The sequence below is a fragment of the Scyliorhinus torazame genome, chromosome 4 (genome assembly GCF_047496885.1).
Source record: "Scyliorhinus torazame isolate Kashiwa2021f chromosome 4, sScyTor2.1, whole genome shotgun sequence".
Classification (NCBI taxonomy): Eukaryota; Metazoa; Chordata; class Chondrichthyes; order Carcharhiniformes; family Scyliorhinidae; genus Scyliorhinus; species Scyliorhinus torazame.
The window spans coordinates 25032694-25135193 of NC_092710.1; the positions used below are offsets into that span (position 1 = coordinate 25032694).

Here is a 102500-nt window from a genome sequence, read left to right on the forward strand (position 1 = left end):
GCTCCGTCTGCTGTGGTACTCCCGAGACACTCTTTGAAGTCCCCCACCCAGAGCGTATTCTGTGCCCTCGCCACCCTCCGTGCTTCCTCCAAGTGGTGTTCAACATGGAGGAGAACTGATTCACCTGCTGATGGTGTCCGGTACGTGGTAATCAGCAGGAGGTTTTCTTGCCCATGTTTAACTTCATGGGATCCGGAGTTGATGTTGAGGACTCCCAGAGTCACTCCCTCCCGACTGTATATCACTGTGTCGGCCCCTCTGCTGGGTCTGGCCTGCCAGTGAGACAGGACATAGCCAGGAATGGTGAGAGTGGTGTCTGGGACATTTTCTGTGAGTGTGACGATGTCAGGCTGTTGTTGAACTAGTCTGTGAGACAGCTCTCCCAACTTCGGCACAAGCCCCCCAGATGTTAGTCAGGAGGACTCTGCAGGGTTGTCGTTTCCGGTGCCTGGTTCGATGCTGGGCGGTCCGTCCGGTTTGTTTCTCTTTTATTGACTTTGTAGAGGTTTGATGCAATCGAGTTATTTGCTCGGCCATTTCAGAGCCAACCTCTGTCAACCACATTGCTGTAGGTCTGGAGTTACATGTAGGCCAGACCAGGTAAGGATGGCAGATTTCTTCCCAATAGGTATATGTTTACAGAGACAGTTCAAAGTATAAATGTTTGCTTAGCTATTTCCCATTATAAATGTTGGCACAGCCAATTTCCAGTCATGAATGTCTTTAATTCACACCCCGGGCTTTGAGGGTTGTGGGCTTGGCCAGTATTGAATTGCCCTCTCGTCGGTGGTGGTGAGCCGATTGAGTGACATGCTGGGCCATTCAGAGGCAGGTTTTGTGTGCTGGTGTCCCCTGTAATACGGATCAGGGCACAGCGGACATACTTCCGTCCCTGAAGGACGATCGTGAACTTGGTTTCCCCCACCTTTTTGTGGTCATGATTAACACAATTAGCATTTGTTACAGATTTTAATAAAGGTGTCGTGGTGGTTTTGAATTTCTCCATGGCATTAGTCCGGACGCCTATGGGACTGCTAAACCTTTCAAATGATCTTAGAACCATAGAATCCCTCCAGTGTGGACGAGGCCATTCAGGAGGCCACACCCACTCCCCATACCCCTGTAAGCCCACCTAACGTTTTGGACACTATGGGGTAATTTAGCATGCCCAATCCACCGACATACACATCTTTGGACTGTGGGGGAGCACCCGGAGGAAACCCACGCAGACACGGGGAGATGTGCAAACTCCACACAGACAGTCACCCAAGGCCGGAATTGAACCCGGGTCCCTGGCGCTTTGAGGAGGCAGTGTCGACTACTGTGCCACCACGCTGCCGTATATGCTACACCCCCCCCCCCCCCCCCCCCCCCCCCCCCCCCCCCCCCCCCAATACCATTACAGTGTGACATGTTTACATGGGCAGTTCCCATTATAAATGTTTAAACAGTTAATTGCCATAATAAATGTAATTGCAGCAGTACACATTTACATAAGCAGTGCTGGTTTATAAATGCCTTTACAGCATGACGTTTCTCATAGGCAATTCCCATTATAAACCTCTTTTACAGTGTGACACATTTACATAGATAATTCCCATGATGAATGTCTTCACAGTGTGACACGTTTACATAGATAGTTCCCATGATGAATGTCTTCACAGTGTGACACGTTTACATAGATAGTGCCCATGATGAATGTCTTCAGTGTGACACGTTTACATAGATAGTTCCCATGATGAATGTCTTCACAGTGTGACACGTTTACATAGATAATTCCCATGATGAATGTCTTCACAGTGTGACACGTTTACATAGATAATTCCCATACTGATGTTTAATGGGCAATGACACTGAGAAACATGATCGCAGGGTGACATGTTGACGGTTTTCAATATTGCCGCATGATTATGTTTGGTGTTACAGGAGCTAGCAGAGAAGTTTCTGGAAGGCCGGTTTGCCTTGGAGGTGTTTCTGGAGCAGTACAACGAGCAGCGTAAGCTGGCCCACCTCCGCCGCGTCCGGATTGAGAAGCTGCAGGAGATACTGAGCCGGCCCCGGCAGCCCGTCGCCGCGACGACGAACGTGCCCCCCGAGGCCCCGGATGCGCCCCGGCCCAAGCCGAGTCCGAGCATGCCTCTGCGGCCCCCCGCCTCCCGTCCCCCCGACCCCCCGACGTGCAGCAGCAACCCTCTGTCGCCTATCCCCTGCCCTACGACCCCAACCCAGGCATGGCGGGCGTCCCCCAGCAGGTCATGTCCCCGTACCCGCCTGCTGCCCCCGCCCCGCACTTCTACCCACCGCCCAGACAGGCACAGTACGTCCCGTACCCAATCCAGGGGCACTTACCATCCCACCGGCCTCCATACGTAGCCTATCCCATGCCCACCTACAGCTACGGCCCCTCTGGCCCTCCCCCTCTCCCACCCAGGCCTGGGTGCAGACAACCACAGCCTGGTTACCATCTGCCCCAGTCCTACTCCCAGTAGGAGTCACAGGAACTGTGAGCAGCCTGTGGTGTGAGAGTGTGTGTAAATATTATACATACCATAGTATTTATTTTGGCTGTTGTATCCCTGGGTTGCACGATAATGTTCAGTGGGTGCAACATGCGCCCGGCGCTGGACCCCATCCCTCTGTCTGAGTGGGGTGCCAGTGTTGTCTCCGCTTTGCTGCACAGAGGTCCCTCCCTGCCTGGTATGCTCGTGGCCTCGCAACTGCCCTCTGAGTCAGAGTGTCGCGGTACAAACCCCAACGTCGGGAGGTTTAAGCCCAGGAATTACAAGTGGGAACTTGCCCAGTTCCAATACAGTGAGAGGGTCAGTACTGAGGGAGTGCTGCACTGTCAGAGGTTCAGTACTGAGGGAGTGCTGCACTGTCAGAGGGTCAGTACTGAGGGAGCGCTGCACTGTCGGAGGGTCAGTACTGAGGGGAGTGCTGCACTGTCGGAGGGTCAGTACTGAGGGAGTGCTGCATTGTCAGAGGGTCAGTACTGAGGGAGTGCTGCACTGTCATAGGGTCAGTACTGAGAGAGTGCTGCACTGTCAGAGGGTCAGTACTGAGGGAGTGCTGCCCACTGCCAGAGGGTCAGTACTGAGGGAGTGCTCCACTGTCAGAGGGTCAGTACTGAGGGAGAGCTTCACGATCAGTGGGGCCATTTTTCAGACATTTATATTGAGTCCCGCCTGCCCCTTGTGAAGGTTGTGCACAGCAGTATTGCAGGAAGTGCAGGAGAGTTCTCCCGAGCGCAGTATCTGTACGTTTTGTTCCTCAGCCAGTGTGGTATTGAGGGATGTACGATGTGACCGTGATTGAATGAGCAGAGTAAGATCCCACGGACTGCCAGCTTCCCAATAGTAAAGCAGCAAGTGCAGTTCAGCCAATGTTATTCACACACTGTGAACCTTGTGGGCATCTCTTCCGCTTCCGACAAGGGCGACGTCAATGCAGGTGTTCTCCTTCTGTATGTACCAGGCTCACTTTGAATGAGGCAGCGAGGTCTCCCTTGAACAGCAGAGCATGTTACACAGGAACAGGAGGAGGCCCCATTCAGCCCCTTCTCCAGCCTGTTACACAGGAACAGGAGGAGGCCCCATTCAGCCTCTTCTCCAGCCTGTTACACAGGAACAGGAGGAGGCCCCATTCAGCCCCTTCTCCAGCCTGTTACACAGGAACAGGAGGAGGCCCCATTCAGCCCCTTCTCCAGCCTGTTACACAGGAACAGGAGGAGGCCCCATTCAGCCCCTCCTCCAGCCTGTGACAGGAACAGGAGGAGGCCCCATTCAGCCCCTTCTCCAGCCTGTGACACAGGAACAGGAGGAGGTCCCATTCAGCCCCTTATCCAGCCTGTTACAGAGGAACAGGAGGAGGCCCCATTCAGCCCCTTCTCCAGCCTGTGACACAGGAACAGGAGGAGGCCATTCAGTTCAGCGGCACTTCCTCCTGCAGTGGAATAGCGGCCTGTCTTCGCCAGAGGACTTCCTGCATGCGGAGATGGTGGGGGGGAGAAGGCTGGCGGGGCTACGCTGGCTCCCAGACATGGTTGTCAGGGCAGGGGTATGCCACTGGGTTGGAATGGTGCAGGGGAAGGCTCGGTGGAATGTGGAGCATAAAATGATGAAACGGCAGCGAGGGATACTGCAGCCATCGAAGATTACTCGCCTCGAGACGGGTCTGAAACTGTTTGCCTTTTTCAGCTTGATATATACGCAGCATTCACAAGGTGCTGCTGTTCTAAGTGAATGTATTGACCATTTACACAAATGATTATAGGGTTTGTTATAATTTCACAATTTCCTGCTTTTCTCTTGCAAAGCATTCGATTGCCGGATTGATTTGAACGATATTAAAACAAAATGTAAAAAAAAAATTGAAATCTTTGCCATTGTATTTCCAAATTAAAGTTTTTGCTTGTCTCGTTGCTTGTTTGTGCCGTGTTTGTATCGACACCTGACTATCCCGGTGCTCAGTTTGCTTATTGCAGTTATTCACAGGAGCAGTACAGCACAGGGTTAGAACTCCCTCTACTCTGTCCCCATCAAACACTCCTAGGACAGATACAGCACAGGGTTAGATAGAGTAAAGCTCCCTCTACACTGTCCCCATCAAACACTCCCAGGACAGGTACAGCACGGGGTTAGATACAGAGTAAAGCTCCCTCTACACTGTCCCCATCAAACACTCCCAGGACAGGTACAGCACGGGGTTAGATACAGAGTAAAGCTCCCTCTACACTGTCCCCATCAAACACTCCCAGGACGGTACAGCACGGGATTAGATACAGAATAAAGCTCCCTCTGCACTGTCCCCATCAAACACTCCCAGGACAGGTACAGCACGGGGTTAGATACAGAGTAAAGCTCCCTCTACACTGTCCCCATCAAACACTCCCAGGACAGGTATAGCACGGGGTTAGATACAGAGTAAAGATCCCTCTACACTGTCCCCATCAAACTCTCCCAGGACGGGTACAGCACGGGGCTAGATACAGAGTAAAGCTCGCTCTACACTCCCCATCAAACACTCCCAGGACAGGTACAGCACTGGGTTGGATACAGAGTAAAGCTCACTCTACACTGTCCCCATCAAACATTCCCAGGACAGGTACAGCACTGGGTTAGATACAGAGTAAAGCTCACTCTACACTGTCCCCATCAAACATTCCCAGGACAGGTACAGCACGAAGCTAGATACAGAGTAAAGCTCCCTCTGCACTGTCCCCATCAAACACTCCCAGGACAGGTACAGCACGGGGTTAGATACAGAGTAAAGCTCCCTCTACACTGTCCCCATCAAACACTCCCAGGACAGGTATAGCACGGGGTTAGATACAGAGTAAAGATCCCTCTACACTGTCCCCATCAAACTCTCCCAGGACGGGTACAGCACGGGGCTAGATACAGAGTAAAGCTCCCTCTACACTGTCCCCATCAAACACTCCCAGGACAGGTACAGCACTGGGTTGGATACAGAGTAAAGCTCACTCTACACTGTCCCCATCAAACATTCCCAGGACAGGTACAGCACTGGGTTAGATACAGAGTAAAGCTCCCTCTACACTGTCCCCATCAAACATTCCCAGGACAGGTACAGCACGAAGCTAGATACAGAGTAAAGCTCCCTCTACACTGTCCCCATCAAACACTCCCAGGACAGGTACAGCACGGGGTTAGGTACAGAGTAAAGCTCACTCTCCACTGCCCAGGTTAGGTGATGTTCCCAGCTGCGAGGCTGATTTGATAAACACATACTTCCCTGTGTGGGTCTAGAGGAACTCGACAGCAGCAGATGAAGGATGTGGATTGAGTTGTGCTCATAGTTTCCATTCAGTCAGTTATATTTGGCAGGAGTGGTTCTGAATGCTCTTCATTCACAAGCTCAGTGAAGTACATTTTTCCGAAATCTTTTTCCGTTACCCTCGCCCCTGCGTTGCATCTGAAGTAGACTGTGCAGTTTGAGTGCGTACGTTCCATAGAATTGCGAATGTGCTTCCAAAACCATCAAACAGCCTCGGATTCAGTCCCCACTGCAGGTCCGCTTCCTCACTGAAGTAAATTGCAAAACGCGCACCTCCTATCGCACGTCCAGCCTCACGGAAGCAGCAGAGGAGTTCATTCGGCCCATCCTTCCTGTGCTAACTCTTTGAAAGCTACCCAGTTAGCCCCACTCCTCAACATACTCTCCATGAACTTTCTCTCTTTCTCCCCCCCCCCCCCCCCCCCTTTATCAAGTAGCCCACTTGCCCCTTTCAGAGAACGCAATCACATTTCCTTCTACTGCTCTTTCATGCAATGCAATACATTACACTTAACAACTCACTTATGAAGTTAAAAAGTCCCCCTCTGGTTCTTTTGTTAATGATCTGAAATCTCTATCCTCTTGTTACCAACCTTCCTGACAGCAGAAACTGTATCTCATTGTACAAAAGGGCCCGGGCAGCACGGTAGCACAGTGGTTAGCACTGTGGCTTCACAGAGCCAGGGTGCCAGGTTCGATTCCCTGCTGGGTCTGTGCGGAGTCTGCACGTTCTCCTCGTTTCTGCGTGGGTTTCCTCCGGGTGCTCCGGTTTCCTCCCACAGTCCAAAGATGTGCAGGTTAGGTGGATTGGACGTGATAAATTGCCCTTCGTGTCCGAAAAAGGTTAGGAGGTTAGGGGGATAGTGTGGAAGTGAGGGCTTAAGTGGGCCGGTGCAGACTCGATGGGCCGAATGTCCTCCTCCTGCACTGTATGGTCTATGTTCATAAGTCACCGAAAGCTCGCACCTGGGTGCAGCGAGACATTTTATTTGTTGAAATACTCCTTTACGGGATGTGGGCATAGCTGGCTAGGCAGGCAGTAAATGCCCAACCCTAATTTTCTCTTGAGAAGGTGGTGGTAAGGGTGGCATGTGGTGCAGTGGTTAGCACTGGGACTGCGGCGCTGAGGACCTCGGTTTGATTCCGGCTCTGGGTCACTGTCCGCGTGGAGCTCGCACATTCTCCCCCGTGTCTGCGTGGGTTTCACCCCCACAACCAGATGTGCTGGTTAGGTGGATTGGCCACGCTAAATTGCCCCTTGGAAAAGAAAAATAATTTTCTACTCTAAATTTAAAAAAAAGGAAGGTGGTGGTGAGTTGACGCCTTGAGCCGCTGCAGTCCCTGAGGTGTAGGTACACCCACAGTGCTGTTAGCGAGCGAGTTCCAGGATGTTGCCCCAGCGACGGTGAAGGAACGGCCGATATATTTCCAAGTCTGGATGGTGAGTGACTTGGAGGGGAACTTGCAGGTGGTGGTGTTCCCCATGTGTCTCTTTATCCTTCTCGATGGGTTTGGAAGGTGCCATGGTGAGTTCGGAAGGCAAACGGTGCATTGGCCTTCATCCCAAGTGGACATGAGTACAGGGGGAAAGATGCCTTGGTGCAATTGTACAGAGCCTTGTGCGGCCTCACCTGGAGTACTGTGCACAGTATTTGTTCCCCTGATCTCAGGAAAGACATACCAGAGATCGAGAGCAATGGATGTTCAGTAGATTAATCACTGGGATGGCGGGATTGTCTTATGAGGAGAGAGAGCGAGGGGACTGGGGCTGTGTTACTGAGAGTTTCGAAGAATGAGGGGCGATCTCATTGAAGCTTACAAATTTCCTACAGGGTGGGAGCCGGTGTGGATGTAGATTGGATCTCCCCCCCCCCCCCCCCCCGGGCTGGTGATTCTAGAACCAGGACACACAGTCTCAAGATAAGAGGCGGGCCATTTGAGACCGAGATGAGGAGGAATATCTTCACCTCGAGGGCGATGAATGTTTGGGATTCCCTACCCCAGAGGGTTGCGGAAGCTCAGTCATGGAGCAAGTGCAAGACAAAACTCAATAGATTTCAGGATACAAATTACGCAGAGGGGCATAGAGATGGTGGCCGGGGAAAACACCATTGAGCAGGATGATCAGCCACTGAACGAGCCAAATATCCTCCTGCTGTTTCTGTGTCCAAGGAGGATCAACAATCCAAGCAATTATTGAAATTCTCCGTTAAAATTCCTTAATCTCTGCTGGAAGGGCAACGACCTCCGTCTTCTCTAGTCTTTGCATCAAAGTCTTCCATCCAACAGCTGGACGGGCCAGTTCCATCTGTGATCCGAGCCCAGGTTCAAGCCTTCTCTGAACCAGGAAGAGGCGTTTCCCAGACTTGGTCGCCAAAGCGATATTGTGTGGTAACTATCAACTGGATTTGACCTTTAGAGTTACTAAAATCAGATGTTGTTTGGGGAAAGGGAGTGTCTCAGTGAGTTCAGGGAACATGGTATATTTTGGGAACAAGGGGTAACTTCAAATAAAATGGTATGTTTAGTTATTCATCTAATTGAGTGTCGTAGCATATATTAATCTTTAGTTGTGTGTTTTTATTTTCTTTTGCTTCAATAAATATTCTTTATTAATTGTTTACACAGCGCCTGGGCTGGTTCCTCACGGGTTGTACATGGTCCTTTACATTACTCCAAACAAATCTGGGGTGGCAGTGAGTGGCTCAGTGGTTAGCACTGCTGCCTCACGGCGCTGAGGACCCGGGTTCGATCCCGCCCTTGGGTCACCCTCCGTGTGTAGTTTGCACATTCTTCCCGTGTTTGCGTGGGTCCTACCCCCACAACCCAAAGACGTGCAGGCTAGGTAGATTGGCCACGCTAAATTGCCCCCTAATTGGAAAAACATTATTGGGTACTCTTTAAAAAAGATAAAATTATTATTATTATTATTTCAAGTTGCCCATTGGGGGTTTGAGACACTCTTGTGGGGTAACATCAGCGGGGTTCTTAAAATCTCACAAATTCCTAACAATCCAAAGTCCCTCATGGCTGGGAGCATTCTGGTAAATCCTATCTGGCCACGTACCAAAGTTTTGGCCAGTGCGCTGGTCAGGGTTGGACACTGCTCCAAATAGGGCCTGTGAGTGGGTGAACGGCACGAACACAGACTCTGTGACGACCTACATCCCTTCAGGACACTCCAATGTTCTCCCTCCTGCAGATCAGGTAGTAGCACTCCCGCCTTACGCAGGACAAGATTGCACGTTAAGTCGCCCCCCCCCCCCCCCTGCAACTCCAAAGGCTTGAAGAGCAAGTCCAGAATGAGCTCCTCCAGTATCAGCACTGAGAGACTACTCTGCTCCCCAACGTCCTCAGTCTTTCCCTCTGTTAGCCTTGCTATGGACATCTCAATCTGCTTCCCCCCCCCCTCCCTTCATTATGTGCCCTATTTCAAGCTCCCTCATTCTTAATTTTTTCTCCCCCCCCCCCCACTGTATCCCGTGCTTCTAGGAGTCTCCCCCCCGTCCTCAATTCCCATGTCACTCACGCTCCCAGCAGCCAGGAATCTCCCCTTGCCTCCTCCCCTTCGCTTTCCCCTCGCCAGACCCCCTTCCCAAAAGTCCCTTCCCTCCACTCTGCCACGACCACACGTTTCCACTCGCCAATCCGCGCCTCGCCCCCCTCCATCTCCCATCTGGCCCTCTGTCCTGGGAACCGCAGCATTACTTTTGAAAAAATAAATTTAGAGTCAGCCCAATTATTTTTTTTTCCAACTGAGCGGGCAATTTAGCGTGGCCAATCCACCGAGCCTGCATATCTTTGGGTTGTGGGGAACCCTTGTAAGGAATCATCGTTGGCCACCAGGTGAATCAATGAGAGCTGCAGTCATTCACCTTGGCCAGTAGAGGGGGGGGGGGGGGGGGGTTGTACAGCATAAGCCAAATCATAGAATATAGAACAGTACAGCACAGAACAGGCCCTTCGGCCCTCGATGTTGTGCTGAGCATTGTCCTAAACCAAGATCAAGCTGTCCCACTCCCTGTTATTCTGGTGTGCTCCATGTGCCTATCCAATAACCGCTTGAAAGTTCCTGAAGTGTCCGACTCCACTATCGCAGCAGGCAGTCCATTCCACACCCTAACCACTCTCTGAGTAAAGAACCTACCTCGGACATCCCTCCTGTATCTCCCACCCCGAACCTTATAGTTATGCCCCCTTGTAACAGCTACATCCACCCGAGGACATAGTCTCTGAACGTCCACTCTATCCATCCCCCTCATTAGCTTATACACCTCAATTAAGTCGCCTCTCATCCTCCTTCGCTCCAAAGAGAAAAGCCCTCGCTCCCTCAACCTTTCCTCATAAGACCTACCCTCCAATCCAGGCAGCATCCTGGTCAATCTCCTTTGCCCCCTTTCCAATCCTCCTTCAACTCAAAGAAAATCTGGAATTAAAAGTCTAACAATAACCATCAAGTAGGAAACTAACATCGGGAAACAATAGGGGCTGGTTTAGCACAGTGGGCTCAACTGTGGCTTCTGATGCAGAACAAGGCCAGCAGCGCGGGTTCAATTCCCGTACCGGCCTCCCCGAACAGGCGCCGGAATGTGGCGACTAGGGGCTTTTCACAGCAACTTCATTGAAGCCTACTTGTGACAATAATCATAGAATTTACAGTGCAGAAGGAGGCCATTCGGCCCATCGAGTCTGCACCGGCTCTTGGAAAGAGCACCCTACCCAAGGTCAACACCTCCACCCTATCCCCATAACCCAGTCACCCCACCCAACACTAAGGGCAATTTTGGACACTAAGGGCAATTTATCATGGTCAATCCACCTAACCTGCACATCTTTGGACTGTGGGAGGAAACCGGAGCACCCGGAGGAAACCCACGCACACACGGGGAGGATGTGCAGACTCCGCACAGACAGTGACCCAAGCCGGGAATTGAACCCGGGACCCTGGAGCTTTGAAGCAATTGTGCTACCCACAATGCTACCGTGCTGCCCTCTTCAAAAACAAAAAACAAAATAAGCGATTATTATTACTGACCCTCTGACAGTGCAGCACTCCCTCAGTACTGACCCTCTGACAGTGCAGCCCTCCCTCAGTACTGACCCTCTGACAGTGCGGCACTCCCTCAGTACTGACCCTCTGACAGTGCAGCCCTCCCTCAGTACTGGCCCTCTGACAGTGCAGCCCTCCCTCAGTACTGACCCTCTGACAGTGCAGCACTCCCTCAGTACTGACCCTCTGACAGTGCAGCACTCCCTCAGTACTGACCCCCTGACAGTGCAGCACACCCTCAGTACTGACCCTCTGACAGTGCAGCACTCCCTCAGTACTGACCCTCTGACAGTGCAGCACTTCCTCAGTACTGACCCTCTGACAGTGCAGCACTGCCTCAGTACTGACCCTCTGACAGTGCAGCTCTCCCTCAGTACTGACCCTCTGACAGTGCAGCGCTCTCTCAGTACTGACCCTCTGACAGTGCAGCGCTCCCTCAGTACTGACCCTCTGACAGTGCAGCGCTCTCTCAGTACTGACCCTCTGACAGTGCAGCGCTCCCTCAGTACTGACCCTCTGACAGTGCAGCACTCCCACAGTAGTGACCCTCTGACAGTGCAGCACTCCCTCAGTACTGACACACTGACAGTGCAGCACTCCCACAGTACTGACCCTCTGACAGTGCGGCAATCCCTCAGTACTGACCCTCTGACAGTGCAGCACTCCCTCAGTACTGACCCTCTGACAGTGCGGCACTCCCTCAATACTGACCCTCTGACAGTGCAGCACTCCCTCAGTACTGACCCTCTGAGAGTGCAGCACTCCCTCAGTACTGACCCTCTGACAGAGCAGCACTCCCTCAGTACTGACCCTCTGACAGTGCGGCACTCCCTCAGTACTGACCCTCTGACAGTGTGGCACTCCCTCAATACTGACCCTCTGACAGTGCAGCACTCCCTCAGTACTGACCCTCTGACAGTGCAGCACTTCCTCAGTACTGACCCTCTGACAGTGCAGCTCTCTCTCAGTACTAACCCTCTGACAGTGCAGCGCTCCCTCAGTACTGACCCTCTGACAGTGCAGCACTCCCACAGTACTGACCCTCTGACAGTGCAGCACTCCCTCAGTACTGACCCTCTGACAGTGCAGCACTCCCTCAGTACTGACCCTCTGACAGTGCAGCACTTCCTCAGTACTGACCCTCTGACAGTGCAGCTCTCTCTCAGTACTGACCCTCTGGCAGTGCAGCGCTCCCTCAGTACTGACCCTCTGACAGTGCAGCACTCCCACAGTACTGACCCTCTGACAGTGCAGCACTCCCTCAGTACTGACCCTCTGAGAGTGCAGCACTCCCTCAGTACTGACACTCTGACAGAGCAGCACTCCCTCAGTACTGACCCTCTGACAGTGCAGTACTCCCTCAGTACTGACCCTCTGAGAGTGCAGCACTCCCTCAGTACTGACACTCTGACAGAGCAGCACTCCCTCAGTACTGACCCTCTGACAGTGCGGTACTCCCTCAGTACTGACCCTCTGACAGTGTGGCACTCCCTCAATACTGACCCTCTGACAGTGCAGCACTCCCTCAGTACTGACCCTCTGACAGTGCAGCACTTCCTCAGTACTGACCCTCTGACAGTGCAACTCTCTCTCAGTACTGACCCTCTGACAGTGCAGCGCTCCCACAGTACTGACCCTCTGACAGTGCAGCACCCCCTCAGTACTGACCCTCTGACAGTGCAGCACTCCCACAGTACTGACCCTCTGACAGTCCGGCAATCCCTCAGTACTGACCCTCTGACAGTGCAGCACTCCCTCAGTACTGACCCTCTGACAGTCCGGCACTTCCTCAGTACTGACCCTCTGACAGTGCGGCACTCCCTCAGTACTGACCCTCTGACAGTGTGGCACTCCCTCAATACTGACCCTCTGACAGTGCAGCACTCCCTCAGTACTGACCCTATGACAGTGCAGCACTCCCTCAGTACTGACCCTCTGACAGTGCAGCACTCCCTCAGTACTGCCCCTCTGACAGTGTGACACTCCCTCAATACTGACCCTCTGACAGTGCAGCACTCCCTCAGTACTGACCCTCTGACAGTGCAGCACTTCTTCAGTACTGACCCTCTGACAGTGTGACACTCCCTCAATACTGACCCTCTGACAGTGCAGCACTCCCTCAGTACTGACCCTCTGACAGTGTGACACTCCCTCAATACTGAACCTCTGACAGTGCAGCACTCCCTCAGTACTGACCCTCTGACAGTGTGACACTCCCTCAATACTGACCCTCTGACAGTGCAGCACTCCCTCAGTACTGACCCTCTGACAGTGCAGCACTTCTTCAGTACTGACCCTCTGACAGTGCAGCTCTCTCTCAGTACTGACCCTCTGACAGTGCGGCACTCCCTCAGTACTGACCCTCTGACAGTGCAGCTCTCTCTCAGTACTGACCCTCTGACAGTGCGGCAATCCCTTAGTACTGACCCTCTGACAATGCAGCACTCCCTCAGTAGTGACCCTCTGACAGTGCGGCACTCCCTCAGTACTGACCCTCTGACAATGCAGCACTCCCTCAGTACTGACCCTCTGACAGTGTGGCACTCCCTCAGTACTGACCCTCTGACAGTGCGGCACTCCCTCAGTACTGACCCTCTGACAGTGTGGCACTCCCTCAATACTGACCCTCTGACAGTGCAGCACTCCCTCAGTACTGACCCTCTGACAGTGCAGCACTCCCTCAGTACTGACCCTCTGACAGTGCAGCACTCCCTCAGTACTGACCCTCTGACAGTGCAGCACTCCCTCAGTACTGACCCTCTGACAGTGCAGCACTCCCTCAGTACTGACCCTCTGACAGTGCAGCTGTCCCTCAGTACTGACCCTCTGACAGTGCGGCACTCCCTCAGTACTGACCCTCTGAGAGTGCAGCACTCCCTCAGTACTGACCCTCTGACAGTGCAGCACTCCCTCAGTACTGACCCTCTGAGAGTGCAGCACTCCCTCAGTACTGACCCTCTGACAGTGCAGCTGTCCCTCAGTACTGACCCTCTGACAGTGCGGCACTCCCTCAGTACTGACCCTCTGAGAGTGCAGCACTCCCTCAGTACTGACCCTCTGACAGTGCAGCACTCCCTCAGTACTGACCCTCTGACAGTGCAGCACTCCCTCAGTACTGACCCTCTGAGAGTGCAGCACTCCCTCAGTACTGACCCTCTGACAGTGCAGCTGTCCCTCAGTACTGACCCTCTGACAGTGCGGCACTCCCTCAGTACTGACCCTCTGACAGTGCAGCACTCCCTCAGTACTGACACTCTGACAGTGCAGCACTCCCTCAGTACTGACCCTCTGAGAGTGCAGCACTCCCTCAGTACTGACCCTCTGACAGAGCAGCACTCCCTCAGTACTGACCCTCTGACAGTGCGGCACTCCCTCAGTACTGACCCTCTGACAGTGTGGCACTCCCTCAATACTGACCCTCTGACAGTGCAGCACTCCCTCAGTACTGACCCTCTGACAGTGCAGCTCTCTCTCAGTACTGACCCTCTGACAGTGCAGCGCTCCCTCAGTACTGACCCTCTGACAGTGCAGCACTCCCACAGTACTGACCATCTGACAGTGCAGCACTCCCTCAGTACTGACCCTCTGACAGAGCAGCACTCCGTCAGTACTGACCCTATGACAGTGCAGCACTCCCTCAGTACTGACCCTCTGACAGCGCAGCACTCCCTCAGTACTGACCCTCTGACAGTGCAGCACTCCCTCAGTACTGACCCTCTGAGAGTGCAGCACTCCCTCAGTACTGACCCTCTGACAGAGCAGCACTCCGTCAGTACTGACCCTATGACAGTGCAGCACTCCCTCAGTACTGACCCTCTGACAGTGCGGCACTCCCTCAGTACTGACCCTCTGACAGTGCAGCACTCCCTCAGTACTGGCCCTCCCCCAGAGCAGCACTCCCTCAGTACTGACCCTCTGACAGTGCAGCTCTCCCTCAGTACTGACCCTCTGACAGTGCAGCACTCACTCAGTACTGACCCTCTGACAGTGCAGCACTCCCTCAGTAATGTTCTATTTGTAGAAGTGGAGGGAATGCATTCCCCCTGATTCCTGCACCTCAGCAAGAATCACATAAATACACTGCTTGTTTGAGTTCCTCCATTGCTCTTTGTGGGAGCTGACAATGCAGCATTCGCTCAGTACTGACCCTCTGACAGTGCAGCACTCCCTCAGTACTGACCCTCTGACAGTGCAGCACTCCCTCTGTACTGACCCTCTGACAGAGCAGCACTCCGTCAGTACTGACCCTATGACAGTGCAGCACTCCCTCAGTACTGACCCTCTGACAGTGCAGCTGTCCCTCAGTACTGACCCTCTGACAGTGCGGCACTCCCTCAGTACTGACCCTCTGACAGTGCGGCACTCCCTCAGTACTGACCCTCTGACAGTGCGGCACTCCCTCAGTACTGACCCTCTGACAGTGCGGCACTCCCTCAGTACTGACCCTCTGACAGTGCGGCACTCCCTCAGTACTGACCCTCTGACAGTGCGGCACTCCCTCAGTACTGACCCTCTGACAGTGCAGCACTCACTCAGTACTGACCCTCTGACAGTGCAGCATGAGGCTGCAAATTTGCATTTCCCTATTTGTCCGCAATTCAGAATTTTCCCCACAGTGATTGTGAAGCATCTTAAACTGCTATAAGGTGATGAATGATGCTGCATGGAAAGCAAGCTGTTCCTTTTCTTCCAGCTACCCCGATTCAGAGATGTGTCTACACTCTACATTGACACAGTCAAGGATGACGGCTGGTTTCTTAAGGCTATAAACACCTTTGTCAGCAAGGAGCTGAAAATTCTGGGTGTGAGTACAAATGGTATTTTTCCCACACACCTCACACAATGTGGAGCCCATGGCAGCAGTTTCACCCATGTTTGACATGTCCCTCAGATTGTTATCAGTGTCTGCCTGTTCAGAGTAAACACAGCCTTGTATTTATATGATGTGGAGATGCCGGCGTTGGACTGGGGTGAGCACAGTACAAATTCTTACAACGCCAGGTTAAAGTCCAACAGGTTTGTTTCGATGTCACTAGCTTTCGGAGCGCTGCTCCGAATGTAATGCGACATGAATCCCAAGGAACACATCCGCCAACTTAACAGACTGATCAAGACCTTGGATCCAGATCTTCAGAGCACCCTACGTGCTCTCATCCCACGTACTCCCCGCATTGGAGATCTCTACTGCCTCCCGAAAATACATAAGGCCAACACACCAGGCCGCCCTATCGTTTCAGGCAATGGGACCCTGTGTGAGAACCTCTCTGGCTACATCGAGGGCATCTTGAAACCCATCGTACAAGGTACACCCAGCTTCTGTCGCGACACGACGGACTTCCTACAGAAACTCAGCACCCATGGACCAGTTGAACCAGGAACATTCCTCGTCACAATGGACGTCTCGGCACTCTACACCAGCATCCCCCATGACGACGGCATTGCTGCAACAGCCTCAGTACTCAACACCGACAACTGCCAATCTCCAGACGCAATTCTGCAACTCATCCGCTTCATTCTGGATCACAACGTCTGCACCTTCGACAACAAGTTCTTCATCCAGACGCACGGAACAGCCATGGGGACCAAATTCGCACCCCAATACGCCTTCTTCATGCACAAGTTTGAACAGGACCTACTCACCGCACAGGACCTTCAACCGATGTTATACACCAGATACATCGATGACATTTTTTTCCTTTGGACCCACGGCGAAGAATCACTGAAACAACTACACAATGACATTAATAAGTTCCATCCAACCATCAGACTCACCATGGACTACTCTCCAAAATCAGTTGCATTCTTGGACACACTCGTCTCCATCAAGGACGGTCACCTCAGCACTTCGCTTTACCGCAAACCCACGGATAACCTCATGATGCTCCACTTCTCCAGCTTCCACCCTAAACACATTAAAGAAGCCATCCCCTATGGACAAGCGCTCCGTATACACAGGATCTGCTCAGACGAGGAGGAGCGTAACAGACATCTACAGACGTTGAAAGATGCCCTCATACGAACGGGATATGGCACTCGACTCATCGATCGACAGTTCCAACGCGCCACAGCGAAAAACCGGACCGACCTCCTCAGAAGACAAACATGGGACACAACCGACAGAATACCCTTCGTCGTCCAGTACTTCCCCGGAGCGGAGAAACTACGTCATCTTCTTCACAGCCTTCAACACGTCATTGATGACGATGAACATCTTGCCAAGGTCATCCCCACACCCCCACTACTTGCCTTCAAACAACCGCGCAACCTCAAACGAACCATTGTTTGCAGCAAACTACCCAGTCTTCAGAACAGTGACCACGACACCACACAACCCTGTCATGGCAATCTCTGCAAGACGTGCCAGATCATCGACATGGATACCACTATTACACGTGAGAACACCACCCACCAGGTACGCGGTACATACTCGTGCGACTCGGCCAACGTTGTCTACCTCATACGCTGCAGGAAAGGGTGTCCCGAAGCGTGGTACATTGGCGAGACCATGCAGACGCTGCGACAACGAATGAATGGACATCGCGCAACAATCACCAGGCAGGAATGTTCCCTTCCAGTCGGGGAACACTTCAGCAGTCAAGGGCATTCAGCCTCTGATCTCCGGGTAAGCGTTCTCCAAGGCGGCCTTCAGGACCCGCGACAACGCAGAATCGCCGAGCAGAAACTTATAGCCAAGCTCCGCACACATGAGTGCGGCCTCAACCGGGACCTGGGATTCATGTCGCATTACATTCATCCCCCACCATCTGGCCTGCAAAATCCTACCAACTGTCCTGGCTTGACACAATTCACACCTCTTTAACCTGGGGTTACCCCATCTCTGGATCTGTAAAGATTTAATCACCTGCTAATGCTCGCATTCCTAGCATTGTCTGGCATCTTTGAATTTGTCTATATATGTGTTTCTGGAACAGACCTCTTCATTCACCTGAGGAAGGAGCAGCGCTCCGAAAGCTAGTGACATCGAAACAAACCTGTTGGACTTTAACCTGGTGTTGTAAGACTTCGTATTGTATTTATATAGCACATGTTAATAGAGTTAAACCCATTCCATGGTGCGGCTGAGTAAGAACCATTGTTTTGTTATTTACAGCACTGAAGGAGGCCATTCGGCCCATTGAGCCTGCACCGGCTCCCAAGCGCTACCTAGCTACTCCCATTTCCCGGCCCTATCTCCTTCGCCCTCTAAATTAACCCCTTTCAAATAGATATCCAGCTCTCTTTTGAAACCTCCTTTGAAATCCCCCCCCACCACTCTTCCAGACAGCGCATTCCAAATCCCAACAACTCTCTGAGGAAAGCGGTTTCTCCTCATCTCGCTCCGAGATCTCTTGCCGGCCATCTTGAAATTGTGACCCCTAGTCACTGACATACCAACGAGTGGAAACGGAATATCCCTCTTTGCCCTGTCAAAATTGTTCATAATTAGGAACACTTCAATAAAGTTTGATTTGATTTGATTTATTGTCACATGTGCCGAAGTACAGGGAAAAGTATTTTTCTGCGGCCGAGGGAACGTACACAGTACGTACATAGTAGACAAAAAAATAATCAACAGAGATCATTGACAGATGGTACATCGACAAGCAGTGATTGGTTACAGTGCGGAACAAGGGGCCAAACAAAGTAAATACATGAGCAAGAGCAGCATAGGGCGTGGCGAATAGTGTTCTTACAGGGACATCAGTCTGAGGGGGAGTCGTTGAGGAGTCTTGTAGCTGTGGGGAAGAAGCTGTTCCTGTGTCTGGATGTGCGAGTCTTCAGACTTCTGTACCTTCTGCCTGATGGAAGGGTCTGGAAGAAGGCAATGCCTGGGTGGGAGGGGTCTCTGACAATGCTGTCTGCCTTCCTGAGGCAGCGGGAGGTGTAGACAGAATCAACGTGGGGGTGGCAGGTTTGTGCGATGCGTTTGGCTGAGTTCACCACACTGCAGTTTCTTGCGACCTTGGACTGAGCAGTTGCCATACCAGGCTGTGATGCAGCCGGATAGGATGCTCTCTATCGCACATCTGTAGAAGTTTGTGAGAGTCGATGCAAACATGCTGAATTTCTTTAGCTTCTGTAGGAAGTAGAGACGTTTTTGGGCTTTCTTGACTGTCGCATCAACATGGCGTGTTCACCAGGACAGACGTTTGTGATGGTGACCTCTTCATCTCAATCTTCTCTGCTCCAAGGAGAACACGCCCAATTTCTCCAATCTTTCTTTGAATCTAAAATTCCTCATTCCTGGTATCACTCTAATAAATCTCCTCTGCACTCTCTCCAGAGCTTTAACATCCTTCCTTAAATAAGGTGCCAAGAACTGAACACAATAATCCAAATGCGGTCTGATTGGTAGAGGTGGAGCATCACCTCCTTGCTTTTGTACGCTGTGCCTCGATTTATAAACCTGAAGATGGGCCGACATTGTGCCATGAGGCATGATGGTAAAAGAGTCTCACAGAGTGGTGTGTGTGTGGAAGGTGTAGCTTAAGCAAGGTGACTTTTGTTGTGTTCTGCTTCTTCACGTAGCGCAAGCTGCTTCCTTGATGTATGCTCTGACAAAGAAAGGTTCAGACTTGGAGATAGATTTAACACATTTATTGAACAGTTAACAATTCTCCTACTTGAGTTCGACTCTCCTGCTGATCTAACTACAGTAACTCAATCTAACTAACCAGTCTGCTCTAAGCCATGCGGTGGGTGTGATGCTTCCCTAATCTGCCCCTGTCTCTCTGAGTGTCACCTATGGAAAGAGAAAGAGCATGTGTGCCCTGTCTTTTTATATGGGTTGCCCCCTTGTGGTAGTGTCACCTCTGGGTGTGTCTTGACTGCCCATTGGTCGTGTCCTATCTTACTGACCTATTGGTTGAGTGTGTGTCATGACGTCTCTGGTGCTCCCTCTAGTGTTTATTTAGTTCCAGTGTATTTACATTAACCCCTTGTGTATTGACAGTGATGCATGTCACCGCAACTTTCATGGGAGCAGATCAAAAGACAGCTTGCAAACTGACATTTTGCTGATAATACTTTATTTTGGAAACCGGGAGCAAGGCACGCTCCAGGACGAATGATGCCAGTAAACTGCAAGCTGGAACATTCAAAAGTAGCAGATTCAGTGGCGATCGCCCCAGAGATCTGCATTCGCAAGACCCGACGTTCGAAAGCTCACAGCCGTACTCCCTCCCGGAGGCCAGATTCTCTCTCGGCGTGTGGTATTTTTGTTCAAGTTGTGAGTCTTGACACCTATGTAACTGTTTAAACCAGCACCTAGCTAAAGAATTGAGTTCATATAAAAGTGATACAATAAAGTTATGGCTGTAAACATCAATCCAACTTTCAGTGACTGTTCAATTTGTCTGCGTCGTCAGTTGATGCCAGCAGGGGGCAGCAGCAGTACATTCCAGGAGGGTCAATCTGACACTAATTTAGCTTTGAGACTCTGGATTGGCCTTGACAGGGATAGAGAGAGGCAAACTGCTTCTCCGCATGAATAGCTCGCTCGGCCCTTCAGAACTGCTCAGTTTGATCGTGGCTGTTCCTCTGCCTTCACACCACACTCCCCGCGCTCTCCCCATATCCCTTCTCACCTTTCGGGTCTAGAAATCTATTTCCTTTTTCCGTATATTCAGTGGTTTGGCGTCCACAGCTTCTGTGGTCGAGAGTTCCACAGCTTCACCGCCCCCTGAGAGAGAGATTTATCCTTATCTCATCCCAACCGGTGTCCTGACACTGTGACCCCTTGTTCTAGACCCCCCCTCCCCCAGACAGAGGAAACAGCGTCTCTGCATCCACTGTCCAGTATTACAATCCCAACAGTGAGATTCTGGACAGAAACCCCAATATTTAATTTAGTTCTGTAGGACTGTGAGGAAACGACATCTCACTCCAGGAACGAGAAATAGGGGTATGGTACATCAAAACAAACTTTCTTACTAACACAGCATTCAAATATCTTTCACGTCACACTGGAATCTAATTTACAATTGCTCCTTAAAAGATACGACTCAAAACAGTGAATACAATACCCTTAATTGCTATCTTTCTTCCCACTTAAACAGCAAGAAAGGGAAAATATCTGAAAGTATCAAGGGAACACCAAAAATGGACGCCTTGTTCAAAAAAAAATGTATTGAGGTTTTTTAACAAGCGCAGTTTTGCTTTATACACAGAGCTGAGAAAACATGGCAGTCACCAATATCCAAATCCATCCCCGTATCCCAATGGCGCACAATAATACTTGCCTTCCAGGGCAGACTTGCCTCCTGTTAGAACCCATGCAGGCTCTAGCAGTAGGTCTTCAAAAAGTTGTTTGGATTGAACAAAGAACAAAGAACAAATAAAAGTACAGCACGGGAACAGGCCCTTCGGCCCTCCAAGCCCGTGCCGACCATGCTGCCCGACTAAACTACAATCTTCTACACTTCCTGGGTCCGTATCCCTCTATTCCCATCCTATTCATGTATTTGTCAAAATGCCCCTTAAATGTCGCTATCGTCTCTGCTTCCACCACCTCCTCCGGCAGCGAGTTCCAGGCACCCACTACCCTCTGTGTAAAAAAACATGCCTCGTACATCTCCTCTAAACCTTGCCCCTCGCACCTTAAACCTATGCCCCCTAGTAATTGACCCCTCTACCCTGGGGAAAAGCCTCTGACTATCCACTCTGTCTATGCCCCTCATAATTTTGTAGATCTCTATTAGGTCGCCCCTCAACCTCCATCGTTCCAGTGAGAACAAACCGAGTTTATTCAACCTCTCCTCATAGCTAATGCCCTCCATACCAGGAGTGGTTTGTTTCAATTTTCCCCTTTTGTCCTCAGACAAGTCTGCTCTGCTTCAAATGCTATTACTCTTTCTTTTTTAAACTATCCTGCTGACAGAGCAAAAAACTTTGCTCATGGTCTGATAAGGTAGCCAGGTTAGAACTCAACTCAAGAAGCTTTCTCAAATAGTCTGAATAGCTTAGCTCTGCGCAGCAATGACACGATCTCCCCGAGCTGAAAACAAATTCACTCCCCAGGATGAAAACACATTCACTCCCCAGTCACATCAGCCCTGTCAGAATTAGATCCCCAATCATTCTTCTGAATTGCAGTGAATAAAGGCCCAGTCGACATAATCTCTCCTCACATGACAATCCTGTCATCCCAGGAACCAGTCTGTTGAACCTTTGATGCACTCCCTCTGTGGCAAGTATTTGTCGTGCTTTGCTGAATGCTGAACTGCTCCCAATCCTCAGGCTTGCTACTTTTTCTAGGAACTTTAGATAACTCATCTTTGGGTCTGATGTTATCCTTAATATATCCTTATAAGCCCTGGTTGGTCTGCTCTTCGTGTTGTGTTTTTGTGCCAGAAGGAATGTCTACCTGTTGCATTGCATACATTTGTTCCTTAAATATTAGCCATTTCCTATCCACCGTCATGCCTTTTAATGAAGATCTCTAATCTATCTTAGTCACCTCATGCCAAATACTTTCCTTTGTTTAGATTTAGGACCCTGGTTTCAGATCCGACTTCTTGACTTTCCACCCGAATAAAGAATTCTATCATGTTATGGTCACTGTTTCCGAAAAAACCCTGCACAACAAGATTATTTATTCACCCCTTCTCATTGTATAATACCAAATCAAAGGTAACAGGTTCCCTAGTTGGTTCCTCTACTTACTGGTCTGAAATAAATCTCTTACACACTCTTCGAACTCATCTGCCATAGTATTGTTACTAATTTGGTGTACCCAAACTCTATATTGAAGGGATCCTCCTGTTTAATATTTGTTTCCCCCATGCATTCCCTTTATTTTCTGTTATTTTGGCTTTTATAATTTTTGTACCTGGACAAAGATTCATCTCTGGTCTGCCTTTAAGATGGACTTTGCCTTTAATGAAAGAAACTTGATGGACTTGGCTGTCAGCCAATAAGCTCTTTTCTTTGCCGGGCTTTTAGCTAATATGCTATGCTGATTGATCTTGACTACTCCGGAATGTTCTGGCAAGGAAAGGAAGGCTGCACCTGGAGTTTTTAATTTCAGTTTGAACTCAGAGCTGAAGGAAGCTGTTGGTCGTTCTGTGGAGTTGGAAATAAATATGGATTAAACAAGCCTGAGGCGGTTAATTCGAGTGAAGGCCCAGGTTAATAAAAGTTAAAGTGACTCCCCAGAGGGAATCCCACAGTTTGGGGATTCGGACTGAATGTGCCAGCCTGAAGGTCTCGTTAGCGTCCAATCAGTGGTTCTCAATCACTCCACCCAGACTCATTCGACTAGATTTCTTTCACCAATATCTGTTGCACTGATTTCATCCTTAACGAACAACATCACCGCACCTCCTTTCCCTTTTTGTCCATCCCTCCTAAATATCGAATGCTCTTGGATATTCAGTTCCCAGCCTTGGTCACCCTGTAGCCATGTCTCCATAATCACAATTATATTGTACCCATGTATTCCAATTTGCGCTGTTAATTCACCTTATTGCAAATGCTCTGTGCATTCAGATACAATCCTTTTAGACTTGGCTTCTTAACATTTTTACTCCCAATCTTTTTACCGTGGCCCTATTTACTGCTGACCCTTCTTTTCTCTTCCTTCCACTTTTGCTTTCTACTTTTCTGTCTTTGATTTCTATCTTCCTTCCCCTCTCTCGTGCCTCCTACCCCCTCAGGTTCCCATCCCCCCTCCACTCCAGTTTAAACCCTCCCCAACAACACCCGTCCAGGTTGTTCAGGTCCCATCTTCCCCAGAACGTTCCCAATGCCTCAGGAGCCCAACCCTCTTTCCTACACCATCTCTCGAACCATGCATTCACCCGTTCTAGTTTCCTCTTCCTGCTCTCGCCAGCACTTGCTTCATTTCCTTGTGCACTCCAGTGCAGACAAAAGAATCACTTTAAGAATGCCTACATTTATGGTCAAGTGAAACTAGCCTACAGAGTGAGAATGGGAAGTTAATACTAGATATTCAGGTGATGACGGATGAAATGAACAAACATTTTGCTCTTGTCTTCACTATCAAAGATACAAGAAACACATCTATGTTCACAGATCTTTGAAAGTTGCCACTCAAGTGGATAGAGCTGTGAAGAAGGCCTATGGTGTGCTCGCGTTCATTAACAGAGGGATTGAATTTAAGAGCCGTGAGGTGATGATGCAGCTGTACAAAACTTTGGTTAGGCCACATTTGGAGTACTGTGTGCAGTTCTGGTCACCTCATTTTAGGAAGGATGTGGAAGCTTTGGAAAAGGTGCAAAGGAGATTTACCAGGATGTTGCCTGGAATGGAGAGTAGGTCTTACGAGGAAAGGTTGAAGGTGCTAGGCCTTTTCTCATTAGAACGGAGAAGGATGAGGGGCGACTTGATAGAGGTTTATAAGATGATCAGGGGAATAGATAGAGTAGACAGTCAGAGACTTTTTCCCCGGGTGGAACAAACCATTACAAGGGGACATAAATTTAAGGTGAAAGGTGGAAGATATAGGAGGGATGTCAGAGGTAGATTCTTTACCCAGAGAGAAGTGAACAAGAGAACAAAGAAAATTACAGCACAGGAACAGGCCCTTCGGCCCTCCCAGCCTGCGCCGATCCAGATCCTTTATCTAAACCTGTCGCCTATTTTCCAAGGATCTACTTCCCTCTGTTCCCCGCCCGTTCATATATCTGTCTAGATGCATCTTAAATGATGCTATCGTGCCCGCCTCTACCACCTCCGCTGGCAAAGCATTCCAGGCACCCACCACCCTCTGCGTAAAAAACGTTCCACGCACATCTCCCTTAAACTTTCCCCCTCTCACCTTGAAATCGTGACCCCTTTGTAATTGACACCCCCACTCTTGGAAAAAGCTTGTTGCTATCCACCCTGTCCATACCTCATAATTTTGTAGACCTCAATCAGGTCGCCCCTCAACCTCCGTCTTTCCAACGAAAATGATCTAATCTACTCAACCCTTCTTCATAGCTAGCACCCTCCATGCCAGGCAACATCCTGGTGAACCTCCTCTGCACCCTCTCTCAAGCATCCACAGTGGGGGCATGGAATGCGCTGCCTGTGGAAGTAGTTGAGTCGGAAACATTAGGGACCTTCAAGCGGCTGTTGGATAGGTACATGGATTACGGTAGAATGATGGGGTGTAGATTAATTTGTTCTTAATCTAGGATAAAGGTTCGGCACAACATCGTGGGCCGAAGGGCCTGTTCTGTGCTGTATTTTCTATGTTCTATAAGGAGGGTTTTTTTTTTTGAGGGGTGTCTCAGCGGAGGAATGTGAAGCCATGGCCGTGGGGGAATTTCTAAATGAGGATGGGGATGTTTTAAAAAAAACCAGCCCTCGATTGACTAGTAGCCATGGAGGATCGAGGGGTGAGAGGGGAAACGGGACTTGACATTGAGGTGACGGAGGGGGTAGGGCGTGGGAGACGACCAGGCAGGAGTTTGGTGCAATAGCCCAGTCCAGAGGTGATGAAGACACGGGTGAGGGTTTCTGGAGCAGATGTGCTGAGAACAAAGAACAAAGAACAAAGAAAAGTACAGCACAGGAACAGGCCCTTCGGCCCTCCAGGCCTGCGCCGACCATGCTGCCCGTCTCAACTAAAATCTTCTACACTTCCTGGGTCCGTATCCCTCCATGCCCATCCTATTTATCAAGAAAGGGGCGCAGTTCAGTCACGATCAGGAGGTAGAAACGGACGGTCTTGGTGATGTTGTGACGCCTATCTCGAGATTGAACGTCACGCCAATTGGATATAACGGCCCCCCCCCCCCCATCTCCACGCCCCCCCTCCCCACCCCACCAACGCTCCACAACGCCCGGCCGTCGGCAGTGAGGGGGCTAGGGCCTAGCAGCCTGGAAACAGATGTTTGTAATGGGGCCAAAAACAATTGCTCCGGTCGCCCCAATGTTGAACTGGAATGCCATCCAGCAGGACAAGGGCATCAGGCGGCCCGGAACACCCGGCACCCGGAGGTTCCCGCTCCCCACCCTGACCTTGGAGATAGGTCGGCCTGTTCCTTCCCTATCGCCGGGGGCCCCCCCGCTCCTGGGGCTCCCTCCCTCGCGGTGCTCTGCGGACTCACCTACGTCTCGGGGATTGCGGCGGGGGGGGGGGGGGGGTTCAAGGTGGCGGCCCGCCCACCTTCTCGAGGGGCAATTAGGGACGGGCAAGAAATGGCGGCCGAGCCCACGTCCCGTGAACAGATTCGAAAAGGGCCAAAACGCGAACTATTTCCTCTCACAAAATATCTGGAAGTATCAAGGGAACACCAAAAATGGACGTCTTGTTCAAAAAAACATTTATTGAGGTTTTTTAACAAGCGCAGTTTTGCTTTATACACAGTGCTGAAAAAACATGGCAGTCACCAATATCCAAAACCTGTATGTATATCTATATATATATAATATATATGATCTTTGTACACAGTATTTACAACACAGAAAACAGGCCATTCGGCCCATTAGGTACAGCCAGTGTTTAAGCTCCACATGAACCGACTCGCGTCCCTCTTCTCAGAGTGCTGGAGTTCTTCCAGCCCAGCCCATCTAATCAGTGCCCTCCTCTCGTTGGGGCATTCCTCCCAGACAGTGCCAGATGCAAAGGGTAGGTCGTGTCTGACTAATTTGGTAGAATTTTTTGAGGACGTTACCAGTGCAGTAGATAACGGGGAGCCAATGGATGTGGTATATCTGGATTTCCAGAAAGCTTTTGACAAGGTGCCACACAAAAGGTTGCTGCATAAACTAAAGATGCATGGCATTGAGGGTAAAGTGGTAGCATGGGGAGAGGATTGGTTAACTAACAGAAAGCAGAGAGTGGGGATAACTGGGTGTTTGTCTGCTGGGCAACCTGTAACTAGTGGGGTCCCTCAAGGATCAGTGTTGGGCCCGCAGTTGTTCACAATTTACATAGATGATTTGGAGTTGGGCACCAAGTGCAATGTGGCAAAGTTTGCAGACGACACTAAGATGAGTGGTAAAGCAAAAAGTGCAGAGGATACCGGAAGTCTGCAGAAGGATTTGGATAGGTTAGGTAAATGGGCTAGGGCTTGGCAGATGGAATTCAATGTTGCCAAGTGTGAGGCTATCCATTTTGGGAGGAATAACAGCAGAATGGATTATTATTTAAACGGTAAGATGTTAAAACATGCTGCTGTGCAGAGGGACCTAGGTGTGCTGGTGCACGAGTCGCAAAAAGTTGGTGTGCAGGTGCAACAGGTGATTAAGAAGGCTAATCGAGTTTTGTCTTTCATTGTTAGAGGGATGGAGTTTAAGACTAGAGAGGTTATGCTGCAATTGTATAAGGTGTTGGTGAGGCCACATCTGGAGTAATGTGTTCAGTTTTGATCTCCTTACCTGAGAAAGGACATATTGGCACAGGAGGGAGTGCAGAGGAGATTCACTAGGTTGTTCCCAGAGCTGAGGGGATTAGATTGTGACGAGAGGTTGAGTAGACTGGGACTGTACTCATTGGAGTTTAGAAGGATGCGGGGGGATATCTTATTGAAACATATAAAGTTATGAAGGGAATAGATAGGATAGATACGGGCAGGTTGTTTCCACTGGTTAGGGAAAGCAGAACCAGGGGGCATAGCCTCAAAATAAGGGGAGGTAGATTTAGGACCGAGTTTAGGAGGAACTTCTTCACCCAAAGGGTTGTGAATCTCTGGAATTTCTTGCCCAGTGAAACAGTTGAGGCTCCTTCTTTAAACGTTTTTAAGAAAAAGATAGATGCCTTTCTAAAGAATAAAGGGATTCGGGGATATGGTGCAAGGGCCGGAGAGTGGAGCTGAGTCCACAAAGATCAGCCATGATCTCATTGAATGGTGGAGCAGGCTCGAGGGGCCAGATGGCCTACTCCTGCTCCTAGTTCTTATGTTCTTATGTAAAAGGGGGAAATTCTCAGGACCCACATTACCAAGTTCCTTCCCATCAGGGTCTCGTGCATCATTGGCGTCTTGCCGTTCCGTTTCATCTGCCCCCTGACCTCTCCGCTCCCACCCCGAGGTCGGTGTCATTGGGACCGACCCAAGCGTTTGAACCCTTGGCCCTAAACCTTTCCGGAACCTCCGATAGGTCGGATGGCATGTTTCCTGTTGGCCGAACGGGGTGGGGTGGAGGGAGAGTGCGGGGTGGGGGTGGGGGCTGGTGGTGGGGTGGGGGTGCGGTGGCAGCAGATGGGCACAAACCATCAGTGGCACGAGGGGGTCAGGGAGGAGTGACGGAGCCCGGTCACAACTGTGCCCTGGTGACACCCTAGACTCCGTCTCCCGGCATCATGGGAGACTCCAAGGGGGTGGGATAGAACATAGAACATACAGTGCAGGAGGAGGCCATTTATCATAGAATTTACAGTGCAGAAGGAGGCCATTCGGCCCATCGAGTCTGCACCGGCTCTTGGAAAGAGCACCCTATCCAAGGTCAACACCTCCACCCTATTCCCATAACCCAGTAACCCCACCCAACACTAAGGGCAGTTTTGGACACTAAGGGCAATTTATCGCGGCCAATCCACCTAACCTGCACATCTTTGGACTGTGGGAGGAAACCGGAGCACCCGGAGGAAACCCACGCACACACAGGGAGGACGTGCAGACTCCGCACAGACCGTGACCCAAGCCGGGAATCGAACCTGGGACCCTGGAGCTGTGAAGCAATTGTGCTGTCCACAAGGCTACCGTGCTGCCCCCCAAAATTTGGCCCATCGAGTCTGCACCGACCCACTCAAGCCCTCACCTCCACCCTATCCCGCAACCCAAGAACCCCTCCTCACCTTTTTTGGACACTAAGGGCAATTTACCACGGCCAATCCACCTAACCTGCACGTCTTGGGACTGCGGGAGGAAACCGGAGCACCCGGAGGAAACCCACGCACACGCGGGGGAGGACGCGCAGACTCCGCGCAGACAGTGACCCAAGCCGGAATCGAACCTGGGACCCTGGAGCTGTGAAGCCACAGTGCTATCCACAATGCTACCATGCTGCCCAAAATGGATGTTTAGTATGAGCTGGGGTTGGCTGTCAGCTGGCTAGGGAGGGAGGAGCATTTGTGGGGGGGGGGCCTCAGGCTGGACCAGCCTACAACAAGTGACACTGGTGCTGGTGGGTGCCGTCAAGGTGCGGCACATGCCGCGGTCATGTGACAAATGGCACAGGCGTGTGCCTCACTTCACAGACGTGTGACACATGCCACAGAGGTCATACACATACATGACCCTTCCTGTTTGTCAAGGACTATTGCCGGAAAGAGAGAAATACTGTCAAAGCTTTCCATCTTGCACTCAGTAAGACAGTTATGGAAGACAAAACAACGCTAAAGGGGACAACAGTTTATATTTATAGATTTATATATTTACAATTTATAAAGCTGACCCACCCAGTTTGAATTTGAAACAAAAGCTTGGCAGTTAACAGTTAACTGTTCCCTGTTGCATTCACCATGGCAACGCCTCTACCAATTGGGGTGCACTGGCCGACCAATCAAGCACTCTCTTCCCATGCAGGATAAATTGTTGTTCCCTTTTAGTATTGGTTTATCTCGAGTAGTTGGCATGATGAGTGCAAGATGAAAAGCTTTGACGGCATGGCTCTTTTATTTTTCAGCAATACTCAGGTTCTACACCATCAAACGACTGTTTATATTAAGGGTGATGGGACCAAGTGTGTAGCTGGTGCCTGCTCTGACTGAGCTTGCAGAATAGATTCAAGGGGCAGAATGGCCTCCTCCAGGCCCTATGTCCCCCTGTCCTTATCTTCCTGTATCCTTGCATCCTTCATGTCGCGATGCTCCTGGCTCCTCGTGTCCTTCCATAAGTGGGTGGTGCACGTAGACGGCAGCACCTCTGCGGGCAGAGTTGTCGGGAGGAACCTGTATTCACAATCGGCTGCCCATTGTTGCCCATGCACTGGTACTAACCGGGAAAATGGGAGCGGACAGGGCACACAGAGAGGAGAGTGCGCGGTGTCCTTCTGGGAAAACTTCCACGCGGAGGTTTCTACCCCTCTGGGGGTGAGTTGGTCATGATTGGCAATGGGGGGAAGACTTTGAAGTAGGGAGTGGGGGGGGGGGGGGTGTTGGGGAATGAGGAGCGGGGGTGGGGGGGGGTGGGCAGGGGCTGGTTGAGCACAGTGGGCTAAACAGCTGGCTTGTAATGCAGAACAAGGCCAGCAGCGCGGGTTCAATTCCCGTACCGGCCTCCCCGAACAGGCGCCGGAATGTGGCGACTAGGGGCTTTTCACAGTAACGTCATTGAAGCCTACTCGTGACAATGAGCGATTATTATTATGGTGAGGGGAGGGCAATGCGCAGCTCTCTCACTAAATGGTTTAATCTTCACACCATCAAAATGGGGGGGGGGGGGGGTGGACAGGACGGGATTTTCCCAGTCCGCCAGCTGCATTTTCCTGAAGCTGAAGGTAGCAGCAGGGCGGGTTTAGAAAGTGTTTGGGAGAGATGGCGGCACAATTGTAATGTTGCTGGACTCATAATGCAGAGGCCCTGGTCTGGGGACATGGTTTCAAATCCCACCACTGGAGGAATCCCTCAGACAATGGGATTGACTCTTAACTGCCCCTCTCTGAAATCTCAAAGAGATCGCCACAGACTAATCACTTCCTGTTCCCGCCTTCTAATACTTCTCCGATTTGTGTCCCAGGACGCCCAGATCCCTCTGCACCGCAGGGCATTGCAATCCCTCGCCGTTTAAACAGCAGACCTCCTGCCAAATGGACAAGTTCCCATTGACCCACTTTATACTCCAGCTAAGTGGGTCGAGAGGGACCCCGAACCCAGAGGACATCGATATAAGGTGACTCCTGTCAGGAACATGAGCAAGGTGAGGTAAAAGAATTTTTGTGCCGCGAGCACTTTGGATCTGGATTACACTGCCCAAGGGTGCGGTGGTTGTGGTTGGGGGTGGGTGGTGGGAAGAGGCAGGTTGAATCGAGCCTTTCAGGCGGAGTCAGTGCACTATTGCGGCAGGAAAGGTGAGCGTCAGGCCTCTGGGGGAAAGGGTGGTGAGTCAGACCTGCTGCTGCAGATACAATGGGCTGAATGGGCCTCCCCCGCTGCTGTAGCCATTCTTATGATTCCGGCTCAGGTCAGTGGACACACGCTTGCGAGTTTGGATCTCCCTGGGCTCCGGGAATCTCTCCCTCCCCTGCCCCGCCTAGTGCAATTTGGCATTGCATTGAGCCAGCTGTGCATGTTCCATAAAATGCCTCAATTGTGCGCTCTCTGCTGCCCTTCCCCCCTCCGACACCTGTTGCACCCTGGGACATTGACAGACTCCCCTTCCCCCCTCCGACACCTGTTGCACCCTGGGACATTGACAGACTCCCCTCCCCCCCCCCCCCCCGACACCTGTTGCACCCTGGGACATTGACAGACTCCCCTTCCCCCCTCCGACACCTGTTGCACCCTGGGACATTGACAGACTCCCCTTCCCCCCCCCCCCCGACACCTGTTGCACCTGGGACATTGACAGACTCCCCTTCCCCCCCCCCCCGACACCTGTTGCACCTGGGACATTGACAGACTCCCCTTCCCCCCTCCGACACCTGTTGCACCCTGGGACATTGACAGACTCCCCTTCCCCCCTCCGACACCTGTTGCACCCTGGGACATTGACAGACTCCCCTCCCCCCCCCGACACCTGTTGCACCCTGGGACATTGACAGACTCCCCTTCCCCCCTCCGACACCTGTTGCACCCTGGGACATTGACAGACTCCCCTTCCCCCCTCCGACACCTGTTGCACCCTGGGACATTGACAGACTGAGCACCTGTTCAAGATCAGCCATCTGGTAGCCTAGAAATTATGGCTGGAAAAAAGGACACAAGCTGTCAAAGCTTTTTGATGTGCACTCACCAGGACAGATTCGCAAGAATACCCAATTTCAAACAACAATTTGTGCCGCGTGAGAAGAGAGAGCGCTGATCTGGTCGGCAAGCGGACTCGGGATCAGTGGAGGCATCCTAGAATCGACGGCCATTTCGCAAGTGGGGGAAAAAAAACGTAATTCGTTCAAAGACTGACCGGCGATCGCCAGGGAAAGCGGCAAGTGGGTCCCTTTCTCAAAGTCAACCTCTAGTGAATTTGGATCTGATTGTTGACAGATCGCGTCACGAAGAGTGTGGGTGCTCTTTCGCCGCTGGGAACATGTCCCGCTGTGTGAGTAACTGCTGACCAGGTTACCAGACTTCAATGCATCAGGGAAGTCCTCTTAATGGAAAGAGGGTTGGGAGGGGGGGATTGGATACAGATAATTAGATGGCTTTGTTCTTCCCGATTAGACTCAGGAAACCTGTGTGACTTTGCAAGCGGCCGCTGGCGTGCCCGAACTGGTTCCAATTTCCAGTGAAGTCAGGGCACCAAGCTGGGCTCTCCATTCTGTTGTACTCGTTCAATCCCTCAAACCCACGGGTCAGCCCAGGAGGAGGATCTGCCCCACGTCCCTTGGTGCCCAGGGTGTCTCCTAAGCTCCTCGGTCCTCTCAACCCACACGTCAACCCATGCAGACCCACCCCCCCCCCCCCCTCCCCAAGAAGGTCGTGAAATTTCACAATGCTCCCCCGCATGTGTAAAACAGGGATGTTGGTCTGTTGAAGGGTCAGCTGATCTCTCTTACACCTCAAAACAACGGGGCTGGCAGCAGCAACAGTGGATATTCACAGATTTATTCATTGACACTCGCCCGGCGGTGCCTGGCTTCAACGTCGCTGAGACGGGAAGGCATGTTGCCGAAGCTTCTCCCCCCCTTTACCCAGCTCGTCGGGACAAACGCAGGAACGGCAAGGTTTGCATGTTCGCAACACGTTACACCACACCAGGAACAGGGTGCTGATTGGATAGCGAGTCGGTTCGGATTGGCCGAAGTGTTTCCTCGTTCCCTCGGAGAAAGAGGAACCTATCGGCTCCCACGCACCCCGGTAATTTGGAAATGGCGCAAGGCTTGAACATATTCCTTTTGTTTGCAGAGAATGGGCTCCTTTGTATGAACGCATGCCACCCCCAGCAATAAATGAACCATGTTGCGAACTTGACTGAGGCAAATTGGTACTAAGGGTGTCGCTGGCTAGGCCGGCATCTATTGCCCACCCCTAATTGCCCTTTACAAGGTGGTGAGTGACCCGCCTTCTTGAACCGCTGTGGTCCAGCCACGGCGCTGTTCGGGAGGGAGTTCCAGGATTTTGACCCAACCACAGCGAAGGAATGGCTGATATATTTCCAAGCTGGGATGGTGAGCGACTTGGAGGGCTCCCATGTATCGGTTAACTGTTGTCCTTCTTGAGTGTGTCATGTGAATGTCACTTTAAGAAATGGCTAGCTGCTCATGTTACTGCAGTGATGTCAGGGTGTGGGCGGAGCTGAGCTCTGGTTCTGCTTTTTAGTTTCACTTTGAGAAAAAGCTTGGGTGTGTCTGGGTTTTCCAGTGAGCTGCAGCCGAAGTTAAACAAAGAGCTGTCCTGTTGATCTCTGCCATCCAAAGACTATCTCTGGATCATTTGGTGAATTCAGAATTATAAATGTTCTCAATAGTGAATGTGAACCCGATGTGCTCCTGTTTAAAGGCTTGTTAAGCGTTTTGGATGTTAAAAGGTCAGCTTAAAGGATTACTTAGTGTTGTATTCTTTGGGGGGTGTATTTGATTTACTGGTTGCTAAGATATTCACTGTTTGTTTTAAAAAGGTTAACTTGAGTTCATAGAATAAACATTGTTTTGTTTTAAAAACCACTGGTCCATTTCTGCTGTCCCACCCCTGGAGAATGGGCCGTGTGCTCCCCATACCACAATCTATTCAAAGTTGTGGATCAGGCGAACTCCATGATACACTTTGGGGTTCGCTAAATCCTGGCCCATAACAAGTGGTAAGAGCTGGGGCAGCAGAAACCTTCAAGGGTTGATGAGTTCAGGACGTAATTATGGACAATGCGAATGACGGGGTGAGGAGGGAGCGAGGGGGAGGGGGAGAATGAGCTGAGAATGGTAGCAGAGCGGTCCGACTACTGGGCTAGCAATGCCTGGCATGGGAGACACGAGTTCAGACCCCAGCTGCGGCAATTTACGTTCAACAAATAAATCTGGAATTAAATGTTTGTCAAAACGATCATGCGAGTTCTTCCGAAGAGGAAATCTGGCTTCCTTGTGCCTGATGTATCTGGACCAATAGCAATGTGCTAGATTCTTAACCACCTACAGATACATCTCAGCAAGTCCACATCCCTGGGAGTTAACCACTGACCAGAAACGGAACTGGACGGCCTATGAAAATACCGTGGCTACCAGAGCAGGTCAGAGGCTGTGATTCTGCGGAGCCTCCTGGCTCCCCAAATCCGCTATCTACCAGGCAGAATATTTTCTGAAAGGGAACCAGGGGAATATTCACGGGGGGGGGAGAATTCTGTAGGGTTATGAGGGGGAAAGCAGCAATGGTGATGGGATTAATAGGATGGAGTCCTTCAGAGAACCAGTACAGACAGAATGGGCCAAGGGTGTTCTTCTGCGCTGTATGAGGCGATGACGTAAGGCTTTCTGGGAAACCACTGGTGTGTTACCCTTCCTCGTCACTGGTACCATTACTTTTCAGTCGGACATGGATCAATATGATCTTCACCCGAGGTGAATGAAGTCTGACTAATCTAACCCTTTCCTATAGTTTTCACATTCGAGGGTGACTAGCCAGGTTGGCTTGAGTTAAAACAATTGGTTCAGGCCTAACCAGAGCCTTTTGAGAGGGAGCAGGGCAGATCGCTCAGAATGGTCGCGGGGATGAGGAACTTGTGTGCGAAGAGAGAGTGGAGAATCGAAACGGGGGTCATCGCCGTGGCCTCCTCCCCCTTCGCCCTCCGCTCTGCCGGCGACGCCACCGCCGGATACTCACTCTGCCCGAGGGCTCTACAATCGCTGGGCGTTGGTGTCGAAGAAGTCATAGTCACTCTCTGAAGAATTCTCCCGCGGGTTCACTGCGAGGTTGGCCCTTCGCTCCAAGGCTGTGGGAATAAGGACATCGAGTGGTGAGCGAACGGCATTGGTGGGAACACAATCCATCAAATTCATACAGTGCAGAAGGAGGCCATTCGGCCCATTGAGTCGGCACCCGACTCACTGAAAGAACAATTTATCCAGGTCCACTCCCCCGCCCACCAACCCTGTCCCCGTAACCTAACCTGCGCATCTTTGGACACTAAGGTGCAATTTAGCATGGTCAATCCACCTAACCTGCACATCACTGGAGTGTGGGAGGAAACCGGAGCATCCGGAGGAAATCCGGACAGAAGTTTTCCTGCAGCAGAAGTCTCCATAGACTCTGCCTTGGATGTCGAGCTTCAGCACATGGAGCTCATAGAATCTCCCCAGTTCCCTACAGAGAACCTCGCATTCTTGTGAGGTTGAGGGTTTATTGAGCGCCAGCTGCCACCATGTTGCACAAACGTCCGAATTAGGATCAGGAGGGGGCCACTCGGCCCCTCCAGCCCGCTGCTGCCCCATTCAATAAGATCCGGGGCTGACCTGGTTGTGCCCTCGACCCCACATTCCTGCCGACCCCGCGATGACCTTTCACCCCCCCCCCCCCCCCCCCGTTAATCAGGATTCCATCTCTCGCTCGGCCTTAACAACATTCCCGAGATTCTGCTTCCGCTGCCTTTTGCGGAAGAGAGGGGAATCTCCTGCCAGGGTGAGCTAAGCGCTTGGAGCAGTCCATTACTTTCATTAGGGGGGGGCGGTGTCGCTCAGTTGGCTGGATGGCTGGTTCGTGATGCGGATTGGCGCCAGCAGCGCGGGTTCAATTATTGTACCGGCTGACGTTATCCATGAAGGGCCCCCCTTCTCAGCCCTGCTCCCCGCCTGAGGTGTGCAAGGGTCCCTCAGGACTGTGAGCCGCTCTGAAGGAGCCGCCGAGCCAGTTTTCCCGGGAAGGCCGGAGGAATGTTCGATATTCCGGCAGGAAGCCCGGGGAGGTCTGAGGAAGGAGGCCGCAGCGCTGGAAGCAAACAGTCCCGCGGCCGGAAGGGACCCCCCCCCCCCCCCCCCCGGGAAGAACGTCGCGACCCCAGGGAGTTGTGGGAAGAGGTGAAAGTGCGGGGCGTGGAATGGCCAACGAAGGTGGAAGTTCTCAGGAAAGAGCGAGGGGGTCGTTGAAAGGGAATCGGGAGGCGCGCAATTGCAGAGGATATACGGCGGCACAGAGGTTCGATACTCAGTCAAGTCAGGGAAAGGGAAAACTGTTCATCAAGGGAGTACAGGACATGGGCCAGAAAACAGATCCTTGAGCTGGTGTATGTCTTCGGCACCCTGCCCTGCTCTCCCTCCTGAGCGGGGAATGCCTGCGTTGCCCTGGATCTCCCCCCCCCCGCCAATGGCAGAGGGGTGTAAAGACCACCACTGTCACTGACCACGCCAGGAGAACATCAAACATCAAACAGTATTCCGACTCTGGTTTCACCTGAGATCTCCCTCGTCTCCCCCTCTCTCTCTCCCTTTGCAGAGAGGGTTTTCCCGTTATCGTTCCAGGCCCCGGAAAGCCCCCCCCCCCCCAATCCCGCCCACGGGGTGGAGGGGGTGGGGGCGTTACCATAGCACCTGAGAATGATGAGCAGTCTGAGAAGCCTCTGCAGTGTTAGGTCCTGGTTCTTGGCCGGATGGCTGAGTGCACTCGGGAACGTCTAGTTCCTGACTTGTTGAATGTTTATTGTTAAACAATAACATGGGTCAGATAACAATGAGCAAAATATCAAAATCTGCTCACTATTACATGACTATTATAAACTATCTAAGAGCTACTATCCACTATCCACTATCACGACTATCACCGGTCTCCCTGAGGGATGTGTCACATGGTTGTTCTTTACTGACACCTGGTGGTTGGATGTCGTATCTATTAATATTTACGTGATTGCTTATCCATATCATCACAGTACAGTTGGCCAATACGCCAACCCTGTACGCGCACACACATACACACACACACACGTGCACACACACATAGGCGCACACACACATACATGCGCGCACGCATACACACACGCGCACACACACAAACACAGGTGCACACACACTTGCGCACACACACACACTCACAAGCACACACTGACACACACACAAACACGCACACATGCGCACACACACACGTGTACACACTCACTCACGCACACACACGCGCGCACACACACACGTGCGCACACATACACACACGCACACAAATACACTTGCGCATACACATGCGCACACACACACGCGCGCATGCACACACGCGTGTGCACACACACACACATGCGCGCACACACACACACACAGGCGCCCACACACGCGTGCGCACACACACGCGCGCGCACACTCACTCACACACATGCACACACACACACACGCACACAGCCACACACGCGCACACATACACGCACACACACACGCACACACACGCGCACATACAGGTGCACACACACGCGCACACACACATGCGCACACACACATGCGAGCACACACATGCGAGCACACACACACGCGCACACATACACACGCACACACAGGAGCGCACGCACGTGCGCACACACACGCGCACACACACACACACCACGCGCGCACACACACACACGCTCACACATACACACACGCACATACACATTCGCACACTCACGCATGCACACACACGTGCACAAACACACACGCGTGCACACACACACACGCACACACATAAATGCACGCGCACACATATGCACACGCGCGTGCACACACGCGCATACACACACACGCGTGCGCACACACATGCGCACCCATACGCACACACATACGCGCACACACACGCGCACAAACACAGACGCGCGCACACACATACACATGTGCACACACACACGCACCCGTGCACCCACACACATGCGTGCACACATACACACACGCGCACACACAGGCGTGCACACACACACGCGCACACACAGCCGCACACACGCTCACACACACACACACGCACAGCACACGCGCGCACACACACGCGCGCACACACATGCGCAAACACTCACACGTGCGCACACACACATGCGCACACACACACACACGCACAGGCGCGCGCTCACACACGTGCACGCATACACGCACACATACACATGCGCACACACACGCGTGCACACACACCTGCACACACACACACACACACGCAGACAGGCGCACACACACGGACGCACACACACACATCACACGCGCACACACATGCGCGCACACACGCGAACACACACGCACGCACACAAACGTGCGCACCCGCGCGCGCACAGGCGCACACACGCAGACGCGCACACACATGCACACACATGTGCGCACACGCACACACACGCACACACACGCGTGCACACAAACGCGCACACACAGGCGCACACTCACGCACACACACACGCACTCACGCACACGCGCGCACACACACGCACACATGCGCGCGCACACACGCAAACACTCACACACACACGCGCACACACGCATGCACACACACGCGTGAACACATGCGCGCGCACACACGCACACGTACACACACGCGTACACATACACATGCGCACACACACGCCTGCACACACGCGTGCACACACACACCCGCACACACAGGCGCGCACACACACGCACATGCGCGCACACATACACACACGCGCTCACACGTGCGTGCACACACATGCATGCATACACACATGCGCGCACACACACACGCGCGCGCGCACACACACGCACACACATGAGCACACACACGCGTGCGCACACACGCACACACACGCAGACGCGCGCACACGCACACACTCATGCACACACACGTGCACACACGCATGCGCGTACACGCTCATGTGCACACACACACATGGACACACACACATGTGCACACATTCGTGCGCGCACACACACACGCGCGCACACACGCGCGCACACACACACATGGACACACACACACACACACATGTGCACATGCGTGCGCACACACACACACACACACACACGCGCGCGCACACACATGCGCACACATTCCAGCCGGAATATCCCAACCACGAGGGACGCTGGGATCTGCTCGCAGTCTCTCGCCATCGATGGCAAAAAACAGGGCAGAGGTGAATGTGCTGCTGAACCTCCTTGCTGAATCAGGCGTGCTCTTCCTCCTAGTCCTGGGAAGGGGGGGGGGACCGGGAGACTTTGGGGTGGCCCGCACGGGGAAAGGAGGAAAAGCGACGCTGAAGGGACAAAAACCACGTCCGCCCACCCCGCAAGAAACGCTCGAGGGTTCCAGCGGCCGGGCAACGCTGTACCGACCAGGCGTGGGTCAACTTGAAGTCGGGGAAGGAACGGCCAAAGGGCAGTCCGACCGCCAGGCCAATAACAAGAACGAGAACCACGACCACTCTGCCGACAGGATGGTCAACAGGACGGGTGATCAGGCCCCAGCACCACCTAAATCTCCAACTTCAAGACCTTGAAGAGCCGGGGCTGCGAGAACATTGTGAATACACACACTGCGACAGCAATAATGTTAGAGAGCAGAGAAGTTATAATAATAAGGTGAATGCTTGCAACAATGTAAGACTTGGAACAAACTATATCCATGGGATAAAGACTTAGAGGAGGTGCAGTATGAGGGTCAGGTATATTGGGGGTTAATGGGGGACCGCCCACTCTGTGATATGAGAAGGTACATGACCCAGAGCTAACGTCAGTGTGGTGTCGCCCAGAGACCTGGCAAGATCTAAACATGGAGGTGGCTCCTTGTAGTAAAAGATGTAGTCACGGATGACCATAGGCTGCTTTCCCCTTCGAGGTGGCTGGATGACGGGTGGTGATTTAACCTGAGGATCGCCACACCTCAGGCAAGGGGGGAGGTTGGGAAGGCCGGACCTGAATGAACAACCTCATCCAGTACGGGAATTGGACCCCTGCTAGTGGCCTCGCTCTGATCACGAACCAGCTGTCCAGCCCACTGAGCTAAACCGGCCCCTCCTTTGCTGCACATATTTATATGTAGTTACAAGTCGTTCATGAAGACTACTATTACAAAGACTTCATTATCAGACACATCCTGTGACCTTGACAACACAAAATGGCTGCCGCATTTCCGACATCACAACGGTGACCAGAAGCGTTTCATTGGCTGCTCGTCGCATTGGGACGTCCGGAGGTGGTGGAAGGTGCTACAGAAACGAAACCCTTTGCTTGTTCTCACCTGCCCGCGGCTCCCATCTCCTTACCTGGGTAGGCAGAGAGAGACTCTTTCTCTGGCGTTCCCGTGTACAGGTGACCGTCCGCACTTTGGGTGGAGACCGGTCTGAGATTGGCGTTGTTGTTTCGGTGGAACGACACTTTGGAAAAGATTATGAAAAAAAAAAAGAGACAGTTAGACATTGACCTTCCCCTCCGGCAGAGTTGGGGGTTCGGGGGGGGGGCGTATAGGTCAATCCCACTAGGGGCAGTGAGCATGGAGGGCTCCCCTTTCTCTCTAACCAACTCTAAGTGGGATCAGTCCACCACAGGTGCACAGTGTCAGCCGTGTGTCCCATCTACAAGATGCTCTGCAGTAACTCACCAAGGCTCCTTCGACAGCACCTTCCAAACCCACGCCCACTACCATCTAGAAGGACAAGAGCCGCAGATACCTGGGAACCCCACCACCTGGAGGCTCCCCTCCGAGTCACTCGCCGCCCCGACTGGGAAATATATCGGCCGTTCCTTCACTGTCGCTGGGGTAACATCCTGGAACTCCCTCCCTAACAGCACAGTGGGTGTACCTACACCTCAGGGACTGCAGCAGCTCAAGAAGGCAGCTCACCCAACACCTTCTCAAGGGCAACTAGGGATGGGCAATAAATGCTGGGCCTAACCAGCCCACATCTCGTAAATGAATGGGAAAAAAATTCAATTAGAACGTTGACCTTTCACCCCGAAGGGCATGATATATTCTTCCTGCTGGGACCCCAGCTATTCACAATATATATTAATGATTTGGATGAGGGAACAAAATGTAACATCTCAAAGTTTGCAGATGATATCACGTTAGGTGGGAGGGTGAATTGTGACGAGGATGCAGGGATCCTACAGCATGATCTAGACAGGTTGGGCGAGTGGGCAAATCAATGGCAGATGCAGTTTAATTTGGATAAGTGTGCGGTTATTCACTTTGGAAGCAAAAACAAGAAGGCAGGTTATTACCTGAATGGTCGTAAATTGGGAGAGGGGGGTGTGCAGCGGGACCTGGGTGTCCTTGTGCACCATTCGCTGAAGGTAAGCATGCAGGTGCAGCACGTGGTAAAGAAGGCCAATGGTATGTTGGCCTTCATTGTGAGAGGTTTCGAGTACGGAAGCAGGGATGTCTTGCTGCAATTATACAGGGCCTTGGTGAGGCCACACCTAAAATATTGTGTGCTGCTTTGGTCTCCTCTGAGGAAGGATGTTCTTGCTCTCGAGGGAGTGCAGCGAAGGTTTACCAGGCTGATTCCAGGGATGGCGGGACTGTCATATGAGGAGAGATTGACGAGGTTGGGATTGTTCTCGCTGGAGTTCAGGGGGGATCTCATAGAGACTTATAAAATTCTAACAGGACTAGACAGGTAGATGCAGGGAAGATGTTACCAATGATGGGTGTGTCCAGAACCAGGGGTCACAGCAAGAGGATTCAGGTAAATCATTTCAGACAGATATAACGAGACATTTCTTCACACAAAGAGTGGTGAGCCTGTGGAATTCATTACCTCATGAAGTAGTTGATGCTAAAATATTGAATATATTCAAGAGGTGGCTGGATATAGCACTTGGGGAATTATCATAGAATTACATAGAATTTACAGTACAGAAGGAGGCCATTCGGCCCATCGAGCCGACGCCGGCTCTTGGAAAGAGCACCCTACCCAAGGTCAACACCTCCACCCTATCCCCATAACCCAGTAACCCCACCCAACACTAAGGGCAATTTTGGACACCAAGGGCAATTTATCACGGCCAATCCACCTAACCTGCGCATCTGTGGACTGTGGGAGGAAACCGGAGCACCCGGAGGAAACCCACGCACACACGGGGAGGACGTGCAGACTCCGCACAGACGGTGACCCAAGCCGGGAATCGAACCTGGGACCCTGGAGCTGTGAAGCAATTGTGCTATCCACAAGGCTACCGTGCTGGGAGAATGGGGCCAAAGACTATGGGGAGAAAGCAGGATTAGGCTATTGAGCTGGATGATCAGCAATGATCGTGTGGACTGGCGGAACAGGCTCGAAGGGCCAAAAGGCCTCCTCCTGCTCCTATCTTCTATGTACCTGTGCATATTGCTTCCAGTTGACGAAGTGAAATGGGTTTCCCAGGCTGGATCCCAAAAACATAACAAATATCTGAACAAGGACCACTCGGCCCCTCCCGCCTGCTGCCCCATTCAATAAGATTGTGACCGATCTGATTGTGACCTGCGCCCCACATTCCTGCCGACCCCCCGATGACCTTTCACCCCCCCACCCCCCCCACCCCCGTCAATCAGGAATCCATCTCGCTCGGCCTTAACAACATTCCGAGGTTCCCGCTCCCGCTGCCTTTCGAGGAAGAGAATTCCAGAGACTCGGCAACCTCTGAGGGGAAAGAATTCTCCTCAACTCCGTTTGAAATGGCCCCCCCCCTTATTGTTAAACAGTGACCCCCCCCCTCGTTCTAGACTCTCCCACAAGAGGAAACATCCTCTCCACATCGAGAAAAGAGGTGTTGTAAACTTTCCCCCCATTTCAGAATTTATGAGCAACTCCATCCCAACACGCCCCCTGGTGGGTGGGTGGGAGGCGTGTCTCGAGGATTCTCATTTGACACTGAGCCAGCAGGTCATGGGGTCAGGTCCTACTCGGGAGGCTGGAACCACATAATATAGACTGGCAATCTGAGAGTATTGCTGAGGGAGTGCCGCACTGTCAGAGGGTCAGTACTGAGGGAGCGCCGCACTGTCAGAGGGTCAGTACTGAGGGAGTGCTGCACTGTCACAGGGTCAGTACTGAGGGAGTGCTGCACTGCCAGAGGGTCGGTGCTGAGGGAGTGCTGCACTGTTAGAGGGTCAGTGCTGAGGGAGTGCTGCACTGTCAGAGTGTCAGTACTGAGGGTGTGCTGCACTGTCAGAGGGTCAGTACTGAGGGAGTGCTGCACTGTCAGAGGGTCCGTACTGAGGGAGTGCTGCACTGTCAGAGGGTCAGTACTGAGACAGTGCTGCACTGTCAGAGGGTCAGTACTGAGGGAGTGCTGCACTGTCAGAGGGTCAGTACTGAGGGAGTCCTGCACTGTTAGAGGGTCAGTACTGAGGGAGTGCTGCACTGTCACAGGGTCAGTACTGAGAGAGTGCTGCACTGCCAGAGGGTCAGTGCTGAGGGAGTCCTGCACTGTTAGAAGGTCAGTGCTGAGGGAATGCTGAACTGTCAGAGGGTCAGTACTGAGGGAGAGCTGCACTGTCAGAGGGTCAGTACTGAGGGAGTGCTTCACTGTCAGTGGGTCTGTACTGATGGAGTGCTGCACTGCCAGAGGGTCTGTACTGAGGGAGTGCCGCACTGTCAGAGGGTCAGTACTGAGGGAGTGCTGCACTGTCAGAGGGTAGGTACTGAGGGAGTGCTGCACTGTCAGAGGGTCAGTACTGAGGGAGAGCTGCACTGTCAGAGGGTAGGTACTGAGGGAGTGCTGCACTGTCAGAGGGTCAGTGCTGAGGGAGTGTTGCACTGTCAGAGGGTCAGTATTGAGGGGGAGCTGCACTGTCAGAGGGTCAGTACTGAGGGAATGCTGCACTGTCAGAGGTCAGTACTGAGGGAGTGCTGCACTGTCAGAGGGTCAGTACTGAGGGAGTGCCGCACTGTCAGAAGATCAGTACTGAGGGACTGCTGCACTGTCAGAGGGTCAGTACTGAGGGAGTGCTCAGGTGTCAGAGGGTCGGTCCTGAGGGAGTGCTGCACTGTCAGAATATCAGTAGGGAGGGAGTGCTGAGGTGTCAGAGGCTCAGTACTGAGGGAGTGCTGCACTGTCAGAGGGTTAGTAGTGAGGGAGTGCTGCACTGTCAGAGTGTCAGTGCTGAGGGAGTGCTGCACTGTCAGAGGGTCAGCACTGAGGGAGTGCTGCACTGTCAGAGTGTCAGTACTGAGGGAGTGCTGCACTGTCAGAGAGTAAGTACTGAGGGAGTGCTGCACTGTCAGAGGGTCAGTAGTGAGGGAGTGCTGCACTGTCAGAGTGTCAGTGCTGAGGGAGTGCTGCACTGTCAGAGGGTCAGTACTGAGGGAGTGCTGCACTGTCAGAGGGCCAGTACTGAGGGAGTGCTGCACTGTCAGAGGGTCAGTGCTGAGGGAGAGCTGCACTGTCAGAGGATCAGTACTGAGGGAGTGCTGCACTGTCACAGGGTCAGTGCTGAGGGAGTGCTGCACTGCCAGAGGGTCAGTACTGAGGGAGTGCTGCACTGTCAGAGGGTCAGTACTGAGGGAGTGCTGCACTGTCAGAGGATCAGTACTGAGGGAGTGCTGCACTGTCACAGGGTGAGTGCAGAGGGAGTGCTGCACTGCCAGAGGGTCAGTACTGAGGGAGTGCTGCACTGTCAGAGGGCCAGTACTGAGGGAGAGCTGCACTGTCAGAGTGTCAGTGCTGAGGGAGTGCTGCACTGTCAGAGGGTCAGTACTGAGGGAGTGCTGCACTGTCAGAGGGCCAGTACTGAGGGAGTGCTGCACTGTCAGAGGGTCAGTGCTGAGGGAGAGCTGCACTGTCAAAGGGTCAGTACTGAGGGAGTGCTGCACTGTCAGATGGTCAGTACTGAGGGAGAGCTGCACTGTCAGAGGGTCAGTACTGAGGGAGATCTGCACTGTCAGAGGGTCAGTACTGAGGGTGTGCTGCACTGTCAGAGAGTAAGTACTGAGGGAGTGCTGCACTGTCAGAGGGTTAGTACTGAGGGAGTGCTGCACTGTCAGAGGGTCAGTGCTGAGGGAGTGCTGCACTGTTAGTTGGTCAGTGCTGAGGGAGTGCTGCACTGTCACAGGTTCAGTACTGAGGGTGTGCTGCACTGTCAGAGACTCAGTACTGAGGGAGTGCTGCACTGACAGAGGGTCAGTACTGAGGGAGTGCTGCACTGCCAGAGGGTCAGTACTGAGGGAGTGCTGCACTGTTAGAGGGTCAGTACTGAGAGAGTGCTGCACTGCCAGAGGGTCAGTGCTGAGGGAGTCCTGCACTGTTAGAGGGTCAGTACTGAGGGAGTGCTGCACTGTCACAGGGTCAGTACTGAGAGAGTGCTGCACTGCCAGAGGGTCAGTGCTGAGGGAGTCCTGCACTGTTAGAGGGTCAGTGCTGAGGGAGTGCTGCACTGTCAGAGTGTCAGTACTGAGGGAGTGCTGCACTGTCAGAGGGTCAGTACTGAGGGAGAGCTGCACTGTCAGAGGGTCAGTACTGAGGGAGTGCTTCACTGTCAGTGGGTCTGTACTGATGGAGTGCTGCACTGTCAGAGGGTCAGTACTGAGGGAGTGCTGCACTGTCAGAGGGTCAGTACAGAGGGAGTGCCGCACTGTCAGGGTCAGTACTGAGGGAGTGCTGCACTGTCAGAGGGTCAGTACAGAGGTAGTTCTGCACTGTCAGAGGGTCAGTACTGAGGGAGAGCTGCACTGTCAGAGGGTCAGAACTGAGGGAGTGCTGCACTGTCAGAGGGTCAGTACTCACACGGGAGGGTTTAAACTAGTATGGCAGGGGGGTGGGCACGGGAGCAATAGGTCAGAAGGTGAGAGCGTTGAGGGAGAACTAGGGAATAGGGACAGTGTGGCTCTGAGGCAGAGCAGACGGGGAGAAGTTGCTGAACACAGCGGGTCTGGTGGCCTGAAGTGCATATGTTTTAATGCAAGGAGCATTACGGGTAAGGCAGATGAACTTAGAGCTTGGATTACTACTTGGAACTATGATGTTGTTGCCATTACAGAGACCTGGTTGAGGGAAGGGCAGGATTGGCAGCTAAACGTTCCAGGATTTAGATGTTTCAGGCGGGATAGAGGGGGATGTAAAAGGGGAGGCGGAGTTGCGCTACTTGTTCAGGAGAGTATCACAGCTATACAGCGAGAGGACACCTCAGAGGGCAGTGAGGCTATATGGGTAGAGATCAGGAATAAGAAGGGTGCAGTCACAATGTTGGGGGTATACTACAGGCCTCCCAACAGCCAGCGGGAGATAGAGGAGCAGATAGGTAGACAGATTTTGGAAAAGAGTAAAAACAACAGGGTTGTGGTGATGGGAGACTTCAACTTCCCCAATATTGACTGGGACTCACTTAGTGCCAGGGGCTTAGACGGGGCAGAGTTTGTAAGGAGCATCCAGGAGGGCTTCTTAAAACAATATGTAAACAGTCCAACTAGGGAAGAGGCGGTACTGGACCTGGTATTGGGGAATGAGCCCGGCCAGGTGGTAGATGTTTCAGTAGGGGAGCATTTCGGTAACAGTGACCACAATTCAGTAAGTTTTAAAGTACTGGTGGACAAGGATAAGAGTGGTCCGAGGATGAATGTGCTAAATTGGGGGAAGGCTAATTATAACAATATTAGGCGGGAACTGAAGAACATAGATTGGGGGCGGATGTTTGAGGGCAAATCAACATCTGACATGTGGGAGGCTTTCAAGTGTCAGTTGATAGGAATACAGGACAGGCATGTTCCTGTGAGGAAGAAAGATAAATACGGCAATTTTCGGGAACCTTGGATGACGAATGATATTGTAGGCCTCGTCAAAAAGAAAAAGGAGGCATTTGTCAGGGCTAAAAGGCTGGGAACAGACGAAGCCTGTGTGGCATATAAGGAAAGTAGGAAGGAACTTAAGCAGGGAGTCAGGAGGGCTAGAAGGGGTCATGAAAAGTCATTGGCAAATAGGGTTAAGGAAAATCCCAAGGCTTTTTACACTTACATAAAAAGCAAGAGGGTAGCCAGGGAAAGGGTTGGCCCACTGAAGGATAGGCAAGGGAATCTATGTGTGGAGCCAGAGGAAATGGGCGAGGTACTAAATGAATACTTTGCATCAGTATTCACCAAAGAGAAGGAATTGGTAGATGTTGAGTCTGGAGAAGGGGGTGTAGATAGCCTGGGTCACATTGTGATCCAAAAAGACGAGGTGTTGGGTGTCTTAAAAAATATTAAGGTAGATAAGTCCCCAGGGCCGGATGGGATCTACCCCAGAATACTGAAGGAGGCTGGAGAGGAAATTGCTGAGGCCTTGACAGAAATCTTTGGATCCTCGCTGTCTTCAGGGGATGTCCCGGAGGACTGGAGAATAGCCAATGTTGTTCCTCTGTTTAAGAAGGGTGGCAGGGATAATCCCGGGAACTACAGGCCGGTGAGCCTTACTTCAGTGGTAGGGAAATTACTGGAGAGAATTCTTCGAGACAGGATCTACTCCCATTTGGAAGCAAATGGACGTATTAGTGAGAGGCAGCACGGTTTTGTGAAGGGGAGGTCGTGTCTCACTAACTTGATAGAGTTTTTCGAGGAGGTCACTAAGATGATTGATGCAGGTAGGGCAGTAGATGTTGTCTATATGGACTTCAGTAAGGCCTTTGACAAGGTCCCTCATGGTAGACTAGTACAAAAGGTGAAGTCACACGGGATCAGGGGTGAACTGGCAAGGTGGATACAGAACTGGCTAGGCCATAGAAGGCAGAGGGTAGCAATGGAGGGATGCTTTTCTAATTGGAGGGCTGTGACCAGTGGTGTTCCACAGGGATCAGTGCTGGGACCTTTGCTCTTTGTAGTATATATAAATGATTTGGAGGAAAATGTAACTGGTCTGATTAGTAAGTTTGCAGACGACACAAAGGTTGGTGGAATTGCGGATAGCGATGAGGACTGTCTGAGGATACAGCAGGATTTAGATTGTCTGGAGACTTGGGCGGAGAGATGGCAGATGGAGTTTAACCTGGACAAATGTGAGGTAATGCATTTTGGAAGGGCTAATGCAGGTAGGGAATATACAGTGAATGGTAGAACCCTCAAGAGTATTGAAAGTCAAAGAGATCTTGGAGTACAGGTCCACAGATCACTGAAAGGGGCTACACAGGTGGAGAAGGTAGTCAAGAAGGCATACGGCATGCTTGCCTTCATTGGCCGGGGCATTGAGTATAAGAATTGGCAAGTCATGTTGCAGCTGTATAGAACCTTAGTTAGGCCACACTTGGAGTATAGTGTTCAATTCTGGTCGCCACACTACCAGAAGGATGTGGAGGCTTTAGAGAGGGTGCAGAAGAGATTTACCAGAATGTTGCCTGGTATGGAGGGCATAAGCTATGAGGAGCGATTGAATAAACTCGGTTTGTTCTCACTGGAACGAAGGAGGTTGAGGGGCGACCTGATAGAGGTATACAAAATTATGAGGGGCATAGACAGAGTGGATAGTCAGAGGCTTTTCCCCAGGGTAGAGGGGTCAATTACTAGGGGGCATAGGATTAAGGTGAGAGGGGCAAAGTTTAGAGTAGATGTACGAGGCAAGTTTTTTTACGCAGAGGGTAGTGGGTGCCTGGAACTCACTACCGGAGGAGGTGGTGGAAGCAGGGACGATAGGGACATTTAAGGGGCATCTTGACAAATATATGAATAGGATGGGAATAGAAGGATACGGACCCAGGAAGTGTAGAAGATTGTAGTTTAGTCGGGCAGTATGGTCGGCACGGGCTTGGAGGGCCGAAGGGCCTGTTCCTGTGCTGTACATTTCTTTGTTCTTTGTTCTTTGTACTGAGGGAGTGCTGCACTGTCAGAGGGTCAGTACTGAGGGAGTGCCGCACTGTCAGGGGGTCAGTACTGAGGGAGTGCTGCACTGTCAGAGAGTCAGTACTGAGGGAGTGCTGCACTGTCAGAGGGTCAGTACTGAGGGAGTGCTGCACTGTCAGAGGGTCAGTACTGAGGGAGTGCTGCACTGTCAGAGGGTCAGTACTGAGGGAGTGCTGCACTGTCAGAGGGTCAGTACTGAGGGAGTGCTGCACTGTCAGAGGGTCAGTACTGAGGGAGTGCTGCACTGTCAGAGGGTCAGTACAGAGGGAGTCCTGCACTGTCAGCCCTTGGACAGAATTGGGGTACACCCTTGGACAGAATTGGGGTACGCCCTCTCAGCTGAATGTAAAAGATTGTAGGGCCAACAGCTGGAAAGAGGAGGAAAGAAGTTAGCCCTGTTGTCCTCAGATCAGTAACTTTGCCTGAAACGATGTCCGGGTTATTATCAGAACGCTTTCTTTGGGATTGTGCTGGGCTCGGGCTGGTTTCTATATTACAACAGTGATCATAGTTCACACAGTGCCTCTCTGGCTCTGAAGCGTTTGGCCTGTCTTGAGGTGATTAAAGGCAGGGTAGAAATGTCTTTCTCTCCCTCCCTTTCTCGTTCCCACCCCTCGTTCCCTCTCTCTCTCTTACTCTGTGGCGTCGAACAGGCTTCCCTGGGCACTAATGGGGTGCGAGCCGTCTCCAGTCAGGGGAGTAACTCACGCTCCTCCCACCTGGCTGCCCGGTGATCGGCTCTCTCCCTGCCCCGGAAGCGATGGGCTGGGTAGTGGGGGGTGGGGGGGAGGGTACCCACTGAGGTTCCTTTAACCGCGATGTCTGTCCTTACCTGCGTGACTTGTGGCGCCGGTCGGTCCGATCCACTGTCGCTGTGTCTGTTTGCGGCGGAACACTGAGTGGAGGCAGGGGAGGGGGGGGGGGGGGGGGAGAGATTTAGCGAGTGGTTAACATCGAGGATGCTCGCAAAGCCAGCGAGTTACCAATTCTCCTACTTGAGTTCGACTCTCCTGCTAATCTTGCTATAGTAACTCAGTCTACCTAACCAGTCTGCTCTAAGCCACATGGTGGGTGTGATGCTTCTGATCTGCCCCTGTCCTTCTCTCTAAGTGTCGCCTGTGGAAAGAGACAGAGCTTGTGTGCCCTGTCCTTATATATGGGTTGTGTAGTGCCCCCTTGTGGTAGTGTCACCTCTGGGTGTCTTGACTGCCCATTGGTCGTGTCCTATTCTATGTGTTCATTAGCTGTATGTCTGCGTGTCATGACATCTCCGGTGCTCCCTCTAGTGTTTACTCAGTCCTAGTGTATCTACAGTGATGCATATCCCCACACCCCCTACCACTGCTCTCGAGGGCTGAGAATTCGGCGCTCGGTCAAATCACCCAGGGTACCCCACTCCGTCCCGCCCCGGATGTGTGCATGGCTGCAGCTGTGGACGTGTCCCCACCCCGCGCACGATCCGCTCTCTCACCTTCCTTCCCGTCACGCTTGTAGACCTTCCACCCGTAGCTCAGCAAGAGGAGCAGGAACAGGAGGACGGCCAGGATGATGCAGGCCGTCACGCCCCCCGACAACCGCGTCGTGATCTTCGCCTCCTCCCAGTTTCGCGGCGCTGCGGAAACAAGAAGGAGGACAGCAGATCAGCGGATCTTTCTCAGGCAGTGGTTGAGTTCAAACGCTACCCCCCCCCCCCCACCCCCCGACAAGAGGGGGTGGAGGCAGTGGGGGAGGGGGACGGTCAGTGGGTCAGACTCTGACATTTGACCCTCCGTAAAACGGCCAAGCTCTGTGGCACGATGCAGAGGAAGAGAATCATAATGAGTGTGAGCTTGCTTAGAGCACGCGCGCACTCACACACACACACACACACACACACACAGAGCCAGGTGCTCGCGTACAGCAGCCTGGAGGCTGAGCAAGGCTTGACAACGTCAGAAGCGATTCTGATGCAGAGTGTGGCCTGGAGCACAGGAAGATCAGAGGTTAGAGATTAAAGGCCTGGAGAGACGAAGAGCCCCTAACCTCGGCACCAGCGCGCGGGGGCGGCACCGACACAGCCGCCGCCTTTTAATGCCACGCAGTTAACCCTATCAGAGGCAGAACCGAGTGTCCGGGAAACGTTCAATCCAACCTTGCTCAGGCCTGCCCCAAGCCGTCACCACGGCCTTGCCTGTTGATCGTGGGCAGTCAGCACGGGGGCTACGGCTCACTCAACGCTGCACAGGACGGTGTGCGGCTGCACGGCCTCATTCACTGATTTAATAAAAACCGTTACGAACCAGCCACTTTCCTCATCCTTAACCCTGGATTGTGGGTGAAGGGCGTGTGCCAGTGTCCTCAAATGCCCGACAGTGGAGACCGATACAAATATTCTCCAACACCTCAGTATGGCACGGGGGGTACAGAACATCCTATAATACTTCAATGAGGGCAATCAGAATAATCACCAGTATTCTCTAAAAGTGCCATATAGGGATATATGGCCATATTCAGGACGGTGAGTGACTTGGAGGGGAACCTCCAGGTGGGGGGGGGTTCCCAGGTATCTGCTGTTGTCCTTCTAGATGGTGGTGGGCATGGGTTTGGAAGGTGCTGTCGAAGGAGCCTTGGCGAGTTGCTACGGTGCATCCTGTAGATGGGACACACGGCTGACACTGTGCATCGGTGGGGGAGGGAGCGGATGTTTGTGGAAGGGGGAGCAATCAAGCGGGGCTGCTTTGACCTGGATGGTGTCGAGCTTCTCGAGTGTTGTTGGAGCTGCGCTCATCCAGGCAAGTGGAGAGTATTCCCTCGCACTCCTGACTTGTGCCTTGTCGATGGTGGACAGGCTTTGGGGGGGGGGGGTCAGGAGGTGAGTTACTCTCCGCAGGATTCCCAGCCTCTGACCTGCCCTGGTAGCCACAGTATTAATGTGGCTGGGCCCAGTTCAGTTTCTGATCAATGGTAACCCCCAGGATGTTGATTGTGGGGGATTCAGCGATGGTAATGAATTTCAAGAGTGAAGCAATACAGTCTGTCACTCCTTTCCTGATATGTCTAGCCACAAAGTTCTAGCGTCATTCTTATAAATCTTCCAGACGCTCTCTCCAGTGTCTCTGTATCCTTCTTACATCTTCACCTGAACTCTACGTGCGGTCTAACCAAACTTTCTCCAAGTTCAGTATAACTCCTACGCTCTTTAACCCTCTCCCTCGACAGACAGAGCCGGCTACCTGCGTGCCTTTGCTAACCTGTGTCACAGTTGACGAGATCGATGCGTTTACACTCTGGGATCCCATTCTCCCCTCCCTCCATCCAGACTCACAGCCACAATTATCGCATCACCTACCTCTCCTCCAAGCTCAATAAATCTTCATTGCACCCCCTCAGAGGGCAATAATACACTACAAAGGTGCAACGGGGATCTGTAGCTATAATGTACGTTCAGCGCATGTGAGGACCATATTCCGCACCCAAATAACAGCCTCCAGTGGAAGCAAAGACTGGAAGGGGAATATTAAAGGTTGCCCCATAGTCTACCTGGACAAGTGATGTTCACGTCCTTGAATTTCGTCTGTCCTTCCTTACAATCCCAGAGGTTTGATTTATCCGTCAGCATTCTGACCCCGAGGCTCCGACACTCGACACAGGCCGTCTGAGCATTCCTACGATTCCCTCTCATTCCAGGTCCTCTCAATCTGGTCATCGGGCTGCTGCATCCCAGCTGCGAGCAGATTGGATCCTGGGGTGGCGGACCCGGGTCGCTGGTGCTGTTTATCGGACACAGCGGCTTCCAGACGCCACGATGGAAAACCTCTGCCCTGCCCTGGCAAGGGCTCCTTCCGTCTACCAGCCTGAACGGCGGCACCTCGCCCACTGTAACAAATCAACAGGTTAATCAAGCAGGAAAATTGGGAAGAAGGTGCATCCACACTGTCCCCATCAAACATTCCCAGGACAGGTGCAGCACGGGGTTAGATACAGAGTAAAGCTCCCTCTACACTGTCCCCATCAAACATTCCCAGGACAGGTGCAGCACGGGGTTAGATACAGAGTAAAGCTCCCTCTACACTGTCCCCATCAAACATTCCCAGGACAGGTACAGCACGGGGTTAGATACAGAGTAAAGCTCCCTCTACACTGTCCCCATCAAACATTCCCAGGACAGGTACAGCACGGGGTTAGATACAGAGTAAAGCTCTCTCTACACTGTCCCCATCAAACATTCCCAGGACAGGTACAGCCCGGGGTTAGATACAGAGTAAAGCTCCCTCTACACTGTCCCCATCAAACACTCCCAGGACAGGTACAGCACGGGGTTAGATACAGAGTAAAGCTCTCTCTACACTGTCCCCATCAAACACTCCCAGGACAGGTACAGCACGGGGTTAGATACAGAGTAAAGCTCCCTCTACACTGTCCCCATCAAACATTCCCAGGACAGGTACAGCACGGGGTTAGATACAGAGTAAAGCTCCCTCTACACTGTCCCCATCAAACACTCCCAGGACAGGTACAGCACGGGGTTAGATACAGAGTAAAGCTCCCTCTACACTGTCCCCATCAAACACTCCCAGGACAGGTACAGCACGGGGTTAGATACAGAGTAAAGCTCTCTCTACACTGTCCCCATCAAACATTCCCAGGACAGGTACAGCACGGGGTTAGATACAGAGTAAAGCTCCCTCTACACTGTCCCCATCAAACACTCCCAGGACAGGTACAGCACGGTGTGAGGTACAGAGCAAAGCTCCCTCGACACTGTCCCCATCAAACACTCCCAGGACAGGTACAGCACGGGGTTTAATACAGAGTAAAGCTCCCTCTACACTGTCCCCATCAAACACTCCCAGGACAGGTACAGCACGGGGTTAGATACAGAGTAAAGCTCCCTCTACACTGTCCCCATCAAACACTCCCAGGACAGGTACAGCACGGGGTTAGATACAGAGTAAAGCTCCCTCTACACTGTCCCCATCAAACACTCCCAGGACAGGTACAGCACGGGGTTAGATACAGAGTAAAGCTCCCTCTACACTGTCCCCATCAAACACTCCCAGGACAGGTACAGCACGGGGTTAGATACAGAGTAAAGCTCCCTCTACACTGTCCCCATCAAATACTCCCAGTACAGGTACAGCACGGGGTTAGATACAGAGTAAAGCTCCCTCTACACTGTCCCCATCAAACACTCCCAGGACAGGTACAGCACGGTGTGAGGTACAGAGTAAAGCACCCTCTACACTGTCCCCATCAAACACTCCCAGGACAGGGACAGCACGGAGTTAGATACAGAGTAAAGCTGACTCTACACTGTCCCCATCAAACACTCCCAGGACAGGTACAGCACGGTGTGAGGTACAGAGCAAAGCTCCCTCGACAGTGGTCAGTCTGTTATTTGAAAGCTCGATGTAGCCTATGGTCCCTGTTAGCCCTGCTGAAACACTAACCTAGCCGGGGCTGCAGTGTTGGTCTGGAGTTTGCAGATGCAAGTCATTTCTTTTTTTATAAAATATATTTATTGAAATTTTTAACACAATTTTTCACCCTTACAAACAAACCCCCCCCCCCCGTAACAAATAGAAAGAAAGCGCACATAGCAAGAATTAAACATGGTAAATCGATATGTTACAGAACTTTGTACATTGGATTCCTCCCGTACATGTCAGATTTCCAGATCCTTCATGTATTTTCTTGCTCAAATACCCCCAAACAAGCCCCCCTTCCCCCTCCCTCCCTCCCAACCCCCCCCCCCCCCCCCCCCACGCAAGACATCCCCCTCCTCCCTCCCCGGGTTGCTGCTGATGCTGACCGACCTTACTCTAACGCTCCGCGAGATAGTCTAGGAACGGTTGCCACCGCCTGTAGAATCCCTGCGCAGACCCTCTCAAGGCAAACTTTATCCTCTCCAACTTGATAAACCCTGCCATATCATTTATCCAGACCTCCACGCTGGGGGGCTTCGCCTCCTTCCACATTAGCAAGATCCTTCGCCGGGCTACTAAGGACGCAAAGGCCAGAATGCCGGCCTCTTTCGCCTCCTGCACTCCCGGTTCGTCCACTACTCCAAATATTGCTAGCCCCCAGCTAGGCTTGACCCGGACTTTCACCACCTGAGATATTGCTCCCGCCACTCCTCTCCAGAACCCCTCCAGTGCCGGGCATGACCAAAACAGATGGACATGGTTCGCCGGGCTCCCTGAGCACCTCCCTCATCTGTCCTCTACCCCAAAGAACCTACTCAACCTCGCCCCCGTCATGTGCGCTCTATGAACCACCTTAAATTGTATCAGGCTAAGCCTGGCACACGAGGAGGAGGAATTAACCCTACTTAGGGCATCAGCCCATAGCCCCTCCTCAATCTCCTCCCCCAGCTCCTCCTCCCATTTACCCTTCAGCTCCTCTACCAAAGCCTCCCCCTCTTCTTTCATCTCCTGGTATATTGCCGACACCTTGTCCTCTCCAACCCATACACCCGAGATCACCCTGTCTTGAATTTCCTGTGCCGGGAGCAGCGGGAATTCCCTCACCTGTCGCCTCACAAACGCCCTCACCTGCATGTATCTGAAAGCATTTCCCGGGGGTAGCCCAAACTTCTCCTCCAGTGCACCTAGGCTCGCAAACGTCCCATCAATGAACAGGTCCCCCAATCTTCTAATCCCTGCTCGATGCCAGCTCTGAAACCCCCCGTCCATCCTCCCCGGGACAAACCGGTGGTTACCCCTGATCGGGGACCACACCGAGGCTCCCATTGCACCCCTGTGCCGTCTCCACTGGCCCCAGATCTTTAACGTTGCCGCCACCACCGGGCTCGTGGTGTACCTTGTCGGCGAGAGCGGCAGCGGTGCCGTCACCAGCGCCCCCAGGCTCGTTTCCTTGCAGGACGCCTCCTCTCCCTCCATCACCCACTTACGGATCATCGCCACATTTGCTGCCCAGTAGTAGCCACCCAGATTCGGCAGCGCCAACCCTCCTCGGTCCCTACTGCGCTCCAGAAACCCTCTCCTTACCCTCGGGGTCTTATTCACCCACACAAAACCCATCATACTCCTGCCTACCCTCTTAAAAAAGGCCTTGGTGAATACAATTGGAAGGCACTGGAACTCAAAAAGAAACCTCGGGAGGACCACCATTTTGACCGACTGCACTCTACCCGCTAGCGAGAGCGGCAACATGTCCCATCGTTTGAAGTCCTCCTCCATCTGTTCCACCAGCCTCGTCAGATTCAGTTTATGTAGGGCCCCCCAACTCCTGGCTATTTGGATCCCCAGGTACCGAAAGCTCCCCTCCGCCCTCCTCAGCGGTAGATCGTCTATCCCCCTTTCCTGGTCTCCTGACTGTACTACAAAAAGCTCACTCTTCCCTACATTAAGCTTATAACCTGAAAAATCCCCAAACTCCCTTAGAGTCTGCATGACCTCCACCATCCCCTCCACTGGATCCGCCACATACAGCAACAGGTCGTCTGCATAAAGCGACACTCGATGCTCCTCTCCCCCCCGGACCCCCCCCCCCCCCCCCCCTCCATTTCCTAGACTCCCTTAATGACATGCCCAAGGGTTCAATTGCTAATGCAAACAACAGGAGGGACAGGGGGCACCCCTGCTTCGTCCCACGGTACAGCCGAAAATACTCCGACCTCCGCCGATTCGTAACCACACTCGCCACCGGGGCTCTGTATAGGAGCTTAACCCAACTAATAAACCCTCCCCCAAACCCAAACCTCCGCAGCGCTTCCCAGAGGTACTCCCACTCTACCCGGTCAAAGGCCTTCTCCGCGTCCATAGCTGCCACTATTTCCGCCTCTCCCTCCACCGATGGCATCATCATCACGTTTAGGAGCCTCCGCACATTGGTGTTTAGCTGCCTGCCCTTTACAAATCCCGTCTGGTCCTCGTGAATCACCCCCGGGAATCACAGTCCTCGATCCTCGTCGCCAGCACTTTTGCCAGCAACTTAGCATCCACGTTGAGGAGCGAGATCGGCCTGTACGACCCACATTGCAGTGGGTCCTTGTCCCGCTTCAGGATCAAAGAGATCGTCGCCTCCGACATTGTCGGCGGCAGGGTCCCTCCCTCCCTTGCCTCATTAAAAGTCCTCACTAACAGCGGGGCCAACAGGTCTACGTTCTTCCTATAGAACTCAACCGGGAACCCGTCCGGTCCCGGGGCCTTCCCTGCCTGCATACTCCCCAGACTTTTGCTCAGCTCCTCCCACCCAATTGGTGCCCCCAAACCAGCGATGCAAGTCATTTCTGACGATTACCTGAGCAACGTAGGAAGATATTCTGGAAGTTCCCATTTCTCTCTTTTGCCAGACAGTTGGAGACGCGTTGTTCTGTAGCTAAACAGGTCCAGTTTGACACATGGACGGTCGAGTCACGTGCCACCAGATGCTGAGCCACACTCACGGCATGACCACAGTGCAGCCTCTGACACACCCACTCCGCATCCTCAGGCGGGATCCGTGGATGGACGACTTCATGCCAAGAACCATTCTGGTAGATTTGTACAATTCCCTCACAACGCTCAGCTCCACCCTGTAACCGCAGCTGGTAGTACCCATCTGTGGGGGCAGAGAGAGAGAGAGAGGGAGAAGTTAAATAACTAGCCACAGAGTTGAGAGAGGGGTGGGGGCAGAGGGAAAGAGGGCGAAGCAGAAAGGGGGAGAGTGAGAAAGAGGCAAACAGAGAGATAGAGAGAGAGAGGAACTTAAGGGGAAGGCAAAGTGGGGGAGATTGAGAAGGCGGGAGATCGGCAGCTTGAGAGAGCAAGAAAGAGCATATTAAACAGTAATGCAAGAGGGGAAAGAGAGAGGAGAGAAAGAAAGATATAGAGAGAGGCTTGGAGACTGAAAGAGTGAAAGCAGAGGGAGAGGGGGTAGGAGAGGCCAGAGAGAGAAAGGAGGGTGAGAGGGAAAGTGGAAAGGGGGAGGGAGAGCTGAAAGAAGGAAAGGGAGGAGCAGAGGGAGGGTGTAACGGAATAGAGGAAGCAAGAACAGGAAAAAGAGAGAAGAAAGGAGAGAAAAGATGGTGGGAAAAGGAAACGGAAAGAAGATGGGCGGGCAAGAAGAGAGGGGGAAGAGAGGACAGAGGGAGAGAAGAGTAGAGAAGGGGCAATACAGGAGGAAAGAGAGATAGAGGGATAGAAAGCATGAGAGGGAGGAAAATTGAAGGAGAGAGAGACATGATGTGATAATAGAGGGAGAGACAAAGAAGGAGTGACAGAAAAATGCAGTAAGTATAGTGTTATGGGCCAGGGTTGAAAGAACCCCAAAGTGTATCATGGAGTTCACCTCACCCACAACTTTGAATAGATTGTGGTATGGGGAGCACACGGCCCACTCTCCAGGTGTGGGACAGCAGAAATGGAAAAGTATTTTTTAAAGCAAAACAATGTTTATTCTATGAACTCAAGTTAACCTTTTCAAAACATACAGTGAACATCTTAGCAACCATTAATTCAAATACAACCCCCAAAGAATACAGCACTAAGTATTTCTTTAAGCTTTCCTTTTAACATCCATACGACTTAAAACACCTTTTAACAGAAGCACATCAGGTTAAAGTCACTGCTGTTATTAGTTTTAAATCACCAGGATCGATTTACAGTCTTTAGATTACAGAGAGAGAGACTAATACACCTTCTGGCTGTGACTGCAGCTATCCAGCTCTGAAAACAAAACTAAAACATATCCTGCAGCAAACAGCCTAAAACAAAAGTAAAAAGCTGACAGACAGCCCAGCTCCACCCCCTCTCTGACATCACTGCAGTAATAAACACCCATTTCTTAAAGGTACTCTCACTACAGATATTTAATGTACACTACAATGTACCTTTAGGAAATGCAGTGATGTCAGAGTGTGGGTGGAGCTTGGTTTTAGATCAGCCATTTTGCAGTTTAGTTTCAGTTTGAAAAGAGCTTGTGTGTGTCTGTGTTTGCAGTGAGCTGGATCTGCTGTGATCTCTGCCATGAAAGACTATCTCTGGATCATTTGGGTGATTTAAACTCATAAAAGTAAAGCCTTTAACCTGATGTGTTTCTGTTTGAAGGTGTTAAGTCTCTCTTGGATGTTTAAAGGAATAGCTAAGGATTATTTAGTGTTGTAATATTTTCGGGGTTATCTTTGAAGTAAGGGGTGTTTAAAGATCCAATGTTTATTTAAGAGGTTAAGTTGAGTTAATGGAATAAACATTGTTTTGTGTTTAAAAACCCACATGTCCGTAATTGTAATCCCACCCCTGGAGAACAAGCCGTGTGCTCGGAAAAGCAACAATAGCAACAATAGCATTAAAGGGAGAGGTTTGTTGAACATGTTGATACATTTTGGGGTTCTGAAAACGCCTCGCCCATAACAATATACACACCCATTTATAAACACCCATTTCTTAAAGGTACTCCCACTACAGATATTTATATACACACCCATTTATAAACACCCATTTCTTAAAGGTACTCTCACAACAGATATTTATATACACACCCATTTATAAACACCCATTTCTTAAAGGGACTCTCACATGACAATAGGGAGAAGCAGAGAGAGTGAAGGTGAACAGAGAGCGAGAGAGCGTGACGTGAGCCAGAAACTGAACCAGAGGAGAGAGAGAAAATGTGAGTGTGAATGAAGGGAGTGGAAAAAACTGGACGGAGGCAGGAGGAGGGATGGGTTGGGATGAAGGGAATGATGTAGAAATGGATGAAAGTACGAAGCAAGAGGGGAAAGTGAGACTGAAGAGGTGGGGAGTATTGGATAGGATGGAATGGGAGCAGCAGGAAGGGGAGGGTGGATGTGTTGGGGGGGAGGAGAGAGGAGGGTGGAGGAAGTTGCTGGGGTAAAGGCAGAGGAGGGTCCAGGGAGTGGATGGAATGAGGAGATGTCATGGGGGAGAAGGGAAGGGCTTCGGAGAAGGCGGTTCGTTGTAAAAATGGGTCGGGGGGGGGGGGGGGAGTACGGATGGAGATCCTTCCTTACCCTGGCACAGGATCCCCACTCTGCCCTCTCCGTGACACTCCTGCGGGACAATGTGGCACTGGCTCAGCTGGGTTGCATTGCCCGAACATTCGAGTCTCTGGTTCCACGAAGGACCCCCCGAAGCGTTAAACAAACTGCCAGGCACGATCGCGTGCGCGGAACCACCGTGGAGCCCCCTGCAGACCACGTCCGCCTCCCGCATGGAGAAGCCACTCGGGCAGAGGGTCACAATCCGGGACTCGTCCACCCTCAGTTCCAGTTGTCCGGAATATCGGGTTGTCTGACCCGAGAGAAGAACTTGCCGAATTTCTGTAAATCAAGAAAATAAGACAGAGTCAGAATATTCTCAGCGGGATACAGCTCCACTCTCATATACTCTGCTGGGATACAGCTCCACTCTCATATACTCTGCTGGGATACAGCTCCACTCTCATATACTCTGCTGGGATACAGCTCCACTCTCATATACCCTGCTAGGATACAGCTCCACTCTCATATACCCTGCTGGGATACAGCTCCACTCTCATATACTCTGCTGGGATACAGCTCCACTCTCATATACTCTGCTGGGATACAGCTCCACTCTCATATACTCTGCTGGGATACAGCTCCACTCTCATATACCCTGCTAGGATACAGCTCCACTCTCATATACCCTGCTGGGATACAGCTCCACTCTCATATACTCTGCTGGGATACAGCTCCACTCTCATATACCCTGCTGGGATACAGCTCTACTCTCATATACCCTGCTGGGATACAGCTCCATTCTCATATACCATGCTGGGATACAGCTCCACTCTCATATACTCTGCTGGGATACAGCTCCACTCTCATATACCCTGCTGGGATACAGCTCCACTCTCATATACCCTGCTGGGATACAGCTCCACTCTCATATACCCTGCTGGGATACAGCTCCACTCTCATATACCCTGCTGGGATACAGCTCCACTCTCATATACTCTGCTGGGATACAGCTCCACTCTCATATGCCCTGCTGGGATACAGCTCCACTCTCATATACCCTGCTGGGATACAGCTCCACTCTCATATACCCTGCTGGGATACAGCTCCACTCTCATATACCCTGCTGGGATACAGCTCCACTCTCATATACCCTGCTGGGATACAGCTCCACTCTCATATACTCTGCTGGGATACAGCTCCACTCTCATATACTCTGCTGGGATACAGCTCCACTCTCATATACCCTGCTGGGATACAGCTCCACTCTCATATACCCTGCTGGGATACAGCTCCACTCTCATATACCCTGCTGGGATACATCTCCACTCTCATATACCCTGCTGGGATACAGCTCCACTCTCATATACTCTGCTGGGATACAGCTCCACTCTCATATACTCTGCTGGGATACAGCTCCACTCTCATATACCCTGCTGGGATCCAGCTCCACTCTCATAGACCCTGCTGGGATACAGCTCCACTCTCATATACCCTGCTGGGATACAGCTCCACTCTCATATACCCTGCTGGGATACAGCTCCACTCTCATATACCCTGCTGGGATACAGCTCCACTCATATACTCTGCTGGGATACAGCTCCACTCTCATATACTCTGCTGGGATACAGCTCCACTCTCATATACCCTGCTGGGAAACAGCTCCACTCTCATATACTCTGCTGGGATACAGCTCCACTCTCATATACTCTGCTGGGATACAGTTCCACTCTCATATACCCTGCTGGGATGCAGCTCCACTCTCATATACTCTGCTGGGATACAGTTCCACTCTCATATACCCTGCTAGGATACAGCTCCACTCTCATATACTCTGCTGGGATACAGTTCCACACTCATATACTCTGCTGGGATACAGTTCCACTCTCATATACCCTGCTGGGATACAGCTCCACTCTCATATACTCTGCTGGGATACAGTTCCACTCTCATATACCCTGCTGGGATACAGCTCCACTCTCATATACCCTGCTGGGATACAGCTCCACTCTTATATACCCTGCTGGGATACAGCTCCACTCTCATATACCCTGCTGGGATACAGCTCCACTCTCATATACTCTGCTGGGATACAGCTCCACTCTCATATACTCTGCTGGGATACAGCTCCATCTCATATACTCTGCTGGGATACAGCTCCACTCTCATATACTCTGCTGGGATACAGCTCCACTCTCATATACGCTGCTGGGATACAGCTCCACTCTCATATACCCTACTGGGATACAGTTCCATTCTCATATCCCCTACTGGGATGGAGCTCCACTCTCATAGATCCTACTGGGATACATTCCACTCTCATATATTCTGCTGGGATACAGCTCCACTCTCATATACACAACTGGGATACAGCTCCACTCTCATATACTCTGCTGGGATACAGCTCCACTCTCATATACCCTACTGGGATACAGCTCCACTCTCATATACCCTACTGGGATACAGCTCCACTCTCATATACTCTGCTGGGATACAGCTCCACTCTCATATACCCTACTGGGATACAGTTCCATTCTCATATCCCCTACTGGGATGGAGCTCCACTCTCATAGATCCTACTGGGATACATTCCACTCTCATATACTCTGCTGGGATACAGCTCCACTCTCATATACACAACTGGGATACAGCACCACTCTCATATACTCTGCTGGGCTACAGTTCCATTCTCATATCCTCTACTGGGATGGAGCTCCACTCTCATAAACCCTACTGGGATACAGTTCCGCTCTCATATACTCTGCTGGGATACAGCTCCACTCTCATATACACTACTGGGATACAGTTCCACTCTCATATACCCTGCTGGGATACAGCTCCACTCTCATATACCCTACTGGGATACAGTTCCACTCTGATATACTCTGCAGGAATACAGCTCCACTCTCATATATCCTACTGGGATACAGTTCCATTCTCATATCCCCTACTGGGATGGAGCTCCACTCTCATAAACCCTACTGGGATACGGTTCCACTCTCATATACTCTGCTGGGATACAGCTCCACTCTCATATACACTACTGGGATACAGCTCCACTCTCATATACTCTGCTGGGATACAGTTCCACTCTCATAAACCCTGCTGGGATACAGCTCCACTCTCATATACCCTGCTGAGATACAGTTCCACTCTCATATACCCTGATGGGATACAGCTTCGCTCTCATATACCCTACTGGGATCCAGTTCCATTCTCAAATCCCCTACTGGGATGGAGCTCCACTCTCATAAAACATACTGGGATACAGTTCCATTCTCATATCCCCTACTGGGATGGAGCTCCACTCTCATAAACTCTACGGGGATACAGTTCCACTCTCATATACTCTGCTGGGATACAGCTCCACTCTCATATACTCTGCTGGGATACAGTTCCACTCTCATAAACCCTGCTGGGATACAGCTCCACTCTCATATACTCTGCTAGGATACAGTTCCACTCTCATATACCCTGCTGGGATACAGCTCCGCTCTCATATACCCTACTGGGATCCAGTTACATTCTCATATCCCCTACTGGGATGGAGCTTCACACTCATAAACCCTACTGGGATACAGTTCCACTCTCATATACTCTGCTGGGATACAGCTCCACTCTCATATACCCTTCTGGGATACAGTTCCACTCTCATATACCCTACTGGGATACAGTTCCATTCTCATAAACCCTGCTGGGATACAGTTCCACTATCATATACCCTTCTGGGATACAGTTCCATTCTCAAATACCCTACTGGGATAGAGCCCCACTCTCATATACACTACTGGGATAGTTCTACTCTCATATACCCTACTGGGATACAGTTCCACTCTCATATACCCTACTGGGATACAGTTCCATTCTCATAAACCCTGCTTTGACACAGTTCCATTTTCATATACCTGCTGGGATAGACTTCCACTCTCATATACCCTACTGGGATAGAGCTCCATTCTCATATATCCTGCTGGGATAGAGCTCCACTCTCATATACCTTACTGGGATAGAGTTCCACTCTCATATGCCCTGCTGCGATAGAGTTCCACTCACATATACCCTGCTGGGATAGAGTTCCACTCTCCTATACTCTGCTGGGATAGAGTTCCACTCACATATACCCTGCTGGGATACAGCTCCAGTCTCATATACCCTGCTGGGATAGAGCTCCACTCTCATATATCCTACTGGGATAGAGCTCCATTCTCATACACCCTGCTGGGATAGAGCTCCATTCTCACATACCTTGTTGGGGTAGAGCTCCATTCTCATATACCCTGATGGGATAGAGTTCCACTCTCATGTGCCCTGCTGGGATAGAGTTCCACTCACATATACCCTGCTGGGATAGAGTTCCACTCTCCTATACTCTGCTGGGATACAGTTCCATTCTCATATACCCTGCTGGGATAGAGCTCCATTCTCATTATCTTGCTGGGATAGACTTCAATTCTTATATACCCTGCTGGGATAGAGCTCCAGTCTCATCTAACCTGCTGGGATAGAGCTCCACTCTTACATACCCTGCTGGGATAGAGCTCCACTCTCATTGTCTTGCTGGGATAGAGCTCCACTTCCATATACCCTGCTGGGATAGACTTCAACTCTTATATACCCTGCTGGGATAGAGCTCCAGCCCCATCTAACCTACTGGGACAGAGCTCCACTCTCACATACCCTTCTAGGGTAGAGCTCCACTCTCATATACCCTGCTGGGATAGAGCTCCACTCTCATTATCTTGCTAGGATAGAGCTCCAGTCCCATCTAACCTGCTGGGATACAGTTCCACTCTCACATACCCTGCTGGGGTAGAGCTCAGCTCTCATATACCCTGCTGGGATAGAGTTCCATTCACATATACCCTGCTGGGGTAGAGTTCCACACTCACATACCCTGCTGGGGTAGAGCTCCTCTCTGATATATCCTGATGGGATCGAGTTCCATTCTCATAAACCCTGCTGGGATAGAGCTCCACTCTCATATACCCTGCTGGGATCAAGTTCCATTCTCATATACCCTGCTGGGATAGAGCTCCACTCTCATATACCACGCTGGGACAGAGCTCCACTCTCATATACCCTACTGGGATAGAGTTCCATTCTCATATCCCCTACTGGGAACCAGATCCACTCTGATACACTCTGCTGGGATACAGTGCTACTCATATTCTCTACTCTGATAAAACACTCCTCTCATACAGTTAAATTCTCGTATACACTGCTAGAATGCTGTTCCACTCTCAAATAATCTGTGAGAATAGAGTTCCACTCTCATATACCCTGCTCGCATATACTTCAACTCTCATTTACCCTAATGGAAATGAGTTCCACTTTCTTATACCCTGCTGGGATAGAGTTCTACTCTCATATATCCTGCTGGGATAGAGATCCACTCTTATATACCCTGCTGGGATAGAGCTCCACTCTCATATACCCTGCTGGGATAGAGTTCCACTCTCATATACCCTGCTGGGATAGAGTTCCACTCTCATATACCCTGCTGGGACAAGCTCCACTCTCATATAGCCTGCTGGGATAGAGCTCAACTCTCATATAGCCTGCTGGGAAAAAGCATCCCTCTCATATCCCTGCTGGGATAAAGCTCCACTCTCATATGCCCTGCTGGGATAGAGTTCCACTCTCATATACCCTGCTGGGATAGAGTTCCAATCTCATATACCCTGCTGGGATAGAGTTCCACTCATATACCCTGCTGGGGTAGAGTTCAACTCTAAATGCCCTGTTTGGATAGAGTTCGGAGCCAGAATACAGTTCAACTCTCATATACCCTGCTGGGATCGAACTCCACTCTCCTATACCCGACTGGGATAGAGCGTCCATCTCATCTACCCTGCTGGCATAGAGCTTTTGTCATGTTGTGTAGACTGGCCGACGTGAATGATGAACTACTAAACACGTAGCTTGAAAAAAATTATTAGAGAACAAACTGTGATAAGATAATTCGGATAAACTAACTAACAAACTAAACAACTCCTGTGGAACTACTGCATATATGTCTATCTCCAAGCACGACCAACTCCCAACTTCCAGATCACGTGGTGTGGTGATGGGTTTACAATGCCACCTAGTGCTCGGAGGTTGTGCATAACATTATGTACAAATTTACATTATGTATATCATCACAGTTGTCACCCTGTCATAACCTGCTAAGATACAGTTTCCACTCCCTATTCCCTGCTGGGATAGAATCATTAAATACCTACTGTGCAGGTGGAGGCCATTTGGCCCATAGAGTCTCTGCCGACCCTCTTAAAGAGCACCCTATCTATGCCCACTCCCATTAAGACCGGAAGACATAGGATCAGAATTAGGCCACTCGGCCCATCGAGTCTGCTCCGCCATTCAATCATGGCTGATATTTTCTCATCCCCATTCTCCTGTCTTCTCCCCATAACCCCTGATCCCCTTATTGATCAAGAACCTATCTATCTCCGTCTTAAAGACACTCAGCGATTTGGCCTCCACAGCCGTCTGCGGCAAAGAGTTCCACAGATTCACCACCCTCTGGCTGAAGAAATTCCTCCTCATCTCTGTTTCAAAGGATCGTCCCTTTAGTCTGAGATGGTGTCCTCTGGTTCTAGTTTTTCCTACAAGTGGAAACATCCTCTCCATGTCCACTCGATCCAGGCCTCGCAGGATGCTGTAAGTTTCAATAAGATCCCCTCTCATCCTTCTAAACTCCAACGGGTACAGACACAGAGTCCTCAACCGTTCCTCATACGACAAGCTCTTCATTCCAGGGATCATTCTTGTGAACCTCCTCTGGACCCTTTCCAAGGCCAGCACATCCTTCCTTAGATACGGGGCCCAAAACTGCTCACAATACTCCAAATGGGGTCTGACCAGAGCATGATACAGCCTCAGAAGTACATCCCTGGTCTTGTATTCTAGCCCTCTCGATATATCCCCGTGACTCCACCTAACCTTTGGGACACTAAGGCTAATTTATCACGGCCAATTCACCTAACCTGCACATCTTTGGAATGTGGGAGGAAACCGGAGCACCAGGAGGAAACCCACGCAGACACGGGGAGGATGTGCAGACTCCGCACAGACAGTGACCCAAGATGGGAATCGAACCTGGGACCCTGGAGCTGTGAAGCAACAGTGCTAACCACTGTGCTACCGCCGCCTGTGATACAGTTCCACTCTGTGCTTTTGGTCATCTGACTTCATATTTTCTCACGGTGTTCGGTGTCCAATCATCTAATATTCACTCACTCCTGTAAAGAACATTGTCAGATTTTGATCTGTTACAATGATAATTTCTCAGTGCATGGTGCTCTGTTGCTGTTATACTATCTGAGCAAGTTATCACACTCACCACTGGCTTTTGTTCTTGAAGTTGTGGTGACAGGTGTGGCAGTGCTACACAGACCTGCAAATACAGAGTGAGACATTCAGCTTCATTTCAGGCAGCAAAACAGCACGGGGTTAGATACAGAGTAAAGCTCCCTCTACACTGTCCCCATCAAACACTCACAGGACAGGTGCAGCACGGGGTTAGATACAGAGTAAAGCTCCCTCTACACTGTCCCCATCAAACACTCCCAGGACAGGTACAGCACGGGGTTAGATACAGAGTAAAGCTCCCTCTACACTGTCCCCATCAAACACTCCCAGGACAGGTACAGCACGGGGTTAGATACAGAGTAAAGCTCCCTCTACACTGTCCCCATCAAACACTCCCAGGTCAGGTACAGCACGGGGTTAGATACAGAGTAAATCTCCCTCTACACTGTCCCCATCAAACACTCCCAGGACAGGTACAGCACGGGGTTAGATACAGAGTAAAGCTCCCTCCACACTGTCCCCATCTAACACTCCCAGGACAGGTACAGCACGGGATTAGATACAGAGAAAGCTCCCTCTGCACTGTCCCCATCAAAAACTCACATGACAGGTACAGCACGGGGTTAGATACAGAGTAAAGCTCCCTCTGAACTGTCCCCATCAAACTCTCCCAGGACAGGTACATAACAGGGTTAGAAAAGGTATAAAGCTCCCTCTACACTGTCACCATCAAACACTCCCAGGACAGGTACAGCATGGGGTTAGATACACTGTCCCCATCAAACACTCCCAGGACAGGTACAGCACGGGGTTAGATATGGAGTAAAGCTCCCTCTGAACTGTCCGCATCAAACTCTCCCAGGATAGGTACAGCACAGGGTTAGAAAAAGAATAAAGCTCCCTCTATACTGTCCCCATCAAACACTCCCAGGACAGGTACAGCACGGGGTGAGATACAGAGTGAAGCTCCCTCTACACTGTCCCCAATAAACATTCCCAGGGCATGTACGGCACGGGGTTAGATACAGAGTAAAGCTCCCTCTACATTGTCCCCATCAAACACTCCCAGGACAGGCCCAGCACGGGGTTAGATACAGAGTAAAGATCCCTCTACACTGTCCCCATCAAACACTCCCTGGACAGGTACAACACGGGGTTAGATAAAGAGTAAAGCTCCCTCTACACTGTCCCCATTAACAGTCCCAGGACAGGTACAGCACGGGGTAAGATACAGAGTATAGCTCTCTCTACACTGTCCCCATCAAACACTCCCAGGACAGGCACAGCACGGGGTTAGATACAGAGTAAAACTCCCTCTACACTGTCCCCATCAAACACTCCCAGGACAGGTACAGCACGGGGTTAGATACAGAGTAAAGCTCCCTCTGCACTGTCCCCATCAAACACTCTCAGGACAGGTACAGCACGGGGTTAGATACAGAGTAAAGCTCTCTCTACACTGTCCCCATCAAACACTCCCAGGACAGGTACAGCATGGGGTTAGATACAGAGTAAAGCTCCCTCTACACTGTCCCCATCAAACACTCCCAGGACAGGTACAGCACGGTGTTAGATACAGAGTAAAGCTCCCTCTACACTGACCCCATCAAACACTCCCAGGACAGATAAAGCACGGGGTTAGATACAGAGTAAAGCTCCCTCTACACTGTCCCCATCAAACACTCCCAGGACAGGTACAGCATGGGGTTAGATACAGAGTAAAGCTCTCTCTACACTGACCCCATCAAACACTCCCAGGACAGGTACAGCACAGGGTTAGATACAGAGTAAAGCTCCCTCTACACTGTCCCCATCAAACACTCCCAGGACAGGTACAGCACGGGGTTAGATACAGAGTAAAGCTCCCTCTACACTGTCCCCATCAAACACTCCCAGGACAGGTACAGCATGGGGTTAGATACAGAGTAAAACTCCCGCTACACTGTCCCCATCAAACACTCCCAGGACAGGTACAGCACGGGGTTAGATACAGAGTAAAGCTCCCTCTGCACTGTCCCCATCAAACACTCCCAGGACAGGTACAGCACGGGGTTAGATACAGATTAAAGCTCCCTCTACACTGTCCCCATCAAACACTCCCAGGACAGGTACAGCACGGGGTTAGATACAGAGTAAAGCTCCCTCTACACTGTCCCCATCAAACACTCCCAGGACAGGTACAGCACGGGGTTAGATACAGAGTAAAGCTCCCTCTACACTGTCCCAATCAAACACTCCCAGGACAGGTACAGCACGGGGTTAGATACAGAGTAAAGCTCCCTCTACACTGTCCCCATCAAACACTCCCAGGACAGGTACAGCACTGGGTTAGATACAGAGTAAAGCTGCCTCTACACTGTCCCCATCAAACACTCCCAGGACAGGTACAGCACGGGGTTAGATACAGAGTAAAACTCCCTCTACACTGTCCCCATCAAACACTCCCAGGACAGGTACAGCACGGGGTTAGATACAGAGTAAAGCTGCCTCTACACTCTCCCCATCAAATACTCCCAGGACAGGTACAGCACGGGGTTAGATACAGAGTAAAACTCCCTCTACACTGTCCCCATCAAACACTCCCAGGACAGGTACAGCACTGGGTTAGACACAGAGTAAAGCTGCCTCTACACTGTCCCCATCAAACACTCCCAGGACAGGTACAGCACGGGGTTAGATACAGAGTAAAGCTCCCTCTACACTGTCCCCATCAAACACTCCCAGGACAGGTACAGCACGGGGTTAGATACAGAGTGAAGCTCCCTCTACACTGTCCCCATCAAACACTCCCAGGACAGGTAAAGCACGGGGTTAGATACAGAGTAAAGCTCCCCGGACAGGTACAGCACGTGGTTAGATACAGAGTAAAGCTCCCAGGACGGGTACAGCACTGGGTTAGATACAGAGTAAAGCTCCCTCTACACTGCCCCATCAAACACTCCCAGGACAGGTACAGCACGGGGTTAGATACAGAGTAAAGCTCCCTCTACACTGTCCCCATCAAACACTCCCAGGACAGGTACAGCACTGGGTTAGATACAGAGTAAAGCTCCCTCTACACTGTCCCCATCAAACTCTCCCAGGACAGGTACAGCACAGGTATAGATACAGAGTAAAGCTACCTCTACACTGCCCCATCAAACACTCCCAGGACAGGTACAGCACGGGGTTGGATACAGTGTAAAGCTCCCTCTGCACTGTCCCCATCAAACACTCCCAGGACAGGTACAGCACGGGGTGAGATACAGAGTAAAGCTCCCTCTACACTGTCCCCATCAAACACTCCCAGGACGGGTACAGCGCGGGGTTAGATACAGAGTAAAGCTCCCAGGACGGGTACAGCGTGAGGTTAGATACAGAGTAAAGCTCCCAGGACAGGTACAGCAGGGGTTAGATACAGAGTAAAGCTCCCAGGACAGGTATAGCTCGGGGTTAGATACAGAGTAAAGCTCCCAGGACGGTTACAACACGGGGTTAGATACAGAGTAAAGCTCCCAGGACAGGTACAGCACGGGGTTAGATACAGAGTAAAGCTCCCTCTACACTGTCCCCATCAAACACTCCCAGGACAGGTACAGCATGGGGTTAGATACAGAGTAAAACTCCCGCTACACTGTCCCCATCAAACACTCCCAGGACAGGTACAGCACGGGGTTAGATACAGAGTAAAGCTCCCTCTACACTGTCCCCATCAAACACTCCCAGGACAGGTACAGCACGGGGTTAGATACAGAGTGAAGCTCCCTCTACACTGTCCCCATCAAACACTCCCAGGACAGGTAAAGCACGGGGTTAGATACAGAGTAAAGCTCCCCGGACAGGTACAGCACGTGGTTAGATACAGAGTAAAGCTCCCAGGACGGGTACAGCACTGGGTTAGATACAGAGTAAAGCTCCCTCTACACTGCCCCATCAAACACTCCCAGGACAGGTACAGCACGGGGTTAGATACAGAGTAAAGCTCCCTCTACACTGTCCCCATCAAACACTCCCAGGACAGGTACAGCACTGGGTTAGATACAGAGTAAAGCTCCCTCTACACTGTCCCCATCAAACTCTCCCAGGACAGGTACAGCACAGGTATAGATACAGAGTAAAGCTACCTCTACACTGCCCCATCAAACACTCCCAGGACAGGTACAGCACGGGGTTGGATACAGTGTAAAGCTCCCTCTGCACTGTCCCCATCAAACACTCCCAGGACAGGTACAGCACGGGGTGAGATACAGAGTAAAGCTCCCTCTACACTGTCCCCATCAAACACTCCCAGGACGGGTACAGCGCGGGGTTAGATACAGAGTAAAGCTCCCAGGACGGGTACAGCGTGAGGTTAGATACAGAGTAAAGCTCCCAGGACAGGTACAGCAGGGGTTAGATACAGAGTAAAGCTCCCAGGACAGGTATAGCTCGGGGTTAGATACAGAGTAAAGCTCCCAGGACGGTTACAACACGGGGTTAGATACAGAGTAAAGCTCCCAGGACAGGTACAGCACGGGGTTAGATACAGAGTAAAGCTCCCTCTACACTGTCCCCATCAAACACTCCCAGGACAGGTACAGCATGGGGTTAGATACAGAGTAAAACTCCCGCTACACTGTCCCCATCAAACACTCCCAGGACAGGTACAGCACGGGGTTAGATACAGAGTAAAGCTCCCTCTGCACTGTCCCCATCAAACACTCCCAGGACAGGTACAGCACGGGGTTAGATACAGAGTAAAGCTCCCTCTACACTGTCCCCATCAAACACTCCCAGGACAGGTACAGCACGGGGTTAGATACAGAGTAAATCTCCCTCTACACTGTCCCCATCAAACACTCCCAGGACAGGTACAGCACGGGGTTAGATACAGAGTAAAGCTCCCTCTACACTGTCCCAATCAAACACTCCCAGGACAGGTACAGCACGGGGTTAGATACAGAGTAAAGCTCCCTCTACACTGTCCCCATCAAACACTCCCAGGACAGATACAGCACGGGGTTAGATACAGAGTAAAGCTCCCTCTACACTGTCCCCATCAAACACTCCCAGGACAGGTACAGCACTGGGTTAGATACAGAGTAAAGCTGCCTCTACACTGTCCCCATCAAACACTCCCAGGACAGGTACAGCACGGGGCTAGATACAGAGTAAAGCTCCCTCTACACTGTCCCCATCAAACACTCCCACGACAGGTACAGCACGGGTTAGATACAGAGTAAAGCTCCCTCTACACTGTCCCCATCAAACACTCCCAGGACGGGTACAGCACTGGGTTAGATACAGAGTAAAGCTGCCTCTACACTGTCCCCATCAAACACTCCCAGGACAGGTACAGCACGGGGTTAGATACAGAGTAAAGCTCCCTCTACACTGTCCCCATCAAACACTCCCAGGACGGGTACAGCACTGGGTTAGATACAGAGTAAAGCTCCCTCTACACTGTCCCCATCAAACACTCCCAGGACGGGTACAGCACGGGGTTAGATACAGAGTGAAGCTCCCTCTACACTGTCCCCATCAAACACTCCCAGGACAGGTAAAGCACGGGGTTAGATACAGAGTAAAGCTCCCCGGACAGGTACAGCACGTGGTTAGATACAGAGTAAAGCTCCCAGGACGGGTACAGCACTGGGTTAGATACAGAGTAAAGCTCCCTCTACACTGCCCCATCAAACACTCCCAGGACAGGTACAGCACGGGGTTAGATACAGAGTAAAGCTCCCTCTACACTGTCCCCATCAAACACTCCCAGGACAGGTACAGCACTGGGTTAGATACAGAGTAAAGCTCCCTCTACACTGTCCCCATCAAACTCTCCCAGGACAGGTACAGCACAGGTATAGATACAGAGTAAAGCTACCTCTACACTGCCCCATCAAACACTCCCAGGACAGGTACAGCACGGGGTTGGATACAGTGTAAAGCTCCCTCTGCACTGTCCCCATCAAACACTCCCAGGACAGGTACAGCACGGGGTGAGATACAGAGTAAAGCTCCCTCTACACTGTCCCCATCAAACACTCCCAGGACGGGTACAGCACGGGGTTAGATACAGAGTAAAGCTCCCAGGACGGGTACAGCGTGAGGTTAGATACAGAGTAAAGCTCCCAGGACAGGTACAGCAGGGGTTAGATACAGAGTAAAGCTCCCAGGACAGGTACAGCTCGGGGTTAGATACAGAGTAAAGCTCCCAGGACGGTTACAACACGGGGTTAGATACAGAGTAAAGCTCCCAGGACAGGTACAGCACGGGGTTAGATACAGAGTAAAGCTCCCAGGACAGGTACAGCTCGGGGTTAGATACAGAGTAAAGCTCCCTCTACACTGTCCCCATCAAACACTCCCAGGACAGGTACAGCACGGGGTTAGATACAGAGTAAAGCTCCCTCTACACTGTCCCCATCAAACATTCCCAGGACAGGTACAGCACGGGGTTAGATACAGAGTAAAGCTCCCTCTACACTGTCCCCATCAAACACTCCCAGGACAGGTATAGCACGGGGTTAGATCCAGAGTAAAGCTCCCTCTACACTGTCCCCATCAAACACTCCCACGACAGGTACAGCACGGGGTTAGATACAGAGTAAAGCTCCCTCTACACTGTCCCCATCAAACATTCCCAGGACAGGTCCAGCACGGGGTTAGATACAGAGTAAAGCTCCCAGGACAGGTACAGCACGGGGTTAGATACAGAGTAAAGCTCCCAGGACAGGTACAGCACGGGGTTATAGACGCTTGATCCCGTGCTCAGGATGTTCTGAAGTTTGGTTTTGGCGGCTGGCTTGTTGTTTTTCACGTGTGGCGCTGCTGTGTTGTGTGGGTGAGGGGAAGGCCGTGGTTAGAGCTGATCAATCGCGCTCGCTTTCGTGCCCATATTAAGGGTGTAGCGGAAACGCCTGGAGTTAGCCCCCGGCTCCCGTCTGACTCAAACCATCTCAGTGTGAGGGCGGGGACAGTACTAGCGAGAAAGAGAGTGAGGTATCGAGTGACTCAAACAGCTCTATTGACCCCTTGTCTAGGAGGTTACAAAACCAGCCTGCGTACATCGGAACATTAGAACCAGGAGGAGACCATTCAGCTCCTCACACAGCGTCAGCAGTGTGTTCGCGTGTATATCAGTGCGTCAGAGTGTTTCAGGGTGTGTGTGAGCTATTGTGCGCGTTTGTATGTCACTATGAGCATGTGTGTGTCAATGGACTTGTATGTGTTTCATTTAGTTTGTGAGTGTGTGTAGCTGTGTGGGTGTGAGTGTGAATGTGTGTGTCTGTGTGAGTGTGTGTGAGTGTGTGTGTGAGTGTGTGTAGCTGTGTGAGTGTGAGTGTGAATGTGTGTGTCTGTGTGAGTGAGTGTGTGTGTGTGAGTGTGCCTGTCAGTGTGTGTGTGCCTCAGTGTGGTTGTGAGTGTGTGTGTGAGTGTGTGTGAGTGTGTGTAGCTGTGTGAGTGTGAGTGTGAATGTGTGTGTCTGTGTGTGTGAGTGTGTGTGTGTCAATGTGTGTTTGTGTGTGTGTGTCTGCGTGAGTGTGTGTGGATTTGTGTGAGCGTGTGAGTGTGTGTGTGAGTGTGTGTGTGAGTGTGTGTGTGCCTCAGTGTGGTTGTGAGTGTGTGTGTGTGAGTGTGCCTGTCAGTGTGTGTGTGCCTCAGTGTAAGTGTGAGTGTTAATGTGTGTGTGTTTCAGTGGGTTTGTGTATGGGTGGGAGTGTGTGCTACAGTGTGAACGTGCACCTGTGGGTATGTGTTTCAATGTGTGTTTGTGTTTCAGTGTGTGTGAGTGTGTTTGTGTTTCACTGAGTGTGCATCTGTGGTTGTTTATTTCAGTGTGTGTGTCAGTTTCCGAGTGTGTATTTCAGTGTGAGTGTGTGTTTCACTGTGTTTGTGAGTATGTGTGGGTGTGTGTTTCAGCATGTGTGTGAGTGTGTGTTTGTATGTGGGTGTGAGTGTGTTTTTCAGTGTGTGTGTGAGTGTGTGTTTGAGTGTGGCTGTGAGTGTGTTTTTCAGTGTGTTTTACAGTGTGTGTTTCAGTGTTTGTGTTTGCGTGTGGTTGTGGGTGTGTTTGTGTGGGTGTTTGTATGTGGGTGTGAGTGTGTTTTTCAGTGTGTGTGTGAGTGTGTGTTTGTGTGTGAGTGTGTTTATCAGTGTAAGTGTGTGTTTTTTTTAAATAAATATTTTATTGAAAATTTTTGGTCAACCAACACAGTACATTGTGCATCCTTTACACAATATTATAACAACACAAATAACAATGACCTATTTTATAAACAGAAAGTGAATAAATAATAAATAACAAAAATGAAAACTAACCCTAATTGGCAACTGCCTTGTCACAAGTAACACTCTCCAAAAATATAATTTAACAGTCCAATATATAATTATCTGTAGCAACGACCTATACATACTATACAGTATATATTAACAACCCTGAGAGTCCTTCTGGTTCCTCCTCCCCCCCCCCTCCCCCCGATCCTGGGCTGCTGCTGCTGCCTTCTTTTTCCCATTCCGTCTATCTATCTGCGAGGTATTCGACGAACGGTTGCCACCGCCTGGTGAACCCTTGAGCCGACCCCCTTAGGACGAACTTAATCCGCTCTAGCTTTATAAACCCTGCCATGTCATTTATCCAGGTCTCCACCCCCGGGGGCTTGGCTTCTTTCCACATTAGCAATATCCTGCGCCGGGCTACTAGGGACGCAAAGGCCAAAACATCGGCCTCTCTCGCCTCCTGCACTCCCGGCTCTTGTGCAACCCCAAATATAGCCAACCCCCAGCTTGGTTCGACCCGGACTCCTACTACTTTTGAAAGCACCTTTGTCACCCCCATCCAAAACCCCTGTAGTGCCGGGCATGACCAAAACATATGGGTATGATTCGCTGGGCTTCTCGAGCACCTCGCACACCTATCCTCCACCCCAAAAAATTTACTGAGCCGTGCTCCAGTCATATGCGCCCTGTGTAACACCTTAAACTGAATCAGGCTTAGCCTGAGTGTAAGTGGGTGTTTGTGTGTGAGTGTGTTTATCAGTGTAAGTGTGTGTGGGTGTGAGTTTGTTTTTCAGTGTGTGTGTGTGTGAGTGTGTGTGTTTGCGTGTGAGTGTGTTTATCAGTGTAAGTGTGTGTGGGTGTGAGTTTGTTTTTCAGTGTGTGTGTGTTTGCGTGTGAGTGTGTTTATCAGTGTGTGTGTGGGTGTGAGTTTGTTTTTCAGTGTGTGTGTGTTTGCGTGTGAGTGTGTTTATCAGTGTAAGTGTATGTTTGTGTGGGTGTGAGTTTGTTTTTCAGTGTGTGAGTGTGTGTTTGTGTGTGAGTGTGTTTATCAGTGTAAGTGTATGTTTGTGTGGGTGTGAGTTTGTTTTTCAGTGTGTGAGTGTGTGTTTGTGTGTGAGTGTGTTTATCAGTGTAAATGTGTGTGGGTGTGAGTTTGTTTTTCAGTGTGTGTGTGATTGCGTGTGAGTGTGTTTATCAGTGTAAGTGTATGTTTGTGTGGGTGTGAGTTTGTTTTTCAGTGTGTGAGTGTGTGTTTGTGTGTGAGTGTGTTTATCAGTGTAAGTGTGTGTTTGTGTGGGTGTGAGTTTGTTTTTCAGTGTGTGAGTGTGTGTTTGTGTGTGAGTGTGTTTATCAGTGTAAGTGTGTGTTTGTGTGAGTTTGTTTTTCAGTGTGTGTGTGTGTTTGTGTGTGAGTGTGTTTATCAGTGTAAGTGTGTGTTTGTGTGGGTGTGAGTTTGTTTGTCAGTGTGTGTGTGAGTGTGTGTGTTTACGTGTGAGTGTGTTTATCAGTGTAAGTGTGTGTTTGTGTGGGTGTGAGATTGTTCTTCAGTGTGTGTGTGTGAGTGTGTGTTTGTGCATGGGTGTGAGTGGGTGTGTGACTGTGTGCTTGTGCATGTTTCAGTTTGTGTGTTTCAGTGTGTGTGTTTGTGTGTTGGTGTGAGTGTTTGTTTGTGTGTGGATGTGAGTGTGCATCTCTGTGGGTGTGTAGTTCAGTGTGTGCGTGCTTCAATGTGAATCTGTATGAGTGTGTGTTTGTGTGGGTGTGAGTTTCAGTGTAAGTGTGTGTGCCGCTGTCACAGCTCATCAAAACCATTCTGTGAGAATGCTCGGGAACTTCACAGAACAAGTGCATTTTGACGGTAGAGGAATTAATAGCCAGTGAAATACGACTAATGAATGGATTAATTTCCATTTGAGTGACACACAGAGAAGTACAAACCATGACTTGTTGCTGTCGAAGATTCTGAAAAACAAAATGAAACATTCCATGAGAGGGTGTCCTGGGGAAGTTGCGATCAGAGTATTAAGCATCACTACACATACAATGCACAACACTCGCATCCCTGAGTAAGTGACCATGGGAACAGGACGCCCTCCTGAAAGGCAAGCCCCAAACACAACCAAGATTTAGGAATTCTATTAGTGAGGGAGTGCTGCACTGTCAGAGGGTCTGTACTGAGGGTGTGCTGCACTGTCAGAGGGTCAGTACTGAGGGAGTGCTGCACTGTCAGAGGGTCAGTACTGAGAGAGTGCTGCACTGTCAGAGGGTCAGTACTGAGGGAGTGCTGCACTGTCAGAGGGTCATTACTGAGAGAGTGCTGCACTGTCAGAGGGTCAGTGCTGAGGGAGTGCTGCACTGTCAGAGGGTCTGTACTGAGGGAGTGCTGCACTGTCAGAGGGTCAGTACTGAGGGAGTGCTGCACTGTCAGAGGGTCAGTACTGAGGGAGTGCTGCACTGTCAGAGGGTCAGTGCTGAGGGAGTGCTGCACTGTCAGAGGGACAGTACTGAGGGAGTGCTGCACTGTCAGAGGGTCAGTACTGAGGGAGTGCTGCACTGTCAGAGGGTCAGTGCTGAGGGAGTGCCACACTGTCAGAGGGTCAGTATTGAGGGAGTGCTGCACTGTCAGAGGGTCAGTGCTGAGGGAGTGCCGCACTGTCAGAGGGTCAGTACTGAGGGAGTGCTGCACTGTCAGAGGGTCAGTACTGAGGGAGTGCTGCACTGTCAGAGGGTCAGTACTGAGGGAGTGCTGCACTCTCAGAGGGTCAGTACTGAGGGAGTGCTGCACTGTCAGAGGGTCAGTACTGAGGGAGCGCTGCACTGTCACAGGGTCAGTACTGAGGGAGTGCTGCACTGTCAGAGGGTCAGTGCTGAGGGAGTGCTGCACTGTCAGAGGGTCAGTACTGAGGGAGCGCTGCACTGTCACAGGGTCAGTACTGGGGGAGTGCTGCACTGTCAGAGGGTCAGTACTGAGGGAGTGCTGCACTGTCAGAGGGTCAGTACTGAGGGAGTGCTGCACTGTCAGAGGGTCAGCACTGAGGGAGTGCTGCACTGTCAGAGGGTCAGTACTGAGGGAATGCTGCACTGTCAGAGGGTCAGTACTGAGGGAGTGCTGCACTGTCAGAGGGTCAGTACTGAGGGAGTGCTGCACTGTCAGAGGGTCAGTACTGAGGGAGTGCTGCACTGTCAGAGGGTCAGTACTGAGGGAGTGCTGCACTGTCAGAGGGTCAGTACTGAGGGAGTACTGCACTGTCAGAGTCAGTACTGAAGGAGTGCTGCACTGCCTGAAGGACAGAGAAGGGAGTCTCCCATTGCCAGAGCTGACTCTCTGATCCAGCAGCTTTAGATCTGTTTCAGAGCCTTGATCAACTCCTGTTCTCGCTATCAAACTCTGTGAACTAAGTGACATTTTGCGAATGGTTGCCGACAACCCCTACTGGCAATCAACATGCGAGACAGAGACACACTTACCCTGAGCTGAACACAATCCTCTGATTAACACTGAAATGAAAGAGATGTTGACGATCAGATATGAAGTACATATTGTATCAGGATGTGAAATAATGAGACGCACACACCAAGCCCAGAGATCACAGGACAATCAGCGCAGAGGAACGAACACTGCCTGAATTCCCTGCTTTCTATTGGGCAGTGATCCCAAGCAGGATTACTGGCTGATAATATCATAATCTTTATTATCACAAGTAGGCTTACATTAACACTGCAATGAGGTTACTGTGAAAAGCCCCTAGTCGCCACACTCCGGTGCCTGTTTGGGTACACAGGGAGAATTCTGAATATCCAATTCTCCTAACAAGCACGTCTTTCAGGACTTGTGGGAGGAAACCGGAGCGCCCGGAGGAAATCCCCGCAGACACGGGGGGGAACGTGCAGACTCCGCACCGACAGTGACCCAAGGCGGGGTATCGAACCTGGGACCCTGGAGCTGTGAAGCATGTGTGCTAACCAATGTGCTGTCGGTATTTCCCCTGACAACCAATGTAACCCAATGACGTTCATTAGCATTTCTGGCTCAATCTTGGGTCCCGCCTCGAAAACCTTGCCCCCGCTGTTACATCGGCAACGGTGCAATAATATTCGTGGAGGTTATTCACGAAGGCCCGGACTTCTCAACCGCTGCCCCTCGCCTGAGGTGTGGAGACCCTCCGGTGGGTTCTGTCCCACGATTGCGGCGCGAACTCTTGGGCTCCCTTTGGGAGGATCGGCCCCAGAGGTTGTGATTCATTGGCTGAGGTGCTCCTGAACCCATACATAATGACACTGAGATATGCCTTTCCATTTCATGCTGGCAGTATTCGGCACTGCAGTCTGGTCGAGGGGCGGCAGCGTGATTTTCGAAGAGGCTTTACACACCTCTCAGGATTAACTGCGGGCTGCACAGTTTCAGATCCTAACCCCTGTGTCCTGTGTCTCCGATATCTGGCAATGGAATTGTCACTGCCGTTTCCATTGGCACCTCCCCCGGACCCGACCCGTCGTTGCTTTGCTATTGTCCCCGTTCCCCTCTTTCCTAACCCCATGGGCGTCGACCACACCCGCCTGCATTTAGATCGAGGTTTTAAAGTGGTTACAATCCTCTCAGAATCACGGGACTGTTGGGGGCGTGGGAGGACTCCATTCATCCCATGCTGTGTGCGCTCACTCTGCAAACGGGCATCATGACTTTGTGCCAATCCCCAGCCTTTTCCCCGTATCCCGCACATTGTTTCCAGCCAAATAATCATCTAAATTACCAAGGTGCCTCATGCAAAGCGAATCATCGTCACACCAAACCGAACACGTCGGGGGTCGTTAGGGCAGAGTCCTCAAAAGGTCGGACAAGGAGGTTGGGTTTAATGAGCGCCTAAGCACAGGGGAGAGAGAGAGAGAGACAGAGAGCGAGAGAGAGAGAGAGAGACATAGAGAGAGAGGGCAGTGAGAGAGCGAGAGAAAGACATAGAGAGAGAGGGGAGAGAGAGAAAGAGACAGAGAGAGAGAGAGAGAGAGACATAGAGAGAGAGAGAGAGCGAGACAGACATAGAGAGAGAGACAGACAGAAAAAGAGAGGGGAGAGAGAGTCAGAGACAGACATAGAGAGGGAGAAAGAGGGGAGCGAGAGAGAGACAGACAGACATAGAGAGAGAGAGAGAGGGGAGAGAGAGAGAGACAGACATAGAGAGAGAGAGAGAGAGACAGACATAGAGAGAGAGAGGTGAGAGAGAGAGACAGACAGAGAAAGACAGGGGAGAGAGAGACAGAGACAGACATAGAGAGAGAGAGAGAGAGACAGACGTAGAGAGAGAGAGAGGTGAGAGAGAGAGAGACAGACATAGAGAGAGAGAGAGAGGGAGAGCGAAAGACAGACATAGAGAGAAAGAGGGGAGAGATGGACAGACAGAAAGAGAGGGGAGAGAGACAGAGACAGACATAGAGAGAGAGGGGGGAGAGAGAGAGAGAGAGGGAGACATAGAGAGAGGGGGGAGGGACAGAGACAGACAGACATAGAGAGGGGGGTAGATAGATATAGAGACAGACATAGAGAGAGAGAGCGAGAGAGACAGACAGACATAGAGAGAGAGAGACAGACATAGAGAGAGAGAGGGGAGAGCGAGAGAGAGACAGACATAGAGAGAGAGGGGAGAGAGAGCGAGAGACAGACATCGAGAGAGAGACAGACAGACAGACATGGAGGGAGAGAGGGGAGAGAGAGAGACATAGAGAGAGGGGAGAGCGAGAGAGAGACAGACATAGAGAGAGAGAGGGGAGAGCGAGAGAGAGAGACAGACATAGAGAGAGAGAGAGAGACAGACAGACAGACATAGAGGGAGAGAGGGGAGAGAGAGTGAGAGACAGACATAGAGAGAGAGAGAGGGGAGTGAGAGAGAGAGAGACAGACATAGAGAGAGAGAGGGGGGAGAGAGAGAGTGAGACATAGAGAGAGAGGGGAGTGAGAGAGAAAGAGAGACAGACATAGAGAGGGAGAGAGAGAGAGCGAGAGACAGACATAGAGAGAGAGAGGGGAGTGAGAGAGAGACAGACATAGAGAGAGAGGGGGAGAGAGAGAGTGAGACATAGAGAGAGAGGGGAGTGAGAGAGAGAGAGACAGACATAGAGAGAGAGAGGGGAGTGAGAGAGAGAGAGACAGACATAGAGAGAGAGAGGGGGAGAGAGAGAAAGTGAGACATAGAGAGAGAGGGGAGTGAGAGAGAGAGCGAGAGACAGACATAGAGAGAGAGAGGGGAGTGAGCGAGAGAGAGACAGACATAGAGACGGAGAGAGAGAGTGAGAGACAGACATAGAGAGAGAGGGGAGTGAGAGAGAGAGAGACAGACATAGAGAGGGAGAGAGAGAGGGAGAGACAGACATAGAGAGAGAGAGGGGAGTGAGAGAGAGAGAGACAGACATAGAGAGGGAGAGAGAGAGAGAGTGAGAGACAGACATAGAGAGGGAGAGAGAGAGAGTGAGAGACAGACATAGAGAGAAAGAGAGAGAGAGGGAGAGAGAGACAGACAGAGAGAGAGAGAGAGAGAGACAGACATAGAGAGGGAGAGAGAGAGAGCGAGAGACAGACATAGAGAGACAGACAGAGAGAGGGAGAGAGAGAGACAGACAGAGAGAGGGAGAGAGAGAGACAGACAGAGAGAGGGAGAGAGAGAGACAGACATAGAGAGGGAGAGAGAGAGAGCGAGAGACAGACATAGAGAGACAGACAGAGAGAGGGAGCGAGAGAGACAGGCATAGAGAGAGAGAGGGGGAGAGAGAGAAAGTGAGACATAGAGAGAGAGGGGAGTGAGAGAGAGAGAGACAGACATAGAGAGGGAGAGAGAGAGCGAGAGACAGACATAGAGAGAGAGAGGGGAGTGAGAGAGAGAGAGACAGACATAGAGACGGAGAGAGAGAGTGAGAGACAGACATAGAGAGAGAGAGAGGGGAGTGAGAGAGAGAGAGACAGACATAGAGAGGGAGAGAGAGAGGGAGAGACAGACATAGAGAGAGAGAGGGGAGTGAGAGAGAGAGAGACAGACATAGAGAGGGAGAGAGAGAGAGTGAGAGACAGACATAGAGAGAGAGAGAGGGGAGTGAGAGAGAGAGAGAGAGAGAGAGACAGACATAGAGAGGGAGAGAGAGAGAGCGAGAGACAGACATAGAGAGAAAGAGAGAGAGAAGGAGAGAGAGACAGACAGAGAGAGAGAGAGAGAGAGAGAGACAGACATAGAGAGGGAGAGAGAGAGAGCGAGAGACAGACATAGAGAGACAGACAGAGAGAGGAAGAGAGAGAGACAGACAGAGAGAGGGAGAGAGAGAGACAGACATAGAGAGGGAGAGAGAGAGAGCGAGAGACAGACATAGAGAGACAGACAGAGAGAGGGAGCGAGAGAGACAGGCATAGAGAGAAAGAGAGAGAGAGGGAGAGAGAGACAGACAGAGAGAGAGAGAGAGAGACAGGCATAGAGAGGGAGAGAATGGGTGAGAGGTTTGAGAGGGAAATTTGAGGGCGCTGGAAACATGAAGGCATGGCCGTCGGGAGACCAGAATTGCAGGGGGCGTAGAGATCTCGGATTACAGAATGGGGGGGGGGGATGGGGGGGGGGTGAGGCGGCGGCCGGGGGGGGGGGGGGGGGGGGGTGGATGCCGTGAACTGATTCGGACACCACGTTTTAAAATCAATTATGTTTTAACACAAGTCTGCAAGCACGTCTGACATTTAATTACTCCTGCCTTCCACCCACTCACAGGTCTCTCCCTCTCCCTCTCCCTCTCCTGCATGACTCTGTACTTGCTGACAAACTGTTAAATCTGCTTTTTAAAATCTATTATTCATGGGATGTGTGCATTAGTTGGTTTGCTGAACCGGCTCAGAGCCAGAGCGCATCGCTGTGGGGGTCAGGCGTCACGTGTAGGGTCAGATCGGCAGATACCCCTCCGAATGAGGCAGTAGTGAACAAGCGGGGTTTTTACGACAGTCATCGGCAGACTGGCGATTTTAATTCGATTCAAATTTCACCATCTGCCGTGGCAGGATTCGAACTCGGGTCCCCAGAGCCTTTTCCCTGGGTCACTGCATTTCTAGTCCAGCGACAAGACGGCGCTCCACAACCTGGTGTTGGAGCCACTCCCCGATCTTTGCTCCTCTGTCTCCCTCACAGCGACGTGGCCTCCATTCCTGATCAGGTCGTTTCTTGACTTTCTTTGCCTCCCTCTCCACCTTGTCTCGAGCTCCATGGGCTCTCGCAAGTGTAACGGGGCAGTGGGAGGATTCAGAGCGGGGGAGGGGGGCAGAGCAGCGAAGTGGCAGAGAGGAAAGTTAAAGAGTGCAAGCCCACAGATGCCCTGATGGGCCAGGCCGATCAGGCTGGACACGATGGCAGGTCACGCCCTCGCTGAATGGCGGGTCAGACTCGATGGGCCGAGTGGCCGACAACTTCTCCCGCGTCGCCTGGCCGCATGGGTGAGCGTGTTGCCTGGGGTCGGAGAAATGTAACCACAAGCGAAGGTTGGACGAGTTACGATGGCTGAGGGCAGATATAACTGAGGCCTGTAAAGTTCGGCGGAGCCTAGATGGAGTAGCTACTCCCTGAAGTAATTTGTAGGATTAGAGAGGAGAGATTTTAAAGTTTTAGTCTGGGAGGTTACGGGGGAGAGGCCGGACCTTACTGCCTGAAAGAGTGGCCAAGGCAGAAACCCTCCATCCCATTTAAAAAGTACTTTGACGTGTCCTCGGTGTTCCCTAGCCTACTGGTCTACGGATAAAGGGCTGGGAAGCGGGATTAGGCATTGCTTCGAACCACATTAAAACGGCCTCCTTCAGTGCCCTAAACGTTCTGTGTTTCTATTACAGTGTACAGCACAGAGAAAGGACATTCGGCCCTAAACCAACGGCCTACTGGAGCCGACACCCCACCCTCCCTCAACAAACCCCATTGGATTTATTAATGACGGTATCTTACGCTTTTGGCCCTCAGTTCTGCACCGCCCCCATAGTCGTCCACTGGGTCGAGGCGTCGTGAGTGAATTACCCCACGTGAATCAGGAAACAGAATACCTTGGGGATGTAGTGGTATTCTCGCTGGACTAGCAACCCATGGATCCAGGGCAATGCTCTGGGGACCCGGCGTCAAATCCCTCCACACCAGATGGTGAGATTTCAATTCAATAAAAATCTGCAATGAATGCTGAGCGTGAAACCATTGTCGCAAGGACGTACCACGAATGCCCTTCAAAGAGGGAAATCCTGGTCTGGCGATCGTGTGATCGGCCAGGTGGGCCTGTACATGTGACCCCCAGACCCTCGAGTCCTGATTCAGATTCTAGGATCACTACAGTGCAGAAGGAGGCCATTTGGCCCATTGAGAAGGCTCACAAACGGGCACTGTGCCTACGCCCACTCCCCCACCCGTCCGATCCCCATAACCCCACCTAACCTTTTGGACTCCCAGGGGAAATGGAGCACGGCCAATCCACCTCACCCGCACACCTTTGGACTTGCGGGGAGGAAACCGGAGCGCCCGGAGGAAACCCACGCAGGCACGGGGAGAACGTGCAGACTCCGCACAGGCAGCGACCCACGGCCGGGGATCGAATCTGGGACCTTGGCGCTGTGAGGCCGCAGTGCCGACCACTGTGCCACCGGTGCCGGCCCCAGTCCGGGGATCGTCAGAGAGGCCCAAAAATGTGACTCCAGACCCTGCAGCAATGTGCTTGACTCTGAAAGGGCCGAACAACTCAGTTGAAGGCCAAAGTTGGCCCAGCCACCAAAGCAAAGCCAAAGTCCCCATGAGTGAAGAATAGGAAATACTGCCCGGGGCCTAATGTCGGGCGACTTTCAGCACCTCGCCTTCCGTTCGGGCACTTCTCACCCTTTTGGCCTCAGTACCCGAGTACAACAGTTTCAGGAGGTGGCCTACACTTTGTTTCCTTTGGTTTTGTGTTTTTCTCTTCTTAACAGCGAGCGGCACACCTGCTCTCGACACATGTGAATAAAGAGGCCGCTCGGCCCCTCCAGCCTGCTGCCCCATTCACAATGACTGATCTGACTATAACCTCGACCCCCACATTCCTGCCGACCCCCCCGATAACCTTTCACCCCCCCCCCCCTCTCGTCAATCAAGCATCCGTCTCGCTCGGCCTTGACGACATTCCGAGGTTCTGCTCGCGCTGCCTTTTGAGGAAGAGAGTTCGAGAGACTCGGGACCCTCGGAGAGGAAATATCTGGTGGGAGTTGGGAGGGGGGGGGGGGGAGTTTCGGTGGGCCAGACAAATTGTCCGTTAATTTTCGCCGGGACCAGGCGGCCCCCACAGCGGGCGAGGCCAGGAAACCCCGGCCTCCACTCCTGGGCTGGTCGATCTCTCCTGCCTTTCACTCCGTCTTTTACCTTCCTCCTCTCCTCCGCCGACCCACCCACCCACTTGCTCGAAACCTGTGGGCTTCTTAATCTTTCCCAGTCCCGCCGAAAGGTCACAGCTTGTAACGTTCACTCGGTTTCTCTCTCTCTCTCCGCACATTTCTTCCGCTGCCGAAACCCGCTGACTCCAACATTTTCAGTTCATTTAAAAGTGACATTTGAGTTGTGCAAACGTGTTGTCTGCTTTTTAACTCTGTCCCAACTGCTCAACATCGCTCGGCAGGCCCGCTCCCCACTCGCGCCTGCTCCCACTCTTTGAAAGAACTATTCGACTCGTCACGCTTGCCCCCCCCCCCCCACCTCCCCCCCTGTCCCGCGCTCTCCTCGCAGCCCCCAAAACAAACAATTTTCATTCCCCCCCCCTCCCTCCGCTATTGAGTATCGACCCAATTCTCGTTTTGAAAGTTATGACTGCACCTGCTTCCCCCTCAGATCGTAGCGGCCTGACGGAGTAAAAAATAAACCAGCTCTCCTCCCGGGCAAGAGGGAGGCCATTCACTCCCCATGGGCTCGTTCAATCAGGACTGATCTGCCAACTGACCCCACACGCTATCACTACTCGTCATACGAGGAGCGGTTGAGGACTCTGGGTCTGCACCCGTTGGAGTTTGGAAGGGTGAGAGGGGATCTTGTTGAAACTTACAGCATGCTGCGAGGTCTGGATAGCGTGGACGTGGATGTTTCCACTTGTAGGAAAAACTAGAACCAGGGGGGACACCATCTCAGACTAAAGGGATCATCCTTTAAAACCGAGATGAGGAGGAATTTCTTCAGCCAGAGGGTGGTGAATCTGTGGAACTCTTTGCCGCAGACGGCTGTGGAGGTCAAATCGCTGAGTGTCTTTCAGACGGAGATAGATAGGTTCTTGATCAATAAGGGGATCAGGGGTTATGGGGAGAAGGCAGGAGAATGGGGATGAGAAAATATCAGCCATGATTGAATGGCGGAGCAGACTCGATGGGCCGAGTGGCCTAATTCTGATCCTATGTCTTATAGAATTTACAGTGCAGAAGGAGGCCATTCGGCCCATCAAGTCTGCACCGGCTCTTGGAAGGAGCACCCCACCCAAGGTCAACACCTCCACCCCATCCCCACAACCCAGCAACCCCACCCAACACTAAGGGCAATTTTGGACACTAAGGGGCAATTTAGCGCGGCCAATCCACCCAACCTGCGCATCTTTGGACTGTGGGAGGAAACCGGGGCACCCGGAGGAAACCCACGCAGACCACGGGGAGGACGCGCAGACTCCGCACAGACAGTGACCCAAGCCGGGAATCGAATCTGGTCTTATGGGCTTATCATTTGGGCCTCCAACTGCAAACAAAGCGCATTGGTGAGGCCACTCTCTGGGCGAGTCTGGGACTCGCGACCTGAAAGGGTGGTGGAGGCAGAGACCCTCATAACACTTAAGAAGTATTTAGGTGTGCACTTGCGATGCCAAGAGCTGGAAAATGGGATTAAAAATACTGAGGTGGTTTTGTTATTGCCTGGCGCTGAGGCGGTAGGCCTTGTCTGTGTTGGAGGCCTCGGTGATACATCTGTAGCATTGAGTACAGTACCGGTCTCCTCATCTGTGAGTCGGAGACCAGAGAGTCCCGGAGGCGGCACCTGAGGAGAATTCGCTTTCGGCAGTGGGGGTGATGTGATTCGGGAACGCACGGCTCGGAAGGCCGCACGGCCAGAGCTGGAGGGCGACTTCCGAAAGAGAAATCGGATTCCCATTCCAGACGGAAAGTCGTTCATGAACGTGTGTGTGTGTGTGTGTGTGTGTGTGTGTGCGGGAAGGGCAGGCGCCAGCACGGGACTTTGAAGTTTCGAAAAGGAGCTTTGCTGTACCGTCCTAGGACTGTTTGTCTGCCGATTCTCCCAATCGTGAACCACACGAGCAGGTGTTGTGTTTGAACTGCACGCAGACACAGAAAGCAAACGGATGCCGACTCTTATTCACAGTAACACAAAGGAAAGGCAACAGGCAGATTGAGAGACAAAGACAAGAGTTTTAAAAAAAAAGATAGACGGTTCCCTCAGAGGACAGGGCGGTAAATCTCTCAAGTGTGCGAAATATGGTACAGATCACCCAACTCTATATGTGTGACAGGGCCAGGCTCCAATCCCGGCCTGTTGTGCCCAGTTAGCCGATGTGACACGCGGTGTTAAGGTGTACTGAGCTCGAAACGCGCGCGCACGCTCCCACGCACAGGCACACACAGAGAAGAATGGGAAAGGGTCAGGCTCCATGGTGGCCTGTTCTCCCTGTTATTTACCCATTGCCCTATTTATTCCCTCAAATCCCCCCCTTTTGAATCTGCCGAATCTGCTTTTTGCACTGCCTTTGAGGTCAGCCATTGCCAAATGACAATAACTCGCTGTTTAAAAGGTGGATTTCCCTCATGTCACCTTCGGGTGGTTTTGCTGGTCGTATGAGCTCTGGTTACCAAACCGCAGCATGCCCCCCCCCCCCCCCCCCCCCCCCACCCCCCTAACCCCCTCCCTGTCTCCGTCCACTCCATGAAACCCCCCCCCCCCCTAACTTTGAACGCCTCCATTCGAATCTCCTCTTAACCTTCTCCACTCTCAGGAGCACAGCCCCAACTTCGTCACATTACCCTGCTGCCCCTCAGTACGCCCCGGTCCCATTCTCGCCCACGGCCCCCTACCCCCTCTCCAAAGCCTTGGCATCTGTCCTGGGGGTGTGGTGCTTCGGATTCAGCCACGATGCCCCAGGTGGGCTTGTACCCTGCTGCGTCTGATGGAGACAGTCCGTCCGTCTTACGCTCCTTCCCTCCTCTCTTCACTCTTTCATTGGATGCGGGCATCGCTGGCAAGGCCCAGCGTTGCCCTTGGATCTGAGTGTCGTGACTCGTCCATTTCAGAGGGGCAATTAACCAGCATGTCGGCCAGACCAGGCAAGGGTGGCAGATTCCTTTGGGTGGCAACTGTCATGGCCGCCATCATCGACACTTTATATTCCAGATTGAATTTAAATTGAACTAAACGGTGGGATTTGAATGCGTGTGCCCCCAGTCCTTCCGCCTGGGGTTCCTGGCCCGACGGTGTTACCAGTACACCACCATCGCCCATTTTGCCTTGCCCGATAGGCGAGGTCGGGCACCTTCCCAGAGTGGGGAGAAGGCCGAAGAACGGGCCTTCAACCGAAAATCGACGGCTGCCTCTTTCGCTCTGCCTTGCAGCGGGGGGAGGGGGGGGGGGCGGCGAGGGACCTCAGGGAGGCGGGGGGGGGAAGTCAAACGGTGAGCGAGAGCGGGATGGCGGGGAGGGAGGGGGGGTTCCTTTTCGCAGCAGAGCGAAGGCGGAGGAGTCGTCCGCGCTGGCGGGGAGAGCGGGTGAACGGAGAGGGTCGGTCGGCCTGCATAGCCAGGACCCCCAATTTGAAATAATTGGCAAAAAAAAAAAAAAACATCCCAGAGGAGGGAAGAGATGAGACAAGCGAGGAGTGTACTTCCCCGCATTTATAAGGTTCAGGGTGATCCGATTACAGTGCGAAACTATTCCTGCTGGTCGGGGGGTTTGGGAACGAGGAACCACTGCCTCCAAACATTATCCGGATCTGTCAGGAGTGAAACTGGACAACATTCCCACGCACAAAGAACAAAGACAAAGAACAAAGAACAAAGAAATGTACAGCACAGGAACAGGCCCTTCGGCCCTCAAAGGCTGTGGGAAAATTGGAACACTCTCCCACTAACGTCAACCTGTGCTCATTCAATCGCCCCTTTTCAATATGCAATTGATAACTCCGTGTCAACCAAAGGTGTTTCACATCCAAACATATACAGACAGGGGCATGAGGAGGACGTTCAGCCCCTCCAGCCTGCCAACCCATTAATAAGATCGTGACCGATGGGCTTGTGACCTCGACCCCACATTCCTGCCGACCCCTCGATGACCTTTCACCCTCCCTCGTTAATCGAGAATCCATCTCGCTCGGCCTGAACAACATTCCGAGATTCTGCTCCTGCCGCATTTTGAGGAAAAAAGTTCCAGAAACTCGGCACCCTCTGAGGGGAAAGAATTCTCCTCAACTCCGTCTGAAATGGGCCGCCCCCTTATTTTTAAACAGTGACCCCCCCCCCCCCCCCCCCCACCCCCCGCCCTCGTTCTAGATTCTCCCACAAGAGGAAACGTCCTCTCCACATCCACCCCGTCAATAACCCCCTCAGGATCTTGACGGTTTCGATCCCTTCCATCCCCCTTGTCTGCTCAACGGAGAACAGTCCCAACAGCTCCCATTCTCTCCACATTCACTGACTCCCCTGAATCCTTGGAAATGTTTGATTTGATTTGATTTATTGTCACATGTACCGAAGTTCAGTGAAAAGTATTTTTCTGCGGCCGAGGGAACGTACACAGTACGTACATAGTAGACAAAAACAATAACCGACAGAGAATATTGACAGATGGTACATCGACAAGCAGTGATTGGTTACAGTGCGGAACAAGGGGCCAAACAAAGCTAATACATGAGCAAGAGCAGCATAGGGCGTTGTGAATAGTGTTCGTACAGGGACATCAGTCTGAGGGGGAGTCGTTGAGGAGTCTTGTAGCTGTGGGGAAGAAGCTGTTCCTGTGTCTGGATGTGCGGGTCTTCAGACTTCTGTACCTCATGCCTGATGGAAGGGCCTGGAAGAGGGCAATGCCTGGGTGGGAGGGGTCTCTGATAATGAAATGTTCTGGTTAATCTCCTCCGCTCCTTCTCCCCGCGCCTGGACATCCTTCCTTATAGCGCGACGCCCAGGAATTGGACGCAGTGCTCAGACAGGGGCCGGTTAACCAGTGACTTGTGACAATTTGGCTTTGCTTATGGGGAGAGGGTGCAGAGGGCCATTAGCCAGGACGCAACCAGGGACTGAGGGACTTCAGTTGGCAAAGTTGTGACAGTGCTCCTTACAGCAGAGAAGGTTGAGGAGAGATTTGAGATTTGCAACGGAGACAGTTCCCGCTCAAATACAGAGAGTCTGGGAGCTATGCCGCCCCCCTCCCCCCCCACCTCCTGAAACCTTGCTGAGCACCCGGCACCTAGATACGCTACTGGGCTCACAAAAACTCACTTTGTCTTACACGGGGGGCCAGCGACGGAAGCTGCCCGTGGACCTACGAGCCTTTGACGCAAGTGGCAGGAGCTCAGCGTGGCAGGCGGCATCCTCCTGTGGGAAACTCGCGCCGTTGCCCAAAGCCATCACTGACAGGCCAGCCTCCAGTGGGAATAACCTCTCACCACTTCCCCTGTGCGCATTGCTGGGTTCATTGTTCAAATCACCACCTCCCGCGGGAAGGGGTTCACAGCTTTATGCGGAGTCTGCCACACAGAAACAGGCCACTCGGCCCATCCGCTCCCTACTGGTGTTTCTGCTCCAGCTGAGCCTCCACCCTACCATGCACGGTACTCCCAGTGTGATACGGAGACAGGAACTGTGCACAGTGACTCCCAGTGCGACACGGAGACAGGAACTGTGCACAGTGACTCCCAGTGTGATACAGAGACAGGAACTGTGCACAGTGACTCCCAGTGTGATACGGAGACAGGAACTGTGCACAGTGACTCCCAGTGTGATACGGAGAACGGAACTGTGCACAGTGACTCCCAGTGTGATACAGAGACAGGAACTGTGCACAGTGATTCCCAGTGTGATACGGCGACAGGAACTGTGCACAGTAACTCCCAGTGTGATACGGAGACAGGAACTGTGCACAGTGACTCCCAGTGTGATACGGAGACAGGAACTGTGCACAGTAACTCCAAGTGTGATACGGAGACAGGAACTGTGCACAGTGACTCCCAGTGTGATACGGAGACCGGAACTGTGCACAGTGATTCCCAGTGTGATACGGAGACAGGAACTGTGCACAGTGACTCCCAGTGTGATACGGAGACAGGAACTGTGCACAGTGACTCCCAGTGTGACACAGAGACAGGAACTGTGCACAGTGACTCCCAGTGTGATACGGAGACAGGAACTGTGCACAGTGACCCCCAGTGTGATACAGAGACAGGAACTGTGCACAGTGACTCCCAGTGATACGGAGACAGGAACTGTGCACAGTGACTCCCAGTGTGATACGGAGACCAGAACTGCGCACAGTGACTTCCAGTGTGATACGGAGACCGGAACTGTGCACAGTGACTCCCAGTGTGATACGGAGACAGGAACTGTGCACAGTAACTCCCAGTGTGATACAGAGACCAGAACAGTGCACAGTGAATCCCATTGTGATACGGAGACAGGAACTGTGCACAGTGACTCCCAGTGTGATACGGAGACAGGAACTGTGCACAGTGACTCCCAATGTGATATGGGGACCGGAACTGTGCACAGTGACTCCCAGTGTGATACGGAGGCCGGAACTGTGCACAGTGACTCCCAGTGTGATACAGAGACAGGAACTGTGCACAGTGACTCCCAGTGTGATACGGAGACAGGAACTGTGCACAGTGACTCCCAGTGTGACACAGAGACCGGAACTGTGCACAGTGACTCCCAGTGTGATACAGGGACAGGAACTATGCACAGTGACTCCCAGTGTGACACAGAGACCGGAACTGTGCACAGTGACTCCCAGTGTCATACGGAGACAGGAACTGTGCACAGTGACTCCCAGTGTGATACGGAGACAGGAACTGTGCACAGTGACTCCCAGTGTGATACAGAGACAGGAACTGTGCACAGTGACTCCCAGTGTGATATGGAGACAGGAACTGTGCACAGTGACTCCCAGTGTGATACGGAGACCGGAACTGTGCAGTAACTCACAGAGTAATACGGAGACCGGAACTGTGCACAGTGACTCCCAGGCGATACGGAGACTGGTACTGTGCAGTGACTCCCAGTGTGATACGGAGACCGGAACTGTGCACATTGACTCCCAGTGTGATACAGAGACAGGAACTGTGCACAGTGACTCACAGTGTGATACAGAGACCGGAACTGTGCACAGTGACTCCCAGTGTGATACGGAGACCGGAACTGTGCACAGTGACTCCTGTGTGATATGGAGACCGGAACTGTGCACAGTGACTCCCAGTGTGATACGGAGACCGGAACTGTGCACAGTGACTCCCAGTGTGATACGGAGACCGGAACTGTGCACAGTGACTCCCAGTGTGACACGGAGACCGGAACTGTGCACAGTGACTCCTGTGTGATATGGAGACCGGAACTGTGCACAGTGACTCCCAGTGTGATACGGAGACCGGAACTGTGCACAGTGACTCCCAGTGTGATACGGAGACCGGAACTGTGCACAGTGACTCCCAGTGTGATACGGAGACCGGAACTGTGCACAGTGACTCCCAGTGTGATACGGAGACCGGAACTGTGCACAGTGACTCCCAGTGTGATACGGAGACCGGAACTGTGCACAGTGACTCCCAGTGTGATACGGAGACCGGAACTGTGCACAGTGACTCCTGTGTGATATGGAGACCGGAACTGTGCACAGTGACTCCCAGTGTGATACGGAGACCGGAACTGTGCACAGTGACTCCCAGTGTGATACGGAGACCGGAACTGTGCACAGTGACTCCCAGTGTGATACGGAGACCGGAACTGTGCACAGTGACTCCCAGTGTGATACGGAGACCGGAACTGTGCACAGTGACTCCCAGTGTGATACGGATACAGGAACTGTGCACAGTGACTCCCATTGTGTTACGGAGACATGAACTGTGCACAGTGACTCCCAGTGTGATACAGAGACAGGAACTGTGCACAGTGACTCCCAGTGTGATACGGAGACCGGAACTGTGCACAGTGACTCCCAGTGTGATACGGAGACCGGAACTGTGCACAGTGACTCCCAGTGTGATACCGAGAGACCAGGAGAGCTATATTCATTTATTTTCGAGATGATAGATCCTATCTGGAGCAAACCATTGTGTTCTGGTTTCCACACGTCATGAAGGTTATATTGCAGCAGTGAGATAGCAGGTAAATGATGGGACAGCTCCCAGATACCAGATTTGTATTCCTTCAAGTATTGAATATTAAGAGGTTCTAATTGAGGGAAAAGGACTAAATGAGGGAGACACAGAGAGGCTATTCCCTCTGGTTCTCTGACTACCTGGAAATCGTTTAAAATCTGAGCTCCAATTCCGGGGTGATGTCAGGAAGCAATTTTTCATCAAGGGAAGTGGAAAACTGGAACTCACTTCCCAAAAGACTGTGGATGCTGAGGGACCTGCTGAAACTTCCAAGAAAGATATTGATAATATTTTCTTAATTCAGGGGAGGTGTGGAGCAAAAGCAGGTAAATGGTGGTGATAAAAGATCACATCAAGGGGCTGAATGGGGCCTCCTCCTGTTCCTGTGTAACAGGCTGGAGAAGGGGCTGAATGGGGCCTCCTCCTGTTCTTGAGTAACAGGCTGGAGAAGGGACTGAATGGGGCCTCCTCCTGTTCCTGTGTAACAGGCTGGAGAAGGGGCTGAATGGGGCCTCCTCCTGTTCTTGAGTAACAGGCTGGAGAAGGGACTGAATGGGGCCTCCTCCTGTTCCTGTGTAACAGGCTGGAGAAGGGGCTGAATGGGGCCTCCTCCTGTTCCTGCGTAACAGGCTGGAGAAGGGGCTGAACGGGGCCTCCTCCTGTTTCTGTGTAACAGGCTGGAGAAGGGGCTGATTGTCCTCTCCCTTACTCTCCGGTATTGGATTGAGGGGCCAAATGGCCTGCCTCCTGTTCCTAACATCCCTCTCTTCCTACGGCACGTTCGGTTGTCGGGAGGGTCGGGAATTGCAGTATTCCAGGAGAGAGGCCCCTCTTTGGGTTTCCGCTGCTTTCCCTACAGTGGGGTGGCCATGATTCCGGCCTAGTTAATCCCGAAGCCTGCGTTAATGACCCGTAGAGTCCAAAACCTCATCCGGATTTCAGTTCGATAAACATCGCAAAGTAAAAAAGGTACATCCCTATTATGAAAAGCAAACCCAAAGCTGTCAAACCCTTCGTAAAACCCCACCAACGTCAGCTGTGTCCTTCTTTTGGGTTGAAACCCTGCCATCTCTACCTCGGCTGCCCAGTATAGGGACTGGACTACCTGAGCGTCAGAGGTTAAACTGCAGCCATGCCACAGGACCCCGGCCGATCGCACTGAGCAATACCGAGTGTAGTCCAGGCACCTCACGTCGGGGAAGGTTATATTGGATTTACCCGAACAGAATTGGCGCTCCGAATGTTAAAATACGCAAAGAGGCTACACAGACCGGGGGCTAAGTTCCCGGGAATACAGACGATTCAGGGGTTTATTTGACTGCGCTTTTCAAGGTATGAGGGAGAACTGATTGGATAGATGGGAGGGAACATAGGAACAGAAGGAGAGTCCATTCGGCCCCTCGAGCTTGCCCCACCATTCAATGAGATCATGGATGATCTCTTGCCTAACTCCGTGTGGATGGGCCCTGGGCCCACATCCCCTCCATATCTTTCTTGAACAAAAATCTATCTGTCTCAGATTTAAAATTAACAAATTGTTCCCGCTGTGTGTGTGGGAGAGAATTCCAAACCTCTCCCACTCTGAATGAAGAAGTTCTTCCCAACATCTCTCCTGAACGGTCGGGCCCTAATTTTTAGAATCTGCAGCCAATGGAAACAGTTTATCCATATCTACCCTGTCTTTCCCAGTTAATATCTTAAACACTTCGATCAGATCACCCCTTAACCTTCTAACTTCTCGTGAAAACAGGACTAATTTGTGGACTCTCTCCTCACAGCCCATAGGGGCTAGTTTAGCACACTGGGCTAAATCGCTGGCTTTGAAAGCAGACCAAGGCAGGCCAGCAGCATGGGTTCAATTCCCGTACCAGCCTCCCTGAACAGGTGCCGGAATGTGGTGACTAGAGGCCTTTCACAGTAACTTCATTGAAGCCTACTTGTAACAATAAGCGATTTTCATTTTCATTTTTGTGAAGCTACGTTACTCTCCCTCCAAGGTCAGCATATCCACCGAAGGTGTGCTGTCCAGGACTGCTCACTGTGACTCCAGGCGGGGTCTAACCAGGGTTTTGTGAAGCTGCACCATCACCCCCGTGGTCTTTATTCACCAAACCTCCAGACACAGAGGCGCGAATTCTATTAGCCTTTTTGATTATTTTCTGCACTTGTTTCCGGCATTTTAAGGAATCTCTCCACCTGAACCCCTAAGTAGAGGGATTGAGTTTCGGAGCCATGAGGACATGTTGCAGCTGTACAAAACCCTGGTGCGGCCGCATTTGGAGTATTGCGTGCAGTTCTGGTCGCCGCATTATAGGAAGGATGTGGAAGCATTGGAAAGGGTGCAGAGGAGATTTACCAGAATGTTGCCTGGTATGGAGGGAAGATCTTATGAGGGAAGGCTGAGGGACTTGAGGCTGTTTTCGTCAGAGAGAAGAAGGTTAAGAGGTGACTTAATTGAGGCATACAAGATGATCAGAGGATGGGATAGGGTGGACAGCGAGAGCCTTTTTCCTCGGATGGTGATGTCTAGCACGAGGGGACATAGCTTTAAATTGAGGGGAGATAGATATAGGACAGATGTCAGAGGTAGGTTCTTTACTCAGAGTAGTAAGGGCGTGGAATGCAACAGTAGTGGACTCGCCAACACTAAGGGCATTCTAATGGTCATTGGATAGACATATGGACGATAAGGGAATAGCGTAGATGGGCTTCAGAGTGGTTTCACAGGTCGGCGCAGCATCGAGGGCCGAAGGGCCTGTACTGCGCTGGAATGTTCTATTGTTCTATTGTCTGTTTGGACACCCACTCTACCTAACCGCTTCCCATTTACAAAGTACTCCGTTCCATCCTTTTTTGGACCAAACGGATAACCTCACACTGCTTTACATTGAATTCCCTCTGCCACAATTTTGCCCATTTTCCCCCTCGTGGGGTGGGGGTGGGGGGTGGGGGGGGGGGTTGGGGGGGGGTGGGGGTTGGGGATTGCAATTTAGCGCGGCCAATCCGCCCAACCTGCACGCCTTTGTGACCGTGGGAGGAAACCGGAGCGCCCGGAGGAAACCCGCGCCGACACGGGGAGGACGCGCAGACTCCGCGCGGGACCGTGACCCCAGCGGGGAATCGAACCCGGGACCCTGGCGCTGTGAGGCAGCAGTGCTGACCACTGTGCTCCCGCGCAGGCCCTTCTGATGCCCCCGCCACCTGGGGACAACGCGGTCCAGGGATCGAGGGAAGGTGATAGAAAATAGGAGAGGGGGCAAGGAAGCTGGAGCACACAACAGCGCAGGGCTGAAGAAATGGAGTGGGGGGGGGGTGCGGGGTTGGTGGTGGCAGGGGTGGAGGGGGGGGGGAGAGGTGGTGGGATAAAGGGTCAAACTCTTACCTGCAAAGATTTGGATTGCAAACCGCAAAGAGACTGCGGAGACCATCCTCCCTCCTCCTTTAGGCTGGACCCCGTGCAGAGCTGGTCAGGGAGTTGCTGAGGTTCAAGGCCAGTTCCCGGGGCCGTTTGGGGATCAGGGGGTTGGGGCGCTGCGCTCGTTCCTGGAGGGTCGAGCTTCGACTGCCAGAGTGTGCAGCTTCTCGATCGCTCGCTCGCTGGCTGGCTCGCTTCCTGTGCGGTTCGCCAACAACCCTGACACACCAGCTTCGCCAACCTTCGAACGGAATCGCAACTTCTAACCAACCCCCTCGTGTGGGGCCCCAAGTCACTCACCTCAGAAGCGGAGCTGTGTGTGTGTGTGTGTGTGTGTGTGTGTGTAACTGCTGCCCAATTCTAACCGACTCGGATGAAAGGAGAGAGAGAGAGAGAGAGAGATGGGGTGAGAGGGGTAGGGAGAGAGAAACAGAGAGAACGGGAGTGAGAGCGGCTGGAAAGGAAGGAGAGGGAGAGAGAGAGAGACAGGCTGAGAAAGATAGCGAGAGCAGTTGTGAGAGAGACAGATGGAGTGAGAGACAGAGAGAGAGAGAGAGAGAGGGAGGGGGGGAGAGAAAGGGGGAGAGGGAGAGAAAGAACCAGGTAAAGGGGAGGAAAGAAGCAGAGTGAGAGAGAGAGGAGGGATAAATGCAGATAGAGAAAGGGAGTGAGAGAGGGAGCGAGAGGGGAAGCGATGGAGTGAGAGGCAGGGGGAGAAAGGGAGTGAGAGAAGGAGTGAGAGAGAGGAACTGCACCAGAGGGAGTGATAGAGAGAGACAGAGGGAATGAGAGAGGAAGGAACGGAGAGAAAAACCTAGTGAGAGAGGGAGTGCGAGAAAGAGAGAGGCAAAGGGAGGAATAGAAACGGAGTCAGAGAACGTTGAGAGAGAGAGAGAGGGAGACAGGGAAAGGGGGGAATATGAGGGCCAGTGATCTCCAGGTAGGAAGAGAGAGATTGGGAGTGAAGGTGACCGCAAAATGAAAAGGAAGAAAGAAGGGTAGAAAGTGGGAGAGAGGGAGAGAGAGAGAGAGATGAAGGGTAAGTGAGAAAGGAAAGTGAAAGAGGCAGCAATGGCAAGCCAGGTCAAAAGGTCGAGAAAAACAGAGTGAGACTGGGAAAGGAGAACGGAAGATGGAAGGATAGAGGAAGAGAGACAATAGAGGGAGTGAAGAAAGGAGAAACATAGATAGAAGACGAGAAACAGGTGAAAGGTTTGCGTTAAAGACAGAGCGAGAGAGATAGGGATGGAGAGATAGCAAGGGTTGAAGAAGAATGGAGAGGTGGAATGAACGGAAAGAGATTGGGGGGAGAGAGTGACACCGCGGGATAGAGGGATGGACAGTCAGAGGGATGGCGAGGTTGAGAGAAAGAGAGGAATAAGGAGGGGTAGAGAGATGAGAGAGATAGAGGAGGTTGATGGCGGGAGAAAGAGGTGAAGGAGCGAAGGCAGAGGGATGGACTGAGAAAGGGAGATGGGAGGGGAACAACCAAGAGCAGGTTAAATGGAGACAGGAGAGATGAGAGAGAATGAGATATTGGATAAATGAGAAGTAAAAACGACAAGACTTTGAAAAAAAGAAGGGGAAAAAAGTTAAAGGGAGGCAGAGAGAGGGAGATGGGAGCGAAAGGAGGGTGGGGGAAAGAGACGGGTACAAAGTCATTGGGAGACACAGGGAGATAGAAAGAGAAAGAGAGAGGCAGAGACAGTGACAGGAGACGAAGAGATTGGAATACAAAGACATTGACAGACAGAGGGACAGAGACAAAGACAGAGAGATTGATAGGTAAGAAGATAAACAGAGAATTTGAGAGACCACAAGAGAGGAACAGTGAGGCTGAACATTGAATGAGGCGTGTGAGAAGGTGCTCATTATACATTCACACACTTAACTGCTTTAACAAGTTGGCCTCTTCCTGGAGTCTGTTACACAGGAACAGGAGGAGGCCCCACTCAGCCCCTTCTCCAGCCTGTTACACAGGAACAGGAGGAGGCCCCATTCAGCCCCTTCTCCAGCCTGTCACACGGGAACAGAGGAGGCCCCATTCAGCCCCTTCTCCAGCCTGTTACACAGGAACAGGAGGAGGCCCCATTCAGCCCCTTCTCCAGCCTGTTACACAGGAACAGGAGGAGGCCCCATTCAGCCCCTTCTCCAGCCTGTTACACAGGAACAGGAGGAGGCTCATTCAGCCCCTTCTCCAGCCTGTTACACAGGAACAGGAGGAGGCCCCACTCAGCCCCTTCTCCAGCCTGTTACACAGGAACAGGAGGAGGCCCCATTCAGCCCCTTCTCCAGCCTGTTACACAGGAACAGGAGGAGGCCCCATTCAGCCCCTTCATCCTGTTACACAGGAACAGGAGGATGCTCCATTCAGCCCCTTCTCCAGCCTGTTACACAGGAACAGGAGGAGGCCCCATTCAGCCCCTTCTCCAGCCTGTTACACAGACACAGGAGGAGGCCCCATTCAGCCCCTTCATCCTGTTACACAGGAACAGGAGGAGGGCCCATTCAGCCCATTCTCCAGCCTGTTACACAGGAACAGGAGGAGGCCCCATTCAGCCCCTTCTCCAGCCTGTTACACAGGAACAGGAGGAGGCCCCATTCAGCCCCTTCTCCAGCCTGTTACACAGGAACAGGAGGAGGCCCCATCCAGCCCCTTCTCCAGCCTGTTACACAGGAACAGGAGGAGGCCCCATTCAGCCCCTTCTCCAGCCTGTTACACAGGAACAGGAGGAGGCCCCATTCAGCCCCTTCTCCAGCCTGTTACTCAGGAACAGGAGGAGGCCCCATTCAGCCCCTTCATCCTGTTACACAGGAACAGGATGAGACCATTTTTGAAAGTTTGGATGGACCTACAGCCGCAACAACTTTTGTGGGAGGGTGAGTGTTTGAGGTGTCCACTTCCCTTTCTGCTGCCTGGTATCAGTTCTGGACACCCTGGCAATGAATGTCCAGGAGCCATGGTTTGGTCGTGTCCGCCATCTAAGGATTGGTCTGCATGGATAAAAAACTGGGAGTCTTTCCATTCTGCTTTCCTTGTTACTCAGAAACATGGGATCACATCCTTTGGACCATTATGTTTATGCCATTGTTTGGATAAGGAAGTGCAGTCACCTCTCTCTATCTCTTTGTCTCTCTCTCTTTCTCTCTCTCCGCCTGGGCCTATTTCTTCACCTCTCTCAGGGTGTGACTGTACGAGAAAGGGTGCGGGGGAGATTCTCCGGGGCGGTGCCTGGGTTGGAGCGTTTCAGCTGTGAAGAGAGGCTGGTTAGACTGGAGTTGTCTCCTTTGAGCAGAGATGGCTGAGATGGGGGGGGGGGGGGGCCTGATTTAGGCGGACTAAATGATGAGGGGCACAGATAAGGTGGATAGGAATTATCATAGAATTTACAGTGCAGAAGGAGGCCATTCGGCCCATCGAGTCTGCACCGGCTCTTGGAAAGAGCACCCTACCCAAGCCCACACCTCCACCCTATCCCCATAACCCAGTAACCCCACCCAACACTAAGGGCAATTTGGGACACTAAGGGCAATTTATCATGGCCAATCCACCTAACCTGCGCATCTTTGGACTGTGGGAGGAAACCGGAGCACCCGGAGGAAACCCACGCACACACGGGGGAAAGGTGCAGACTCCGCACAGACAGTGACCCAAGCCGGAATCGAACCTGGGACCCTGGAGCTGTGAAGCAATTGTGCTACCCACAATGCTACCGTTCTGCCAGGAAGACAGTGTTCCCCTCAGTGGAGGGCTCAATAACCGGGGGCATAGATTTAAGCTAAGGGGCAGGAGATATCGAGGGGATTTGAGGCTAAATCTTTTTAGCCAGAGGGTGTTGGAAATCTGGACCTCACTTCCTAAAAGGGTGGTGGAGGCGGGAACCTTCGCAACATTTAAGAAGCATTTCGATGAGCATTTGAAACACCACAGCGCACACTGCTACGGAGCGAGTGCTGGGAAATGGGATTAGAATAGATGGGGGCTTGATGGCGAGCACAGAGATGGTGGACCGAAGGGCCTTGTTCTGTGCTGTAAAGCAGTGACTCATGCTGCCTGACATCCTCTTTCTCTGTTCTTGCCTCTGACTATCTCTCCGGTTATCTTACTGGCTCTTCCTTTGTCTCCATTTCACCCACTCACCTGCTGTCTCTCTGATGCTCTTGTCTCGGTCTCATTTCCTGTCAATCTCTCTTTCATTTGTTTTTCTGGGTATGTGTGTCTCGCTCTCTTTCTATTTGAATCTCCACTGTCTCTGAGTATCGGACCTTTGTTCTGCCTTGCCTCTCCTCTTCTTTCTCTCTCTCCCTCTCTGTCACTCCTCTTCTGTCTGTCGCATTCACTCTCTCTCTGTCTCTCCTCTTCTGCCTGTCTCTCTCGCTCTCTATCTCTCCTCTCCGTGCTTCTCTCTCTCTGCCTTTACTCTTCTGTCTCTCTCTCTCTCACTCACTGTCTCTCTTCTGTCTCCTTCACTCCCTCTCTGTCTTCTCTTCTGTCTGTCTCATTAACTTAATCTGTCTCTCCTCTTCTGCCTGTCTCTCTCGCTCTCTATATCTCTCCTCTCCGTGTTTCTCTCTCTCTGCCTTTACTCTTCTGTCTCTCTCTCTCTCTCTCACTCACTGTCTCTCTTCTGTCTCCTTCACTCCCTCTCTGTCTTCTCTTCTGTCTGTCTCATTAACTTAATCTGTCTCTCCTCTTCTGTGTGTGTTTTTCTCTCTCACTCTCTCTGTCCGTCTTCTGTCTGTCTCTCTCACTCCCTCTTCTTCTGTTTGTCTCGTTCACTCTCTCGCTGTCTCTCCACGTCTGTCTGTCTCTCTCTCACTTGTCATGTTCTGTAGACTGGCTGGAGTAAATGATGAACCACAGAACATCTAGTTTAAATAATGTATTGCTAAACAACTGCGTGACTAAGATAAATAAAATAAGAAACTACTAACCCTAATTAACTATTGTGGAGCTACTGCAAAATACCTCTGTCTCCTAACACAACCTACTCCCAACTCCCAGACCCAGGGTCACGTGGCGGGTTAATACTGCCACCTAGTGGTCAGAGGTCGTGCATACCATTTTGTACAGAAATGCTTTATGCGTATCATCACATCCCCTTTCATGAGACATAGGAGCAGAATTAGGCCACTCGGCCCTCAGAAACCGTTCCCTCATTCACACCAAACGCAACCGGATCCCGAATCATGGCCGATTCCACCGCAGAAAGATCACACGTTTTAGCTTTTGACTTTAAATCTGCGATGAACTGATCCTATGGACTCTCCTGTCTTCTGTAAACGTGATCTAAACACAGAGTGGTCGCAAATTTCATTCTTTCTGGGGCTGCAATGGGCATCAAATCTGCAAATTACTTAATATAATAATAATAATAATAATCGCTTATTGTCACAAGTAGGCTTCAATGAAGTTCCTGTGAAAAGCCTCTAGTCGCCACATTTCGGCGCCTGTTCGGGGAGGCTGGTACTGGGAATTGAACCCGCATTGCTGGCCCTGTTCTGCATTACAGGCCAGCTGTTTAGCCCACTGTGCTAAACCAGCCACGTCGTTAAAATCTTTTACTCTCTTCATCGTTTGCATATTTAAACGTATCAAACACAGAAATTGGTTCGGGCCGTGCCGCTGTTAGGAGCATCTCTCCCTGTCTCTGCTGTTCTCTCTGTCTCTCTCACTCTCTCCGTCTCTCCCCTTCTGTCTCTCTCTCAGTCTATCTCTCTCAC

General features: G+C 51.7%; 2 protein-coding genes across 2 annotated transcripts in view; one reads left to right on the plus strand and one right to left on the minus strand.

The window, feature by feature from the left end:
• Positions 1-4420, plus strand: part of LOC140410154 (vacuolar protein sorting-associated protein 37C-like) — a 39010-nt gene extending 34590 nt beyond the window's left edge. The window contains exon 3 of the mRNA XM_072498115.1: positions 1927-4420. Within this exon, the coding sequence (XP_072354216.1) occupies positions 1927-2373 (447 nt within the window). The 3' untranslated portion in view covers positions 2374-4420. The remainder of the gene's footprint in view (positions 1-1926) is intronic.
• A 27951-nt stretch (positions 4421-32371) lies between these two features.
• LOC140411570 (T-cell surface glycoprotein CD5-like) lies at positions 32372-96934 on the minus strand. The gene is made up of 11 exons (XM_072500652.1): positions 96744-96934; positions 78488-78517; positions 76958-76981; positions 66813-66866; positions 59501-59809; positions 56791-57090; positions 52066-52401; positions 50018-50158; positions 49379-49441; positions 40024-40134; positions 32372-34815 (listed from the first exon to the last, which is right to left on the minus strand). Exons 1-11 carry the CDS (start codon positions 96787-96789, stop codon positions 34721-34723), a joined length of 1509 nt encoding a protein of 502 aa, XP_072356753.1. The 5' UTR covers positions 96790-96934; the 3' UTR covers positions 32372-34720.
• Positions 96935-102500: the final 5566 nt, after the last annotated feature.

What these genes read in the sequence shown, in the direction of transcription:
- LOC140411570 (XM_072500652.1), bottom strand. Translation starts at nt 96,789, where the DNA reads ATGGTCTCCGCAGTCTCTTTGCGGTTTGCAATCCAAATCTTTGCAG. An exon ending in CGGCGCCACAAGTCACGCAG is followed by an intron (nt 40,135 to 49,378) that starts GTAAGGACAGAC and finishes TCTTTTCCAAAG; the next exon opens with TGTCGTTCCACCGAAACAAC. An exon ending in GTCTCTCTCTGCCTACCCAG is followed by an intron (nt 34,816 to 40,023) that starts GTAAGGAGATGG and finishes TTATTCCCACAG; the next exon opens with CCTTGGAGCGAAGGGCCAAC.